Here is a 143,364-nt window from a genome sequence, read left to right as displayed (position 1 = left end):
CCTAACATTTTATTATAACATTATAATAAAGCATTAATAGGAAATATATTTTCCCAGACATTTAACAAATCGAAAAAAGCAATATGAAAAAATATCAACAATGTCGAAAAGATACATGACAATATAATTTTAAGTAGTGATTGGGGCCAGCGCTGTGGCGCAAAGGGTTAATGCACTGGCCTGCTCCACTTCAGATCCAGCTTTCTGCAAAGGTCTGGGTAAGCAGTAGAAGATGGCCCAAGGGCTTGGGCCTCTGCACCTGCGTGGGAGACCTGGAAGAAGCTCCTGGCTCCTGGCTTTGGATGGGCACAGCTCCGGCCATTGCAGTCATCTGGGGAGTGAACTAGAGGATGGAAAACCTCTCTCTCTCTCTGCCTCTCCTCTCTCTGTGTAATGCTGACTTTCAAATAAATAAATAAATCTTTAAAAAGAAAGTAGTGATAAAAATAAGTAATTCACAAAAATTAGCATTTACTTTATACTGATAATAGCATTTTAACTTAGCAAAAGTAACTTTTTTGGCGCATTGATTTTTTATCTGTAGTAAAATATTTCAAAATCTAACAAAAGGGTACTACAAAAATTATATAAGTTTTAGTGTATGAATATAGCTCATTATTATTTTCACTGTCAAGTAATGTAGTTTAGCTACAGAAGCACTTGAGCTATTGAAATTAATGTTATTTAAATATTCCTTTAAGATGGGTTTAACATTTACTTAAGAATATTCCTCATTAATAAATTAGTATTTTCATAATCCTTATTTGGTAAAATTCATAAAAATGATTTCAATCCTTTATATGAGCAAATAATAACACAGAAGAAGATAAACTCTTTGGCTTAACTGGAGGAAATTAAGAAGGAAAAATTAAAGAACTGGAGGAAATACAAGAAGTTCATCCAGATTAATACATGAATCAGCTCTGAGGAATCAAGAAGGAGATAAGGGCTGTGTATGTATTTCTTGTCTTTGTTAATAAAATTATCATTTTGTTATTAAGTTATAGGACTTAGGGAAGAGAAATTTGAGATACAGAAATATATATTTTAAACACATTTAAGCAGCTAAAGATTGTGGCAGAAGCTATTTCATTTTTAAAAGCTAAAAAATAGAAATTTAACAGTCTCCCTCAAGAATTTTTCCTGTTGGGTCGATCTTTAAAGTTATTTTGTACTTGGTTTTAAAGATGGCATTTCTTTGTTTTTGTTTTTTCCCCTTCAGTGTAAATGTCAGCTAGCTCACTGTTACTCTCTGAGGTGATGTCTTTTCCAAGGTGGGGTTGCAGTATAACAGCTTCTTGAAGATGTCTGGATCTGGCTCCTGGTACCGTCACTAATTACCAGCGTGAACTTGAGAATGTTCTTAGCTTTCTACATCCCAGTTTCTCCATGTGTAAATTGAAGATACTGGTTGTATATAGTTTAAATGAGATAGTAGGTTTAAAGGACTTAAACAGTTTCTGGCACATAATAAAACCCTGAAAAATGCTAGGTAGTTTAGTCTCTCAAACTCTGTATTCATTCTCTCTAGAATTAGTACTGTGTTGTCAATTGCCTTCCATGAACTTAAAATGTGATATTTTCCAAACTTTTATGTCACATTGCTTTCTTTTCAGCAATGTATTGTCACTAATTCTTACCTTTAATTATAAGAAATAATAGAAGGTATTGATCTGTTATGTTCTGACTAATGTAGCATATGAGGATTGTTAAGGAATAGTTTTCATAAGGTTGGCTAACTGATGGTGAGGTTCGTTAGAGATTATTAATTTGTATCATAAAAGTAAAATTACTGCATGTAAATTTTATTTCTTCAGTTCTTAGCACCCTCCAACCCATGTTGCCACCTGGAGTAGGTACCACACTGGTTTCTACTGTTGAAGTGCTGATTGATTTATTATAAGTCACAAGACAGTTAGTGTATTATGCAAAAGGTCAATGTGGAAAAGTCAACAATAAGATAACATGATACCAGGACATCAAGAGGAAAGTTAAGATTCTCCCAAATTAATTGTTTCTGATTGTCCATAAAAGAAAAGAAGGGAGAACTACAACTTTTAGGATTGACTCTATTAAAAAATTAGAGATATTTTTCTAGAATTGAAGGTATTGTAATAAATTAACCTTCTGTTTTTTTTATTTGAGAGGTAAGGTTACAGACAGAGAGAAGGAGAGACAGAGAGAAAAGTCTTCTATCTGCTGGTTTACACCCCAAATGGCGGGGAACAGTCGGAGATGGGCTGATCCAAAGCCAGGAGCTAGGAGCTTTTTCCTGGATCAGGGTGCTGAAGTACTTGGGCTATCTTCCACTACTTTCCCAGTTATGTTGGCAGGGAGCCAACTATTTCATTTTAGACACTTTGTTTTAAATCAAAATATCTATTTCACAGATATAAGAAAGAAATCACGTTTACATTATCAATATAAATAGAACATAAATAGTTTACTTCATTATAATCATTTTCAAAGTTGGAAATATATTCTATTATAACTTGCATATAAAGTACAAAAACAGTATCCTTGCTGGTAAATACCTGTAATACTCGCTACTAAAATGTTATCTATCAGTTTTAACCAGTATGGTGAAATTGCAGGAAGTAAAACACAGATGATTCTTTGGATAAATTCCTCATGGTTTGAGGGATCTCTATTTTGCCAATATGTAATTTAATCAAGTGAAATTAAGAAATGAAGAAGCTATCTATTTTGATACCCTAAAAACTTTCACAACTGAAAAATATTACTAAATTTCAACACTCTTCATATTTGAAAATATTGCTATTTAGTAAGTTACTTTATAATGATTATAAAATATATTTTAACATTTTTATTTGTAGCATTCACTTTTTTGTACTTTGTGATCCAGCTGTCATGTAGCTAAGTTTTCCTAAAAATTTTGCAGCTATGAAAAAAGAATAAGAATACATATATTGAATTAAATAGACTAACATCAGCAGCACTGATGACTACATATTCCCAGTAATCAGATAGCCATTTATTTTCTTTCTTTAAGGGATATTATTGGAAAATATTGTATGTACAAATTGTTTGACCCTTTGGAAAAAGGAGTTTCTATTTTTTTATGGGCAAGAGTAAATAAACTTTATATTTGCCTTCAAAGTTCACCATTTTTAAAATTTATATAAGAAGAACATATTTTGTGTATTTTTGTGATAACATACTTTCAAATCACAGACTTAATCCTTCCCTAAGTAAATAATTGAACAAGTAGAAAGTAGAAAGACCACTACTCTGCAGGAGTATAGAGAAAGACTATAAACAATAATCAAATATCAAGATGTCAATTTCACTCATATACATTACTTTTTGGGGGGTAATTTCTATATTAGCTACCAAAATCAGAGAAAACATATGCTATTTGTCTTTTTTGGTCTGGCTTATTTCACTTAGCGTTATGGTCTCCAGTTTCATCCATTTTGTTGAAAGAGATGGGATTTCATTATTTATTATGACTAAGTAATATTCAGTTGTGTATTCATTTCCTTTGGGTAAATTCCCAGGAATGGGATAGCAGGGTCAAAATTTTTCAGAAATCTCCATTTTGTCTTCCACAATGTTTGTACTAGTTTACATCCCCACCAACAGTGTATTATGGGACTTTTTTTCTCCATTTCTTCACCAGTATTTGTTAATTTTTGATTTGGATATTATGTCCATTATGAGTTGGTAGGTTTTATTTGCATTTCCCTCATAGCTGGTGATCCTAAGCATTTTTCCCATGTGTCTGTTGGCCAAATGTATTTTATCCTTTGAAATATGTCTGCTAATATCCTTAGCACATTGCTTAGCTGATTGTCTGTTTTGTTGTTGTTGAGTTTCTTGAGCTTATATATTTTGGGTATTAATCATTTATCAGATATATAGTTTACAAATATTTTATCCCATTGTGTTTGTTGCCTTTTCTTTTTGTTGAGTTTTTCCTGTGCTGTGCAGAAACTTCTTAGCTTGATGCAATCCTATTTGTCTATTTTTGTTTTTGTTGCCTTGCTTCAGTAATTTCTATTGTAATAGAACACTTCATTAACTTCAAGGCAAATTTCTGGAAATCACTTCATTGTACTCAGTAATATATCTATAGTTTATAGATTATCTGTTTTCCAAATCATGCTTTCAGGGCCAGCACTGTGGTATAGCAGATAAAGCCACCTCCTGTAGTGCCAGCATCCCATATGGGTGCTGGTTTGAGTCCTGGTTGTTCCACTTCCAATCCAGCTCTCTTCTGTGGCCTGGGAAAGCAGTAGAAGATGGCCCAAGTCCTCGGGCCCCTGCATCTGTGTGGGAGACCCAGAAGTTGCTCTTGGCTCCTGGCTTTGGATCAGCACAGCTCTGACTGTTTTGGCCATTTGGGGAGTGAACCATTGGATGAAAGATCTCTCTCTCTCTCTATATATATCTCTACCTCTGGCTCTCTGTAACTATGCCTTTCAAGTAAATAAATTAATCTTTAAAAAAAATCATACTTTCAACACTGATCCTCTAAAAGGTCTAGGTCTATTAGACAAGGACTTAATAACATCTATGTTAACTTTTTTCATGTGGTTGAGGAAGTCTAACAATGTGTGTTTCTAGGGCTGTATGTAATAACCTGTATCTAGTGAGTAACACTTGCTAACTTTAAAAAGAAAAATTGAGTCTGGTAACTAACCTGATAAGCAGCTTGAATGCTACAGGCTAGGGTATGTAATAAAGTCAAAAATAAAATAACATACTTTGTAATGCCAAGGATCCTTCTACCATAAAATATGACATTAAAATTATCCTCTGAGTATGGTGATAACATCAAAATCAAATGGCAAAATCACAAATGGCCAATAACACTGTGCAAAAAGTGATTCAAGAAGAGTTTCCCTGAGCCTTCACAGACAGTATCCATCTTCAGAAAGAATAGTTAGATGATTAATGTCCTAGATCATTGGAATATCCAGTGAACAAGGAATGGCCAAATTCACCATCAGAAAAACAAACAAGCAACCAAAACACACAAAAAAACACCATCTTGAAAAGCTTTCTGAACAGTACACTTATATCATCATGCTAAAGGTGAGATTGCATTTCTTTCATAATGACTTCCCTACATCAAACTTATGAACTGGAGACTCTGCATCTGGGTTTTTAACTTCATCTTCCAAGTAAAGGCATCCAGTTTTCCAGGCATATTCTTCCCCAGGAACTGATGCATTTCCTAGACTACAGGAGTTATCACTGCCTTTCTTTCTTATCAGGATTCACTTTGTCATAGAGCCATGATATATTTTCTGAATTTCTTATTGTGTACCCCTAACTGTCAGAGGGACAAGAGGTAACTTGCTGGCCCACAGGTTGAAGTTTTGTACTGAGTTGTTGCTGTGGATTCGTTCTGAGAGGAGGAATGTGGTGGGGTCAAGAGGCGCGGAGTCACAACATCGGCATTGGGAGTCCGGTGAAAGCGGGCCAGAGGCAAGCAGCCCAGAGACTTGTTTCAGTTGGTACAGCAGCTTACGTAGCTGAGGCAGCCAATCCGGTCAAGGGGTGGTTTATGCCCTAACCAATCACAGCCTGTTGCCAGGCAGAGTCCGTTGCCAGGTGGGTTTCGAAGCCATTCCTGAGTAACTGATGCTCACTTGCCAGTGGCCATCTTGGCATGGCCTTCTCATTTCACCACACTAAGTCTTGCTGAAATGCTTTTATCTAATTTAATTGTTTGTTCCCTGGAGCAATTTATTTCTAACCTTCAGTAGTCACATAATATTATCTGTTTGATCTCCTAGAGTATTTTCCTAAAAACATAATGAGGGTGCTAGCTGGAAATGGAGCAACTGATACTTTTTCCTGTAATTGAGTCAGCAAAGGTGTGAAAAGAGCCACAGGATATAACCACAGGAATTCTTTGGCACTACTCTAATACATAGGCTATTTCTTCATCAGATGTGTGAACTGAAGACACTGTTTTGTAGGCATAGAGCTAGGTTGCTTTTTTGAATAGAGGGAGGTAATTGTTTAATAAGAAAATCTATGTCAGAGTTGTCCAAAAATAAAATCCTTTCTCTCCCTAATCCCTTCCAGGAAAAGAAATAAAAAGAAATATGATCAGAAAGCTAGGGAGTCTGGAAGATAGAACTGATTGCCATCTCTAAATAATGAAGATAACATCTCTAGATGTTTTGTTCTAGGTAGAGGGATAGGTGAATGGGTGAATAGGTGATTGGGTAGGTAGGTAGATAGGCAAACAGTAAATCGATGATAGATAATTTCAGGATTTGGGTTAGATTCAGGGTCCACTGAAATATCTCAGTCTGGTATATTGAAATTGTCATGAAGGGGCTTGATAATAATCTGTTGGGCTTTAGGCCTTGTAAGTTGAGAGGCCCAGACCTATCTATCTCTTCACATAGGGTACATCCTAAGGGAGGTGTGAACCTCCTAGGGAAAGGCACTCTGTAAAGCCCAGCAGATTATTATCAAGCCCCTTCTGTCAGGTTCTATTTGCCTTTCAATCAGAAAACTTAATTGTAGCTTAGACAGCACCTTTCTTAGCTCCTCTAATAATGACTCTGTCCTTTGTTCTAGACCCTGTCTAGCGCACTTGGGCCTCATTCCTTTGTAATCATAACCTCTACTCTACCACCAGTGGCTCTACTCCCAACCTCTGTGTACTGATGGTCCTCTTCCCCACTTAATGCTGTATAATTGTTCAGACCTGGTTAACGCCACTCTTAGGATCATTGGTTACTATTCTCACCCTTTTATGACCTTGTCTAAATATAATCAGAGTCAGCGAACTTGGAAGGCTTCCATAGCCTTGGCAATTCATGACGAGAGCCTAGGGTGGTTACTGGCACCATAAACTAGAGTGTCAATTTGTTGGGTCAACAACAGGAGTCACTGTGCACTTCTCCTCATGTGGGATCTCTGTCCTTAATGTGCTGTACATTTTGATTTAATGCTATAACTAATACTCAAACAGTATGTTTCACTTTGTGTTTCTATGTTGGTGCAAACTGTTGAAATCTTTACTTAATATATACTAAATTGATCTTCTGTATATAAAGAGAATTGAAAATGAATCTTGATGTGAATGGAAGAGGAGAGGGAGTGGGAGAGATGAGGGTTGCGGGTGGGAGGGAAGTTATGGGAGGGGGAAGCCATTGTAATCCATAAACTGTACATTGGAAATTTATATTCATTAAATAAAAGTTTAAAAAAAAAGAAATTGTCATGAAATTTTGGTTGCACAAGCTCATTTCAAAATGTTTGTGGAAAACTAAATTAAAACTTCATTTTTGTTCAAAATTTTTAAAAGACATACATAGGTTTTCATAACATACATCTTGGATCTATCACACTTCAGATTCACAATATATGCTATGATATTCAACTTATTAGGAACGATCAAAACAGATGACATTTGAGATTATGTTGATTGATTGCACCCTGATAGCCTATGTGTAGTGTATAGGAGCCATTAGCGCACAAATCTGTTGCTCCAATGGTTCTTGCTTTCTTGATGGTTTATTCTTATCTTGAAGCCTCAGAGAGAAGATTCACAGGGACAATGATTCCTCCATGTGGGAAAGATGTTTGCAGATTTTCAGGGTAGTCTTCATGGTGCATACACCCTTGTACTATGCTTTCTTTCTTTACTTTTTTCTTCCATTTATGTCTTTTTTTTATAATATACTTGCAACTGTACTACCTTCTGTGGATAAAACTAAATAGCCTGGACAACAAAAGAAGAACAGAGAGGGGAGAGGAGGTGGAGCAGGAAAAGTGGAAGACAATCCAGACCACAATAGAAACATTTTCTTGGCCAAATGGTTTAGTTGTCACAAAATCCTAATGAGAAAATGAAGATCTACATTTAGATGCTGCATACATACATGGTTGCACATCCAAATGCATATATAGTAAATATATTTTTGCACGTTTCACCTTTAATTATTGAACCATTATATCTGCATAGTCGTGAATCCAAAACCATTGCCATTTTTAGAAATATTCAAATTAAGAATTCTTTTAGAATTATGACTCAAAATTTCATTTAGCTGTGTTTTTAGTCAGTAGCAATATTTATTGAGAACCCACTATATGACAGTGTGCTAAGTGCTGAGTGCACAGTATCCAGCAAGATTAATTTCTGTTTGCAAGGACCTTACAACTGAGCAAAGAAGAACAAATACTCACGGTGAGTATGTGATGTTAGCAGAAATACAAACTGTTATTGGAGGATAGCTGACTAACACAGCAGTCCAGGAAGCCAAACAAGCAACATTTCCTCACTGTGAATACTCACATTGTTTTATTTCATTCTATATTTGAATTGTTTTAATTCATTTTTACTTTGCATTTCATATTGTGACAAATAGCAATTGTCTTTAGTCTCTGTAAAAGCCTAATAAGACAGGTATGAATATGAATCTACAGAATATTTTTTAGACACAGTAAGTTTGTACATTTTCATAATTCATTAGATTCCATATTTGTCTCAAAAGGAAGGAAATATAGGAGACAAGGACAAAGGAATCTCTACCCAGTGCTTTATTTTATGTATTAGGCACTCCTAAGCCAAAGGACTCATGGGAGGTTCTGGAAACAGAAGTCCAGTTTTTGTCAAACTGTGTTCACAGCTACAAATCATTCGGTGCTCTCCCATTGTTCCCATTGTTCTTTCAGCTCTACTTAGGTACTATCATACCTGAGTCTCAAGAATTTCAGTAAGTAACAGTAACTATGATAAAAGTCATCATTTTAATTCAGATTCTACCTCTTGGATACCCAAGGTAAAACAGGTTTGATTTTTCATTTTCTCCCCTGAAATATAGAATACATCACTAGGAGATTTCACACTTTTGCTCAGAACATTTGGTCCACAAGGAGAAGATACTTAGAAAACATTTCAACATAATAATCAGGTTAAAAAATAGTTTGATCCTTTTGCTCTTTAGTAAATAATATGGAACTAAGATATTCTCTCCAATTGAGCATTTGCAAATGGTATAAAATTATGTATCATTTGCTTCTGGAATTGTTAACTTTTTCAAGCATGGACTAAATTTGTTCTGGTATTTGCCAAGTTATGTACAGGAGAATCCTATCATATGATTCATTCCTTGGACAACTATAAGTTTGCCTTGTAACCTTTGACTAATACTTTCTATTAAATGGTAAATGGCATTATCATACCAATTTAAGCTAATTAGACTTGTAGAATGCTATAATTTTTATGGAAAGTGTGATTTCAGAAATTGTATGAATAAAAAATTTCTGAGGTTTAAATTTAGTTTACTTAGGCAATTAAAGCCACATTGGAAGGAAACCTTGAAAGAGTAATTGAGATATTTTGACTATTTTAAATATTACTCTACTTTATTTTCATGAGAGAGATAAAGACAGTGATCTGCCATCACTGGCTCACTCCCCAAGGAAGTTGTGTCAGGGCTGGGCCAAACCAAAGCTGGGAGCTAGAAACTCAAGTGAGGTCTCCCATGCAGAGACCCAGATGCTGCAATGCCAGCTGCCTCCCAGGATGTTCATTAAGAGCAAGCTGGAGTTGGGAATGGAGGCAGAACTTGAACCCAGGCACTGTGATATGAGATGTGGGTGTCACAACTAAATCTTAAGAACTAGGCCAAATGCCTATCTCTACTTTTAATTTTTACAGTTCTTAAAGAAAAAAAGCCATTTATTTCTATGGAAGGATGTAGCTTGAAACATTTAGTCTGAGTGTGAGGGCAGAATTGAATTGGGGAAATATTTACCTTCCCTATCACTTTGTTGGTTGAATATAACCCTCTTTAGCATGATGATATTTAGGAAAATAAGTTTTCTCCATTTGGTAAGCCATGTTTAATTGATCTAAGTAGTGTGGATCACAGAAGGCAATGTGACTGATCCTAGTAATACTTACTTCCATGGTCCTATATTTAAGGAATATTTTTAAGGGAATCAGGTTTGTGCCATAGTGAGCTAAACTGCTGCCTGTGATGCCAGCATCCCATATGGGCACTGGTTAAAATCCTGGCTGCTCCACTTCTGATTCAACTCCTTGCTAATGCACCTGAGAAGGCAACAAGAGATGGTCCAAGAGCCTGGATCCCTGCCATCCATTTGGGAGATCCAGTTCAGCTGATCGTTGCTGGCCTTTTGGGGAAAGAACCAGTGGCTAGAAGATCTCTTCCTGTCTCTCCATCTCTCTGTAACTCTGCCTTTTAAATAAATAAATAAATCTTTAAAAAAAAGCAAGATCGTGCTTCTTTTATTAAAAAGATTTCAAAGAGGCAGAGGCAGAAGCAGAGGCAGAGAGAGAGAGAAAGGAAGAGAGAGAGAAAAAGAGAGAGGTCTTCTATCCACTAGGTCACTCCCTAAATGACTGGAAAGGCTGGAGCTGCACTGATCTGAAGCCAGGAGCCAGGAGCTTCTTCCGGGTCTCCCACGCAGGTGCAGAGGCCCAAGGACTTGGGCCATCTTCTACTGCTTTCCCAGGCCACAGCAGAGAGCTGGATTGGAAGAGGAGCAGCCGGGACTAGAACTGTCACCCATATGGGATGCCAACTTTGAAAGAACTGAAGAGGGTTACATTGAAGCTGAGACTAAACACACTTCCCTGATTTCCTTATCTTTCTAACGGCCTCTATTTTGTTATTCATATATCTTCAAGTCCTCAAACTGGAGTGTCCTAAACTGGATCCTTTGGATGTTTTTTCCAAAACAATTTCTCTTTCATGAGTTAGTACATTCTTATGACTTTATAAAACTTTTTAAAAATTCAAACTACTAAATCCATTATCCTCACTTACTCCCTTAGTGAAATTGTATTCCTATCGATACTTGTTGAATGTTTTTGTATATGCAATCATGACCATGTTTAATCATATAGATTAAAAGTTATTTTCTTGATCACCTACTGTGTGCCAGGTACTGTTCCTGGCACTGTACTAAGGCCAAAGTGGCAAAGAGGGCGCCATCTTGCTCTCAGAGAATTCAGCTGCCTAGTCCGACATCTTAAATGCTACAAATCTTATAAGTCTTTGCTCTTCCAGGCTTCTCTGTCTTTGTTAGTGGCACTACCCAATAGCCCAGTCACCTGTACTGAAAAGTGTCCATGATTCAATCTCAGTTTTATTCCCTGTAATTGGTAATTACTCCGTCAAATTGTTTCTTTGATTGACATATTCCTCTTTTCCAGACTGAGCTCAGAAGGTTAGAAGGGCTCTGTAGCTGATCTGCATGATCTTTGTTCTTTTTCTTTCCAGGGAAGCTTCATGCTCCTTGATCACTAACCACCCTTAAATACGGCTTTCATTATTAGTAAAAACAGTCTCTTAATGGCTTTGTATGTTGTCCTTCATCAAGAACTGGCTCAATGAAATTCAAACTCCTCTAAGAATCAAACTCATCCTAGCCTCGTTTCCCATGATACATGGCTATCTTCATGAACCTTCATGTGTAATTAAACTTTATCATCTTTAAAGTCTGTGACTCATTGTACATTCTCTTCTCTGACCATAGCCTTCTCACTGGGGTGTCCTCCCTATTATTTTCTCTCACTCAAATGTAACACTTTACAAAAGCCCAACCCAATTACCACCTCCTTAGTGAAATCTCTGACACTTCAGGATAGCAGTTTAAAGTGCCCTTCTGGTTACAGACTGCATGGACTCAAATCTTTGCTCTGCTCCTAACTTTGCCACCTTGGCCAAGTCATTTAATCTTTCTGTGCCTCAATGTCCTTATCAGTAAAAGCAAGATGAAAATAGTGTATATCTTTTGGAAGAGATTGGAGTAGCACATGAAATTATGAATGTAGATGACTTGGAACATTATATAACAAAAAGTAATCACTCAATAAACATTACATTATCGATAATTTAGTGGTGCTAACAAATTATTCTGACTCTTAGAGCCTCCTCTAGTAGATTTTTCTATCTTGTAATCCATGACGCACAGTTTAGACTTTAGTGAGATGCAGCTTTGTATTACTAACCAGTGCTCTATATATTCTAGCTTTGTCTCTTCAATTGCACTTGAAATCTTAAAGAACAAAATTTTTTTTTCGCTTCATAGATGTCTTCTAGTGTATAGTAAATGCCCATATTAGGTGGTCAATTAACACTTACTGGCTGATTTGTTTTATTCCATTCCAAATTATAATTCCTATTTATGCTTTACATAATATCTAGAAGTTGGAACTGTTATTTTCCTCTTTTACCTTAACCTTGGAAATAAAAAATAACTCTCCATGCATAAAAATTGCATTTTTAGTTTGCTATAATTCTTTAAAGACTTTTTCTCTCCCATAACTGCTAAAAAAGGCATCTTATAATAAATTATTCACAAAATAAAATTCCTTTAAATAATTTCCATGTTTTATTGATGGCAGATTTAGGTTTTTGTAGGAGCTTCTATACATATTCATAGCTTGATAAATAGACTAACTCATGTGTATTGACATCCACTGCTGCTATAAAGCAAAGACATACTAAGTCTTGGAAAAGTAGTATATTTTGCATGTAGGAAATAAAGGGGTATATTGTTTATAAGGAATTTAAAAACAAAAGGAAATTTATTGAAGGTAGTGTGGTTACTATGATTACCATGCACCAACCATTCTAAACAACATCATTGATAAAATGTTCCTCCCTGTTGAGAGTAGACTACACCTATTGACATCCCGCCCCCACCATACCTCCTACATCATTGCTCTGAAGCTATCTTTTAGGGAATTAGAATTTTCCTGGTCAACATGGGGATTCTGACCCATCTTAGTACAACTTTTCTTTTTTCTATGTTCTACAGAAATCATTCATTTTACATCCAGCAGAGTACGCCACAGACACACATACACACTTTTCACAAAAGTCATCTTTACTAATTACATATCATAAGACAAATTTTGAAAAAATTTTTGAAAAAAATTATTCTAATTTAATCCTTAGGCATTCAAAGTAGAATTACCAAGCAAGATCTAGAATGAAGTAAGTAGTTTAAGATGCTGTGAAGTAGCTGAAATTGAGAAGTGAAACTAAATCTGACTTCTGGTATTGAGGGGTGGAAGCAGAAATGAAGGATCTCATTTACTTTCCTTGCCCTCATATAGTAGTAGGCAGACCAAAGATAATGGGACACAAAAGCCAATAACCAGGTGAGGAGTGGACAGTCCAAAGACTCCCCCATCTTTGCTCTTTGAAGTTTCCACTCCCAGCTCTGGCTCTCACTTAAGAACCACCTTTCAATTTCTCTTCCATCTCTCTACTCACTCTCTAAAATACACTTCTGGCAAATTTTGTATTCAATTGTGAATTCTCATAACACTGAAGTTCAAGAATCTCTATTCCTTTCCAAGCCATGAGTTTGTTTCATTCATCTCTAGTGAGTATACTCATTCTTTGGCTATCTCTCTCACTATCTATGCATAATTCAAGTACCTGTCACTGGAGGAGTTACTTTATGCCTGTAATTCATGAATGAAATCTGTCATGATGCAATATTTGCTGGTCAGGATTTCCTCATGAAAGCTATAGTTAGATGCCTAATTAACAAAGAGATGAGACGTTTATGCTTAATGACACATTTCAAATATTACAAATTATTCTTTCTTATCTACTGTTTGGTTTAGAGTAAAGACCAGTTGTAAACAGGCAGTTTATCATTATATTATTTCTAGAAATTTATTATACACAACTACAAATTTACAAAATATCCTTAGGTAAAGATTTAAAAGAGGACGGCTTATTCTTGGTTCTACATGAATGACATTTAATTACTCTATATCAAGTTAAAAGATGACTCTAAACCTGTTTCAGTAGGAATTGTAGTAATTACAGTTTACAGATTAATAAGCATTGTTGTGTATTTTACTAGTTAGTGTTAATATAGGCTACCCTTTTCTCTGAGCCATGGTTTTTGTCATTGTTAAAATGAGATATCTAAATATGACTCAGCAGTTTTGTATATGCTCATGATATACTATGATACATATGAAATTGTAATGGGACATTTAACTACTGAAGTCTGGTAGGTAAAACATTACTTGCAGACAATGTGATTTTTCTCCATAGAGAACCCAAACTAATTAAGAAGAAAATTATTAGTCTGATGAAATGTTTTAAAGTGACTTGATAGAAAATGTAAATATGCCAAATATAATAACTTTATAAGTATTAGCCAACTATAACTATATGTATAGTTATATTTATATATAACTTTATATATATAACTAATATATAATATGTTATATATTATATATAATAACTTTATAAGTATTAGCCAACTATAAGTGATAATAAAGTTCTATCAATTACAAGAGCAAAAATTATATAATCTAACCAGTATTCACATTAAGAAATGTGTAAGACCCATGTGGAGAAAACTACTCATTTTAAAAAGAAGATAAAGTACTGCAAAATGTGTGGAAAATACAAAAGAAAGAGACATGAGACATTTATGCAAGTCTAAACATGATTTTTATGTGTGGCAATTGGCAATCAACAATTTAATGTAACTTTTTTCAAATATGAAAGTTCATATTAGATTTGAGAATGAGGAAGATGATGAGTAGAGAAGAAAAGAGGAGTAGCAAAGGCAAAAGAGAAGAAATGGGTGGAAAACAACAATAAAATGAAAGAAGAAACACAGGAAATTCTGGAAGCTACAATGTTGCAGTGGTCCTTTAGATATAAACTTCAGAATGTTTTCATATCATGGCTCATCAAATGTTTCTTAGCTATAGTCTTTCAGTTCTATAGTTGAAAAAGCAATATTACCTAAATAATCACATTTATATGGGTATATGTGTATATACATATATAATAAAACAAGTGCAACTAGGCCAGTATTATCTGGAAAATTAAACTAGATTCTAAATTTAATTTGCAGTATTAAATTTGCTCACATTCATGTCCTGTCTAGTGGGTCGAAGGAATAGCTGGAAGTTTCAGAGATTATCTGGTTAGATCTATAGAGTTACTATAGCATTGTAACTCCATATTTTTCACTCAAGATCAAAGATTACATGTGCTAAAACATGGAGAGTTATATAGAATAAGAAGTGCTGGTAAAAGAGTAATTGATGAGGAAAGCAGATTCCAGTTCCCAAATCAGTTATGTTACTGACCTTGTCTATTTTCTATCCTCCAATGGGCCCCTGTTTTCATCTCTGCCAAAATAAAATTTGCACTACATCATCTTGGACATCTTTTTCTCTTCTAAAAAAAATGTAGTTCTATGACTAATCACCTGATCTATGAAAATCCCATAATTGCTCTTATTAGGGTCAAAACGGTGATCATCAAAAAACATATAGTGTTAGAGACCCTCAATGTGATTGCAGAAAGAACTAAACTGCTAAATACTTTAGGCCAGAAAAGAAGTATTAATTAAAATGAACAAGCACTACTCAGAGCACAAGCATCACCCTTCTGAAAGCCCCAGGTCTGCACAGCCATTAGATGCATCATCGCCATGCTAGATATGTCATGGACTGTGTCCCTGAATGAAAAAAGAACAGGAACTTTTTGTGGGCTTATATATTTTTAATATAACTTTGAGGTTAATAAACTAGTACCCTATTTTGACATAGTTCTATTGTGACTGATTTCACTTTTACAAAGAATTAAGACAGCATACTCAACCATTTCAGTCTCAGGACTATGGCTTAGGCAGGCTATTTATAAATATGCATCAAATTACAAATTTTGAAGAAGTCATTTAAAAAATATGTTTACCTACTGAATATTATATTAAACCATTGTATATAAAGAATATTTTTATTTTCAAAATGTTTTCCAAAAAATTGAGAATCCATTTGATATCTACCTGCTTTTAAATTCAGAGGAATGCAATGTGTTGCTTCCAACAAAGTAGTTTAAGAAAATTCTGTCCCATGCAGATATGTAGTTAGAAAAGAAGAAGGAATGTTTGGAGGATCTTTCCAAATAATTATAAACACTCTTTGATTCTAGTTTAAAATTTGAGTTTTTCAAATTTTAGTTGTAATGTTGAATCTGGAGCCCTACAATAAAATTTTTATATTTTCTTTTATTAAAATCCATCAGTCACTGTCACATGTTGAATGATTTTTATCATGTATAATTTTATAGTATCCTGAACTAGCTGTTAATGAAGTATTGGTTCATTTGTTTCACAAAATCATGTAGATGTATAAATCTTGGCACATTTCATCAGATATGTTTTCAAATATCCTAATGCTAACGCCAGTTTAGTTATAAAAAGGCTTCAAGTGCTAAGAAGCTGCCGATTTCACAAGGAACTATACTAACTTCAAAATTCTGATTTTCACTAGGGAGGTTTATCATTAACAGCAAATTGTTATTTTTTCCTTTAAAAGGATACATTCACTCATTAACTTTTCATGAATTGTCTATCAAAGAAAATTATGTTGAAATAAATGTTTGCCAGTTCCTTTTTATAAAGCAGCCATGGTGTGGTGTATCAGATAATCATAATTTCAGCTTTCAAGTCAGGTGCAGAACTTCCCTCATGGACCACTGTACTGCAACATTTAGTAGAAGTGTTTATACATGATTTCTCTCAGCATACTAAAACAATTTGTATTCAAGATTTAATAAGTGATAAATAATTTGTACTGCTTCATCAAGTACATTTTTTGAGCTGGGGTTGTGGTCCAGCAGGTTAAGCCACAGTTTATGACATCAGCATACCATATGAGCACTAAAAACCAGCTGCTACAGTTCTGAACTAGCTCCCTGCTAATGCACTTGAGAGAACAGTTGGAAGATGGTCCAAGAACTTGAGCCTTTGCCACCCATGTGGGAGACCTGAATGTACCTGAATGCTCCTGGCTGTAGGCTGGCCCAGCCTGGGCCATTGAGGCCATCTGGGAAGTGAACCAGTGGATGGAAAAATCTCTTTCTTTCTCTGACTCTTCCTTTTTCTCTGTAGCTTTCAAATAAGCAAATAAATCTGGGGCAGGCAATGTGACCTAGATGATAAAGCTGCCGCCTACAGTGCTGGCATCCCATATGGGTGCCGGTTCCAGGCCCCACTGCTCCACTTATGATCTACCTCTCTGATATGGCCTGGGAAAGCAGTGGAAGATGGCCCAAGTCCTTGGGCCCCTGCATCTACATGGGAGACCCAGAAGTTGCTCCTGGCTCCTGGTTCAGATTGGCACAGCTCCAGCCATTGCAGCCATCTGGGGAGTGAACCAGAGGATGTAAGACCTCTCTCTCTCTCTCTCTCTCTGTGTGTGTGTGTACCTCTGCCTCTATGTAACTCTGCCTTTCAAATGCCTTGATTTGAAGTTTTGCTCAGCACTGTGTTTGCTCCATCAGTGCAAATGTTGACACAATGAAAACCACAAATGATGCCTTCATGTGAGTATGCAAATGGTTATGACTTGAAACCCCCAAAGTCTCAGATTCTCCAGCAGTCTGTGGCACAAATTTTGAGAAGCACTGAATTAAACATTTCAAACATGAAAAAGAGGCCTTCTTCTCAAATTATTTCTAAATTGACTAGAGATCAATTTAAGTACATTTAATAAACATTTAAAGTTCTAGTGGATAGGAAAAAAATTGAGCAGGAGACAATTTAAATGTATGTGTAAGAAGTACATTAAAAGAATTCCAACAAAAGAAAATATAACAGGGAATACAACAGAAAAACAAATAGATTCCAGACTATGCACTCATCCCTTTAACTATTGTTTTCCATACCTGGTGGTTTATAGTCTTGAAATGGTTCTGTCATTGGATAACATCTACTTCCTTGGCTGGCGGTTGTTGGCCCTGGAATGAAGACTCCAGAATCTTCCCTTAGAGATCCAAGATCAATGAAGGACTTGCAGAGTCACCTTCCTTCTCCCAGGCCTTAACACTTTAAGTCTGTGTCAGTGATGGGGCATGGTTTCAAAAGGGTTCTTGCCAATCTGAAACTGGTCACATGCCATCTTTCTTTAGCCAATCATAGACTAGTGCTAAAAATAACAACTGGTCGATTGAGGTGTCATCTAACACGCCTGTGAGCACCACTATCATTATTCATGGCTCACTTCCAGAGAGCTCTGAGGACAGCATGTATCCCATCAGGTCTTACAGCTTCCAACATGTAGAAAGAAAACATTAGTATTCCCACTTTATACAAGAGTTATGTAACTTAACCAAATGTACATAGAAAGTTAGAAGTGAAAATACTGATGAAAGAAGTTAGGTATTGAATCATTTCAAGAAATCTCTTCTGTCTCATTTATATACCTTTGAGCTGCTGAAGAAAATGAAAGAGAAATGTTCCCTATAGTCGTACATTTTAGAGTGTTCTTCACCTGTATAGTAAATGATTTTGAGATTATTACCTAATGGTCAATGAAATAGCTTCCACTATTGCAAGGCATGCTTGTAGGCACCGCTGTGGTTTGAATGTGTCTCCAAAAGCTCATGTATTGGAAACTTAATCCTCAAAGCAATAAGGTGGAGAGGTGGGACACTGAAAAGGTGATTAAGTCATCAGGGTTTGGCAAAAAAAAAAGTGAAATTATTCAAATAATGACAAGGACGGTTGACAAAGTACAGAATTCAGTCTGAAGGTGCTCTCACTGACCAAATCTAATACAATTTTAGTATCAAAATAAATAATAGTACCATATTATAACCTATTAAATAGAACAGGAAACTGAAAGGAAAAGGCAAAATTTTTTTCTAATAATAGGATGCCCATTAGTAAATGTAAAAGGAATGATAGGATTAGAATGTCACCTCTTGTGAATTAACAATGATCAGTTCAGCCAAAAACACTTGCTCCTGCTAAATGTCCTAAGTAGATGTTAATGAAAAAGCAGGACATTTTTGTAAAGTCAGCATATCTCACAAAATGCTTAATAATGCAAAAACACCATAGAGAAACCCGGCAGAAAACTTCTCAATTAGGTGGTCAAAATTATTATTAGCAGTAATGAGACAAATAGTAATTGTGTTCTATCTGATGGAAAGATATCTGATTTTCAAACAAAATGAAAATAAATAATGAATAATTTTTTAATATCAGGAAAGGATCAAAAATATTTGATATATTTCTTCTTCCTGGAGTCATGTTTTAAATGATTTTTTGGTTCAATCATTTAGTCCTTGCTGTTTATTTCTTCTGCATTTATGATCAAGTGATTTGGATTAGTTACCCATCAAGAAATGTTGCTTATAAAATATTGACTTCCACATGGTCCTGTTTTTTTAAAAACTTTTATTTAATGAATATAAATTTCCAAAGTACAGCTTATGGATTACAATGGCTTCTCCCTCCCATAACTTCCCTCCCACCCGCAACCATTCCCTTTCCCGCTCCCTCTCTCCTTCCATTCACATCAAGATTCATTTTCAATTCTCTTTACATACAGAAGATCAGTTTAGCATATATTAAGTAAAGATTTCAACTGTTTGCACCCACACAGAAACACAAAGTGAAAAATACTGTTGGATTACTAGTGCATTAAATCACAATGTGCAGCACATTAAGACAGAGATCCTACATGAGGAGTAAGTGCACAGTGACTCCTGTTGTTGACTTAACAAATTGACACTCTTGTTTATGGCATCAGTAATCCCCCTAGGCTCTTATCACGAGTTGCCAAGGCTATGGAAGCCTTTTGAGTTCACCAACTCTGATCATATTTAGACAAGGTTGTAGTCAAAGTGTAAGTTCTCTCCTCCCTTCAGAGAAAGGTACCTCCTTCTTTGATGACCTGTTCTTTCCACTGAGATCTCACTTGAAGAGATCTTTCATTTATGTCCTCTTTTTTTTTTTCTTTTGCCAGAGTGTCTTGGCTTTCCATGCCTGAAATACTTTCATGGGCTTTTCAGCTGGAACCACATGCCTTAAGGGCTGATTCTGAGGCCAGAGTGCTGTTTAGGACATCTACCATTCTATGAGTCTGCTGTGTATCTTGCTTCCCATGTTGGATCGTTCTCTCCCTTTTTTATTCTATCCATTAGTATTTGCAGCCACTAGTCTTGTTTATGTGATCCCTTTGGCTCTTAGTCCTATCATTATGATCAATTGTGAACAGAAATTGATCACTTGGACTAGTGAGATGGCATTGGTACATGCCACCTTGATGGGATTGTATTGGAATCCCCTGGAATCCCCTGGATGAGTGAAATAAGTCAGTCCCAAAGGGACAAATATCATAAATTCTCCCTGATCAGTGATAACTAACCGAGCACAAAAAGGAAACCTATTAAAGTGAAATGAACACTATGAGAAACGGTGACTTGATCAGCCCTTGCCCTGACTGTTGATGAACAACTTAATACATTATCCCACTTAGTTTTTTTTTTTGTTTGTTTGTTCTACTTAATACTTTTGGTTGAATACTGTAATCAATACACAGTTATTCTTAAGTATTGAAACTTAACTGAAAAGTGATCCCTGTTAAATATAAGAGTGGGAATAAGAGAGGGAAAAGATGTGCAATTTGGGACATGCACATGGTCCATATTAATTGTTGCCTTTGATTTCTTTTCAGATGGTGCATAGTCCCAAAGTTTATTTTAATGTGTCATGTAAATCTGACTATAGATATGGCAAGTGCAATAAGAGACAGTGGCTTGAAATTCAACTGTAGATATTTTCCTCTATTCACTATTTATGCATTTTAGGAAATGTTGTGCGATTAACATTTACTCTCTACACTCAGACATGCAAAAACACATGTTTGGGGTTGTTTTTTTTTTTTCTGTTGAAGATGCTATCTTTTCTTTGATGCTGCTTTGCCCTGGGTACTATGTAATAAGACTTGAATACCTGCATTTTTTTTTAATTTAAAATCATTTCAATGTTTCACTTCCTAATTAGGCTGAATTAGTTTCTGGAGCCCAAAGTAACTTTCTATCAGAGCTGCTTTAATTGTTTCCCTTTGGGTCAGTGTCTATTTTTGTTATGATTTTTTCTGGATTTCTTTCCTGCTTTGCTCCTCTCTAAGATAATACATTTAGGGGTAGGGAACTCGTGTCTGTGACCTAAGGCAACCTAACAACAGGAGCCTCAGAACCATGGGGCATATCCTTTAAAAAAAAGATGTATTTATTTATTTATTTGAAAGGCAGATTACAGAGAGAAAGAGACAGAGAGACAGACACACACACAGGGAGAGAGAAAAAGAGAGAGAGAGAGAGAGATTTTCCATTCACTGGTTCACTCCCTAAACGGCCACAATAGCTGGCGCTGGGCCAGGCCAAAGCCAAGCCAAGAGCCAGTAGCTTTTTTTTTTTTTTTTTTTTTTTTTTTTTTTGACAGGCAGAGTGGATAGTAAGAGAGACAGAGAGAAAGGTCTTCCTTTTTGCCGTTGGTTCACCCTCCAATGGCCACTGCGGCCAGAGTGTCTCGCTGATCCGAAGCCAGGAGCCAGATGCTTCTCCCTGTCTCCCATGCGGGTGCAGGGCCCAAAGACTTGGTCCATCCTCCACTGCCTTCCTGGGCCATAGCAGAGAGCTGGCCTGGAAGAGGGGCAACTGGGATAGAATCCGGTGCCCCAACCGGGACTAGAACCCCGTGTGCCGGTGCCGCAAGGTAGAGGATTAGCCTGTTAAGCCACGGCGCCGGCCAAGAGCCAGTAGCTTTTTACAAGTCTCCCATTTGAGTGCAGGGTCCCAAAACTTGGGCCATCCTCTGCTACTTTCCCAGGCACATTAGCAGGGAGCTGGATTGGAAGTGAGCAGCTGAGCCTCACCCATATGGGCTGCTGGCATTTTAGGCAGAGATTTTGCCTGCTATACCACAATGCCAGCTTCTGGGGCATATTCATTATCTTTGCGATTCTCTGGTCTGGTCCTTGGATTGGTCAACCTTGAGTGTTACTGGTTCTATCTGGCTTAGATACATGCTAACACCCACCTGGCAGTCAGTCCTGGCTATTTGCTTCTTGTCCCTTCTTTCTGCAGCCAGTTGAAGACCAGGTTGCAATCACTTATTGGGCCCTCTAAGCACCTCTGCATCTCCCTGGTGACCACATAGGAAAAGTTTGTTCCCTTGTACCCGAGGAACAGGTCAGGGAGGGTAGGCCTCAGTTTTACCTATCTAGATACCTTTCTTTCTCAAATGTACAACAATGTGCCTATATTATACTTGCTAAAGCCACATACATGGCTTTACCTGAAATTTCAGTGCTTCCCTTAGCTATCACAGTCCCAACATTCTTAGGTTCACCCATTTCTGTTTTAATTTGTCTCTCTACTCATCCTGGATTTCCACCTCCAGAAGGAGCATGAGAAAGCATCCTACTTCCTTCCCCAACTCTGCTTCTCTCTTTTACCCCATGCTTCAGCAAATCAGCAAGAATTGTGTGTCCACCTGTATGGACTTACCTTACTTCATATCCTGATAGTCTGAGACAGCCATCTTTGATTTTTAAAAAGGAAGGAAGAGCGTTTCTACACTATAAAAAGAATATAATGATCTTGTCCAAGACTCACTCTGGAATGACAGTTCCTTGACAAAGCTTATATTTCAAAATAGTTGCCTTCTCTAACTACAAAGTGGTTTTGCTTAGGATTTTTAAGGATGCTTCTTTCTCTTACAAAATTTAAATTATAGGGGCTGGCACTGTGGCTCAGTGGGTAAAACCATGGCCTGCAGCACTGGCATCCCATATGAACTCTGGTTTGAGTCCCAGCTGCTCCCCTTCTGATACAGCTCCCTGCTAATGCACATAGGAAAGCAGTGGAGGCTGGTCCAAGTGCTTGGGACCTTGCACTCATGTGGCAGACCCTGAAGAAGCTCCTGGATCCTGGCTTCAGGCTGGCCTACTCCTGGCTGATGTGGCCATTTGGAGAGTGAATCAGCAGATGGAAGATCTCTCTCCCTGTTTCTCTCTGTCTCCCTTTCTCTTTTTCTGTAGCTCTGCCTTTTTTTCTTTCTTTTTTTTAAAGACTTATTTTACTTATTTGAAAGACAGAGTTACAAAGACAGGCAGAGACAGAGAGAGAGAAAGGTCTTCCATTCCACTGGTTCACTCCCCAAATGACTGCAATAGCCAGAGCTGAGCCAATCAGAAGCCAGAAGCCTGGAGTTTCTTCCAGGTCTCCCACGTGGATGCAGGGGCCCAAGGAGTTGGACCATCTTCTACTGCTTCCTAGGCCATAGCAGAGAGCTGGATCAAAAGTAGAGCAGTCAGGACTTGAACGAGTGCCCACACAGGATGCCGGTGCAGCAGAATGGGGCTTTAACCTGCTGTGCCACAGTGCTGCCCCAACTCTGCCTTTCAAATAAATAAATGAATCTTTTTAAAATTGTAAATTATACAGGCCAGTCCACTGCAGTGGCTTTCAATGTGGTAAGTCTGGGCTTCAGCAGAAGTCAGCTTGTGAAGAGCCCTGGCAGCTCTGCCAAGAGTTGGGTCACTGGAAATGGACCTGCCCTGGAGTCGAAGGATGCCCAGGTCAGAGCCACAGATCTTATTGGCTCCAAGCTGAAAAGCCCTTCACTCAGCCCAACTTCCAAAGTGACCACTGCAGCTGAGGGTATGGTCAAGTAGGGTCAGCAACATTGCAGGCAGAACAGTAAATTTCTTGTTAGAGATGCCACCTGCCTTTACCTGGCCAGCTCTCCTCCCAGGCCAGCCAAGTAATGAAAGTCAACAGAGTGCCTTCCCCTAGGAGGTTCACACCTCCCTTAGGATATACCCCATGTGAAGAGATAGATAGGTTTGGGCCTCTTAACTTACAAGTCCTAAAGCCCACCAGATTATTATCAAGCCCCTTCTATCAGGTTCTATTTGCCTCTCAATCAGAAAACTTAATTGTAGCTTAGACAGCACCTTTCTTAGCTCCTCTAATAATGACTCTGTCCTTTGTTCTAGACCCTGTCTAGCGCACTTGGGCCTCATTCCTTTGTAATCATAACCTCTACTCTACCACCAATGGCTCTACTCCCAACCTGTGTGTACTGATGGTCCTCTTCCCCACTTAATGCTGTATAATTGTTCAGACCTGGTAAATGCCACTCTTAGGATCATTGGTTACTATCCTCACCCTGTCTTTTATGACCTTGTCTAAATATGATCAGAGTCAGCGAACTTGGAAGGCTTCCATAGCCTTGGCAACTCATGACGACAGCCTAGGGTGGTTACTCGTGCCATAAACTAGAGTGTCAATTTGTTGGGTCAACAACAGGAGCCACTGTGCGCTTGCTCCTGATGTGGGATCTCTGTCCTTAATGTACTGTACATTTTGATTTAATGCTATAACTAGTACTCAAACAGTATGTTTCACTTTGTGTTTCTATGTGGGTGCAAACTGTTGAAATCTTTACTTAATGTATACTAAATTGATCTTTTGTATATAAAGAGAATTGAAAATGAATCTTAATGTGAATGGAAGGGGAGAGGGAGCGGGAGAGGGGAGGGTTGTGGGTGGGAGGGAAATTATGGGAAGGGGAAGCCACTGTAATCCATAAGCTGTATACTGGAAATTTATATTCATTAAATAAAAGTTAAAAAAAATTAAAAAAATTAAAAAAAATTGTAAATTATAAAATTTAACCCAAGGCAAATGGCTTTCCTTGGCATGATAAGTGGTTGCTAATTCCTAAATTATTATTTTATTTTCTTTCTATGACTTGAACAAGATTTGGATCCCAAACTCATGTAGACATTTAAACCAGAAAGTCATAATTTAATTGTACTAAGAGATTGGAAATGATTCAATCATGGTTTTTAGGAAGGGGCCCAGTCAGAGGTGCTTAGGTAACTGGGACTATGTCTTCAGAAGGTAGTTTTGTTGAGAAGGTTGGTTATAAAAGCCAGTTGAGTCCAACCACTCTTTCTGCTTCCTGACTAACAGTATAATGTTTCCTCTGCCTAGTCTCCATGTTTTACCATTGCCACCTTCATCACACACCTATATGACGGGGGCCACTAGATCTTGAACTTCCAAAACTATGAGCTGAAATAAGCCTCTTTACTTCATAAACAGCTTCTCTCATGTATTTTATTTGAATGATTTTAGTAATAAAAAGCTGACTAACATATATTTTTGTCTCTCTTTGTTTCTCACAATATAGTGTTTTTTATGGAGAACATACCATGTACTGAAGTGAATCTGGCTAGTAATGCTATAGGCCATTTTCTTTAAATTATAGAAGTTATTAGATCTTTGAGTATCTTCCTCTCTTCACCTTTTCTTAATTTCCCTATCCCATCTGGGACCTTATCTGCACATCTCCTTTTTGACTTACTTGCATCTAGACATCTGTGGTCAACTGAAATTTATCCTTTGATGTTTCACTGCTGTCAGAGAGAATTACAGTCAAGAAATTTACAACAAGTGTGTGTCCTACTATAAAGTTCGTACATTCTTGAATTCTCAGAAATTTTTCTTGAATCATGAGCTATCCTTTGTTTTTCTTTCATGAAGCCAATAATGTACATTATTAGCTTTATAAAATTGTAAGTTCTCCATTCAAAAATCATGTTCATAGAGAATGCTTTAAACAGTTCTAACATGATATGGACACCACAATTTGAATTAACTTAATTTGCACCTTGGTTAAGCCCAAGGAAGAATAGGATAAGAAAACAAAACAGGGCTGACATTGATAATACCATGGGTTTTTCCTTGACTAGGATCTTAAGTAACACTGAAAGAGTCTTCAGTGTGTATTTAAGGAGTTCTCATGATGAAATTGTACATGAGTTGTGGCCTTATCAGAATAGCTAAAGGACACATCATTGTTTTCTTCATTATGTCATAGAGCAATTATGTCAGACACATTCAAATCATGAGGAAAGCTGAAATCACAGTTGCAATGGTATCTTCACATATTAAGGAATTTTTATTTTAATATTTAGTATTAAATTTCCAATTAGGAGAGAAAACGTCAAGTTAAAGACTGTTTACTGAATTTCTTTTCTTCTTTTTTTAAAGATTTACTTTATTTATTTGAAAGGCAGATCTACAGAGAGGCAGAGGCAGAGAGAGAGAGAGGATTTCCATCTGCTGGTTCTCTCCCCAGATGGCCACAACGACCGGAGCTGCGCTGATCCAAGGCTAGGAGACAGGATCTTCTTCTGGGTCTCCCACGTGGGTGCAGGAGCCCAAGGAATTGGGCCATCTTCTACTGCTTTTCTAGGCTATAGTAGAGAGCTGGATGGGAAGTGGAGCTGCAGACACTCGAACTGGTGCACATATGGGATGCTGGCACTGCAGGCAGTGACTTTACCTGGTATGCCACAATGCCGGTCCTTGTTTACTGAGTTTCTATCATATGCTATTTGTCTCATTATAACTCTATTCTACACAAGAATACTCAAAATGTTACCATCCCTCTTTATATGAAGAGATCAATGTGCAGAGAGGTTCACAAATAAAAGTCCTATAGCTACCAAGCAATAAGGCCAAGATTTTAACTTGTGAAGATTTGCTTTTTCCATTCTACAATGGAAACTGTTAATGTGGGAATATGGTGCTTTCTCTCTGTTCTAAAGTTTTCTACATGTGTCCTCTTCAAAACTTAAACAAATGCATGAAGGGTCAGTGACTGCTCGTCTCTTTCATTCCTGTCTCCAATCTTTGAGGTGCAAAGACTGTCGAATCCCAGCTGGTGTGGGAGAACCCCCTCCAGATCTGTGTGGGCGACTTCCTGACAAGGGAGAGTTAACTCATTTTTTACTTCACCATCGTTTTCTGAAAGATAAGTTTTAAAAATTCTAATTATTCTCTTGTCTTAGAAAAAGGGCAGCCTCTGCCTGTGATGCCAGCGTCCCATATGGGGGCCAGTTTGTGTCTCAGCTACTCTACTCTCTCTTTTTTTTTAAGATTTTATTTATTTATTTGAGAGATAGAGTTACAGAAAGAGAGAGGGAGAGACCCTCTTTACCCCAACAGTAAATATTTTCTGACCAGTTTTAAAGGAAATATTGCCAAGATAAAATAGCTTGGACTACTAGATTAAATTGTAAGGTGGAATTCCTGATATCCCAGTAGGCTGAGTCTGCAGCTGAAAAAAAAAAAAAAAAAAAAAAAAAAACCAATTAAAATGATAAGCAAAGATACAATCATCAAAGGAATGCAGATTTATCTCAAGGTTAATTTACCTTTGTAAAAGCAGTCCTTTGTCAGTATTAGAATTGATACCAGAACATTTGCCCAGGGACTATCATCTGTGATTCAACAAAAGAAAGGAAAGACCATGACTCATGACTCACATAGACATATCTCAGACATGAGGGGACAAGAAAAACAGGACCTATTACTCTGATTCAAACTCTGACTTTACTTCCTGAGTGTGGTGTTTTAGTTTTGTTTTCCCACTCCCTTTACAAACAATATTATAGACAACAAGAATGGGAAGAGTAAGTTGTTATGATGGTGAGGAGAGGGAGCTGTAGTGGAAAAGAGGCAAATGGGCCGGTGCCGCAGCTCACTAGGCTAATCATCCGCCTGAGGTGCCCGCACCCTGGTCGGGGTACCGGATTCTGTCCCGGTTGCCCCTCTTCCAGGCCAGCTCTCTGCTGTGGCCCAGGAGTGCAGTGGAGGATGGCCCAAGTGCTTGGGCCCTGCACCTGCATGGGAGACCAGGAGAAGCACCTGGCTCCTGGCTTCCGATCAGCACGGCCGCAGCAGCCATTGGAGGGTGAACCAAACAGTAAAGGAAGACCTTTCTCTCTGTTTGTCTCTCTCTCTCACTGTCCACTCTGCCTGTCAAAAATAAAAAAAGAAAAAGAAAAAGTCTTCCAGGAGTGTGTGTTTCATGATACAGCATCACGAATAAGAGTTTAATTTCTGGGAGCTGGTGTTTAGTTTCATGGTTAAAACGTTTCTGTGCATATTCTTGCTTCAGGGATTGACAGGGTTGAAGCCTGTAGGGCAGGCTGGGTTTTCTTTCTCTAAATGTACTTGGCTGAGTGAATGAGTTCCTGCACTTAGGGCTGGTGAACTTTGGTCAGCCTTTCCTTAATTGGTCTTCAGAACAGCTCACTGAGAAAGCCTATTCCAACTTTTAGAGAGGTGAAAAGTCCTGGATATCAAACAGAAAAAAGAAAGAGGAAAAGGAAAAATGGAGTGAACATTTAGCCTAGAGATTAAGACTCCCACATCCCACACTGGTGCTTAAGCTTGGTTCCTGTTCTACTTCCTGACTCCAGCTTTCTGCGATACAGACTCTGGAGGCAGCAACAACTGGATCCCTGCCACCTATTTAGGAGAGCTACATGGAGTTTCTAGCTTCTGGTTTCAGCCCAGGCCCAGCCAGACCATTATGAACATTTTGGGAGTGAACCAGTGAATGGGAACACACTCTCTCCCTCCCTCCATCTCTCTCTCTCTCCCCGCCCCATGTGTTTGTGTGTGTGTGTTTGTGTGTGTGTGTTTGTGTGTGTGTTTGTGTGTGTGTGCATATCCGCCTATCAAATGAAAAAAGATAATTTAACTTCTGAATTAGCTATATGTAGATTTGGCTCCCAGGCTAGTTCCATAACTTTGGTCAGGTGACTGCTTGAACCTGAGTTTGCAGTTTTTAAGTAGGGTAATAGAGTTCTTACCCCCAGGAATGCTTCAGGGGAGTGGAGCTCATGCAGCCTCACAGAGCACTGCCCACTTGAAGGACCTTTGCTTGGTTTATTATTCCATGGTTGCATCTTGAAAACTTTAATCATTTTAATTTTGAGCATGCATAGCTCCCAATCCTTAAGTATGGGGTACAAGTGGTGATTTTCCTCCAAGCTACAATATGGCAAGGGTGAGGTATAATTTTATAATGGAGAAACTTGATAAACTGTGCCTCCTGTGGTCAAGGTTTATATCAACAGTGATACGTAATATTCAGAGTATGGTATGACTAAGGATTTTTAAGATGCCAATTTGCTTTTGTTATCTTCTCCCAAAAACCCAGAACCAGAGAGTCATTATCAGAAAAGCATCTGAGGGACATTCTACAAACTACATGATCGTACTTCTCAATACTGTCAAGGTGATAAAAACCAACATTTGTCTCTTAGGAGGACATGATGCCCAAATATAATACCTAGATAGAAACCTAAACCAGAAAGAGCCCATTGTATGAAAAATGAGAAATACGAATAAACTACAAATTTATTTATCACTTTTTAAAATCACTTTATTTATGTATCACTATTGGTCCATTATAACAAGTGGAATATAGTACTTTATGTCTACAACAAAGAAAACCATGAAGTGTATGCAAATTGCCCATACTATCTTCATAAACTTTCTGTAAATCTAAAACTGCTCTAAAATAAAATGTTTTACTTTTTAAAAAGTAAAAAAAGTGATCTTTCCAAGAGCAACTGACAATTTCAATTATATCCCCTGAAAATGAATTTGATAAAAGTATAAATTTTTATAATCAATAAATGAGCTCCAGAAAAGCAAACCAAAAATTTATGATGAAGGCAACATACCATAAAATGTTATTTAATGATCTAAAATTATGGCACCAAAATTGTATTTTTGAATTTACTTGTTTCTTTGAAAGGCAGAGATACAGAGAGAAGAAGATAAAGAGCTTTCATCCGTTGGTTCGCACCCCAAATGGCTGCAACAGCCAGGACAGAGCCAGGATCTAGGAGCTTCTTCTGGGCCTGCCACGTGGGTGCAGGGGCCCAAGTACTTGGGCTGTCTTCTGTTGCTTTCCCAGGTGCGTTAACGAGGCACTGAATGGGAAGTAGAACAGCCAATACTTGAATTGGCACTCATATGGGATGCCAGTACTGCAGGCAGACTTAGCGCTATGCCACAGCGTTGGCCCGAAGCATACAATATTATTCCCATTAATGTGGAAAGCCAACTGAAACCAGCAAGTCAAAGGAATGTCTCAGGTCACATTATGAGGAGCAGAATTGGAATTGCAATCTAGTTTTTATCACTTCCACTGTCTTCTGATTGCCTTACATGGCACCTATTTCCCACAGTGCAGGTATGATTTAGTGGCTTTGCTAAGTATTTTCTAGCTTTGGTGAGTACTATAAAATGGGTACTTCTAAAAAACCTTATTTTGAACAAGTCAGAATTTAAAATGGCATATTTGCCTGCTTCTTTTATAAGATCAATTTCAGGGGCCCCTGCTGCAGTGTAGCAGGTAAAGCTGCAGCCTACAGCGCCAGCATCCCATATGGGTGCCAGTTTGAGACCCGGCTGCTCCTCTTCCAATCCAGCTCTCTGCAGTGGCCTGGGAAAGTAGTACAAGATAGCCCAAGTCCTTGGCCCCCTGCACCTGTGTGGGAGACCTGGAGGAAGCTACTGGCTCCTGGCTTCGGATAGGCGCAGCTCCAGCCGGTGCCACCATCTGAGGAGTGAACCAATGGATGGAAGACCTCTCCTTCTCTCTGCCTCTGCCTCTCTGCAACTCTGCCTTTCAAAGAAATAAATAAATCTTCAATAAAAACAAGATCAATTTCCAGAACTAGTTACAGTAACTACAATCACCTATCATAATCTGCGCTTGCAGCTTGATTGGGTCATTGGCTGAACCTGGTGTCTGTGTGTCACTTGGGTTCTAGACTGTAATTTAAGTAGGGTGTTCCTGATTTCCTTGCATTTACCACATTAGAAGACAGGAAAGAGGAGTCACTTCAGACTGTATTGTAGGAAAGCTTTTGGCTACCTTCCTGCTGGGGCCCAGGTTTTAATGCCACTTCACCTATTTGGTAAACCAGCTCCACTGAGATGGCTGCTCCTAGTTCTCAATGGAGTTCTCAAACCAGACCTGAGAACATGGGGCCTTACTCTTTACTCTGAATCCCCTGCTTGTTGCTCCCTAGTATTTTTCTGTTGCCTTGAGACCCTATGACATGCACTGGCTTGCCCAGCTGGATCGTTGATGTTTCAGAACATATACATGGACAGGTGGCAAGTGTCACTGCTTTGCTGCCACTTGGTAGCTCACCGCCTGCAGTGTGATTTTGTTACTCCATGTTTTGGATGGAGGCTATCACTACTATTTTGGAATCTAGCCTCCTCCTATCTCCTAGAGGGGCCAGGTGGTACAATGCAAAATGTGTCACAGTAGATTTGCCATGTGTTGAGGTTTTCTCCCTGGCAGACAGGAGAAGGTAGATACATTCATTGCCCTTTCTCTCCCTCAACAGACTATTCAGAAACACGGTAGCTCATAAACTCACTTGAGGATAGTCCATTAACTTGATATAAAGCTCTGTCCAAAGCATTTTGCTTTAGACTCTATTTCCTGGGAAAAACTGAAGTCACTTTGTGGTTTGAAGATCTGGTACTATTACTCTCTCTTCCTAATGTCAAATCATGTTTTTCTTAATAAAAAGTTTACATTTTGTTAAAGGAATCTTTTTGGAGTTATACTCAATTGATAGACAAAGCAGGAACAGAAGGAACAGAAGAGAGAACCACATTTTCTGGGCTCCAAAAAGTAGAGGAGATTGTCCCATGAGAACTGTGTCAAATATCCTGACTCCAATTTCTGAACTTTATATGTTATAGATGATGCGGTAAGTGGAAGAGGATTATTCATAGAATTATTCAAGTCACCAGCACTGAAAATATACTGCTTGATTTGCAAAATGTGGGGTTTAAGATTTTTTAGGGACAGAGATGTGAGAAATAACTGATGTAGCAATAGGAGAGTATATGGATAAACAGGTTATCCCATGTGTAATTGCTTGCCTGCTATTATCATTTATACTAGTGCATACTATGCATTCATCACCAAATATCCAGAGCAAATTTGCTAATGTTCTGTGTTTAAAGAATAACAGATTCAGGAGAAGAAAACACAGCATGACCTCTATTTCCACTCCTCTCCTGAAAGGAAAATGAAGTCAAAATAGCCCTATCAAACTCTTGGGTAAGAAATGTTAAGACACACAAAAAATTACTTTGTGGAGCTATCAACTTTTACCCTAAAATTAGTGATTATCTGAATGATTTGACCTATGGATGTCAGAATAAAGGTAGAAAACCCAATAATAAGTAAAGGCTTCAAACAATGTAACATTGACAGTAAAAAGTTTTCAATTTCTCAATATAATCCTATATATTGAGTACTTTGGTTTCATGATATTTCTCATCAAGTGTTAACTATAGCCTTTGATGACCTGATTGATTTACATATGGGAATAGACTTCGTTTGTATAATACATTTAAGAAATCTCATGACGTGTTCTTTATTTCATGATGGTTGAGGTTGTACAAGTTCAAAACGTATTGATAGTGGATGAGTAGGCACCCAAGTGACACCACACATTATCTAATTATAAATAATATGTTGGAGGTTTAATTTATTTGGACTTAGAGGAAGTTATGACTCATGTCTTGATCATTTGGGCACTGAAATGAATGGTTAGGTTGTGTACTTGCATGTAAAAGCACTGTTCTTTCACATGTTCAAGTTGTAGCTTTTTATAAGAGAAGCATTCATTTCCCTCTCATGTATGTCTCATGGCAACTGGATCAATTCTACTGTGACATCTCATTTTTTTGAGGATATCATACAATGTATTGAAAGCATATTTTACAAACAAGAACACACTAAAAGTTAATGCCTTGTAGGTCAGAACATTAATTCAGATAATAGGTACTAATGTAAATTTTATATGACTGTGAAAACTAGCGAGAAGATCTTTGTATTGGGAATCAGGGTGGTGTTATTCATCTTTATATATCTTCTTTTTTGTTTAAAGATCTTTCTCTTTTTCTCTCTTTCTTTGAAAGACAAGGCAACATAAAGATGGGGAAAGAAAGACACACACACACAGAGGGAGAGAGGGGGAGAGAGGGAAAGAGGGAGAGAGGGAGAGAGAGAGGGAGAGAGGGAGAGAGGGAGAGAGGGAGAGAGGGAGAGAGGGAGAGAGAGAGAGAGAATTCACTCCCAGCCAGGTTTGGGCTGTTTTAAAGCCAGGAATCAGAAACTCTATTCTGTTCTCCCACTTGGATGGCAGAACCCTAAGCATTTGTGCCATCTGCTGCTGCCTTTCCTAGGCACATTAGCAGGAAGCTGGATCAGCTGAGGAGTAGCAGGACTCCAACCGACATTGGATATGGGATGTGGACATCACAAATGTCATTTAACCTGTTTTGCCACAACACCAAGCTCTGTCTTAAATACTTTCTAATTATAAACTGAATATTCTTAATTTATTAACTTTTTATTTTTAGCTAACACATAAAATTGTACATATTTATGATATACTTATGACATTTGACATGTATATACTGTGTTATGTATCATCAAATATTTATCTTTTCTTTGTGTTGGAAATATTTAACATGGTTTCTTATATTTTTTAAAAAATATGCAATACAATATCAGTATCTATAGTCACCCTACTATACAAGAGAACACCAGAGCTTCTTAGTCCTAACTGTAACTTTCTTAGTACCCATTATCAAATTTTCTCCATCCTTCCTCCCCTGTGACATCTCATTTATTAATGAGAAGTTCTGTTTCAAAACAAGAACTAATGATGGAAATAAAGAGGCAATTAGGGGTTTCTGTTACTGTTTTTATTTGAATTATTCACTAAGAAAATTTAATTAGATTCATATAAAATTATCAAGTCATCGTCCTTGTATACATTTGGAACTAGTATTTCAGCGTTCTTATGTATTTAGCAAATATCTCTGAAAGCACAGCTTGTTAAGGTGCTGTTCTAGTTGCTGGAGTGATGGTGTTGAATACAGCAAGGTCCTTGCCTTCATAGCAGCTTATATTCTAAGAGGAGAGACAGGGAGCAAATAAATTCACATGTTAAAGTAAGGTATCTTTAGCAGCTGTGGAGCAAACTGAAACAGAAGTAAATACTAGAGAATAAAAGGCTATGGGTAATATATTAATAATAGAATCTGAGAAGATTTGGATGTGAGATTTAAGTCCTGAAGAATGGCCTTCATTGATAAAAGTTAACATATTTGCTTATTCTTTGATCCTTTTAAATGAATTTGTATTTTATGAATTAAAACTTTATTCATATTTGGAGCTAATAGGTAACACATTTTTAGTTTAAAGCACTAATTGGAACAATAATGATTTGAGGATTCCTTGTGATAACTCCATATCTCCCCTCCTTTGCTCATAGGGCTGGAAAGCTAGGAACTGCTCCTCTGAGTCACTCTATATGCCCCACGTTGTCTCTCTTCTCTCTAATACACATTCCTTTCTTGGTTGATCCTCCTGCTATCGTTTAAGTCATTTGTTCCCCTCACTTGAAATTACAGCTTTTGCCCAACCCTCTTCAAAATTCTCTCTTGCCATCAAGGTCTAGTTTCTCCATTTTCCCTGAATTGGAAATTTGCTGCAGGCTAGGCCATGTGCTAAATGCTTTATATTCACTGTATTTATTGACAAGCTTTGGTAGTGCTCTGCAGCATAGTACATGGGGACTTGTGAGGCTTCCGAAACTTCAGTTCATACAGTGTGACAATAACTGGGACGATTCCACGGTCACTCTGATGACTCCAGAGCCTGTGCTTTAAACCACTATTCCAGAGTGCCTTCCTGACCATTCCAGGACTACCCCTCTTAATATGCTCTTGCCATAGAATGCTATAGGATGTACATGTCCCAGTCTTGTCCTACTTTGTTCTGTCTGCTAATATTTTGTAGAGTTTAGCTTAGACTTCCCAAGTAAGAACACAAATGGAAAAACCTACTTTGGGAAGCATAATGTTGTTGCTTTTTTTTTCTTTTTAATTTCCCTTTTATGTAATCTGAGAAGTTTAGCTAAAAATGCAGAAAAAAAATCTTAGAGTTCTTCAAAGTTCTTTTTAGTAGAATTTATTGATAAAGACTCACTCCTTTGGGTATTTTACTGTTCATTAACCAAATCTTAAGGTGATGAATAATGTTGAAAGACAATATCCTGTCAATTGCCCATCACTGTTCCAAGCCTTAAAATTTATATAAATCTTTAATAAGAATTACAAAACCATATAAGCCTGTGCTCTTCCAATGAGATTATCATAAGGAAATGGATGCAAGCAATGCACAGCAAAAATGAATAAGTACTCAAGTATAAAGATGCCTGCTGTTACCATCATTGTACCATTTAATTCAACATCATAAATTTCCATTTTTCAGTGTGCTCTTTGGATCAGAACCTGACAAAAATGATATAGTGAAAAAGTAAATATCCACATTATTTTCATATTAGAAATAATTTAATTAGTTTTCTAACAGAAATTCAAATTATATGCTTTCCAGGATTGGAAGAAGAGAATAATTTTTATCAAGTGTGTTTTAGGAGGAATCTGATCCAGGCTCTGAAGAAAGTGTGAATTTTGTCTGCTTGTTGGGTGGAGAAACCCAATGGTAAGACTGGGGATTTGAATACAATTTGGAATGCAAAGAGTTTAAAGTCAGATATTAAAAGTTATGCTTCATAAATTAGTCAATCACAATGGATTTTTAAGATTAGTCAGAATACAATTAAGAGTTAAGATCTGAAGAAGTGAAAGGTGACAATAAACACCATTAAGTAAAAAAAGTGAGCAGAGGAAGAAGGGCACATATATGAATCATGATGAAATGTTCTGGACATACTACATTTGAGGAAATTATTTGGAATGTTTAAGAAGACACAAGGAGATTGACAGGGAATGTAGGGACCAAACTTGGCAGGTAGCACAGTTAACTTACATTCTAGTTTGCTGCATATTTGTGATTTCTATCCACTAAAAGACATGATTTTTAGAGGATATTTCATTACTTAATACATACATCTTTATTTATCATGGAACTTGAAACTGTCTTTTACAAGAATAGGTATTTTCTATGGAATTTAATTTATGCTTTTTCCTAGAACCACTGTTAACCTTTCTGAGATGTTGAGCCATCCTCATAAAAATTATTTGCCTTCTTGGTTCTTAATCATTCATTTCCTACTTGGTACCAATTAACAAAAATGTGCATAAATCATCTGTGTTTGCATCTTTTATTTATCATAAATAAGGGTTGCATGGAACATTTTCATTTCCTTTATTCTCTGGCCTCCTGTCAGGACTATCCTTTCCTCAAATAAGAGTCGTCAGGTTAACGCTAAGTTTAGCTCTCTGAAAACTGGAGCTGAGTTGTGGCGCCCTCTGCTGGGGGCAAGTGATACCAGTATTATAAATTCTTGACGAAGCAAACAGCCGTCCTGTTCTGGTCCATTTTCCTGCTCATAATTTACATAGGCGAGACAAACTGCAGAGCAGTTTTGCGTGACTTTGTTTCAGTATTGTGATATACAAATCTGTATAAATATAGAGTTCTCCTTAACATAGTGCTTGTTTCCTTCCCCCTCTTCTACCCAAGAAAAGTTAGCTCTCATAGTAGGCAGATCTTTTGATCATTTCATCACACAGAATTTCTTTCATATCAGAGCCTTCCAGACTCTATTTTCACTCCTTTATAATCCAAACCTGCTGTAAATTTGCCCACCAGTCATCATCTGGTTGACTACCAGAGCCCCGTATTGTTTACTCTGTGGAAACTAATTGTTCTTTTAAATAGAAAGTGCCAGAGGTCTGGCTGAAGGAACTAAATTAGAACAAAGGAATGGATGGCTTTCCAAATATAATTGCTTTCTGATATTTCTTAGTTCCTTTCAAGCTAGAAGGGAATATTTGATAATTTCTGAAAATGTTTATTATAGGATATATTTTCATTTCTATTAGTGGTTCTTTAGCAGCCTAAATGGATTATGGAGTCCACCTGTTCATGTCAGATCCACAGGATGAAAGTGTAACCCATTGGCCTATGGTAATAACCAGACTATGAGTCAGAAAGTAACTTTTGATGAAACTGTGAGATTTGGGTATGTATTACCACAATAAAATCTGCCTAAACATGACAGTATATTCAGTGATGGTGTGTGACAATGTTTTTTATCTGCTTTGGATGCTGCCCTTCCCAAACACCTCTACCCTTTCACCAAGCAGTCTGTCTCGACTTTCCTTGGATTATCTCACAAGGCTTATCTCAGGGGCATTTTCTCTGAAAAACAAAACAAAACAAAGCTTTTTTGATTGTCCCCAGTCTCCGTTGTTGTTTAGTTGCCTTTCCCAAATGTTCTGTAGTAATAGATATATATGTCTGAGTGATTTTTATCGATTTATGGGTCTCTGGGATAATTTTGTGCTATCTTTTTTTTTTTATGAACTGTCTTGCATCTCATTTGAAACATCACAACAGGGGGTGGACTTTTGGTCTAGTAGTTAAGATGCTCACATTGCATATCTGAGTGTCTGTGTTTGATAGCCAACTGTAGTTTCTGATTCCAATTTCTGACCAGTACAGACTCTGGGAGGCAGCAGGTGATGGCTCAAATACTCAGGTCCCTGCTACTCATGTGGAAGACTTGGATAGAGTTCCTGGCTCCTTGATTTGATATCAATTTAGCACAAGGCTGAGGGAATGAACCACTGGATGGATGCTTTGTTTGCCTCTTGAACAAAACCCAAGCAAATTCCATAACAACTTGGGCTTGAGGTTAAGTCACTTGTTTGGAACCACACAGATAAAAGCTAAAAATCAGAGCAAACATTATGTTTGCTCTAATTTTGTGCTATCTTATGCTGTCTTTCCATGTGCGTTAGCTGGATTGGAAACACAGAAGATGGGAATTGAAGGGACACTCCTATATGGGATGCCTCCTGAATGTAATTTTTTTGGATAAAAAAAGTATAATGAAAAGTATCAACATTTGAAACATCTATTCTTGTTGAACTAACATTTTCCAAATGACAAACAAATGGTGATTCAAAATCATTCATGGAAAAAAAGATCTACTCAAATGCAAGATAAAACAATGGATTTTTAATTTACATTATTTGATTTTAATAGTCATGAAAATTGCTTGTATAAAAGAGCTACCTTTTCATTACTACTTCTCATTGCAAAGTTTGTTAGCAAAGTTTAATTCAGTAAAATATTAAAATAAAGTTGAAAATACTTACCAATGAGGTTCTGTGGAACTCATTAGTTTTGAGTGAATAGAAAATGCACAAACATTCATTTATAATGCATTTATCTTATTAACAAAAATTGGAGTTTACTGTTACACATTAATGAATTCTGGTTCTCAGGGGCAGATGCAAGCCAGGAAGACTTGAAGTCCAAGATGGACTTCTGGCCTTTGTTCACAGGAACAATTCAACTGTTATGGAAGCTGCATCTGATCCTTAAAACATAAAATTCTTGGGTGGTCACTAGGATTCCTCTTCCTAACTATGCCCATTCTCAAAACCAGTTCCTTACATTTCCCCTCCCCTTCCAGGAATCTTCAACTCTTCTAGACTGCCCTGGAAGAAGGTAGATTACTGATTTTGTTATCTGTCGTCTTTCTTTAAGACAATGCATGATTTCACAGGAGGTTATCCAATACAAAAGTGCACATGGCATCATGGCATTGTGATCAAAACTGAGGTGTTAACACTCATGAAACCTGGAGTAGTTTCTTTCTGTTCATATGCTTTTCTCTTGAGAAACTCCTTGACATGTTTTATTTTTAAATTCCTGCACAGCCTGCTTTAAAAAAAATGCATTCTTTTATCTAGCATTTCTGTTTATGGCAAATGAAAGCAAAAGAAAACTACAGTTTAGAACTTCCAAGTATTCTCCTCTATTTGCTTTATCAAGTGGCCTCCAGTTTCCAGTCAAGATGAGACCATCTGGGTAGCTAAGTTTCTCTGTTCTCTTCCACAGCTCTCTCAGGCTTCGGTATATCCCGCCCTACTAAGTAATGTTTAATTAACCCGTAGCTGAGCTCTTTAAAAAGGAAGGAAATTTATAGCTAGGAAATTTGCTTTGCTATGTTAGTCTGTTTTGTTCTGCCACGACAAAATACTACAGACTAGGTCATTTGTCAAAAGTAGAAAATATTCTCGTGGTTTTGGAGGCTGAGATACCTAAGATCAAGGCACTGGAAGGTTTGTAGTTAGGATAGGGCCTCGTCTCTACTTCCACTTTTCCTCTGCATCTCCCAGAGGGAAGGAAGGCTGTTCCCACATGACAGAAGCACGGAAGATCTGAGAGGGCACAAGGAAGATGAGTGCACTATTTTATAAGGAATTCACTCCATCATCATGGCATTAATTCAGTCATGAGGGCAGAGTCCTCACAACGCAATCATCACTGTAGGCTGTCATCTTCTAATGCAGTCATATGCCACTTGCTTTGAGAAATTCATCCTTAGTTGCTTGACTCCTTCTTCCGAGACCCGCTAATGCCTTTCCTGTTTGAGTTAGCTCCGTACTGTCAACTATCTGTGTGATCCCAGATCGGCTACAATTACTGCAGCCTGGTCAACCTTCAACTGTGGGCCTCCCTATATATTTCTCTCTGAATATCTTTTCCACCAGCAAGACATGGCTTTGTATGGTGTGGGCCACTTCTGCCAGTTGACAAATAAGAATTTCAAGGGTGCCCAGCATATGTGTAAGATGCAAAACCTATGTGGGATCCAAGCCTTCTGCCAGGCAGTATAGAATCTGTTTCAGAATGTGCAGGGCAACAGCCTGAATGTCATGGAAGCTGCCTTTTCCCTGGAGATGAACCTGAACCAAACCCTACTCTATCTGCACACCTTACACTTTGTACGCCCAGACTTGTACCTCTGTGGCTTTCTGGGGGAACACTTCCTAGATAGGGAAATTCATGCAGAAGATTGGTGACCACCTGACTAACTCCATAGGCTGGAGGGGCCCAACCTGGGCTGGATTGGTCTCACTACGTCAGGCATGACGAGGAGCCTCCTACCTCCACTGACTTTCAAAAGACTCTTAATCCACCTTGTCTGGGATTTCTGCTTGTTTAACCTCCACAAGCCAGAAGAGTGAAAATAATGTTTCTTATTATAGAAAAAGAGCATAAGGAGAAGGGGGAGCAGGAAGTGGAGGAGGAAAGAAAAGAGAAAAGAGTCACTTGCAAAATCTTAAGAAAATACAGAGAAACTGAAAGGGAAAGTGTCATTGAACAAAGTCTGCTTACAAATTTTTTAAGTAAAGAATATCATGCATTTTCATGGTTCATAGCTATTTTTCAAAATATGTTACAAGCAAGAAATTTCCAAATACATTTGTATCAACATTGTAGAATTGTTGTAGCTGGTCTCTGTTAGTCTGAAATCTGTTGTTTTGCTGATAGTCAAATTCTTTCACAATGATGGCAAAAATTATGAAGAACACAGTACAATAAGAGATTGTAACTTAATGCCTCCATTCAGACCAAGTTTAGGTCACAATCACAGCATCACAGCACTACATGAAGGTATAAGCAGGTTCCAACCCAACCTTATTAAGCATTGGTTCCAGTCTCACAGTGCAGCCTGATGATTTGTCATGAGTACAGACATGCTTTCCTAATTCTAAAACATCTGAATGAGAAAATCAAGAGCTTTATGCTGTGGTGAGATACCCGGATGTAGGTTAATGAAGTAGGAAGCAAATAGTATTATAATAGTCTATTTTTAATGGCAGCACTTTTTTTGCTTAGACCTTTATGGGCCAAAAACGAAATTTCTTGTTTTGTCTTATGGAGTCTACTTAAAATAAAAATTTATAAATATTTCCTCAGGATCACAATTCTTTCAAAAAAAGTCATGGTACACCCAAGTTCATAATACATGTTAAATAATGCTTAGACACAACAGGTGAAAATGCCCTGTGATGGTTGCTACAAGATGCTTTGCTTTTCTCCTAGAGACCAGTCTTGGAGGCAATCCAGTTGCGGTAGGAAGTCACTCGTGTGTAGACCCCGGGCTTATTGAGTTGGCCACATTCAACTCCCCAGCTCACTATTCCAACAAGGTACCAGATATTTCGAGAATTGGGATGAACCAGTGGCCCTCCAGAGTCACCCTAAATAAAACAAAGACTTATTAAAACATTTTACTTAACACTAAATGGTTAGCCTAGAAGAACATGTAAGTGATTAATCCTTCCAAGAGACAATAGGATGGTATTTATGTAAATCGCTGTATCATCCTTAACCTCAGTTGTGGCTGACCAGAATATGTTCTCAGGGACTCTGCTGCTTACCTGAAGCTGGAAGTCATAATATGGTGTGTTACAAGCTCTAGTTCTACAAGAAAGATTTTGGTAGATGCATGATATGAAAATATTTGAAATTCAGGACTTTGTATCTGATGAAAGGAGCCATGATTCTAGTTATGAGGGGAATAAGAAAGTAAGAGGAATTTGGGTACGGACTGAAAGTAATGGAACTATTCCTGAAACTGGTGCTTTTTGAACTGTGGTTAAGAGTATAGATTGTGATGCTAGACACCCTGGTTTTTCATGCCAGTATTGCTGATTATGAGGTTTTGTGACTTTGTGCATATGACTTAAGTTTCCTCTGCCTCAGACTCCTCATCTACAAAATGAGAACAAGGGTAGTATCTAAATTGTAAGACTGCAATGAGGATTAAATGAAGTAACCTTTGTGAAGGACTTAGGACAATGCATGACTCAGACTAAGTCCAACTTCAGGGTTTGTGGAACATTTTTTTTTTTTTTGACAGGCAGAGTGGACAGTGAGAGAGACAGAGAGAAAGGTCTTCCTTTTCTGTTGGTTCACCCTCCAGTGGCCGCCGCGATAGGCACGCTGCGGCCGGCGCACCGCGCTGATCCGATGGCAGGAGCCAGGGGCTTCTCCTGGTCTCCCATGGGGTGCAGGGCCCAAGGACTTGGGCCATCCTCCACTGCACTCCCTGGCCACAGCAGGCCACTCCCTGGCCTGGAAGAGGGGCAACCGGGACAGGATCGGTGCCCCGACCGGGACTAGAACCCGGGTGTGCTGGCGCCGCAAGGCGGAGGATTAGCCTACTGAGCCGCGGCGCCGGCCCTTGTCGAACATTTTTAAGCACATGTTGCATGTAGGAGTTTTGCTTATCAGCAAAGTTGACAGGAACATGAATGGATTGTCAAAGTGAAAATTAGTTGAAGCATAGAATTGCCTACATATTAGTGATTTACATGAAATACTAGCAGTTATTTTTGTACTGTATGGTCAATATGAGTTATGTGCAGAATTACCTGGCAGGCATCAATATTTCCTTCCATGTACCCTGCACACAGCATTGTGTCCAGTATCATACCATTATATGCTTCTCTGCCATTACAGGTGTTTGTGTCAATAATCTTCACAGGTGCTTTCTGAAGCAACACAGGGTATTCGTCTATGGGAAGTAAACATTATTAGCACAAGAGCTGCTTTGACACACATTAGGATAAAAAAAACAAACAAAAAAAAAACTCCCTTTGTCCTCTGAATGCGAAGCCTACATTTGCTGCTTATTCTTAAGTTGAAAAAGCACATTTCCTTACTCAGATCAATGAAAAAGAAAGAATCAAATGATCATCTGAAACATCTTTCCAGGGTTTTCTTTCATTGTGCTATCTCTCTTCTTACATCTTTGGACCAGATCTTTCTAAAGATTCTCCAGGTAAGGAAGGCTCCTTATCCAAACCAGCTTCCTTGGAATGTTCCACTCCCAGGATGTTTGCCAAGTCATTGACTCCATAGGCACCATTCATTCCCTGAGAGATGGCCTGGGAGTGCTGGACATTCAGAGGTAACTGATACTCTGACTCTGTACCTAGATGTCTAATTTTTCTTGTTGCTTCTGTACTTTGCACAGCATATAAAGGTGTATATTATAGACTTACCACCATCATATATAAATGCTCCCCATCCTGTAACAACAACTCCTTCACCTGGTGAGAAAACCTGTGTGGCTTCAGGAAGACAAACTCGGTGTACATCATTCGTAAATGAAACTTTTTCAGTGAGCAATATAATTGCAATATCATCATGATGTTCACCCTTGATATAGTTTTCATGAATAATGATTTGTTGAACATAACGTTGCATGTAGGGGGGTATTACTTCAGTGCCAAAGCTGACAGTAAAGTTTCTTGGATTTTTGGTCCTAAAGAAAGAAAAATCATGTTATTTATTTCAAAACAATAGGAATACTGCCTTCTACTGTAAATAGTAGAAATCCTGCATTCACTGTACACTTTACACTAGTATTTCCTTGCTCTGTAGTTCACTAACAATGATACAATATGAGTTTTAATTAATTTAAAATTTCTTGCTTGAGTTCCTAAAGCATATACTATGTAAGGCAGTGAAGATAAAAAGTGAAAGTAAATAGTCAATCCTAGAAACTTAAATCTAAAGACAGGCATAAACATAGCAGCTAGAATAATTGTTTAAATGGTTTGTATACAATTGGTAGGACCATCTACCAATGGAAGCCTTCTCAGGGAAAGTGGCATTTTGCATGAGACTACATTTGCCTAAAAGATGGGGACATGGGGATGGGGGGAGGGGGAAGGAGATAGCTATGTGCCAAGAGGATGTATTTACGAACAGTGTGAGATGTCTAGAATACAAAAATGCTAAGAGATAAGAATCATGTGAAGAAAAAAATGTAGTATCCAAAATGAGTGACTCTTTCCGTTTTTCTTGGTAAGATAGGAAGATTTGTCTGAGATTTTTGGGAATGAAAGGGACTGATCCTGTGAATTGAACAAGGATAACAGGCACAAATTCAAACTGCCCTGCGGCCTGTGGTGCCCCCATCCTTGGGCAATGTGAGGATCTTACTTTTGAAAGCAGTGAGCTGCAGTCACCAGATATCTTTCACTGATCAGCGACGCCCCGCAGTAGTGTCGGCCATCCATTTTGAGACTAGCTTGCCATGGCCATTCTCCTTCCTGAGCGTTGGAGCCTCCCTTAATTCTATCATACGTAGCTGACATCTTTGCTCGTCTCCCACAACCTGTGAAAAATGGTCAATTTTGTTCCATTGAGAATAGGAAGATAATTTTGATTTGATTGTGAAGCCGAGAGTGAGCTGGGCTGTTCTTGTTTGCATGTATCTGTCACCATCTTGCAATAACAGGAGCAGAATGCAATCTCTACAGGAGTCACTAACAGCCCCCGCATCACCCCAGACCCGGCTTCTGGGCTCCAGGACACTTCAGCCCCTGGACAACAGGTAAGCCATGGGATGCAATAAAATCACAGTGAACTCTGTGGCCTGGCAACCAGATTTCCTGTGTTTCAATTTTGACCTCACCATTTACAAGATGAATTAATTGGGCTACATATCTGTTCTTTGTGCTAAAGTTGCCTGTTACCCAAGTGGAATGATAATCATACCTATCTCTGAGTTCATTATGAGGAGTAAGTGGGTTATAGTATGTAAAGTACTTAAAACTATGCCTGACCAAGAGTGCCAAATCGTAACTGCTATGTTTCAGGTGATCTCATAGAGTTAATTAAAAATTTATGAACTTACGGTTGTTGATAATCCTTTCAGCATCAACCTTACTGATTTCTGAAATAGAGCAAAACATCCATGGTAAATTTAACACCCAGCACCACTGACCCTGGGGCACTGGGGTAGGATGACAGGTTCAGCAGAGCAGGAAGGTCTAGAAATATTTGGAACTTCGGGATACAGTGGGCATAAAAAGGACAGGATATTGGTTTATTGGAATTTTTCTCATACTATGGGTGAATGCACAGTATGGAAGTACTGTCTTCATAGTTTCTCATGAGAGACATTTTTGTTTGTTTAATTGGAACTGCATTCTATATCATGTCAAGAGGAAAATTGCAAGTCCCTTTCCTTATACAAAGAGGACCACAATTGAACCTGATTTCTGTCAGTCTATGATATAACTTTTTAAGTAAAATTTTAAAAACGTTAAAAATTTTTATTTAATTTTTAATTTTAATTTTAATTAATTTTAAAAGATTAAATATTTTTGGGACTGGTGGTGTGGTGCAGTGGGTAAAGTTCCAGTATCCCATATGGGTACCAGTTCAAGTCCTAGCTGCTCTACTTCTTTTTTTTTAATAGAAAACTTTAATAAATATAAATCTCGAAAGTACAATTTTTGGATTATAACTCTTCTTCCCCCCATAAGCACCCTCCCACCCGCAAACTGTCTCCTACTCTCTCTCCCATCCCATTCTTCATTAAGATTCATTTTTAATTATCTTTATATACAGAAGATCAACTCTATACTAAGTAAAGATTTCAACAGTTCACATCCACACAGACACACAAAGTATAAAGTACTGTTTAAAGACTAGTTTTATTGTTAATTCTCATAGTAAAACACATTAAGAACAGAGATCCTACATGGGGAGCAAGTGCACAGTGACTCCTGATCATTTAACAATTGACACTCTTATTTATGATGTCAGTAATCACCCAAGGCTCTTGTCATGAGCTGCCAATGCTATGGAAGCCTCTTGAGTTCACAATCTTCGACATTATTTAGACAAGGCCATAGTCAAAGTGGAAGTTCTCTCTTCCCTTTAGAGAAAGGCACCTCCTTCTTTGATGGCCCCTTATTTCCACTGGGATCTCACTCATAGAGATCTTTTATTTAGGTCATTTTTTTTTTTGGCCACAGTGTCTTGGCTTTCCATGTCTGAAATACTCTCATGGGCTTTTTAGCCAGATCAAAATGCCTTAAGGGCTGATTCTGAGACCAGAGTATTGTTTAGGACATGTGTCTTTCTATGAGTCTTCTGTGTGTCCCTCTTCCCATGCTGGATTGTTCTCTCTTTTTTAATTCTATCAATTATTATTAGCAGACACTGGTCTTATTTATGTGATCCCTTTGACAATTAATCCTATCTTTATGATCAGTTGTGAACTTAAACTGATCACTTTAACTAGTAAGATGGCATTGGTACCTGCCAACTTAATGGGATTTGGAGTCCCAGCTCCACTTCTGATCCAGCTCTCTGCTACGTCCTGGGAAAGCAGTAGAAGATGGCCCAAGTTCTTGGGCCCCTGCACCCATGTGGGAGACCCAGAAGAAGCTCCTGGCTCTTGGCTTCAGATGGGCCCAGCTACAGCCATTGTGGCCATTTAGATAGTGAACCAGTGGATGGAAGACCTCTCTCTCTCTCTCTCTCTTTCTCTGTAACTCTGCCTTTCAAATAAATAAACAAAATTAAAAGAATAGATTCAGTATTATTCATATGTACAAGTCTTTCACTTGATGTTGCTATATGGGCAAAATGTTGAAATCTTTACCTAATATATACTAAACTGATCTTCTGTATACAAAGAGAATTGAAAATGAATCTTTACATGAATGGAAGGGGAAAGGGAGCGGGAGGGGGGAGGGTTGCGGGCGGGAGGGAAGTTATGGGAGGGGGGAAGCCATTGTAACCCATAAGCTATACTTTGGAAATTTATATTCATTAAATAAAAGTTTAATTAAAAGAAAAGTGATCCATCTTAAAGGAGCAAATACAACACTGCTTTTGAAAACTGTAGGACATGGTGAAAAGAATTGCAAGAGAAATCACTGCTTATCGAAACTGTTTAAAAAAAATTTATATCTGCCTCAGAATGAGAAGCAGCTCCTTCCACCCATCAAACACAAGGTGTGGCGTTATTAAGATTTGAATGTATTGTTAATAATGAGGAATACAAATAATTGCTCTGATCCAAAATCATAACTTACTCATTTAGGAAAGTTATTGAATACCAGCTCTGTGCCTGTTTGAGACATGTGTTACTGATAAAATAATGGAAGTCATGCTGCTCATATCCCATACATGTGCTTACCCATGAGGCTCAGAGAGTTCGGGTCTGTAGTCAAGGATCCTGAGTTGCTCCTCAGCATCTGACGTAAGATGCTTTCGATTCTTGTTCTTGTGTTTTCCTTATTTGATTTGGTAGACTTGAAGACCAGCCATATATGTGCTGTCACACTGTTGTTATCAGGACTGGAAAAAAGCAAAGTTTTCATTTGTTGTTAGACATAGTACTTAGTTCCTCTTTCCATGATCTTTCAGGATTCCTTTTCTCTTATATAGGTTTGTACAGTATTAGATTAAGCATTGGATCAGCCAACTACCAATGTTTACTTGGTAACAATGTACATGCCACTATATTATTCAGTTTAGAGATTTTTTTTCCCTGCAAATCCAAGAGTAGGGAAAGCCTGCGGCAAAGGGTAACGGTATCTCCTAAGAGCTAGCTTAATTTATTCTTGTATTCATTAGTACTTTACTGAGAAATTGCTATAAAATACCTGTGCTTATTACTTTTGGGTGATGCAAGGTTAACTAAGAAATGGTTCCTACCCCTAAGGCATTTCCAGACTTTTAAGAGAGACAAGACATCTACACAAATGACTTTTAAAAATGGGGCAGAAGCAATTTATCTTGTTTATTTACATTAATTAGAGATATTCAGAGGAAGAACAAGCATTTTTTTGCCTAAAGGATCAGATAAATTTTCATGGAAGAAGGGGTAAACATCCCAGAGTTTAGAGTGTTTTTCATTTCTATTTCATCATCAAGTAACACATTTCTTGTAGCAGATAAACAGAAGACTCATACTCCAGAATGACTGGAGGACAACGATATTCTTCAGCAGTTATTGAGCATCTGCTACATTCCAGGCACTTTGCTCTCATATTTATTAGTACACTTGGACTCCAAAACAATAATGCAGCACACATGCCATTATTTTTGCTTTACAAATAGGAAAAATTGAGGTTATATAGTGTGTTCACAAATATGTGGCTACCACACTGGAATTTAGATTCATTGCAGTTGACTCCATCATTTGAGCAATACGCACTGTGTTCTCTGTCACCCTATGCCAAGGCACGAAGTGACTAGAGCATCTAGGAAACTGGGTTCAGATAGAGAAGGGTCTTTAATTGACAACAATGATAAGAAGCTATTGAGTAAAACTGTGCTCGTGGAAGATTAATCTGACTGTGGTATTCAGGATAGATTTGCCTGGAATTGGGAAAAAGGTATGAGCTCAAGAGACAGGCCAATGAACATGCAGACATGGCCACAGAGCACTGAGGCTAGCGTATGAAGTGGCATGATAGCTTTGAGTCTACCTATGGGGTGTCCAACATTTTGACATGTAAATCAATAATAATTCCTGGGAAGCTCTCAAGACACATGAGTTTGGCTGTTGTAGTATTGTATGCCAGAGTGAAAATTGAACTGTGTCCTCTCCATTTCTTCTTCTTGGCCATTGCTGTCTATCCCTAAACTTACGTGCTGGGAAAAACAGCATAGAATCCTTGTGACTGCAGTCACCTTTGAGGGATTACTGGACTCTTCGATTTTAGTTTCCCATTTATTTCCAATACTAAAATTGACCCCCAAGTTTAATTCTGGTTGGGATTAATCCATTCTGTAATTCCAAGAGACAGCATGAATTCCAGGAGCAAAGGAAGAGGGGTGGACAGTGTCTGATGGCACTGATGGAGGTCAAAACAATAATCACCTTTATTCGAAATATGTTTCTTTGCAAATATTTATACACATTAATTTTTTTATCCTGAGTAAAATTCTATAAGCAAAGCAGGATGGTCATTCTTTTTTTTTTTTTTTTTTTTTTTGACAGGCAGAGTGGACAGTGAGAGAGAGAGACAGAGAGAAAGGTCTTCCTTTTGCCGTTGGTTCACCCTCCAATGGCCGCTGCAGCCGGCGCATCGCGCTGATCCAAAGCCAGGAGCCAGGTGCTTCTCCTAGTCTCCCATGCAGGTGTAGGGCCCAAGGACTTGGGCCATCCTCCACTGTACTCCCGGGCCATAGCAGAGGGCTGGCCTGGAAGAGGGGCAACTGGGACAGAATCCGGTGCCCCGACCGGAACTAGAACCTGGTGTGCCAGTGCTGCAGGCGGAGGATTAGCCTATTGAGCCGCGGCACTGGCCAAGGATGGTCATTATTGTAAGTATTTCATGAGAGAGAGAAACAGACTCAAAGTGACACAATAACTTGTCCAAGACTCTATGGCTACCAAATGGCCATGACTGGGGTCAGGTTGTTTAAATCCTATTCTAAAGATCCTTTTGCTATTTCATCTGCTCCAAACCCTCACACAGCAAAAATATCATAGTTATTGTACTTTTATCATGGTGACTAGATGGTTTTCCTATTTCAACCCTGATGTGGATATCCTCTCTTCTAACCTATATCTAATAAGAACTCTAAAAGCAGTTCCACAAAGCATTTCATTGATTTCTAAGTAGAAAAGCAAGAGAAAATAAGGTCTGTATTTATGTGATTGGAAATAAAAAATTTTACAGCATCTAATAATAGTTTAGGGATCATCCAATGTTTTCTATACATAAATACTTAGATAACTAGAAGGACAAATCATCTGTAATTTGAAGATTAATATATTCTTAATAGACTTGATGACTCAACTAAATAACTCCAAACATTGCATTGATTTATATGGAACAATTAATCTGATATTTGTGATAATGTTAGGTAAGCAGTTTGTTGGCTAATGAGCATCAGTTATCAATAGATTTTTTTATAGAAGATCTTGAAATGCAATGGTTTCTCTGCAATGTTTCTATGATGGGTTGATCTATTTTCTGATCATTAGTGTTATAGTTACTTACACCAGTGTGGTGACTTGAGAATTGATATATTGTCTGTAAATGTTAGAACGTTGAAATGCATCAGTCATCTGTTAAAAGAGAACATATAGTCAAATATCAAATTTCAATAGTATACCTATAATATCTATAATAAATAATGAAAAAAATAGAAAAATATGAACTTACCCTGGTCTCAAGGATTTTGCTAAGATAGTTATTTTCTGATGATGTCTCCCTTTCATAATTCCTATTATATGGGATATCCAACACTTTAAAGCTACCTTGATAGTAATAGGTCTTGTTTTCTGTAAGATAAGAAATGATTTAAGAACCAATAAAATTAAATGGACTCCAAATATAGATCTTGATTATAAAGTAATATAAGGTTAAAAAAAATACAAGGTAGTATGTCGTAGGCTATTAGATATTGGTAAACCCTTGTGAATATTTCTGGTATAGTTAAATAGCCAGGGCATTGTGGAAAGTTTTTATAGGACCTACATATAACAGGATCAACTACCTACATACATATATATATATGAAATATACACACATATATACACATACATGTATATGTACATATACAAATAATGAGAATTCTGTCTGAAATGATGAATTACCAGAATAAAATAGTTATAATTTATTAATCATGTACTATATACTTACTTTAGAAAGACTTTATAAAGTACACTCATTTATCAGGAGGAATGTAGTCTCATAGAGATTAAGTTATTTGAGCAATACCACACAGCTACTTAAAGGAGTCAAGGGTCAAAACTCAAACTATCTGACACCAAAGTTTACAGACACTAAACAAATTAATGTAATTATCTCTTATCTCAAATATATGATGGATGTTAAGCATCTAGGAATACATATGCTAGATGCTGTGCAAGAGTTCCTGACAAATAATAAATACATTTTAATATTATTTTACAGTGCTATCACTGCTTTGAAGCTCTCTTTGTGGAGGAGACAGGCTCAATATGTATAAGACCATTACATATAAGGATATAATTAATGATGAAGGTAATTTTTTGACTTCAAGGTCTATATGAATAAAGAGAAAGGAGACATCATTTTCAAAATAAATTATAATTTCATTTTAAATGATAAGCTATTATATTATTATATGTCAAGAAAAGTTATGGAAAAAGAAGTCAGAAAGTCCTAAGAAAAATTCTGAAAATGGCTGATTGAAATTATTTATTAAATAACATTGTTAACTGAACTTATCTTGTCTGAGGGTCATGGATTTTTGTAATATAGAGATTAAGCTTTATAATGGTAGTTTATTTGGCTATAGGAGAAGTAGCAAAAATCAAACTTAAAACTATTCCACTTCTTTTGCATAATCCAAGGTTCACAATGCACCCTTTAATTCTTTGGGTGAATTATTTCTACTTTTTACAACTTTAAAAAACTGTGAATATTTATTATATAATATAAAGTACTACATTTATTACAACAGAATGGAGTGCTTTTCCCAGAATGAGTGAATCAACTGAATATTTGAGATATTTAAGACTAAGAAACCATATCCCAGAATAAGGAAATCAACTCTGGAGCGGTCTATTCCTAATTTAATTTTAGGTAGTAGTTTTTATGGGACACTAAAATTGCACACTAATTATGCTGAGAGGTCATGGTGAACGCGGCCATTGTGCTGGGTGGGTACCTGATGACCTGAAGATAAGCACTTGGAATAGAATATCCATAAGGCATACATGCATTGTGTGATTAATATCGCAGTTTCTCTAAGTCATTCAAATGCCAGAATGAATTAAGATGGATCAGGAAGGAGGCAGGAAATAATTTCACAATGTTTTCAGGACTTTTTACTTACAACTTGTATCTGGGAAGAAAGCCTGAAACACATATATATGCTTTTCTTTTGTATGAAGGGTGCTCTGGGTGAAATATTAGGATTGAAGTATGAATTATGAAAAGACACTTATTTATTTTGACAGAGTAAAAGCCCTTCTACAATCTCCTACCTCCAAGCCCCCAAAAATAACAAAGGATAAGGATAACAGGCTCAAGTCCCAGGCCCCCCAACCCCCAAAAAAGCCATAACTTCCCACCAAAATTTATGAAGCAAACATGATCAAAATGTGAAAAATACACTAAAATGAGGAATGTTATAGATAAGGGGCTAGCACTGTGGTATAGCAGATAAAGACACTGCCTGCAGAGCTGGCATTCTATGTGAGCACCAGTTTGAGTCCTGGCTACTCCACTTCTGACCCAGTTCCCTGCTAATGTGCCTAGGAAAGCAGCAGAAAATGGCCCAAGTGCTTGGGTCCCTGCACCCTTCTGGGAGACCCAAAAGAAGCTCCTAGCTCCTGGTTTTGACCTGGCCCAGGCTCAGCCCCAGTCATTGCAGCCATCTGGGGAGTTACCAAATGAATGGACAATCTCTCTCATTCTATCTCTCCCTCTCTTTCTGTAATTCTGCCTTTCAAACAAATAAAATAAATATTTAAAATAAAGAAAAGGAGCTGGCGCCGTGGCTCACTTGGTTAATCCTCTGCCTGAGGCACCAGCATCCCATATGGGCTGCAGGTTCTAGTCCCAGCTGTTCCTCTTCCAGTCCAGCTCTCTGCTGTGGCCTGGGAGGGCCGTGGAGGATGGCCCAAGTCCTTGGGCTCTGCACCCCATGGGAGACCAGGATAAGCACCTGGCTCCTGGCTTTGGATCGGCGCAGCACGCCAGCCATGGCAGCCATTTGGGGAATGAACCAATGGACGGAAGACCTTTCTCTCTGTCTCTCTCTCTCAGTGTCTATAACTCTACCTATCAAATTTAAAAAAAAAAGAAAATATCTGGCCCAAATCACAAAAGGTAAATAATACTTACAAAAGAACCAATAGATGTTAGAGACAAAAAAAATCAAAAATAAGAAAGTTTATAAATAAAAACCAGAAAAAGAATTATCAGAGGAACAGAAGTTCTCATAGTTTCAAAGATATTGTAGACAAAAAAATAGCTCATCTGAGCAAATAATAGTCCAATAATAGTTTAGAGATTAAGAAACAGGTTAACAGGAGGAAAAGGAAGCTAGGCTGCAGAAACAATGTAAAGACAGGTGGTGGGCCAATTAATGGCTGCTCTACACAGTGATCAACCATCAAAGAGATCCAACAGGCCAGCCCACTTCTGAAAAACCCAAGGGACCCTTACTCTGGTGTTTGGTGTGCTTTATGGCGAGTGTGGCTAAGAGCTAATTGCAGATCTCTTGCTTCGGTACACATCAGCTTTGCTTGCTAACGCTTGGGGGTAAGAATGTCGCCAAACTGAAAACAAGGAACTGGGCCTGAGAACAGGAACAGGGCCCGATCTCAGGCAGGTTTCACAGACGCCCTTCCCAGATGTCCCACCGAGATTAACGGGCAGAACATTCCTCGGGTATTCCAAGAAAATAGTCCCCTACCCCCACCCGGGGCAGCCACTCCCCATCTAAAAGGACCCAATGAGTACCCATGGGAACCTTTAAACTAGCCAATCAAGCCAAACCCCACGAAATATGTTAATCCTGTGGTTTTTGCCTTTAAAAGATGCTTGTAACTGCTGCTCGGGGCTTCTCTTCGCCTCTGGTGACAGGGAGCCCATTTGCGCAAACGCCTAATAAAAATCCTCTTGCTTTTGCATTTACCGGTCTGGGGTTTGGGTCTTTGGGTGACCACCCGAGCACATTGGATTCCCAAACTTGGGGTCCATCACGTCCTTTACTTTTTTTTTTAATTTTATTTTATTTTTTTATTTTTGACAGGCAGAGTGGATAGTGAGAGAGAGACAGAAAGGTCTTCCTTTTGCCGTTGGTTCACCCTCCAATGGCCGCCGCGGTAGCGCGCTGCGGCCGGCGCACCGCGCCGATCCGATGGCAGGAGCCAGGTGCTTCTCCTGGTCTCCCATGGGGTGCAGGGCCCAAGCACTTGGGCCATCCTCCACTGCACTCCCTGGCCACAGCAGAGAGCTGGCCTGGAAGAGGGGCAACTGGGACAGGATCGGTGCCCCGACCGGGACTAGAACCCGGTGTGCCGGCGCCGCAAGGCGGAGGATTAGCCTGTTGAGCCACGGCGCCGGCGCGTCCTTTACTTTTGACGTGGAAAGCCAAACTTCAGTAGAAGTCAGCTTATAAAGAGCCCTGGCAGTTATGCCAGCCAAGAGTTGGGTCACTGGAAATGGACCTGCCCTGGAATCCAAGGGCTCCAGGTCAGAGCCACAGACCTTGTTCTCTCTAAGCTGAAAAGACATTCACTTGGCCCAGCTTCTAAAGTAACCACTGCTATGGAGGGGATGGCCGAGTAGGGTCAACAACATTGCAGGCAGAACTGTATATTAACTAAAAATGTTTTCCTTTTAGAAATGCCAAGTCAGCTCTCCTCCCAGGCCAGCTAGGTAACAGGAGTCAAAAGGGTGCCTCCCTTATTATGTACCATATGGGAAGAGATAGATAGGTCTGGGCCTCATAAGTGGCAAGGCCTTAAAGCCCAACTGATTATTCTCAAGCCCTTTCTGTCAATTTCGATTTGCCTCTCAATGAAAAAACTTGGTCATGGTTTAGACAGTTTTCTTAGGGCCTCTAATAAAGACTCTGCCCTTGGTTTTAGATCCTGTGATTTTAGATCCTGTGAATTTAAACTGCTTGTTAGATTTGTTTTCTCCAGACTTAAAAAAAGTAAAAATCTAGATGGCCAAGCACATGAAACCTCAAGTGGGAGCAGTTCCTGCAAACTGGCACTGCATTCCCCTGGAGAAGCGACCTCCTGCTGGAACCCTGTCTTGATCCCCCTTCCCAAAGACACCCCTTTTCAGCATGAAGCAGCCACAGCGATCATAGCCCAGTTCCCTCTAACAGATGTTAGGGTTTCCTTCCCGGAGGAGGGAATGTGAGGAGTCAGATGGGTTAATAGATAGGGAATCCCAATGGAATTTGGGGTATAAAATATTAGCTTCCTTCCCCAAAATGTCATCTTTAGCAGGAACAAACAGATGGCCCTCCTTCCTTTGGAATCTCCAAGTTTACCATGAGAATAGCAAGGGAACTCTTCCTGAGCTCACAGCTTATTGTGAAAACAAGTTACCTATCCCACCCTTAGCAGGCAAGACAGGATGGAGAATTGTAAATCAGGTCTTTTGATGGTTTTTGGCCCTGCCTGGAAACTGAATGCCAATCTGATTGTCAAGTTTTTTTGTCCTTCCAAATTGTACTTAAAAAGCTGACTGCCACCAGTCCCTTTGGGTCTTCCTCTCTTGGAACCCTCCTCTTTGCCACTCTGGCAGGAGGTTTCCAACCTAAATAAATCCTGCTTTACTTTCGAGAGAAAGAAAGAAAGAAAAAAAGAAAGGAAGAAAGGAAGGAAGGAAGGAAAGAAGGAAGGAAGGAAGGAAGGGAGGAAGGAAGGGGTTAAGATGCACACAATCCAGAAAAAGTGGCTGGGTTCGATTCCTAGCTCTGGCTCTTAATTCCAACTTTCTGCTCATGCAGACCCTGCAAGGAAGCAATGATGGCTCAAGTAGTTGGGGTTTTGTCACCCATGTGAGAAATCTGGGTTGAGTTCCTGGATCCTGGCATTAGCCTGGCATTGTGTGCATCTGGGGAGTGAATCAGCAGATGGGATGTCTTTCCTCATTTCTCTCTGTGTGTCTCCTCTCTGTTTCTCTGTCCCTCAAACAGCAACAACTACAAAAAAAATTGCAAATGATCTCAATAATATACAACAATTTAGTGAAGAAGAAAAGTAAGCCGCAAAAGCCACTGAAAAAAAATGGATCATGAAAATAATATTATCATGAATTAATGCCTCCCTGGAAATAGGACAAGCTTGAGCAAAGCAAATAAAATAAAATGGAAAATGTTATTGTGGAAATAAACATGAACAGTAAAGGAGATCTAGCAGTTGCATAATCGGTTATTCAGGAAAAATAATTTAACAAATCAATTTTGATCTGTGGTTTAAAAGGCTCCATTGTGATCTAAGAAAAATTGAAGGATGAGCACAAACTGGACTTGGAGTATACAAAGAACAGAAGGCCTATGACTATTCAGACAGGAAGAACAGTAACAAGGTAATTTATATTTATACTTACAAATGGAAAATGTTCAATAGCACCTTCTTGACAATAATAAATATACACAACACAGTGGGAAAAAATTATAAAGTTCTGAGGAAGAGAGAATGTGAACCACATTTTTTGCTTATGATTCTCATACATGTATACTCTCAGGAATTACAGCAGCTTATAACCTTTAAAGGATGACTTCAAGAAGATAGTGTAACCAACTTAGAGATTAGCAATAATAAAAAAAAAACCCTCAAGAATCAAAGCCAATCAGGTAAAAAAGATGACTTTGATGAACACAGCTAAATAACTCTCAAAATCCCCTTAAAATGAGAGGAAAAGTGTTTGAGTTTGATTTTGAAAAAGTTGACCCACAAAAATAATGATGATGCAAGAGGAGACAGTACATCCACTGGGGAAACTGGAGGCAGATGAGTGGTTACTAGTCTAATGAACTCAAGAAATGTGCAGTAGGGTAAAAATGATGTGTGCCCTTCAGAAGCAAAGAACCCTAAATGGCACCAAATACTTTGGAAGGTAAGGGTGAAAGTGGAATTAAAACCAGGAAAATTGATTAAAACTGCTAGATTCCAATGCCTTCCACAATGTCTATGCTTTTAGATCAGGCAAACTGAGGTATAGTTGAAGTCAGGTGCATCATATGCAAAATTTCTATATTGAATCTTCCCAAATTGACTACAGAAACTGAACTGCAAATATTACATCCAAGCTAAGCAAGGGAGATTTATTTTCTCCAACTAGAAATTCTGACTAATTAAAGATAAAAGACTTGATACTCTGGTAAGTTGGGTTTTCTCAACAAAACAAATGAGAGAGTAACAATAGTAAAAGCCATTATCAACAGACAGCCCTCACATGGGACACTTCCATCCATCTCTTTAATTCTCACTCTTAACATTAGCAGACACCAAAGGATCAACATATATTTGAGAAATTTTTGGCTAAATAATCAGAGAAAATCTTAGTAAAAAAAAAAAAGACTACTTGGGTTAAATTTTTAATATATGTTTATATACAGGGAAATTTTTTTAATAATTTACATCAAACTATTTTGCAACAAACAGTTGATTATAGAAAATAGTTTAGAATCTAAATACATAATAGTAGAAACAAGGGAACTGATAAAAAATTTAAAATGTAAAATTGAGAAAAATCATCAAGAAACTGATTTTATTAAGGGATGAAAAATAGGAAAAGATAAGAAAATTAGAGGCTACTTTTTGGAGGCCCAATATAAAGAAAATGGGAGCTCCAGAATGATTTTGAGATAGTGAAATCGTCAAAGAAATAATCTAAGAGGCTGGCATTGTGGTGTAGCAGGTAAACCACTGCCTGTCACGCTGGCACTACACTTTCCCAGAAAGCTCCAAGAGTATATCTGCTATATTAAATTGAGTTAATAAAATGATAAAACATATAGAAAAATGGAATTCACACATTGGGGATTAAGCCCAACAGATACTTGAAGGCAATCCTCAGGAGGCTGCTGAGTGGAAAACCCAAGAGAATGTCCATGTTCTCAGAATATGATGGAATAGGCTCATCTGTCATAGGAAAAAGTGAGGGGAGAATGACACGAACTGGAAAAAAACTAGGATATAATGATAGTAAGAGTCAACTACAGGGCTGAAAGTGGTTGCCTCTGAGATAGGAATAGTGGAGGAGGAGTTAAATTTCTTTTCATTAAAAGCCCTTATTATTTGACCCTTTAAGCTATCTATGTATCTAGTTTTGAAGGGGAAAAAAGTACCTGTGCATGGCGAAGACAAGGAAAAAAGATTGATGGTGAGCATATGTATTTAAAATCTAAGCAACTGTAGCAATTTTGTTCATAAATCAGAATAAAGTGTTGTGAACACTGACTATGTAAGAATAATACTGTTTACAAACTACTGGGAAATGTGGGGACAAATGAGAAATATAAGTATTCTGATTTTCATGTCTTTCTTTGTAGAATATAAATGAAGTCTAAAGTTAAACCATGTCTTATTAAAAAAGACTCCAATTTCATCAAAGTTCAAAAACATCTGTTAAACAGTATTTATATTAATGTCTCTATTGTGAAAAAATCAAAATTCAATATCCATTGAATTCTCTTCTCACATTCAACCAATGTAATATTTTGAAGATAAAATAACACATGTAGTACAACCATGGTAGTATTATCTTTATCCTTATCAATTTTATTTGTGCATTTGTATATGGTTCTGAATAGGTATTCACTCTTTTACCTGTGTATATTAAAAGAAATGTCTGCAATGCAGTGTTTGACCAATGTTAGCAATGCTTGTTTATGGGGTCTAGAGTTGCTGATGTCATCTTAAAGCAAGATAATTTATTGTTTATCTTTCATAGAAATAGAAATAATTATTATTAAAAAATAAAATAAGTAAAAATATACAATTTACCAACCTACTGCCAGAAAGTGAACCAGGAGACCAATAGTAATTCCAAGGATTGCCAAGACTCCAAACACAATGAGAGCAATCATCCATAATGGCAGAGATGTCCGGGAAGCTGTGACTGGTCTGCACATGAAGAATGTGAAAATGAAGAATAGGTTAGAAAATTGCACAGTCTTTCAAATCTGTGTTTCTTTTCTCTTACTCCTAATAGCTCCACAACTTAGTCACAATGATAGCAAAAGATATTTGAAGGGAGGAAAAGGAAAGGAAGAAAGAGGAAGGTAAGAAGGAGGGAAGGTGCAGATACTCCCTTCGAAGTTTCTGATTGAACTTGGGCTATGAGATTTTATTTGTTTTACTGTACACGTGGTATGAATTTTTTAGGAGTATGGTGGTTGGTGCCAGGCTATCTATATTTGGCAACTAGTTTCTTCCTACAATCCATGGGTGGAGATATAATCAGCATCAATAATTGACCATCTTGCCAGATCAGGAGGAAAGAGGAGAGAATGGAAACACCTCTTAGATGTTCTTTATGCCTAAGCCCATCTTAATTTTAAAAAATATGACTTGGATCATATTACCACTTACAATACCCTTAAGTACTAGAGTGCTTTGATAAGTTTATTTGTATGCAAAAAATTGAAATCCATGCCTAATCTTTTTTTGGCACATATTTTCCATGAACAATTTGAACATCCTTCATATATCTAAGTCTCTAATTCTAGATCCTATTGGTTGTTTCGTTAGGGATCTCTGTTACAAACAAAGAGCTAGCAACAAGATAGACTTGATATCACACCAAGGTGTTGACATTTTGTCTTCTATGTTGGGGCTTCTTCAGGTGTTACTGGGCGATGATCTCAATCAGAATCACCTGAAACTGCTTAGTATACATACAGATTTTGGAATCCTACCTACTTCAGGTGAAGTTGACATTTTGAGATTGGATGATTGTTTATAGCCTTTGTTTCTCCTATTGAGGATCAGTGTTTTTTTTTTCTTCATACTCTCTGTTGAACTCTACTTAGTGTAGGGTTAATCTTATGAATAGAAAGTAAACTGAAAATAGATCTTTGTAAAAATTAAGAGTGGGAATAGGAGAGGGATGAAGAAGGGTAGGAGTGTTGATAGGAGGGGGTGGGGGAGGGTGGGAAGTATGTTCCTAAATCTTTATATACAAAATACATGAAATTTGTATGCTTTAAATAAAATTCTTTAAAAAGTTTATTTGGGTACAAAAATTTTGAAATACATGTGGTGTTTTCTTTTTTATTTATATAAAGAGAATGAATTTTGTGTATCTCATATATACAGTTTTAAGAACGTAATGATACTTCCCAACCACCTTTGCTCCCACCCTCCCTCCTCCTTCCTTTCTTACTATTTAATTTAAATTTTATAATGACATAGTTTCAATTTACTTTATAATCACAAGTTTAACTCCACTAAATAAAGAATCTAACAAGGGGCAGCACTGAAGTATAAAGCCACTGCCTGCAATGCAAGCATCCTATATGGGTGTTGGTTGGAGTCCTGGCTGTAACACTTCCAATCCAGCTCTCTGTTAATCGAATGGGAAAATCAGTGGCAGATGGCCAAATTATTTTGGCCCTGCCACCCAAATGGCCCAGCCCTGGCCTTCGCAGCCATCTAGAGAGTGAACGAATGGATGGAAGATCTCTCCCTGTCTGTTTCTCCCTCTCCATCCCTCCCTCTTTGTCTCTATCTGTAACTATGACTTTCAAATAAATCAATCTTTAAAAAAAAATAATTCAACAAGTAGTAAGTAGAAAAACCACTTTTCCTCAGGAGCATAGACAAGGGCTATAAATAATAATCAAATCTCAAAATGTCAATTTCACCCATATACATTAACATTTTTTTCATGATCCATATTTTCCATGAACTTTTTGACGATCCTCTGTATTGAAAACTTTGAAAATGTTTTATTATTATAAAGAGAACCGGTTCATATAGTTCATAGATACAATTCTAATGATATAATGATACTTCCTTTCCTCCCTCCATCCATTCCCCCTTCCTTCCTTTCTTTTTATTTCTTTTATTTTTTGCAATAAGATATTTTTAATTTACTTTATCTTCCAGGGTAGATTGTTCAATTTTTCAGATAATAAACAGAAACTGGGGTCAGTGTGTATGATGTTTTGAATCATAGGTAAAAATAAATTGGGTTGGGTTAACATTTTTAATAGAATAAGATCTTTTTCTTTCTATTTTCTATTGATGTTTTATCATTCTCCCAGGAGATGAGCTCACTCTTCTTTTTTCCTCAGATCTGCAGCATCATCTACCCCCTCTTCACTCTTAGCTGATACCCCTCCAATTCCAGTGAGAAAATGGCAAGCATCACAAGAGAACATAATAAATCCATCATATTTTTCAAAATATTTATTTATTAGAAGAGAGAGAGAGAGAGAATGAGAATCATCCTTCTGCTGGTTCATCCACTCAATAATCACAACAGCCAGACAGCCAGGGCTAGGGCTGGCCAGGGAAAGCCTGGAGCCAGAAATTCCATCCAAAAATCTCACGTGGTTGGCAGGGCCTCAAGTACTTGAAGTGAGCTGGATCAGAAGTAGAGAAGCAGGGGCTTGAACTGGACTCTGAAATAGGATGCATCTAAAGCAAAGGCTTAACCCACTGGGCCACAACACTTGCATCCTCTCCATCATATTTATTAATTCTTTGGCAGTGCCCCACACTCTATCTTTCCTTCATATTTCTATAAATAGACTGCCCATGTGCCTTTTCTTAGGCCAACCACTCTACCACGTTGTCTCACTCTCAAGCAGGTAACTTGTGTCCCTATTCTCGCAAACTATTCAGTGTTCTGTGGACACATCCATCTTCCTTACTTCCATGTTATTTCTTCTGCTTAATATGTCCAACTTAGGTTTACCCAGTAAGTGGCTACTCGAACTTGATCACTCCACTCTGTCAACTCTTATTCATTTGAAGTCTTCTCTGGAGAGCCCCTTATAACCCTACACTGAGAGTATTTTTAAATTTTATATATTTTTATTTATTTATTTTATTTGACAGACATAGAGACAGACATAGAGAAAAGCAGAGATGGAGACAGAGAGACTTCCCATCCATTGGTTCACTTCCCAACTGTCCAGGAGGCAAGAACTTCAAGTCTTCCATGTGGATTGATCTATCACCTGTTGCTTCCCATCACGCATACTAACAAGCAGCTGCAATCAGAGGTCAACCTGGGCCTCAAACCCAGGCACTCAAATATGGGATGCAGGTGTTGCAAACTGCTGAGCCATGTGCCTTCCTCTATTATTTGTATACATCAGACTTATTACCTCCATTTGTGAAATGGACTATTTGTTGTATGTCATACCCAGGATATAACATGGAGCCTCACATTATAGATAATATGAATGAACACAAGAGAAATCAAGAATAAGTGCATCTTGGATAGGAAATAGAATAAAGGTATCCAGATTGTGTAGAACCTTCAGGGGATGGCAGAGAAGTTTCAGTTTTATCCTGTGGAAATGACTGCAGGGATGATTTTTGGCATTTAGGAAGGTGAACCCAAAGGCAGTGTACAAGTTTGTAGTTGAAAGAGGGAGAAAATGAAAGTGGAGATCAATGAGAAAAGGTTCTATCATCTGTGAGAATAGGATAACTGGATGGTAGTAAATACAATGATTGAAGTAGTGTATAATTCTGTTTATGCAAAATCCAAAAGTATGTAAATTAATCTATAGTGACATAAAACAGAAAAGTGGTTAATGGCAGATGGGGTGGAATGAGGACTGGCAAAGTGCACAAGAAACCTGGGATGATGGAAATGTTCAACATCTTGATTAATTCACAGGTGCATATCTGTCAGACTCACCAATTTGTACTTGAAATATGTGTAGTTTTTATACATAAATTACAAGTCAACAAAGATGCCAAAAACCTTTAAAAAAGAATGCTAAGTGAGGAATTTGAGAAGCTTTGCAGCAGCAGAATGTGTACCAGAACTTGGCAATTAATTAATTATATAAATAAAAAAAAAGAGAATACGTTAAATATGATGCAGGATTTTATTTCAAGAAGAAGAAAAGTAAAGTGAAATCTAAAATATATAATTTGGGGAGAAAAGTGGTGAATTTTCCTATCTTGAATTTACAGTTACATTGCTAGTAACCAACTACAGAAGTCAAACTGATGGAAAACTGAGGAGCCACAGTTGGGGATACACATTTAGGACGCATCAGAAAGCCGGTGGCTTAACCAGCTGTGCCATAATGCTGCCCCCTTCCTGTACATTTTTACCACCTTGTTTCTTTTCCCAGTTTTAGCTACTTTTAACTCATAATCTAAAAATGTTAGAAATTATAACTTGTTTTTAAGTTGCTTAAAAGGTAACTCATTTATTAGTCAATTTCTGGTAGTTTAAACATAAATTTCTTTTCTGAAAAATCACATAAGAAATTACTGGGAAAGGATACAAAATATATTTATTAAAAAAAATCTTAGACTTGAACATCTGAGTGTCACCTTGACAAGGATCTGAAACAAAGCCACCTTCTGAGATTTTGTTCCCATTCTATCATACAGGTTTCACGCTAAGAAAAAAAATTGAAATTGTTAAGTTTTGGTTTTAAGTCCGTAGGCCTACTTCTGATGCGTTCTTTTTCTTCCTTTTAACTATCAGGTACTCACACACAGCCTCTAAGTTCTCCTCAAATGCATTGGCAGAGTCAATCATGTTTCAAGATCCCTCCAAATCTCTTGGCTGTGTGATCAGATTAATGCCACACTCTGAAAATCTGGTCACTAAATTGGAGCGTAGACATTTCCAAGTAACCAGGAAATTTTAGGAACAAGTCTTAATCTTTTGAAATCTTTCAGATTGAGGGCTTCACACAGGTATAACATCTTGAAGGATAAGAAGTTGACTTAAAAACAATCCACTCAACATAAAGGTGATGATATGTCACAAGCAAAGCCAAACCAAAGAATGATGCTGTTTCTGCTCTACTTATGAATGTATGTGATCACTCTTTTATTGGGTGATCTAAGGTGTGGCTAACAAGAAAACATCAGGATTGTGAATAAAATAACACCTTACCTTAAAGGGAATCATTAAACAGATTTTTACTTTAATTAAAATTAAATACTATGAATATATTCTATTATAGTATGGCCATTCTGATCACATTTTTGCGTGAACACTGATGTGAATATATACGGATATAAATGATTTATATATACATATTTTAAAGCACTCAACTATTGAGAAAAGAACTCAGCATTTTAGAGAAATATTTATGTGAAGTATGAGTTTTTATTTTACAGAAATCTGCACATTAAATATTTTCTAATTAGAGACAATTTTGCTATATGTTATATATTGATAAAAACTTCTTGTGAGATGAAATATGTTCTTGAAATTTTTCCTTTAATAATCGTTATTCCCTTGAAATTATTATAACTTAGACAACTTAAATATAGATAGCATATTTATATGCATAATATTACTCTAATTCAGGAACATTTAACAAATAAAAATACATGGACTTAAATATAATTTTACAGAGAACCATCTTTGAAGCCATAGGAATGCAAGAGTCAAGATAATATTCACAGAAACATTGTAAAAAGCATAAAATGTTAAATAAAGGAAGTTATAATCATCATCACTAATAACAGCAATTTAGCTCTTGATTTATGAAGAAAAGAAAATGTTCTCTCTGCCATCCCCTCTCCACTTAACAATAGTCACACATGCATATTATTTTTCATTCACAGGGTATTGAATAGGATGCTGCCTTTCTGAAGCACTTCCCAAAGCATTACAGAAATCTAAATATTCTAGACACAAGTTCATATTTGTAACAAGGTTGTCTCCATGTTGACAACCCACACAGCTATGGAAAAACTACACTTTCCCACCTCAACTTAATCCTTAAGTGGGAATCATATTGTTGAAGACTGCTAACTATATTTATGTCAATGTTTGGGGCAAGCAAATGTCCACTTACCTATACATAATGTGCTGGTAAAATGTCCTGATCAGAGGTTCTCAGGTAAATGTGCTAACCACAATGATAGTTGGGATTTTAAGGGCTGGGAGCAATAACAGAAAGTAATTAAAGGAAACTTGTTTAACAAGTGTGATGACAGCTGTGGATCTGCGGTGTAGAGAAAGAAATGAAAATTCTGTTTGACTTGGATACTTAGAAAAATACAGTAGATATTACTTAGATTGGTCATCTGAGAGACGCACCCCAGAAATGCCAACACAGATTGGTGATTCAGTGTCTGACTCACATCCCAGTCTTCCTTTCATGGCATAGAGCTCCTCCCCAATGAAACCAACTTCATCCACCAAATCAGTCTCTGACAAATGACATAAATATAAGTGGTCTTTTTGTCATACATTAATTCTGCCACAGCTTTGCTCATTTGAAACATGCTTGACCTGCAAATTCTCACTAGAACTATACATACTTTAATAGGAATGAATTTACAGATGGAGGCAGGTTTTGAAGAAGTTCTACTTTGTTAATTCTTCATAGGAAATGGAACTTGTTCATCAAGTCTGAGTTGTTTAGCTCAGTGGCTACGGATTATTTTTGAGTGACACACCTAATTTTCCTGAGAGCAAAAATTCAGGAGGTATTTAGATATTCTGAGTACAAGCATCTAGATTCTGATACTATTTTTCATATCTTTAACTACACACTTCACTCATTCATCCACTTAATGAGTATTCATCTTGCACTTCCTAGGGCTACACATTTTTCCCAGTAGTGGAAACACAACAATGGATATAATAAAGTCCCTGCTTTTGTAGATCTTACAGTCTAATGGGAAAGACAGACAAACATTAACACGATAATAAATACATAATATGAGAATTTACACATTTTATAAAGAAAATAAGGCAGGAGAGTTGGGTAGAGAGTGGTGGGTGGGGTAGGTGTGTCTGTCTAAAAGGTGGTCCAGAAAGACTTCTCTAGGGAAGGTGCATTGAGCAGAGATCTGAATGATGATTCTAATTGGAGTGATTCATTCTCCAAAAACACATGTTCATGATATTTCTGTATTTCTTTAAAACTCACCTGCCTTCACAAAATTTACAAAAGAAAAAATGGAAATAAATTATTAAGCAAATGGGCAGTAGTTAAATAAGCTGCTATATCATAATATATAATGTTATAGATACTTTAAAAAGAATGGGGTTATAATGCAGATATATATGTGTGTGTGTGTGTGTGTGTGTATGTAGTAGAAATTAGAAAGCCAGAGAATACACATCCAAGACTCCACTATAGTTAAATTTCTGGATAAATGCTGGATTTTGCTGGTTTGATGAGACTTGGAAGGCAGAAGCAAGTCAGAGGCCTTCCAAGGCAGAGGTTGGGTATGCCAGTGAAAGGTCACAAAGATGCGAGCGATGTTTTCTGCATCAGCATACACTCTTCACTCTCCAGTCTTTGAGAACTGAGAAAAGATTTTAGAATAGGCAAAGACCAGACTAGCCTGTGGGTGTCAGGAGGCTGTGATGCTGATATCACAGGTGTCAGTGCCTTTCTGGACCCTGACTCTTGGCTGCTGAGTTCAGTAATGCCAGTTCTGTGGCTCCCATTGGCATCTGTTTTCTAGTGTTCTGTGAAAGATCTCTGTCAGCTCTCTGAGGACCTATACCCCTAGCCTTTCCAACCATGTTGTAGAATGTGAGTTCCTACCTCAATTTTTTTTCTGCTTGACATCAATTTCCTGCTCTGAATCTGACAGTTGTAGATCTATATAGAAAGACTTCAAGAAAAATCACTGAGTGAAATATGAGATGCAGAATGATAGTCAGCTTGATAGCATTAAAACTTGAAAGAAACAGTAAACAATATTGCACATTTTTAATGTGTATGTATTTGAATTCCTGTATTTATCTGTGAAAAGCTAAATAAAGTATGAAAAGACTGTAATTTTTTTTAAAACAAGATTACCCTGGGGAAGAAAGAAAGAGACCAGAATGAAAAATTATTGCCAAGAAACTTGCCTTATCTATAATAGACTCATTTTTAATAGGGAAAGTATGTTCATACATTTTCTACATTACTTTTTAAAAATTAAATATATTGTTGAATGGAAATAAAGGCTTACCATCTCTATGTACTTGAGTAGAGAAAAATTGGGGAATTGACAATAAAATAGACTCTGGGCAGTCAGGCCCAAATTAATATTAGCTAAAAATAAATTATTTATTGGTTTTGTAGAAATTTTCAGGATGAGATTGTTGTTTCATGACAATTGAAACACAAATTCATGAGAACACAGGAATTCTGGCTCCTGATTCCACTTCCTGCTAGTGCAGACCCTGGGAGGCAGCAGGAGATGGCTCAAGTACTTGGCTCCTTGTCACTCTCATGGGAAACTTAGAATTTCCAGCTTTTAGCTCTGGCTCCAGACCCAGCCCTGACCACTGCAGGCATTTGGAGAGTGAATCATCTGGTGGGAACTCTCTCTTTCTTATTCTCTCCCTCTCCCTCTCCCTCTCCCTCTCCCTCTCCCTCTCCCTCTCCCTGTCCCTCTCTCCCTCTCTCTCTCTCTCCCTCTCTCTCTCTCTCTCTCTCTGTGTGTGTGTGTGTGTGTAACTCTGCCTTTGAAAATAAATAAATCTTCAAAAGAAGAAGACAGACTGATTCACACTCATGAGATTTTAAGTGAGTGAAATAAATTCACAAATATTTGGCTTTTGAATTAACCACCTATAAGACAAGGAAACTATTATACAATTTGTATCTCTTATATCCTTTAGCTATATTATCCTTTTTCCTCTACTTTGAATTGTATTATAAGAGGATCCTTTCTGATGGTCTGCAGTCATGTGTTGCTAATTCAAGGAAAAGGTGAATATGTATTCATTTCTTACTAGGACAACAGCAACAGCTTTCCAAACTGTCTGCCTGTCTCAGTGTGTACTGTTCACCCACAGTTACAATCCATTTTCTTTCTCAAAGGTGAAAGTAATCTTCGCAAAGATTGGATCATCTCATTATCTGCTCTGGTTAGGAATCTCCATGGAGTTATAATCTAAGGTCTCTACTGTAACTATGGCTCACAAAGCCCTGTATGAATGGCCTCCTATTGATGTCTTCTGCCCTCTCCTACCATCTCACACTTACCCATAGGGTCCTCATCCCACTGACATCTTCCTGCCCCACTTTACCGTCTCCCTTATTTCTCTTTATAGGCCTTCCATTTGTTCCCTTTGAATTTCTTTGTTTTTCCTTTTTCTTGCTGAAGTCCAGCTCAATTGCTGTCCCTCAGAGAGATTATTCTTTTTTTAAGATTTTTTTAAGGTTTATTTATTTATTTGAAAGTCAGAGTTACACAGAGAAAGAAGGAGAGGCAGAGAGAGAAAGAGAAAGAGAGAGAGAGGTCTTCCATCTGCTGGTTCACTCCCCAATTGGACGCAATGTGCCAATCCGAAGCCAGGAGCCAGGAGCTTCTTCAGGGTCTCCCACGCGGTGCAGGGGCCCAAGGAATTGGGCCATCTTCTACTGCTTTCCTAGACCACAGCAGAGAGCTGGATCAGAAGCGGAGCAGCCGGGACTCAAACCAGCTCCCATATGGGATGTTGGCACTGCAGGCGGCGCTAGCCCAGAGCCCACTGTTTTCTCTCTTATTTTTTTTTTGTTTTGTTTTGTTTTTGTTTTGTTTTTTTGACAGGCAGAGTGGACAGTGAGAGAGAGAGACAGAGATAAAGGTCTTCTTTTACCGTTGGTTCACCCTCCAATGGCTGCTGCGGCTGATGCGCTGCAGCCAGCACACCGTGCTGATCCGAAGCAAGGAGCTAGGTGCTTCTCCTGATCTCCCATGGGGTGCAGGGCCCAAACGCTTGGGCCATCCTCCACTGCACTCCCTGGCCACAGCAGAGAGCTGGCCTGGAAGAGGGGCAACCGGGACAGAATCCGGTGTCCCGACCAGGACTAGAACCCGGTGTGCCGGCGCCGCAAGGCGGAGGATTGGCCTATTGAGCCGCGGCACCGGCCGAGCCCACTATTTTCTATCATATTACTTTCTATTTCCTTTATTAACATTTCTCACAGTCCAAAATTATCTTATATGTGTGTTTACTGCCTTTTAAAAAAATTTATTTGAAAAACAATTACAGAGAAAGAGGCAAGTCTTCCACCTGCTGGCTCACTCCCCAAATGGCCACAATAGCCAGGGCTGGGCTAGGCTGAAGCCAGGAGCCAGGAATTTCATCCAGGTCTCCTGTGAGAGTGTGGGGGCCCAGGCACTGAGGCCATCTTCTGCTGCTCTTCCAGTTGCATTAGCAGAGACCTGATCAAAAGTAGAGTAGTGAGACCCAGGAGCTGGTGCCCATGTGGGGTGCTGGTGTTGCAGGTGGTGGCTTAACCTGTATACTGCAACACAGCCCCCAACTACCTTGTCTTTTCCCACTAAATGTAGGATCATTGTAGAAAGACACTGTTTATTTGGTAGTTCCAGGATACATAGGTGTTCAGTAAACATGTATGACCTGCATGGGAAAGTAGTAGGGAGAGAAAGGCGCCAGCAAGTCACTAATAAGGATTAAGTTTGATGTTGTTTAGAGTCATACTTTATGAAAAAAGACAGAATAAAAGAGTAACACCATAAACAGCAGAGGGCTTTTTATTTTATTTTAACTGACTAAAAAATTTAGGGCTCCTTTTTGTTAGGAAACAACAAAATGTAAATTATGTGCAGAGATTACAGTCAATCCTCCATACAATTGCATGCTTGCTTTAAGGACAGATAGCAAAACATGTTCCACAATGCCCCCTGCCCTTGAGGACTTCACATTATTATCGCTGCAAGAGAAGAAAAACAAATAACAAAAGAAGGACATGAAAAAATATATGTAAGTATTTGCAAGTTAAAAATCACTTATAATTCCTGATGAATGTTGAATTAAACTTGATGAGAGAAAATACATGTATAGTAAATTCATCAGTTTATTAGAGATGAAGAGTGACTTTAAGCAAACAGTTTCTCTTACTTTCTCTTAGTTTCCTGTTCTATAAATTGGAAGATTTGGTCTAGATGAATTTCTGCTATCCCTTCTGCACTCCAAAATCATGTGATGTCATGAAGTACACAGACTGTCTCACATATAAATAAAAAAGTAGTGCATGAGTTGTCTCGCACAGTCCAGTGAACAAAGTGCAACTTTAATTTATAGAATTAAAACTAATGTACTTGAAAGAATAAGGATGTATGTTTTCATATTACCAGATTATGAATTTTATTTTATTTAATTCTGAAGAACAAAGTAGGGACAATTACAAAAAATGATATATCAGAATTAGAATATTAATAAAGATATTTTTGTTTTGTTTACTACCTTTTGTCTTCTTTCCTAGATTAGTTAAATAGATAAATGAATGGAGAGTGTTTTACAGCATTGGCAAAGATGTTTGTATTTTTGTGTCTAAGAAAATGATTGGTTTATCATCCATCAAAAGAGAAGGATCTTGAAGCAGCAGATAAGACTACCCTGCCTTTCTCTTCATGCTCCATTTCATGATTACTTTTCTTTTAGAGTCCAGTCTTGGAGGTAATCCAGTCACGATAAGAGGTCACTCGTGTGTAGACACCTGGCTTATTCTTTTTCCCACAACCATCACCCCAACTAACTATTCCAACAAGATGCCAAATATTTCTGGAGTCAGGGTAAGCTAGCGGTCCACCAGAATCATTCTAGAAGAAGAAGGGAAACAATGTTACTATTCTTGTCAAATAATTTCATTTTACCTCTCTTCTGGAGTTAAAACTATCCCCTTGGCATTGAAACCAATCCACCCTCTTTGGGCTTAAAACTGCAGAATCCTTGAGTTTATTAAAAATCCACAAAGCTGCAAGCCAGAATATATTTTCTATAGCTGACAGGTATTGCATTGACAACTCAGAACCACCCTTGACCACGGCAAAGATGACTCAGTGGTTCCAGTGATTCTGAACCGTACATTGAGCTCCATGTTGTAGTCTCTGAGCAATGCTTGACCTGAGTCCATGCTCAACCTCCTGCTGCCTCCCTGGAGAAGGAGGTAGCATTCTAGGTCTCTAAGCTGCTCCAAAAACACAACTAAATTTCTCTTCAGAACTTCCAAGGATTATTCTTTGTGTGGATTCTTGTGTTGAAAACTCCATGAGGGCAGATATTATGCTCACCATGTCATCTCCAGCATCTGGTTGGTGTCTGACACATAAATGGGAGTGATAATTTTAAGTGGAGTGAAATGTGAAGCTACCATGTGGAAATCATTAGGAAATAAAAATGTTTTAGGCTGATAAAAATGTCTATTTAGTTGGCACTTTGGGAGAAAATAATTGGATAACGTAGCTGGACATACCTGACAGGCGTCAGCTTCTCCAGACATGTAACCAGCACACAGCATTGTTTCAGTCACAAAGCCAGATAGTGCATATGGGGCATTGCAAATTTTGTTGTCAATAATTTTCACAAATGCTTGTTGAAGTGTCTCTGGGAAAGCACCTAATGGCAATAAATGCTATGTTTTAGAAAGCTCTTGGCCTTGCTTGTGGTAATAAAGAACAACTATAGTATAAAACATATTCTTTTAGGAGCAGGCCAGTCACAGGTTACACATCAGTCTTTCAGGTTTTCATTATAGTTGGCTGCCTTCCACATAAATGCAATTTCCCCGCTCCCATTCCCAGGGATATTTTAGAAATTGAAAACAATGTGATTTCACACTTTTTTGTCCTGCTACAGGGTTTGCTATTCAATATATTTACTGGTGGACTAATTGCATGCAGGAAGTGATTGATTGATTGATTGATTAAATGATTATTCCCTTTAAGCTATTATGTTTTTGCAGGAAAACTTACCAAACATATGAAGTGATCCCCATCCTGTAACTACGACACTGTCATTGTCTGAGAGCTTCATTTTGGCTTCGGGAAGGCAAATCCTGCGAACGTACTTTGTAAAAGAGACTCCTTCAGCAAGCTGCACAAGGGCAATATCGTCATGGACCCCGGGACTGCTATAATTTTCATGCAAAATAATGTTTTGGACTTTCCGTGTCATATATGGTTTATTTACAATATTTCCAAAGTTGACAGTCCAATCTTGTGTGTTATTTTTCCTGGAGGACACAATTTAATTAAAATACTATAATTGTCTGCAACAGTGTCCTAGGTGGTCTTTATCTTAGCATTTTGAAGCATAAGGTTCCCATACACTACAAAGCACTTACATTCTAATCTTCAAAAACATCTTGATGTAGAGTTGGTACAAACATTGCAGTCGGTTAAAGACAGTGCTAAGAACCATTATGTTTCTCAGGTTTCTGCAAATCTTCCCAACTAGGGACAAGTTTCTCTGGCTAAGTCAACTCTAAACATTTCTGAGCATTTGACTTGAGCAGGAATTAGATGAGCATCTTTGGTCCATTAAGTGATTAGAGTCCAGACTTAGTCTTATTGCGGAGCACGTTGGGTTCTGGGGGCCTGTGGAAGACTCTGGATACTTGTGTACTTAAAAAATTGCAACTTGTTCTTGCTCAGTCCCATTATTCTGTTTATTGAGACAATGTATCTTGCATTCTGATTTAGATTTCTTGATCAGTTTCTCCAGTTCCACACTGAGATTCTTTGTCAATTTAGAATAAAACATCTTGTTTATTCTCATGTTTCCTTTAAAATATTAGCTGCTACTTTTTTTAAGATTCCCATAATTTCATGCCATCAGTGGCATACTTCAATCCACCCCCTATTCTAAAACCTCCCTGATTTAACATGTTAAAAAATTGTGATTTGTGCACTTCCTTTACTTAGAGTCCACTCAGGCTTTCCCTCCTGAGATTTACATAAAAAGGCCAGGAGGAATGCTAATGAATCTGTATGTTTAACAAGTTGCATAGGCAGACCATGGTCATCACCGACTTTTTGAAAATCCCTTCTGGAAGACATCCTATAAAGATGCTTTGTAAAAGGTACTTCTTCAGTAGATTTCTTGTTATTTAGAAATGTCTGCAACCTAGGGCCTGTGTGGTGGTACTGTGGTTTAAACTGCTGCCTATGGTGTCAGGATCCCACATGGGTCCTGGTTCAAGTACTGAGTGTTCCAGTTCTGATTCAGCTCCTTGCTAATGCACTGGGAAAAGCAGTGGAAGATGGCCCAAGTCCTGGGCCCATGCATCCATCTGAGAGTCACAGATGAAGCTCCTGGTTCCTGGATTCAACCTGGTCCAGCCCCAGTCCATATGGCCATTTGGGGAATGTGTCAGCAGATGAAAGATTTTCCTCTCTCTGTCTGTCTGTCTGTCTCTCTCTCTCTCTGTAACTCTGCCTTTCAGATAAATAAATAAATCTTTTAAAAAAAATAAATATCTACAACCAATATATACAAAATGTTAATAGTATTTTCGAGCATTTTTCCTTTTGTAAAATCTTCTCTACTTGAAATTGCTCTTTTATTTGATGTATACAGAATACAAACTGTGCTGTTCCATCTCCATACACCTGAAGAAGGCTGTGTTCCCACCAGAAGTGAATGTTACTCTATCACCCCTTTAATCAAATATATATTATAATCGCATTTTAGGCTCTAGATCAAATCTTCATATAGCAGTTGAATTTGCCATTTTCTTTTTAAAATTAATTGGTTTTAGAGGCAGTGCAAGAGAGAGAGCTCTCATCTATTAGTTCACTCCCCAAATGCCTGGAATGATGGGGGTCGGGCTGGCCAAATCCAGGAGCCAGGACTCAAGGTAGGTCTTTCATGTGGGTGGCAAGAACCCAGTTAGGTTAGCCGTCACCTGCTGCCCCCCAAGGGGTGCATTAGCAGGAAGCTGGAGTTGAGAGCCAGAGCTGGATTTTGACCTCGTGGAGTCTTAACCACTAGGCTACATGCCCATCCCACATACCATATTACTTGTTCAAGTTCCATAACATTATCTTTCTCAACGTGTCTTCCACAGTCTGCTACTCCCTCATACTTCCTATAGCTGACATTTTCATTTCTTCAACTAGCTTGTAAATTTCTAGAAAGCAAGAAAAATCACCTAGAACTGGAGTCAGACATTCCTTTTTTTATTATTTAATAGCTTGTGATACTAACATTAAATTTATCACCCTTCCTGAGCCTAATTTCCTCCTCTTTCTATACGTTAAGTTTTGCTTCCTATACAGAATTTTTATAATGAAGTGAAATGATTTCAATAGGCACATAAGACCAGTCCAAGGTAAATATTTGGAAAGTATGAACTGCTTTTATTCAATACCCCCCTTTTCCTAAATTTAAAAGCTTTCTTACTCCTTCAATTATAATTGTAAATTTTGTATGTGATTGTAAATTTCCTATGATCTTGTGACTTTTCCCATATTTAGGTTAATCCATATAGGCTAATCCAAACGAGCTTGCACCCAGCATCTTTCATACCGTCAGACTTTTGAACTTACTTAGCAAAGCAGTGAGCTGCTGATAAGAGCCACCTGCTGCTGATCAGAGAGGCTCCACAGTTGTGGTGGCCTTTCCATTGCATGCTGGCCTGCCATGGCCATGCCCCTGCCAGGGCATTCTTCCCATTCACAATTCGGTTGCCAGCTGTGATACTGCTGCTCAGTCGTCTCCCACAACCTGGAGAAAGGATTTATACAGAGAGCAGGCATCTTCTATTCTGCTTTATAAAAATGTCATCTTAAAATATAACTTGAAAACCTGCAGTGATTAATTCAGCTGTTTATTTCCTGTGATGCTCTGTGTTCGTGGTTTCCCAACTCATCTTGGCTTTGGTGAATCTTATCCTAATCTTATCCTTTCTAATCTCTTTAGCTATTGCTTTTTAGGATGCCTCTTTCTCAAAAATCTCATCTCTCCAAGCCTTTGTTTCATTAATGATTGCTTATCACACAGTATATACAGTGGTGTCTACAGTTGCAATGTGGGCAATAAATACTCCACAAATATCCACTGAGTGAACAGATGCATGGATGCACCTTGTGGGCAACACCATACTCTGAAAACAGGGGTGAGGAATGTCCAGCCTGTAGGCCATGTAAGACCAGTCAAATCATTCAGTCTGGCCTTGCCAAGACAAAAACAGGTAGGACTTGAAATTCAATAAATCTATAATTTTTAAATAGGTAACTTTGTATGGCACATGAATGAAGTTATAAATCTAAATAGCCATTGGCAGAAAAAGGACTACCCCTCTTTTTTGCAGCCATCAACTGAGTGGTAGCAGCCAAAATGAAGTTTAATCAGTTTGTGACTTCTGATCGAAGTAAGAACCATTATTGGCATTTCAATGCCTCTCCCCACATTTGCAAAAAGATTGTGCTGTCCCCTCTTTCCAAAGAGCTAAGACAGAAGGTCAGCTTGCCATCCATGTCCATTTGTAAGGATGATGAAGTGCAATGATATGAGAACATTGTAAAGGTCAGAAAATGCAAAGTAGACCAGGTTGTAAAAATAAATATGTCATCTACACTGAGTAAATGCAGCAAGAAAAGGCCAATGGCACAACTGTCCATGTGGGCGCTCACCCCAGCAAGGTGGTTAACACTAGGTTAAAACAGGATGGAGACCACAAAATGATCCTTGAGTAAAAAGCCAAGTCATGTCAAGTAGGAAAGGAGAAGGGCAAATACAAGGAAGGAGCAACTGAGAAGATCCAAGAATAAAGTAATCTCATATGAACAACTTTCATTAAAAAGTGCTGAAATTAAAAAAAAAGTTGCTCCACTTGTTTTAAAAGATACAGAGCTATTTTTATGATGCAATAAACATATTTGACTTATAGTGTAGGCTTGTTTTTTTTTTTTTTTTTGACAGGCAGAGTGGACAGTGAGAGAGAGAGAGAGAGACAGAGAGAAAGGTCTTCCTTTGCCGTTGGTTCACCCTCCAATGGCCGCCGCGGTAGCGCGCTGCGGCCGGCGCACCGCGCTGTTCCAATGGCAGGAGCCAGGTGCTTATCCTGGTCTCCCATGGGGTGCAGAGCCCAAACACTTGGGCCATCCTCCACTGCACTCCCTGGCCACAGCAGAGAGCTGGCCTGGAAGAGGGGCAACCGGGACAGGATCGGTGCCCCGACCGGGACTAGAACCCGGTGTGCCGGCGCCGCAAGGCGGAGGATTAGCCTGTTGAGCCACGGCGCCGGCCTGTAGGCTTGTATTTTGGTCCTATCCTAAGTTATCCTTTTTGTTCCCTTTTGTGGGTTGAGTGGGAATTGGCTTTCCAAACTCTTTCAGATGTTCAAATTCGGAAGTCTTCTATTAAGGGTTGATGGATTAGGAGTTGTAGACCTGATCAGATGGTGGCGGCTGGAAAGTGGGTTCAGTGGGAGGTCCTTAGGTCATTGCCCCCAGAAAGTGGTTCATTTTCTTTTTAAGATTTATTGATTTATTTGAAAGTCAGAACTGCAGAGAGAGGGAGATGCCACAGTGCCAACCCCCAGAAAGTGATTCTTAGGAGAGAGTTGGTTAATTAAGCCACAGGCAGCCTAGCAGCTCTGTTTGCTAGCTCACCATGTGAATGTTCCTTCATACTGATTCAGTTGTAGCCACCTCTGTCAGAGTAAGGAGGCCACTAGATGTTGAGCTGTAAACCTCCAAACTGTAGCTGAAATAAACTTTTCTTTCCCAAGGAAGTATTGTTGGATATTTCAGGGAAAGCAATGAGAAGTTGACTAATATATTCCTTAAATCTTTTCTTATTTTAACTCATTCACAATCATATTCTTCACTCATGATTTTAGAATCAATTTTCACTTCACTCTTTTGTACAATTTCCTATAAATATTTTCCTTTTTTTTTTTGACAGGCAGAGTTAGATAGTGAGAGAGAGAGAGAGAGAGAGAGAGAGAGAGAAAGGTCTTCCTTCCATTGGTTCACCCCCACACCATGGCCACTACGGCAGGTGCCCTGCGCCGATCCGAAGCCAGGAGCCAGGTGCTTCCTCCTGGTCTCCCATGTGGTTGCAGGGCCCAAGCACTTGGGCCATCCTCCACTGCCTTCCCTGTCAGTGGGACTGGACTGGAAGAGGAGCAACAGGACAGAATCCAGTGCCCCAACCAGGACTAAATCCAGGAGTGCCGGCGCCACAGGTGGAGGATTAGCCTAGTGAGCCACGGCGCAGGCCAATTTCCTATAAATATTAACATTTATGTATCAGCATTTGGCAAAAAGAATTTCCAGATCTATAGCTAGTATATCCAGTAATTTGAAAAAATCTAATATGCTGGTTTTGGGGATGTAAACTATACAACCATTGTGGAAGACAGTCTGGAGATTCCCCAGAAATCTGAAAATTGATCTATCATATGACCCAGCCAATCCATTCCTTGGAATATGCACAAATGAAGTGAAGTCAACATATCAAAGAGTTATCTATATCCCTATGTTTATAGCAGTTCAATTCACAATAGCTAAGATATGGAATCAACCCAGATGTCCATCAACTAATGACTGGATGAAGCAAATATGTATGTACACAATGGAATACTACTCATTCATTAAAAAGAATGAAATCCTATCCTTTACAACAAAATGATTGCAACTCCCACATGAGTGCAGGGGCCCAAGCACTTGGGCCATCCCCCTCTGCTTTTCACCAAGCTATTATGCTTGGTGAAACAAGTCAGATCAAAAACAAGGATATCACATGTTTTCTCTGATTTGTTTTTGCTGATATAAAGGGTACAGAAAAGAAACTTAGGATCTGGCACTTTGGCGCAGCAGGTTAAGCTGCTATCTGCAGTGCTGGCATCCAAGATGGGTCTTGGTTCAAATACTGACTGCTCCACTTCCTATCCAGCTCCCTGCTAATGCACCTGGGAAAGCAGCAGGGAATGACCCAAGTGCTTGGGCTCCTGTACTCACATGGGAGACTAGGATGAAGATCCTGGTTCCTGGCTTATGCCTGGCCCAGCCCCAGCCACTGTGGCCATTTAGGGAGTGAACCAGTTGATGGAAGATCTCTTCTCTCTCTCTCTCTCTCTTCCTCCCTCCCCCCCACCCCTTAATGTGTCTGTGTGTGTTATTCTGATTTATAAATAAATAAATAAATCTTTTTTAAAAAGCAAAAAGAAACAGCTAAACTGATACCTTGTGACTCAGTTGCCATCTATAACCCTCATCTATAGCCCTGTGGAACAGTGATCTATCTACCTTTTACTTGCAGAGCTTCTTGTTTAGAGGAGCACTGAGGCTATGATTATTTTTTTTTAATTATTTATTTTTTTTGACAGGCAGAGTGGACAGTGAGAGAGAGAGACAGAGAGAAAGGTCTTCCTTTTGCCGTTGGTTCACCCTCCAATGGCCGCTGCGGCCGGCGCACCGCGCTGATCCGATGGCAGGAGCCAGGTGCTTCTCCTGGTCTCCCATGGGGTGCAGGGCCCAAGCACTTGGGCCATCCTCCACTGCACTCCCTGGCCACAGCAGAGAGCTGGCCTGGAATAGGGGCAACTGGGACAGAATCCGGTGCCCTGACCGGGACTAGAACCCGGTGTGCCGGCGCCGCAAGGCAGAGGATTAGCCTAGTGAGCCGTGGCGCTGGCTCTGAGGCTATGATTATAAACTAAATGGGAAGTATGTTATTGCAAAAAATTAAAAGAAAAAAAGGAAAGAAAGGAAGGAGGAGGGAGGGGAAGAAAAGGAGAGAGGAAAGTCTTGTATTTTTGGAATTATATCTATGAAATTCATGAAATCTCTACATATTAATAAATTTTAAAATGTAATATAAAAGAAAAAATTCTGTGGATTCCATGATGTATTTCAAAAAACTTTAGAAAATATTATGTAGAAATATTTGTGAATATATTAACTCTATAATAAAGTTTATTAACTTACAGTTGTTGACAAGCATTTCAGAATTAGCCTTGCTGATTTCTGAAAGTAAAAACAAAACAAAAATTGTAAAACTGATAAATATCACCAACCAGTTGATTTCAACCCCAGGATACAAATGCTAACTTTTCCGATCTAATTATGCCCAACATTTAACCATTCATGTATTAATTATCAGCCCTTCTAAACTCTTACTTGTGATAATTTGAACATTGCTCCTCATCTCTACCAGGTAATATTGGAAAATCAAAGTTAAATGCAAAGCTTTCAATATTATGATAGTTCTAGTAAAATATTCAATGAGGTAAAAAGTAGATTTCTTATAAATATATGGATTTGTGATATTCTGGCAATTCTACTGACTGAGTCATATATATTTTAAGAAAAGGACAATTAAAATTTTATTTTATTGGACCCTTCTTACTTTTTAAAATATTCTCCTTACTTAGACTGAGTTAGGAAACTTTCAAAATGTAACTTTGCAGCTTCTTTCCTATTGGAAAGAGACTTTAAAGAATAAGAGAAGAGAATTATAGGAAGAACTGCAGGAAAACACTGATGCTAATCCCTGGGGCATGGAGGGGCAGGAATCCCAGCCTTCTATCCCAACAGCTACACACAGAAGGGTTTCACTGCTCCCTGGAGAACCTCTACCTCAGACTCGCTTCTCACAAGTGTCCCATTGGTCACAGGGTTTGTGCTCTGAGGCAGAGGAGCCGTAACTGGTGGCTGGAAGCCTTTTGAGCCTGCAAGGACACTAAGAGCAACTACTAGACCGGAAAGGCCAGAAACTAGGGGCACTGAAACCACATGTTTTTCCCTGACAGGCTGTTTAACAATCCAGGTGAGACTTTCAACTCCTTGGTAGAACTTTGCAGATATTTATAAAAGTCACTTTCTATACAGGGATGAAAATCTATCATTCTCTTCCATTGTTTTCTAGATAATTATTCAAAACAATTAATTTTTAAAGTAACATTGCTCTAATTTCTTCACAAGAATTGTTTAAAGCTCCCATTACCAGCATTACTTTAGCCCTGCAATTCCTTAGTGAATGCCCAAGAAAACCCCAAATGTGCTGTCTCTCATAGGTCCTGACAGGACAAGAGAGTAGGAAGAAAAGATGGTTTGGTTGGAAGCTTTCAGCCACTTTCCCATCCCTAACAGCTAACCTTTCTAAAGGTTGTCCTTTAGATGCCCACGATTTAACCTTAGCCCTATCACTTGTCAAACAATGATGTTATGGCACTGCCCCTTCCACCACCAACCCACTGCTAGGAGTGCCAGAGTTCAGGAAACCTATTTAACCTCAAATTGCAGAACTCATAGTTCCTTTATTTCTAGCACTTTTAAAAATACTCCAGAAACCTGAGTAATAGACCACAATGAAAAGAAGTGAAGTACCCGTAAGTTTAATGGAAGCAGGAACTGCATTCCAGGATGCCACGTTGTCTCTCAACATCTGATGTAAGATGGCCCGAATTTCAGTTCTCATGCTACCCCTCTTTGCTGGAGGAAACTTGAAGGTCAGACGTAACTGTACATTGGAGCCATTGGTGTTAGGCCTAAAACAACAGATGTATTCAAATGTGGCACTTCTTGAAGTTTTAGATGTTGTGCGAGCATATCAAAGTTACCACATTTTAATTATATATCTTTACAGATGTTAAAGAACATCTATAACACAGAAATACTGTATAAACACAAAACAGAGTATATGTAAATTGTAAAAGTCCCTAAAAATCTTCTAACTAGTTCAGAGGTACTGTACATTGAAAAAGATATGGGATCCTAAACTAGGAATCAGTATAATCAAACACATATGAGGCCAGCGCCGTGGCTTAACAGGCTAATCCTCTGCCTTGCGGCGCCGGCACACCAGGTTCTAGTCCCGGTTGGGGCGCCGGATTCTATCCCGGTTGCCCCTCTTCCAGGCCAGCTCTCTGCTGTGGCCCGGGAATGCAGTGGAGGATGGCCCAAGTCCTTGGGCGCTGCACCCCATGGGAGACCAGGAGAAGCACCAGGCTCCTGGCTTCGGATCAGCGAGATGCGCCCACTGCAGCGGCCATTGGAGGGTGAACCAATGGCAAAAAGGAAGACCTTTCTCTCTGTCTCTCTCTCTCACTATCCACTCTGCCTATCAACAAACAAACAAACAAACAAAAACCACATATGAGCAGCTAAATACTGACCAAGATTTTTTTATAATACAATAGAAACCAGTGTTCTCATAGGAATTTTTTCTAATAATTGAATTTGAGAGAAAAAGATGAATGAGAAAATAAAGGCAAGGCAGGGAAGCACTCAAAAGACAAGTTCCAGCATATATTCAGGGGCCAGTCTGCAACTTATTCCTGTACTTTCTTACATATAACAATCGAGATATATTATATCTTACATATAACCAATACATCTACAAGGAGAAAGCTCAGAAAATAACTAAGGTGTGAAGTCTGGATTGTCTATATATTCAGTACATTCTTTTGATTGTTCAGTGAAGGAGGTCAAATCATTTTGGAAGACTATCAAAGTAAAAGTCATATTAATCAGAATTTGTAAAAGCCTCACAATTCCATTTTCAAGTAATTATGATCAAATGAAGGGTTTTTCAAGGTTTCTCTTTGTGTATAGGTAAGTAGGTTGGTTGATTGGTCAGCTGAATTTTTTGTTTGTTTTGCTCAAGGGTCCCCAGCGTAGACACTGGCAATTACCACCAGATTACAAGTGGTTTCTCCCTTTCTCCCTTCCCCCATGCTCCATCCTCTCCATCCCGCATCCTTCCCTACCAAGATTATCCTCAATACCCCTCAAAGGTAGGTTTACGCCAACGTTTCTCAAAAGGTTCACTTTGCTCCCTGCCATTGTAGGGATGGTAATCACAGAAGAGCCCATAGAGGATTACTTTAGGGTATGTGTGACCCATGTTGTGACTGGAGAAGAGTCGGCCAGCGGGTGGTTACTAAAACAATGAGGTTGGGCTTCCTTGTTTTCTGTGGAGTCACAGCTATCTTTCTTCATGGAACCATTTAGGACTGACCACCACTAACCTTATAATTCCCCTGCAAGTAGACAAGAAATTATAGATTTGCATACAGCCATTCTTTCCCTGAACAGAGATTTGCTAAATAGTAAAATAACACTTAGAGTAGAGCTCATTTTTTGTTTCTCTGTCACTCTCTCACATCAATCTTCCTCCCCTTCCTTCCTTCCTTCTTCCTTCCCTCCCTCCTTTCTTTCTCTCATTTATTTCTTCTGTTTCACCCTCCTTCCCTCTCTCTCTCTCCAGCTTCCCCTCCTTCTCTCCCTCCCCTCTTCCCTCATCCTCATCTCTTTTTTCTTTCTTTCTCTCTACCTTTATCTGTTTGTCTGTTTCATGTTGCTGTTATGAAAAAGGTGGGCTGTGTCACATATATATTCCCTCTTTTCATAACATTTTGTATTAATTTGTACTTACAGAAGTTTGATGACCTGAGAGTCGACATATTCTTTATATATACTAGAATTTTGAAATGCATCTGACATCTGCCAAGAGAAAATAGAGTCCCATGTATATTTCAGCCAAATTTATAATGACACTAATAAAATAGATCTCTGATTTACCTTAGTCTCAATATCTTTGCTCAGATTTGTACTGGCTTGTGAAGCTACATTTTCACAGGTATCATTGTATGTGGCTCCAGAAATATGAAAATCACCTTCATAATAGTGTAGCTTTCCTGTGAAATAAAGAAATATTCAAAGAATTTTAAAACAAGAAGGGAGTGCACCTCCATGTGTATCTCTTTTTTAAATGAACATGCAACCTGGCTTTTAAACCAGCCCTAGAGACAGACAGCAGAGGAACGATAATCTGCTTGGGAACTACCCAGCTTTTATTCGGTGATTTGTTCTAAGCTTGCTTTCATGTGACAAAGGACATAACTCTCCTGCTAAGTCTGAATATACCCTAAGCATGCTCTTCAACACAGCGATGACTGCAGCCACTGAATCCACTTGAGCGTGCACCAGGAAAAATGTGCACTCTTCATGTCTAATCTAAACTCTTAGACTAGTGATTAACCAATTGACTTTTCTCAGCAGCTCTGATGTAAGAGGCCTTACAAGCACATTTTTCACTCTCTGGATGATTCACACTCTCATGTACTCTTTCTTTACTCCATCACCCCATACTTTCCATTTCTGAAAGCCATTCCTTGAGTACTTCACACTGGCCTTGCACCTATATACAGCATTAGGTAGGTGGTGATGATACTCATCATGAGCTCACATCCTCATTTATTTCTTGTCTCCAAATAACTACTTCACCTAATACACTAAACCACTCTAATTTGACATGGGACAAGCCTAAAAGGTTGTTCTTCTAAGTTATAAATGTACTTTTAAAAATAGGAACTAATATGAAATAGTACCTTTTTGGGTTAAAAAATAATCATGTACATATTTTGAGGGCAATTGAATTTCTGATCCACCTTAAAAATAGTCCGGAAGGAGTTTGAATAACAAGTACAAAATCAGAGTTAGATTTACAGAATAAGTCCCTAGTGTTATATAGCACAGTGAGGTGGCTATAGTTCACTATAACCTATTATATACTTTATGAGTAAATAAAAGAAAGGAACTCCAAGGTTCCAAATATAATAAGCAGAAATATTGATTACCCTGACTTTATCAGTGCACATTGTATGCGTGTATTGAAATGTCCCACTCTAGCCTATAAATATATATATATATATTAACTGTTAACAAAAATTAAAATAAAATATACCACTAATCTCTAACACACTGAAAAATATGATCTCCTGAGATGAAATCATTGGTAGACTTGGAAGTCTGAAATAATTCCAATATAAAATAAAAATCAGTTTCCCATTTTCCTCTGTTTTTTTTTTTTGTTTTTTTTTTTTTTTTTTTTTACTTTTTGACAGGCAGAGTGGACAGTGAGAGAGAGAGAGAGACAGAGAGAAAGGTCTTCCCTTTGTCGTTGGTTCACCCTCCAATGGCCGCCGCAGCTGGCGCACCACGCTGTTCCAAAGGCAGGAGCCAGTTGCTTATCCTGGTCTCCCACGGGGTGCAGGACCCAAGTACTTGGGCCATCTTCCACTGCATTCCCTGGCCACAGCAGAGAGCTGGCCTGGAAGAGGGGCAACCGGGATAGAATCCGGCGTCCCGACCAGGACTAGAACCTGGTGTGCCGGTGCTGCTAGGCAGAGGATTAGCCTGTTGAGCCACGGTGCAGGCCCCATTTTCCTCTGTTTTTTTCTGATCACAGCCATTGCATAAAAAGTCAAGTGCCTGGTTCTAAGAAGTTTCCAAGGCTGGCGCCGTGGCTTAACAGGCTAATCCTCCGCCTTGTGGCACCGGTACACCGGGTTCTAGTCCCGGTCGGGGCGCCGGATTCTATCCCAGTTGCCCCTCTTCCAGGCCAGCTCTCTGCTATGGCCCAGGAAGGCAGTGGAGGATGGCCCAAGTCCTTGGGCCCTGCACCCGCATGGGAGACCAGGAGACGCTTCAGATCAGCGCGGTGCGCTGGCCGCAGCAGCCATTGGAGGGTGAACCAACGGCAAAAAGGAAGACCTTTCTCTCTGTCTCTCTCTCTCACTATCCACTCTGCCTGTCCAAAAAAAAAAAAAAAAAAAAAAGTTTCCTAAGGTCATTGAAAAGAATGATGCATATAATGTCTAGCAATTAGTCTGAGCCCTGCCACACTCAGGTTATGCCACCTTGGCTTATCACTTCAACCTTCTGGGATTTTTTTCTTTATCAGTAAGACTAAATTATAAAAGACAATCTACAAGATGCACTTTTTCCTAGTATTGTATAATTTTAATCTGTGAAGAATGTCACTGAAGGAACTAGAGTAAACAATTGTAATCTGTTATTTTTGTTTTGTATCCAGAATGCTGAACTTGCGCACTTGCAAGTAGTAGGTTAATTTGTATATATATATATGTATATATATATATATATATACATATATATCTTTATGTTTACATTTCTGATTCTAGTTATAACATTACTGTGAAATTACATTGATTCCGTGTCATTCTAAAATAAATTTTCCTGGCAGCCATGTTGTGTCCCAGCAGAGTAATCTATAGCTTGCAACATTGGCATCCCATATCAGAGTGTCAATTCCAATCCTGGCTACTCCACTTCTGATCCAGCTTCCCGCTCCTACTAATGCACACAGGAGATTGTGGATGATGACCCAAGGGTATGGGCCTCTGTCATTCCTGTGCGAGATCTGGATGGAGTTCTGGGCTCATAGCTTCAGCATGGTACAATCCTGGATGTTGAGGCTATTTGGGGAGTAAAGCAGTGGGTGGAAAATCTCCATCTCTCTTTCTTTCTCTCTCTCTGTCACTCTGCCTGTCAAATATATAAATAAATCTGTTTAAAAATTAAATTAGCTTTCCCTTGATAAATAAATAGTTTAAATATTTAAATAGTTAGGTGCCCTAGCCTTGGGTGCATATACATTTATTATAGTCATCTGTTCCTGTTGAATTGATACCTTAATCACTACATGATCCACTTTTTTGTCTCTTTTAACAGTTTTTATGTTAAAGTCTATTTTTCTAATATTAGGATGGCTAATTTTTTAAATCTTTTTTTTGCTTTCCATTAGCATGGGATATCTTTTTCTATCCTTTCATGTTCAGTCTGCATGTAACTTTGTGGGTGAGGTGTGTTTCTTGTAGGCAGCAAATAGACAGGTCTTGCTTTTTTAATCCATTCAGCAAGTCTGTATTTTTTAATTGGAAAATTTAGACCAAGAGCATTTACATTCAAGGTTATTACAGATAAGTAACGATTTGTTATAACCATTTTTCCATAAATATGCCAATTGTTTGCTTTGAATTTCCTCTGTACTTTTACTAGGAGATTTTCTGACTTCACATACTTTCATAAAAATGACTATTATTCTGTTTCTGGGTAACACATCCTTAAGAATAATATGCAAGGCTTGACCAATAATGATAAATTATTTCAATTTCTGCTTTTTTTAGAAGGTCTTTGTGGTAGGCGCCACAGCTCAACAGGCTAATCCTCCTCCTGTGGCGCCGGCACATGGGGTTCTAGTCCCGGATGGTGTGCCGAATTCTGTCCCGGTTGCCCCTCTTCTAGGCCAGCTCTCTACTGAGGCCCAGGAATGCAGTGGAGGAAGGCCCAAGTGCTTGGGCCCTGCACCCGCATGGGAGACCAGGAGAAGCACCTGGCTCCTGGCTTCGGATCATCACAGTGCACCAGCTGCAGCAGCCATTGGAGGGTGAACCAATGGCAAAAGGAAGACCTTTTTCTCTGTCTCTCTCTCTCTCACACTGTCCACTCTGCCTGTCAAAAAAAAAAAGAAGAAGAAGAAGAAGAAGGTCTTTGTTTCACCTTTGTTTATAAATGAGAGCTTTGTTAGATACATTATTCTGGTTTGACAGTATCTCTTTTGGGACTTGGATGATGTCTCTCCATTCTCATTTAGCCTGTAGCCTTCTTGATGAGAAATCAGTTGTTAGGTCTAATAGGAGATCCTCTTAATGTAATCTGGCATTTCTCTCCTGCATATTTTAGAATCTTTTCTTTATGTTTTACTGTTGAAAGTCTGACTGTAATGTGTTATGAGGATCTTTTCTGATCATGTCTCCTAAGAGTTCTGTGTGCTTCTTGTACTTGGATGTTCCTTTAGGGAAGTTTTCTACTACTATTTCTATCAACAGGGCTTCTACTCCATTCTCTTTCCACACCTCCAGGAACTCCTAAGACACATATGTTGGGTCTTTTGATAGAATAGTATCCCATCAATCTTGAATACTACTTTCAGGTTTTTAAAAAATTTTTTCTTATTTTTTTTGGTCTATTTCCAAAGACTTGTCTTCTAGCTCAGGTATTCTTTCTTCTGCCACACCAAGTCTGTTGTTGAGGCTTTCTACTTTATTTTCTATTTATCATATTTAATTTTCCATTTCTGAAAATTCAGTTTGATTTCAATATCTCAATCTCTCAGCAAAATTTTTACCCATATCATGTATGGATTCCTGTGTCTCATGAATTTGTTTCTCTGTGCTTCTGAGTAATTTTATGATCATTATTTTTAATTCATCTTCAGGCGTCTCATCAATCTCTTCATCTTCACATTCTAATATTGAAGTGTTGTATCTCTTTAGAGGAGCCAAGTTGCCTTCCTGGTTCTTGTTTCTTCTATTTCTGTGTATATATTTAGGCAGTTGTGGAAACACTTGTTGGTTTTCTCCTCTGATGGGCTTTTTTAAAATATTTGTTTTATTTATTTGAAAGACAAAGATACAGGGAGAGGTAGAGAGAGAGAGAGATCTCCCACCCTCTGGTTCACTCCCTAAATGGCTGCAACAGCTGGAGTTGAGCTAATTCAAAGCCAAGATCCAGGAGCTTCTTCCGGGTCTCCCACAGGGGTACAGGGACCCAAGGACATGGGCCATCCTCCATTGCCTTCTCAAGCACATTAGCAGGGAGCTGGATTAGAAGTGGAGCAGCCAGGACTCGAATTGTTGCCCATATGGGATGCTGACGCCACAGGTCTGGACTTTAACCCACTGCTCCACAACAATGGGTTTTATCTTTGAATTATGGTTCTGTGGCTTAGAGCAGTATCTACTCCTTCAGTGGATATTCGGAGGGAAGGGCTTGCTCTCAGAAGCTGGCATCTCCCTCTAGCTCCTGGCCATGGGAGTCACTGGTGCTGTCTCCACTCTGCTGTGCATCTGCACTTTCCACACTACTACATGGCATCCCTCTTCTTTCAGTAGAATTTGCACTGCAAACTTCTCTGTAACCCTCCCATGCGAATGCGCTTCATCTGCTTTTCTTCTCCTCTGCTCTTCCTCTGGTCAAAATCTGCACATCATTTCCCTATTCAGCCATCAAGAAATCACTAAACTACTGTTTTCCTTTACAATATTGATAAGATTTATTCACAAGGGAGTGATTTTGAAGACTCAGTGTACTGTCCTTAAGGAAATTATGTGAGCAATTTTATTTTTTAATCTGTAGAAGAAAGGTAGAACAGAAAGATCCAGACTATAAAGAATTCATGGGTAGATAAGGCAGACAAGAGACTATGAGCATCTATTACCTTTTGAAGGAAGTCACTAGAGAGTTGGGTTGAAACAGAGGTGAAGAAGCCAAGTTGAAAGAAAAGTGAAATTACCACTGAATCAGAGAACATTGATCCCTGCTGTGTTATTTTATAGATTAAAAGATCTCAGAGGAATGAAACTCAGAAAAACCATGACAAAGTAGAATAATACACTTTAAGATATTAATATTTGAATTGTTCAGCTGTGTCACTTAAAAACTTAGAACTATTGGTTGAACTCTGTAATTAACACACAATTATTCTTAGGTGTTTAAATTTAACTGAAAAGTGATCCCTGTTAAATATAAGAGTGAGAATAAGAGAGGGAAGAGATATACAATTTGGGACATGCTCAATTGGACTTGCTCCAAATGGTGGAGTTAGAAATGTGCCAGGGGATTCCAATACAATCCCATCAAGGTTGCATGTACCAATACCATCTCACTAGTCCAAGTGATCAATTTCAGATCACAATTGATCACACTGATAGGTCTAAGAGTCAAAGGGATCACACAAAAAAGACAGGTGTCTGATAATACTAAATGATAGAATCAAAAAGGGAGAGAATGATCCAACATGGGAAGTGGGATACACAGCAGATTCATAGAGTGGCAGATGTCCTAAACAGCACTCTGGCCTCAGAATCAGCCCTTAAGGCATTCGGATCTGGCGAAAGAGCCCATGAGAGTATTTTAGGCATGGAAAGCCAAGACAATCTGGCAAAGAAAAAAAAAGACCTAAATGAAAGATCTCTGTGAGTGAGATCCCAGTGGAAAGAACGGGGCCATCAAAGAAGGAGGTACCTTTCTCTGAAGGGAGGAGAGAACTTCCACTTTGACTATGACCCTGTCCAAATAAGATTGAAGTCGGTGAACTCAAAAGGCTTCCATAGCCTTGGCAACTCATGACTAGAGCCTAGGGAGATTACTGACGCCATAAACAAGAGTGTCAAATTGTTAAGTCAACAACAGGAGTCATTATGTACTTACTCCTCATGTGGGATCTGTCCTGAAGGTGTTGTGCAATGTGAAGTAATGCTATAACTAGTACTGAAACAGTATTTTACACTTTGTGTTTCTGTGTGGGTGCAAACTGATGAAATCTTTACTTAATATATACTAAATTGATCTTCTGTATATAAAGATAATTGAAAATGAATCGTGATGTGAGTGGAAGGGGAGAGGGAATGGGAGAGGGGAAGGTTGCAGGTAGGAGGGGAGTTATGGGGGGGAAAGCCATTGTAATCCATAAACTGTACTTTGGAAATTTATATTTACTAAATAAAAAAAGACAAAAAAAAACTTAGAATATCAAGTAAGTCACTTGACTTTTCTGAACCTCTTTTTACTGATTGTGAAAATAGGACAGTGGTAAAACCTGCCCTCCTTAACTCAGAGGGTTATTGTGAGGAACAAATGGAATAATGAATGTCAAATTTCTTTAAAAAAAAAAGAAAAAAATAAGGTTGTACAACAATTTAGCCGTTCTGTGATACTCACCATCTACTATGAGAAGAGTTACTAATTACTCATTGCTACTCAACATATGTGATATAAATAACCAAGAACAGAATTGATATCAAAGGAGTAGGGATAGCTACACTTGGAGCTATATTTACTAAAGGCTATAATAACTCAAGTGACAGGTCTACACAACTGCATAAACCCCTTTATTAACAATGAATATGGGCATACTCGTATTGAGCATCTCTGTCTTGCCCATCCTGCCATTAGTGACATAACTTATAAGAAGACATCTGATTCAAATTACAGGGAATTAAGGATTTCTAAGAACATATTTATTCTATTGCTGCCAATTTTTTAAATTAAAAGAACTCTATTAGTATGAGTGAAAATTGAATATAGTCCATACTGACCAACTGCCAGGAAATGAACGAGGAGACCAATAGTGATTCCCAAGCTTGCAACCACTCCAAGAAAAATGAGGATTACCATCCATACTGGCCATGATCTCTGTGGTACTATTCTGGGCCTATGAAAAGGGAAAAAATGGTTCACATCAGATGATACACATTCTAGATCTATCTATGTGTCTTCTTCAAGTCACATAACATGATTTATAGCTTATCATGAATCTCTAATGTTAGTTTGAAATATAGATGCCTCAAAGACCTCAAAGAGGTAGACTCTAATGCTTATTCACTTAACATATCATATTTAAGCAGCGTGTCGAGTGATATATCAGAGAGCAAAATAGACATGATTTCTGTCCTCATATTATGAGGAGAAATTGATTTAAAAAAAACTAAAACAGGTTGCAAAACATTAGGTGGGGTTGCATTGTGTTTTTGCAAACCATAGCCATGTCATTACATGGACATGTGAAGATTTTTAAACACATAATATAACAATACTTATAGGTTTAATAAATGTGTAAGGAAGTGTCATGATGTCAACTACAGTAATCCCTGTATTATGAGATTATGGATAGGTTTTTTTCCACTTTTTGTTCATTTTTTTACTTAATTATACAATTAAATTTGTTTAACAAGTGCAGATTATTGGTGTAATATAAATCAATGAGTAAAGTTGTTTCATCATCACAACCAATTAGCTAAAAAAGAATCAGAAAATATGGTGTCTGTGTGGTGACTCCATGCCTCTTGCCCCCACCATGCTCCTCCTCTCAGAATGAATCCACAGCAACAACCTGGCATAATATAGAGTAGTTTAGGTTATAGCTAGGTTTATGGACAGTTACCTTATTCCATTTAAGGCTTGGACACTAATCATTCATCATACTTTGAAAGACAGTATGTCATGTATTTGCCCATCAGAGGAGGGACAAACATTTCTGATTTCAAATTTCATGACAACCTCAGTTATTTCCTGAAACTCTATATTCTAAAAACCCTAGATAACTCTTATAAGATAAAAAACCTTGTAATCATGGGATGTATTTAGAAGATTAGCTATTTCCAACGAATATGTAAATGTTTTCATTCTCATCTCTTCCAAGATAAATTGATTTTTAAGTAAGTTCTTTTTTTTTTCCTGAAGTGTTACCTTATACCAAAACGTGCAACTCCACCCAGTCTTATTTCCTCTTTATTCTGTCTTCTAGCCTTAACCCTAACTCTTCCTTGTACCTCATTGTCTGTTAATTAGGGTTTCCCAGAACCAATGTCATTTGTCAAAGCTCTTCAGTGACACTCCCTATTTCAGACACAACCTATGTATGCTGTCATCCTGTAATACTATTGTTTAATTTCACCCTCAGAGCAAAAAGTCTATTCAGGCATAATGCTGCCTACACAATATTTGTAACTCCAGTTAATGTTTGCTAAAGTATGTCTTTTAATAAGTACAAAAAGCGCACATGTGAGAGTAAGCACTCATATTTGTTTGGGGTTATCCAATTAACTTAGTCTGGTAGCTTAGGCTTTATGAGACATGCTGTAGCCTAAATAGTGACTCTATAGCTTAGAAGAAGTTCTCTGAAAACCATTTTTGGATACTCTGGAAGGTTTTAAAGAACACTTACTGTTGACAATAGTTCTAATGTAACCTTTACCCTCTATGAGGCTTTCTTTCTATTAAAAATAATATATATAACATCAGATTAATGTATGATTAATCCAATCCTTCTAGTAAATGTGATGCATTGTCCTTATGAATTTATTATTTTTGAATAATAGTTGATTTTATAAAATGATATTCTAAGTATCAAAAAAGATCCATTCATGAGATAATATACCCTTCATTTACCAAATAAATTTTTGGTAATTTTTTTATAATAGGAACTTACATTCTAGGATGAATCCCTCATTTAATAAAGAGAATAGATTAAAAATGGATCTTCAATAGATTTATCAATTCTATATATTTAATGAAACTATAATTGCCTGACTTTTGGACTGGATCTACATCACATAACGCACATTACTATTCTGGTACAATAAACCATTTGCCATAATGAACTTGCAGTAATGATATTGATTAAACGTATGGTAATTCATTATTCACAATATTAAAATATCAGTCTCACTATAATTCTCTCCACTGAGTCCATGCCAGGTATAATTTTTTAATTTATATTTCCTATGACCACATTCTGTTATTTCTTTAACTGTTATACTACAAGGCACACCTAAATGCATTTTCCCTTATTGTAATGTGATTTTTTCATTTGAAGTAGTTGCACCTGGGTTCTTTTATGTAATAAAATGTTAAATTAAGATTATGGTGGAAAATTCCCTGAAATTTATAATTTTTTGTAGAAGACTTTAAATCATTAGGGTAAGAGTTGTGAAGAGAGATTAGAGAAACCTAACAGTCAAAAGGATTTGAATGGCCTCCACTTCTGCTTTTTCTTTGGCCTACAGATGGAAACCCACTTGAAAACCTATTCATAAAGGTATTTCATTTCCTAAAGTTTCAAAGTCATATATGAGTAAATTTCTATTCTTTGCAAATAACCAAATGTTGCTGATTTTGATTCTTTTTTCCTAACTTTCTGAAACTTTCCAGAGACCTCAGGTAATATGATTTTTGACCTAAGTTACAGAAAGCAACCAATTAACAACAGTAAAATTTAGGAGATACTCTATCAACCCATTAGGTTTTGCAGTTTTCTTCCAAATAAATCCCACTTACCTGTACATGATGTACAGTTTGCTGTGGCAGTAACAAGGATAATAGTGGTGGTGGTGGTAATGGTGATGGTGGTGGTGATGATGCTGGTGATGATAATGGTGATAGAAATCAAAATGTCCTGGTGTAGTTGATGATTTGTGTATTAAATCCAAGGTTGGTTGGTTGGTTTTTAAGGGTTGGGTGAGATTTAAAGAACAAATGAGAAGAAACTTGTCTGACTAGTGTTAATAACCGTCACATTTCAATAGTTTCAAGATAGGAGTCATCCAGGGAATGACAAATATCTTTGACTTGGCTCTTCAAAAAAATATAACCCAGTTTGAGTTGGCTACCTAAGAGTTACACCCAAGAAACAGCTTTAATCATAACTCATGGTTTAACCAATTCCATATACTGGTTTTCTTCCTCAGTTAAAACTAGCTGTATGCATTTAGTTTTTTATATAATTTTTCATTTAAATTTAATTACTTTTTGACAGATTTATAGATACAGTTCTAAGAATGTATTGATATTCTCTTCTCCCTCTCCACACTTTGTTGCTCCTTTTCTTTTTTTAATTTTTGAGACATAATATTTTAAAATACATTACAGTAAAAAGGTTTAACGCTAAGCTGAAAAAGAAGTTTAACAAGTAAAAAGCAAAAAGACCCTGGTTTAGTGGAAATATGGACAATATATATAAATAATATAATATATAGCTATATATAATATAAAAAATAATTGAATGGAAAAATGACCATTTTACCCATATACAATAAATTTTAAAGTAATTGTAGATCACTAAAACTATAGTAGTATAACATTCTTAACCACTGGTTTGACAAAGTTACAAAACAAAGTTTTACAAAACTATATTTGTAGCAATACTGATACACTAAAATATTTCTTTTTTCTTTCTTTCTTTTTTGTTTGTTTTTTAAATTTTAGTTCCTTCATATAAGGGAGAACATGCAGTATTTATCTTTCTGGGTCTGGCTTGTTTCACTCAAAATAATGTTCTCTAGTTGTGTGCATTTTGCTTCAAATGGAAGAATTTAATTCTTTTTATAGCTGAATAATATTCCACTGTATAAAGATACCACATTTTTTTTTATCCATTCATCTGATGATGGACACCTTGATTGGTTCCAGATTTTGGCTGTTGTGAACAGTGCTGCTATAAACATGGTGGTGCAGGTATCCCACCGACACATTGTGCTCAAGTCTTTTGTGAATATACCCAGTAGTTGGATTGATAGAACATATGGCAAATCTATTTCAAGTTTTGAAAGAAATCTCCACAGTTTTTTCCACAGTCACTGCACTAATTTACAGTCCCATCAATAGTGTGTAAGTTTTCCCTCTTCTCCATATCCTTGCAAACATTTGTTATTCTCCATGTTTGGATTTTAGTTATTCTGACAGGGATGAGGTAATATTTCATGGTGGTTTTGATCTACATTTTCTGATGTCTAGTGATGTTGAGCATGTTTTCATATACTTATTGGCCATTTTAATTCTTCTTTTGAGAACTGTCTATTGAAGTCCTTTGCCCGTTTCTCAATTGGATGGATTGTGTGTGTGTGTTTTTTTTTTATTATTGTTGAATTCTTTTTTAAGATGCTGATATATCCAGGATATTAATCTTTTGTCAGATGGGTGGTTTCAAAATATTTTTTTCCATTCATTTTGATGTCTCTTCACTCTATTCATTGTTTCCTTTGCAAAAGGAAAAGGTTCTAAGTTTGATATGTTGTATATGTTTAGTTTTGCTTTTGTTGTTTGTGGTTTGGGGGTCTTGTCTAAGAAGTTGTCCCCTATACCAATATCTTGGAACAGTTCTTCCAACAACTTCATAGTCTAAATTTAAGGTCTTAAATTTAAGTTTTGGATTCACCTTGAGTTGATTTTTGTATGAAGTGAGAGGTATGAATCTAATTTCATTCTTCCACATCTATACATCCAGTTTTGCCAACACCATCTATTAAAGAGACTATCCTTACTCCACTGTACATTCTGAGCATTTTCATCAAAAATCAGTTGGCTCACTGTATGTGGATTAACTTCTGGACTCTCTACTCTGTTCCATTGATCTATGCATTGGTTTTTATGCCCAAACCAAGCTGTTTTAATCATTATAATTTTTGTATGAGTTGAAATGATGCTTCCAGCTTAATTTTTCTTACTCAGGATTACTTTGGCTATTTGGGTTTTTTGTGATTCCATATAAATTTTAGAATTTTTTTTACTCTGCAAAGAATTCCATTACCATTTTGATAGAATAGCATTGAAACCATAAATTACTTTAGGTAGTATAGACATTTAAATGATATTGATTCTTCCAACCAATGAGCAAGGAAGATTTTTCCAATTTTTTTGTATTCTTGATGATTTTTTTAAGATTTATTTTATTTATTTGAAAGACAGAGTTACAGAGAGAGGTAGAGACAGAGAGAGAGGCCTTCCATCAGCTGGTTCACTCCCCAGATGGCCGCAATGGCTGGAGCTGAGTCAATCCTAAGCCGGGAGCCAGGAGCTTCTTCCCACGTGGGTGCAGGGGCCCAAGGATGTGGGCCATCTTCCACACTTTCCCAGGCCATAGCAGAGGGCTGGTTCAGAAGAGGGACAACTGGGACTAGAACCGGTGCCCATATGGGATGCTGACGCTTAACGCCAGGCTTTAACCCGCTGTGCCACAGCACCGGCCCTGTCTTGATGATTTCTTTCATCAATGTTTTACTATTTTCATTGTAGAGATCTTTCACTTCCTTGATTAAATTTATTCCTAGATATTTAATTTTTTGTGGCTATCATGAATGGGATTTCATCCTTGATATCTCTTTCTGTAAGTTCATCATTAGTATACAAAAAAAAAAAAACACAAAAAACAAAAAACAAAAACTACTGTTGATTTTGTAGCATACAATGTTACAGAATTGGTTTATCAATTCCATTTTGGTGGAGTGCTTTGGTTTTTCATGTACAACATCATGTTGTCTGAAAACAAGGATATTTTGACTTCCTCTTTTTCAATTTTGATGTCCTTTATTTCTTTTTCCTCCCTAATTTCTCTTGGTAAAACTTACAGTAGTATATTCCAAAAAGTGGTGAAAGAGAGAATCCTTGTCTTGTTTCAGACTGAGAGGAAATGCTTTCAGTTTTTTCCCATTCAGTATGATATTGACTGTTAGCTTGTGATATACAGCCTTTATAATTTGGAGGAATGTTTCTTCTATACCTAATTTGTGGAAGATTTTTATCATGAAGGGGTATTGAATTTTATCAAATGCTTTCCTGGCATATGTTGAGATGACCATATGGCTATTATTCATTCTATTGATGTGATTTACGACATTTATTGATTTGTGAATGTTGAACCACACTTGCATTTCTGAGATAAATCCCAGTTGATTGTCATGTAAGATTGTTTTTATGTAGTTTTGGATTTGATTTGTTAATGTTTTGTGGAGAATCTTTGCATCTTTGTCCATTAAGTACATAGGTCTGTAGTTTTCTGGTAGTTTTTGATGAATGACTATTAAGGATTTGTACCCAAAAGTGGGGGATTTAGTCAAGAGTGAGGCACAGGAATAGAGCCAAGAGTCAAAAATGGTTTACTCATCAGAGTTTTTTGTTTACAGGGTGTTATAGAAATACTTATTTTGTAGAAATGTGTGTATATGGGGTGAACTCACAAGTTAACCAATGAAAGCTGCAAGAAATCAGTCTGAAAGTTTTGAACACACAATGTACGAAGATGTCTGTCACTTGAACAGAAAATTCCCTCCTATTCTCTTTCTACATCCTGGACACTCACCAGTTGTTTCATACATACACAGTTTCTTTAGGGAATTATACCTTCCCACTGTACCTTTTATTTACTGCAGATAAATAAAACTTTCCTTTGAAGAACCCCTGCTTGATACTGACTATTCAGCAATATCCCAAGTGGACAGAACACTTGTGTCTACTAATAGTAGCAATTTTAATGTAATGAGTATTGCCATGACTATGGTGTAAATCACATTCAATTCAATTGTGATTTATATTTGCATATTCTTAATTTCTAATGAAAATAATTATCACTTTAAGTATTTTGAGATTACTTGGGTTTTCTCTTCTGAGAATATTGTTCATTAATTTAAATTTCACTCTTTATTTTTTCTACTGAGTTGTTCATCTTTATTCTTATGGCTGTTTGGGGGAAATTTAAAAAGTTTGTGGAAAAACATAATAAAGAATTAGGGTTTTTGGTGAAAAACCACTTTAAATTCTTACATAGGATTTTCATGATACACAGTTTTCATAAGCTTTATGAAGATCCCCAGTACACATGGATTTCAAAATTATTTCACGCTAAAACAAATATAGCTTTAATTTTCTTATTTATTTGAAAGATAGATATTGGCAGAGAGTGAGAGGAAGAGAGAGATTAAAATCTGCTGGATCATGATCCAAATGCCTACAATGCTGGACCTAAGTGGGGCAGAATATTGAACCAAGAACTCAATGTAGAAATCCTATGTTGGTGGCAGGAATCCAATTATCGGAGCCCTCAGAAGCTGCCTCCAGAGGTCTTCCTTGATGGGAAGCTGGAATCAAGATCCTGATCTGGGAATCAATCTCAGGTACTCTGCTATAGCATGTGGGTAATGTAACTGACATCTTAACTTGTAGACCACATGCATGCTCCTTAAACTTATCTTTTAATTTCACTTTCCATAGACATTTTAAAATAGTCATATATAAATTCTTTATATATATTCTGAATATTAATAATTTTGATCATTTATTTATTAATTGCATATTTCCAGATTATAGCTTAAAATTTAATTACTTAATTAGAACTTTTAATCCATAGATCATACATTAGATTTTGTAATATGAACCATAAAATTTTTTTATTTACTTGTTTTTTAATTTATTTTCCCTCCAAAGAAACCTTTTATTTAAGAAATACAGACTTCATTCATTTCATAAGCACAACTTTAGGAATATAGTGATTCTTGCCACCATACCCATTCTCCCACTCACTCTCTCACTGCTCCTCCTCTTCCCTCTCCCATTTCCAGTCCCATTTTTCACTGAGATCCATTTTTTATTAACTTTATAGACAGAAGACCAACTCTATACTAAGTAAAGCATTCAATAATCTGCATGGTAAAAATAAATAAATAATAAATAAATAAAACTTCCTCAACAGTTGAGACAACGGCTATTCAGTCATTGCAACTTGAAGTTAATTTCATTTTCTAGAAACTTAATTAACTTTGACAAAGCATACAGGAATGATAAATCTTTTGGGAGCACTTAGATATAGTTATAATCAACTCTTCATGGACAGAGGTCCTGCATGGGAAGTTAGTGCACAGTTACTCTTGTTAATTTAACAATGTATGTTAAATTATGATGTATGTATAATCACTCGAGGCTCTTGACATGAGCTACTTGGGCTATGGAATCCATTGAATCCACAAACTCTGTCAGTATTTAGACAAGACCATAAGTGAAGTGGAAGCTCTCTCCTCCCTTCAGAAAAAAGTACATTTTTCTGTGATGACCCCTTCTTTCCAGTGGGGTCTCACTCACAGAGATCCTTCATGTAGAACATTTTTTTTTACCACATTGTCTCGGCTTTCCATGCCTGAAATGCTCCTGTGGGCTTTTTAGCCAGACTTGAATGCCTTAAGGGCTGATTCTGAGCTCAGAGTGGTATTTAAAGTGATTGTCATTCTATGAGTCTACTGTGTGGACTGCTTCCCAGGTTGAAGCATTCATCCTTTTTAATTCTATCTATTCTGTTCCATTGGTCTATCTATCTGTTTTTGTACCAGTACCAGGCTATTTTGATTAAAATCATCTTGAAGTATGCCTTGGAATCTGGCTTTCTTTTTGTTATTAAGATTGCATTAGCTATTCAAGGTCTCCTGTGCCACCATATGAGTTTCAGCATAATTTTTTTTCTAGATTTGAGAATATTTTTGGTATTTGATTGGTATCACATTGAATCTGTAAATTGCTTTTGGAAGAATGGATATATTGATGATATTGATTCTTCCAATTCATGAACATGGAAGATTTTTCCATTATTTGTATCTCCTTCTATTTCTTTCTTTAATATTTTGTAATTCTCATCATAGAGATCTTTGACACCTTGGTTACATTTATTCTAAGGTATTTGATTTTTTTGTAGCTATTGTGAATGGGATTGATATTAGATGGTCTTTCTTATCTGTGGCATTGTCCATGCATAGAAAGGCTGTTTATTTTTGTGTAATGATTTTATACCCTGTGACTTTACCAAACTCTTCTATGAGTTCCACTAGTTACTTAATGGAGTCTTTTAGATCCTCTATACATAGAATCATGTTGTCTGCAAATAGAAATAGTTTGACTTCCTTCTTATCATTTTTTTCTGGCCTAATGGCTCTTCCAGGAGTATACTGAAAAGCAAGGGTGAGGGGGCCAGCACTGTGGCATAGCAGGTAAAGCTGCCACCTGAAGTGCATCCCATATGGGTGCCTGTTCAATTCTTGACTGCTCCAATTCTGATCAAGCTCTCTGCTATGGCCTGGAAAAGCAGTAGAAGATGGCCCAAGTCCTTGAGCCCTGGCACCCACATGGGAGACCTGGAAGAAGCTCCTGGCTCCTGGCTTTGGATTTGCTTAACTCTGGCTGTTTCCAATTGGAGAATGAACCAGCAGATAGAAGCCCTCTCTGTCTCTCTGTCTCTCTCTCTCTCTCTCTCTCTCTCTCTGCCTCTCCTCTCTGTGTAACTCTGACTTTCAAATAAATAATAAATAAAAAAGAGACAAGATCATAGGTGAAAAATATAACTATGTGTGTTTACACATAAATTAAAAAAAAAAAGAAAAGCAATGGTGAGAGTGGGCATCAGTCTGGTTCTGGACCTCAGTGGAATGCTTCAATTTTCCCCATTTAATAGGATGCTGGCCTTGGGTTTGTCATAAATTGCCTTGATTGTGTTGAGGAATATTCCTTCTATAGCCAATTTGCTTAGCATTTTAATCATGAAAGGATGTTGTATTTTATCAAAAGCTTTCTCTCCATCTATTGAGATAATCATATGGTTTTTGTTCTTCAATGTGTTAATGTGATGTATCACATTGATTTGCAAATGTTGAACCATCCCTGCATAACAGGGATAAATCCCACATGGTCCCAGTTAATGATCTTTCTGAGTATTGTTGGATTCAATTGGCTAGAGTTTTGCTGAGGATTTTTTCATCTATGTAATCAGGAAAATTGGTCTGTACTTTATATTCTCAGTTACACCATTTTCAACTTTAGGAATTGAGGTGATGCTGGCTTCATAGAATTTGGGAGGATTCCCTCTATTTCAATTGTTTTTAATAGCCTTAGAAGAATTGGAGCTAGATATTCTTTAAATGTTTGATAGAATTCAGCAGTGAAGATATCTGGTCCTGGGCTTTATTTGTTGGGAGGATCTTTGTTACTGATTCAATTTCTGTCTTAGTTATGTGTCTCTTTAGGGTTTCTCTGTCTTAATGGCTCAATTTAGGTGGATTGTATGTATCTATAAATCTATCCATTTTTTCTAGGTTTCCTGGTGTGTTTGCATACAGCTCTTTGTAGTAATTTCTGATGATTCTTTTTATTTCTGTGATGTTACATTGTTACATTTCCTTTTTCATCTATAATTTCATTATTTTGGATTTTCTCTCTCCTTTTTTGGCTAATTGGGCCAATGGTGTGTCAAATTTGTTTTTTCAAAAACCAGCTCTTCATTTTGCTGATCTTTTGTATGGATTTTTATTGTTTCAATTTTATTTCTTCTCTAATTTTATTTATTTCTTTTATCCTACTAGTTTTTGGCTTGGTTTGCTGTTGTTTTTCTAGATGCTTGAGATGTATTGATAGCTCATTTATTTTGTATCTTTACAAATACTTGATGTAGGCACCAATTGTTATAAACTTTCCTCTTAACACTGTCTGCTGTATCCATAAGTTTTGATATGTTGTTTTGTCATCTTCATTTGTTTCCAGAAATTTTTTGATTTCTCTTTTGATTTCTTCAATGACTCACTGTTCATTCAGGAACATGTTGTTCAGTCTTCATGTGTTTGAATATGTTCTAGAGATTCCTGAATTACTGACTTCCAGCTTCATTCCACTGTGGTCTGAAAAACTGCATGCTATGATTTTGATATTTTTTTTAATTTGCTGATACTTGCTTAATAGCCTAGCATGTGGTCAGTCCTAGAGAAAGTTCCATGCACTCCTGAGAAAAATGTGTGTTCTACAACTGTAGGATGGAAATTTCTGTAGGTATCTGTTAGGTTCATTTGTTCTGTACTGTCAATTAAATCTGCCATTTCTTTGCTGATTTTCTGTCTGTTTTATCTGTCCATTGCTGAAAGTGGGGTATTGAAGTCCAGCATTATTATTATATTCGAGTCTATGCCTCCCTTTAAATAGATTAACATTACTTTTAAACAGCTGTGCCTGTAGTTAGATACATACACATTTATAGTAGTTACATCTTCCTGTTGAATTGATCCTTTACTCATTATATAGTTTCCTTCTTTGTCTCATTTAACAGTTTTTGTGTTAAAGTATATTTTGTCTGATATTAGGATGGCTAATTTTTTGGTTTCTGTTAACATGGAATAACTTTTTCCATCCTTTCACTTTCAGTCTGAGTGCATATTTGTTGGTGAGATGTGTTTATTGTAATCAGCAAATAGACTTTTTTTTGTTTTTGAATCCATTCAGTCACTTTGTCTTTTAACTGGAGAGTTGAGGCCATTTGCATTTATGGTGACTATTGATAAGCAAGGACTTTGCCCTGCTATTTTTCCATTAACATTCCTATTGTTCACTTTGGATTTCTTTTGTACTTTACTGGAAGATTTTCTGCCTTCGTATTCTTTCATACTGATGACCATATTTCTGTATTTCTGTGGGCAGCACATCCTTAAGCATCTTTTGTAAGGCTGGATTGGTGATGACATATTCTTTTAATTTCTGTTTGTTTTGGAAGGTCTTTAGTTCACCTTTATTCATAAATAGAGATTGGCCAGGTAGTATCCTGGGTTGACAGTTTTTTTCTCTTAGGACTTGGAATATTTCTTGCCATTTTGTTCTAGCCTGTAGGGTTTCTGATGAGAAGTCTGCTGTGAATAATTGGAAATCATCTGAAAATAATCTGGTACTTATCTCGTGCTTGTTTTGAAACCATTTCTTTACATTTTACTTATTAGGAGTTCTATGTACTTCTTTGTACTTGGATGTCCCTTTCTTTCTCCAGTTAGGGAAGCTTTCTGTTATTATTTCACTAAAAAGGCCTTCTAATCCTTTCTCTCTTTCCATTCCTTCAGGAACTCCTAGAACTCATATTTTGGATCATTTGATAGTATCCTGTAGATTCCCACATGTGTCTTTCAGTTTTCTTATTTCCTCTTCTTGTTTTCTGTCTGACTGTATAATTTCCTGTGATTTGTCTTCTAAGTCGGATATTCTTTCTTCTGCTTCACCTATTCTGTTGTTAAGGCTTTCCATTGCATATTTAATTTGTTCTATTCAATTTTCACTTCCAAGATTTCATTTTGCTTTCTCCTTAAGATCTCAATTTTGTGGGAGAAATTTTCCTTTCGGGTCATGTATGTATTTCATTAGTTCATGCATTTGATTCTGATTACTTCTTCTTTTTTTTTTTTTTTTTTTGACAGGCAGAGTGGACAGTGAGAGAGAGACAGAGAGAAAGGTCCTCCTTTTGCCGTTGGTTCACCCTCCAATGGCCGCTGCGGTAGGCGCGCTGCAGCCGGCGCACCGCGCCGATCCGATGGCAGGAGCCAGGTGCTTATCCTGATCTCCCATGGGGTGCAGGGACCAAGGACTTGGGGCATCCTCCGCTGCACTCCCTGGCCACAGCAGAGAGCTTGCCTGGAATAGGGGCAACCGGGACAGGATCGGTGCCCTGACCGGGACTAGAACCCAGTGTGCCAGCGCCACAAGGCGGAGGATTAGCCTAGTGAGCCGCAGCGCCGGCTGATTCTGATTACTTCCATGCAATCTTATGATCAATTTTTTGAATTCCATTTCTTCTACATCTTCATCTTCTCAATCTAGTATTGAACTGCTTTATTCTTTTGGGGGGCAACATCTTGTGTTCCTTATTCTTATTTCTTGAGTTGGTGCATTTTTTTAAACTTTTATTTAATGAATATAAATTTCCAAAGTACAGCTTATGGATTACAATGGCTTTTCCCCCCCATAACTTCCCTCCCACCTGCAACTCTCCCCTCTCCCACTCCCTCTCTCCTTCCATTCAATCAAGATTCATTTTCAATTATCTTTATATACAGAAGATCAATTTAGCATATATTAAGTAAAGATTTCAACGGTTTGCACCCACACAGAACATAAAGTGTAAAATACTGTTTGAGTACTAGTTAAAGCATTAAATCACAATGTACAGCATATTAAGGACAGAGATCCTACATGAGGAGTAAGTGCACAGTGACTCCTGTTGTTGGCTTAACAAATTGACACTCTTGTTTATGGCATCAGTAATCACCCTAGGTTCATGTCATGAGTTGCCAAGGCTATGGAAGCCTTTTGAGTTTGCTAACTCTGATCATATTTAGACAAGGTCATAGTCAAAGTGGAAGTTCTCTCCTCCCTTCAGAGAAAGGTACCTCCTTCTTTGATGGCCCATTCTTTCCACTGGGATCCCACTCGCAGAGATCTTTCATATAGGGTTTTTGTTTTTGTTTTTTTCCAGAGTGTCTTGGCTTTCCATGCCTAAAATACTCTCATGGGTTCTTCAGCCAGATCCAAATGCCTTAAGGGCTGATTCTGAGGCCAGAGTGCTGTTGAAAATATCTGCCACTCTATGAATCTGCTGTGTATCCCACTTCCCATGTTGGATCGTTCTCTCTCCTTTTTATTCTATCAGTTAGTATTAGCAGACACTAGTCTTGTTTATGTGATCCCTTTGACTCTTAGTCCTATCATAATGATCAATTGTGAACAGAAATTAATCATTTGGACTAGTGAAATGGCATTTGTGCATGCCACCTTGATGGGATTGTATTGGAATTCCCTGGCATGTTTCTAACTCTAGAATTGGTGCATTTATTATGCAACATTCATGGACATACTCATTGGTTTCTTCTTTGTGTGTGTGTGTGTGTGGTTTTTTTTGTTTTTTGTTTTTGTTTTGCTGTGGTGGCTTTTATCTTTAGACTATGTATGGATTAGCAGAGTGTCTGCATTCAGGGAATACTTAGAAGCATGTGGTTGGTGTGAACAGGGAGTTCTGTTTGGTGCTCCAGGGTGAAGGGAGTGGTAAGGTGATACCCAAATTGGGTGTGGTAAATATCTTTTTTTTTAAAATCAAAGGGTAAGTTTCTCTTTTGTTGATATAGACTCAGCTCATTTCCTCTCCTCAAAGGAGACCAGTGCCTAGGTGCTAACACCAGTGGTTATAATATTCATCTATACTTCCACAAGGACCTCACAAATGATCTGTGCAATCCTCGGTCTAAGTAGATTCCCCAGCAATGCCCCTCACCAGGTAATCATGGACCCCTGAGCATGTAGAACTTCCCACAGTGACTGCCCAAAGTTCCAGCCACACCCTGAGTCTTCTCATGCAGCCTCAGGGTTTTCAAAGCCCCGCAGTGTCAGTATTTTCACAGTCCGGGCATGCAAGCCTCCCATGGTCACCAGCACCCAGTCCCCAATCAGTTCTCCCCACCAGATTCAGGAGTCTCCACTCAGCTGGTTGCAGGGAACAGATATGAGCTGGTGCAGCTGTTACATATGTCCAAAATAATACCCACTCTGTATTGGCTTGTTAGAGGATGATAAGAGAGAGAAATGTACCCCACTTCTTTTTTCTCTCTTCTAATTTGTTAGGTACACTATCCACACAGGGCTCCAAAGTGGATTCCATCCTGAAATTTCCTGAAGCTTTATCACCAGTGGCTTGGGCAGCTGTAGTCTGCTCTCATCTCTTTCCAAAGCTGATATGGAGGCTCTCAGTTGCTGGAGTCCTGATTTGTCATGCCTACACCCTCCTCGTAGGTCTGCCATGTCCCTCTAATTTGTGTTGAGTTTCCTTTGCTGTTTTCTCACTAACTCTTCCCTGAGACTGCACTCTCTTCACATTTTTTTAAAAAACTATCTTCTCCTAGACTAGAAGGGTAAGCTCCCTCCCTACTCTGCAATCTTAATCCTCTGAGAAAAAAACATAAAATATTAAGAAATATTTCTCACCTTGATTTCACAAAACATTTTCCTATATTTTCATCTAAACAATTTTTTAAAATATTTACGTCACTAAAAATTGGAAAAATGAAATTTTTTGCTGGCATGAAATAATAATTTAATTTTGTGTTTTCTTTCATTTCATATTAATTAATTAATTAATTTTGAAATCAGAGTTACAGAGAGGGAAGAGAGAGAGAGAGAGAGAGAGAGAGAGAGAGAAATCTTCTATCTGTTGGTTCACTCTCTAGATGTCCACAAGAACTGGCTAGGCCAAAGCCAGGAGCCAGGACTTTCTTCAGGATCTTTCATTTGGATGGCAAGGGCCAAAACACTTGGGTATCTTCTACTGCTTTTCCCAGGCCATAATCAGGGAGCTGGATTGGATGTAGAGCAGCCGGGACATGAACCAGCACTGATATGGAATGCCAGCATCGTAGGCAGCTTTAATCCCTAAGCCACAACACCAGCAACAATTGTGTGTCTTCTTAATTTCTTTCTTTTTAAAACATTTTTTAAAGATTTATTTATTTTAAAGGTAGAATTACAGAGAGGCAGAGGCAGAGAGAGAGAGGTCTTTCATTCTCTGGTTCACTTCCCAGATGACCAAAACAGCTGGAGTTGAACTGATCTGAAGCCAGGAGGCAGGAGCTTCTTTTGGATCTCTAAAATGGTTGTAGGGGCCCAAGGACTTGGACCGTCTTCTACTGCTTTCCCAGGCCACAGCAGAGAGCTGGATTGGAAATGGAGCAGCTAGGACTTGAACCAGCACCCATACAGGATGCCAGAACTACAGGCAGTGGCTTTACTTACTACACCAAAACACCAGCTCCCAAACAAATAAATCTTTTTAAAAATCCTGATATGATGGAAAGTTATGAAATACAAGAAATAGAATTCAAAATAATGATTGTAGGGAAACTCAATGCAATGTGTGAGAATACAAATAGCTTAAAAATAAGGAAATCACTAGGGACATGAATGAAAAATTCACCAAGGAGAGGGGAATCTTTAAGAAGAACCAAACAGAGGCTAGCACTGTGGAAAAGTGGGTAAAACTGCTGCCTGCAGTGGCAGCATCTCATATGGGCACCGGTTCCAGAGCCAGCTACTCCACTTCCACTACAGTTCTCTGCTATGACCTGGGAAAGCAGTAGAAAATGGCTCACATTCTTGGGCCCCTGCACCTGTGTGGGAGACCTGGAAGAAGCTCCTGGATCCCAGCTTCAGATAAGCACAGCTCTAGCCATGGCAGTCATCCGGGGAATGAACCAGTAGATGGAAGACCTCTTTCTTTCTCTGCCTCTCTGTAATTCTGCCTTTCAAACAAATAAATAAATCTATAGGAAAAATAGAACCAAATAGAAATTTTTGGTATGAAAACAATCAATGAAATAAGAAAGATGATAAGAATTTCAACAGCACAATAAACCAAGTGGAGGCAAGATTTCTGATCTGGCACTGGGTTAAGTTGCTAGCTGTGAGTACTGGTATAGTTCCAGTTTCTCCATCTCCAATCTAGATTTCAGAAAAGCATGTAGGAAAGTAGCAGAAGATCACTGCTGCCCAAGGAGAGCCTCATGGAGTTCCAGGCTCCTGGCTTCAGTTGCAGCCATTAGGCCATTTGGGAAGTTAATAGCAGATGAAAGGTGTTGCGCTGTCTCTCCCTCACTCACTGTAACTCTGCTTTCAAATAAATATAAAAAATATTTTTTAAAAATAATAGATTTATGATTGGGAGGAAAATATTTTTGAAATAATCAAATCAGACAAAAATAAAGAGAAAAGAATTAAAATGAATGATGAAAGCTTACGTGAAATATGAGATACCATGAAGTGATGAAATACATTTCAGGAGCCCTGAAGAAGACAAGAATAAAGGTGTTAGAACGTGGTAATTTTTTAATAATATTTGTTAAAGTCTTTACTTAATATAGAGTTAATCTTATGTGCATAAATTTAATTGAAAATAGAAAATAAGAATGGGAATAGGAGAAGAAGGAGGAAGAAGGGTGAGAGTGTTGGTGGGAGATCAGGGTGGGAAGAATCACTATATTTCTAAAGTTGTATTTATGAAATTCATGAAATTTGTATACCTTCAGTAAAAGGTTTCTAGAAGATAAAAAAAAAACCTAGTAAATGAAATCATAGTTAAAAACTTGCCAAGTCTTGAAAGATAAATGGGCATCTAGATACAAGGAGTTCAAATGGACCCCAAGTAGACTCAACCAAAGAGTATCTTTCAAAGGCATATGGCAGTAAAATTGTCAAGCTAAGGACAATAAGAAAATCCTAGAAATAGTATGAGAAAAATATCAACTTTCATATAAAGAAATATCGATTAGACTCATAGACTTTTTGGCAGAAAATCTACAGGTCGGAAGGAAGAGGGATGATAATTCAGAGTCTTAAAAGAAAAAATATTGCAACCAAAAAATATTGTCTCCAGCAAAGTCATCTTTTAGAAATGAAGGAGAAATAAGGTATTCCCTAGATAAGAAAAAAACAGAGAATTAACCAGTGCCCGAATGGCCTTGAAAAAATTTTGAAGGGTGTCCTGTGCTTGAAGTAAACATCATGAAAATACACAAAACTACCAAATTTGGTAACAGAGCAGGTATAGTGAGTAACCTATCAACAAAATGACAGGAGTTAATTCTTATGTGACAATACTGACCTTGAACATAAAAAGATTAAAATCCCAAGCCAAAAGATTTAGGATAGCCGAAGGGGTAAAAAAAAAAAAAAATCCAACTGTATGATGCCTACCAGAAACATACTTCACAAATAAAGATACACAGAAACTGAAAGATAAGGTAAGGGCTGGAAAAAGATATGCCAGGCAAATGGAAAAAAAAATTAGCAGGTATAGCTATCCTCATACCAGATAAAGCATACTTTGAATCAAAAACTATAGAAAGAGATAAAGAAGTATATTATATATTGATAAAAGTATCAATTTGAAGGGCGGCAAGATGGCGGAATAGGAACGGAGCACACGATTAGTCCGGAGAGAGAGACAGGTTAATATAAGTGGAGATACTGCAGGGTCAAGGAAGAGTAGGGGATGAAACAGCATAGGAAACTCTTCCGGAACTAGTGATTCACAGTGTACCTGCGTGGAGAGCGTGGGAGCCCAAGTTCGGGACACCAGCAGCAGACTCAACGCACCAGCGCTGGAACGCGAGGTGAGCCGAACCACAATAGCCTGAGACACCAGCGGGGAAGCGGAAAGAGGAGGCTAGAGGGAACGAGGCTTGAAACTCCGTGGGGAAAAGCTCACCAGGCTAACTAGAAGAGAGAGAGGAAAAAAATAAAAAAAGCGACCAATACGGACACAAGTTTCTCTATCTCCGCTCACCTCTCAAAGGCGAGCAAGACAGAGCAGGCGCCATTTTGGACATACGTCATAAGCAGGGCGACCTCAGGTCTGCACTGGCCCTGAGCCTAACAGAAAAACCTGACTCTGGGGGGAGGGGTGAAATAACAGGAGATTAGCATCTAACTTGGCAACCCAGTGGGAGACTGCAGGAGAATTGGAGCCCACACTGAGGGCAGCACAGATTCCCCTTGTGGTCCGTGGGAAAGAGCTTCCGATCTCTGGCTCCTGTGGGTATATCATTTGCCTGCTAACTACCTCCAATTACGTTCAGCTGTGCGGAATTACTTCGCTTTTGAATCAAAAAAGAGAGAGATTTACCACACCTAACCTGGGAGTGTCATCTTTGACACACCCTCAGCCCTGAGGAACCAAACACAGCTCTCAGTCCACGCTCATCTCAAGCCTCTAAGGCTCCACCGAAAGCAGACAGTCCACTTAATATAGAGCCATAGTGTAACAAGAAAAAACACCACAGTGAAGAAACCAAATATCTCCAACATGCCAAACAACAAACGCAAAAACCGAGGTAACAAGAACAAGGAAGACACTATGACACCCCCAAATGAAAAAGACACCCCAATTCAAGATTATGAAGATGAGGAGATTGAAGAAATACAAGAAGCAGATCTCAAAAAATTGATAAGAACATTAAGAAGTTCTCAAAAACAAATTCTTGAACTACAGAAATCCTTAATGGACAAGGTAGAAAATCTCTCTCGTGAAAATGAAATATTAAGGAGGAATCAAAATGAAATGAAACAACTAGTGGAACAAGAAATGGTGATAATGACGAGAAATCATAATGAAATGAAGAATTCAATAGATCAAATGACAAACACATTAGAGAGTCTGAAAAACAGAATGGGCGAAGCAGAAGAGAGAATATCAGACTTAGAAGACAGAGAACAGGAAAGGAAACAATCAAATCAAAGAAAAGAAGAAGAAATCAGAAATCTAAAAAATACTGTCAGGAATCTACAGGATACTCTTTAAAAACCCAACATTCGGGTTCTAGGAGTACCTGAAGGCATGGAGAGAGAGAAAGGATTAGAAGAACTTTTTAGTGAGATACTAGCAGAAAATTTCCCAGGTTTGGAGAAAGACAGAGACATCCTAATACAGGAAGCTCATAGAACCCCTAATAAACATGACCAAAAGAGATCCTCACCACGACACGTCGTAATCAAACCCACCACAGTGAAACACAAAGGAAAGATCCTAAAATGTGCAAGAGAGAAACGCCAGATTACTCTCAGAGGATCTCCAATTAGACTCACAGCAGACTTCTCATCAGAAACCCTACAAGCTAGGAGAGAATGGCAAGACATAGCCCAGGTGCTAATTGAGAAAAACTGCCAGCCCAGAATATTATATCCTGCAAAGCTCTCATTTATAAATGAAGGTGAAATAAAGACCTTTCACAGCAAACAGACATTGAAAGAATTTGTCGCCACTCGCCCAGCCCTGCAAAAGATGCTTAAAGATGTGTTACATACAGAAACACAGAAACACGGTCACCAATATGAAAGAAGGTAAAGGTAGGAAACCTCACACCAAAAGATCACAGGAATCTCAAACCATATATTAGAAAGTATCTTTGGCTAATGGCAGGGCAAAGTTACTCCTTCTCAGTAGTCACATTGAATGTTAATGGCTTGAACTGTCCAGTTAAAAGACACCGATTGGCTGATTGGGTTAAGGAACAAAACCCATCCTTTTGCTGCTTACAAGAAACCCATCTATCCAACAATGATCCATACAGGCTGAGAGTGAAAGGCTGGAAAAAGATATACCACGCCAACAGAAATGAAAAGAGAGTGGGCGTAGCCATCTTAATATCGGACAACATAAACTTTACCACAAAAACTGTTAAGAAAGATAAAGAGGGGCACTATTTAATGATTAAGGGATCCATTCAACAGGAAGATATAACGATTATCAATGTATATGCACCTAATTACAGGGCACCAGCTTATTTAAAAGACTTGTTAAGGGACTTAAAGGGAGACTTAGACCACAATACAATAGTACTGGGGGACTTCAATACTCCACTCTCAGAGATAGACAGATCAACAGGACAGAAGATCAACAAGGAGACAGTAGATTTAAATGACACTATAGCCCAAATGGATCTAACAGATATCTACAGAACATTTCATCCTACATCTAAGGACTTTACATTCTTCTCAGCAGTACATGGAACCCTCTCTAGGATTGACCACATACTAGGCCATAAAGCAAGTCTCAGCAAATTCAAAAGAATTAGAATCATACCATGCAGCTTCTCAGACCACAAAGGAATGAAATTGGAAATTGGCAACTCAGGAATCCCTAGAGCACGTGCAAACACATGGAGATTGAACAACATGCTCCTGAATGAACAATGGGTCATAGAAGAAATTAAAAGAGAAATCAAAAATTTTCTGGAAGTAAATGAGGATAACAGCACAACATACCAAAACCTATGGGATACAACAAAAGCAGTGTTAAGAGGAAAGTTTATATCAATAGGTGCCTACATCAAGAAATTGGAAAGGCACCAAATAGATGAGCTTTCAAGTCATCTCAAGGATCTAGAAAATCTGCAGCAAACCAAACCCAAACCCAGTAGGAGAAGAGAAATAATTAAAATCAGAGAAGAAATCAACAGGATTGAATCCAAAAAAACATTACAAAAAATCAGCCAAACGAGGAGCTGGTTTTTTGAAAAAATAAACAAAATTGACACCCCATTGGCCCAACTAACTAAAAAAGAAGAGAAAAGACCCAAATCAATAGGATCAGAGATGAAATGGGAAACATAACAACAGACGCCACAGAAATTAAAAGAATCATCAGAAATTACTACAAGGACTTGTATGCCAGCAAACAGGGAAATCTATCAGAAATGGACAGATTCTTGGACACATACAACCTCCCTAAATTGAGCCAGGAAGACACAGAAAACCTAAACAGACCAATAACTGACACAGAAATTGAAGCAGTAATAAAGGCCCTCCCAACAAAGAAAAGCCCAGGGCCAGATGGATTCACTGCTGAGTTCTACCAGACATTCAGAGAAGAACTAACTCCAATTCTTCTCAAACTATTCAGAGCAATCGAAAAAGAGGGAATCCTCCCAAATTCTTTCTATGAAGCCACCATCACCTTAATTCCTAAGCCAGAAAGAGACGCAACATTGAAAGAGAATTACAGACCAATATCCCTGATGAACATAGATGCAAAAATACTCAATAAAATTCTGGCCAATAGAATGCAACAACACATCAGAAAGATCATCCACCCAGACCAAGTGGGATTCATCCCCGGTATGCAGGGATGGTTCAACATTCGCAAAACAATCAACGTAATACACTACATTAACAGACTGCAGAAGAAAAACCATATGATTCTCTCAATAGACGCAGAGGAAGCATTTGATAAAATACAACACCCTTTCATGATGAAAACTCTAAGCAAACTGGGTATGGAAGGAACATTCCTTAATACAATCAAAGCAATATATGAAAAGCCCACGGCCAACATCCTATTGAATGGGGAAAAGTTGGAAGCATTTCCACTGAAATCTGGTACCATACAGGGATGCCCTCTCTCACCACTGCTATTCAATATAGTTCTGGAAGTTTTGGCCAGAGCTATTAGGCAAGTAAAAGAAATTAAAGGGATACAAATCGGGAAGGACGAACTCAAACTATCCCTCTTTGCAGATGATATGATTCTTTATTTAGGGGACCCAAAGAACTCTACTAAGAGACTGCTGGAACTCATCAAAGAGTTTGGCAAAGTAGCAGGATATAAAATCAATCCACAAAAATCAACAGCCTTTGTATACACAGGCAATGCCACGGCTGAGGAAGAACTTCTAAAATCAATGCCATTCACAATAGCTACAAAAACAATCAAATACCTTGGAATAAACTTAACCAAAGACGTTAAAGATCTCTACGATGAAAACTACAAAACCTTACAGAAAGAAATAGAAGAGGATACCAAAAAATGGAGAAATCTTCCATGCTCATGGATTGGAAGAATCAATATCATCAAAATGTCTATTCTCCCAAAAGCAATTTATACATTCAATGCAATACCCATCAAGATCCCGAAGACCTTCTTCTCAGATCTGGAAAAAATGATGCTGAAATTCATATGGAGACACAGAAGACTTCGAATAGCCAAAGCAATCCTGTACAACAAAAACAAAGCTGGAGGCATCACAATACCTGATTTTAGCACATACTACAGGGCAGTTGTTATCAAAACAGCACGGTACTGGTACAGAAACAGATGGATAGACCAATGGAACAGAATAGAAACACCAGAAATCAATCCAAACATCTACAGCCAACTTATATTCGACCAAAGATCCAAATCTAATCCCTGGAATAAGGACAGTCTATTCAATAAATGGTGCTGGGAAAATTGGATTTCCACGTGCAGAAGCTTGAAGCAAGACCCATACCTATCACCTTACACAAAAATTCACTCAACATGGATTAAAGACTTAAATCTACGACCCGAAACCATCAAATTATTAGAGAGCATTGGAGAAACCCTGCAATATATAGGCACAGGCAAAGACTTCCTGGAAAATACTCCAACAGCACAGGCAGTCAAAACCAAAATTAACATTTGGGACTGCATCAAATTGAGAAGTTTCTGTACTTCAAAAGAAACAGTCAGGAAAGTGAAGAGGCAACCAACAGAATGGGAAAAAATATTCGCAAACTATACTACAGATAAAGGATTGATAACCAGAATCTACAAAGAAATCAAGAAAATCCACAACAACAAAACAAACAACCCACTTAAGAGATGGGCCAAGGACCTCAATAGACATTTTTCGAAAGAGGAAATCCAAATGGCCAACAGACACATGAAAAAATGTTCAAGATCACTAGCAATCAGAGAAATGCAAATCAAAACCACAATGAGGTTCCATCTCACCCCGGTTAGAATGGCTCACATTCAGAAATCTACCAACAACAGATGCTGGAGAGGATGTGGGGAAAAAGGGACACTAATCCACTGTTGGTGGGAATGCAAACTGGTTAAGCCACTATGGAAGTCTGTCTGGAGATTCCTCAGAGACCTGAACATAACCCTACCATACAACCCAGCCATCCCACTCCTTGGAATTTACCCAAAGGAAATTAATTTGGCAAATAAAAAAGCCATCTGCACATTAATGTTTATTGCAGCTCAATTCACAATAGCTAAGACCTGGAACCAACCCAAATGCCCATCAACAGTAGACTGGATAAAGAAATTATGGGACATGTACTCCATAGAATACTATACAGCAGTAAGAAACAACGAAACCCAGTCATTTGCAACAAGATGGAGCAATCTGGAAAACATCATGCTGAGTGAATTAAGCCAGTCCCAACGAGAAAAATATCATTTGTTTTCCCTGATCGGTGACAACTGAGCACCAAAGGGGAAACCTGTTAAGTGAAATGGACACTATAAGCAACAATGAACTGATCAGCTCCTGTCCTGACTTTAGATGTACAATGTAATACTTTATCCTTTTTAGTATTTGTTGTTGTTGTTGTGGTTCTAGTACTATTGGTTGAACTCAGTAATTAACACACAATTATTCTTAGGTGTTTAAATTTTAACTGAAAAGTGATCCCTGTTAAATCTAAGAGTGGAAAAAGAGAGGGAGGAGATGAAGAGCTATGGGTTATTTAACTATGTGCTTATTTTCAAAGACTTGAATAATCACCTTGTAACAATGATCAGATTTGGTCTATGTTATGTCATGATTTTAAGGAATCTTATGTCAACCAGATATTTTTGATTTTGATATTGGTCTATTATGCTATGTTATATGTGCGTACATATTGTATGTCCACATGGGGAAATTTTATTAAGAGTTTTATTTTAAATGGCTTTTAGATAAGATTGTCCATAAATTTAAGCTGCTAAAATCAATCAAAGATACATTTTAATTTGTATGACCTGAATCTGTGTATCATATGTTTTAAACTTGTTGGTAGAAAGAAACTAAAAACATTTTATATGGTTGTGCTTAAGTTTACTGGTTAAACAAACTACACCATGTTAGATATTTAAGACGTGTTTTCAAATACATGATTCTTAAAATTTATAGAAGGCATTGGACCTTCCGGTAAATGTTTTATTAAGTTCTTATCTAAGGGTTGAAACGGTTTGCTAAGTATTCATGTAATATTGCTATTGTCAGCAAGTGATCTAGGACTTGCTCCCTCATTTCTCTATTCTAAGCCCAACTTGTTCTTTCACTTCTCTATTCTCTTCAAGGTAGGGAACTAATTCTATTATGAAGGAATCTGTAGGATGCACAATTTAATCTTTAGACCTTATAAAAGAGATGGCTAACATTTTTCTGTAATAGCATAGCCAAAATAAGAACTTAACTAATAATCTCATAGCTAGATTCACATCGCCATCAGCGAAGTATACAGTAAGTAGAAAAAAAAACCTCCCTTTCAGACCAAAGGGAAAGAAAGTTTTAAAGTGAGAATATAATTTTCCTCATGGGCATTGTCTACCGTAGAAAAACTACTACAGAACATGCCTGTGACTATAGACTTGTAGTTCAGGCCACCAAAGATTAGAGATGGGACACGGGCACTCCCTTGACTTGCATCGTCTGGTCTGCTTTAACACAAACCAGGAGGAAAAGAAAGCTAGGCATCAGAAGCAATGGGTGGCAGGCCTATTAATGGCTGATCTGTACAGTGATCTGCCCTCAAGGAGACCCAACAGGCCAGTCCACTGCAGTGGCTTTCAATGTGGTAAGCCTGGGCTTTAGCAGAAGTCAGCTTGTGAAGAGCCCTGGCAGCTCTGCCAAGAGTTGGATCACTGGAAATCGACCTGCCCTGGAATCGAAGGATGCCCAGGTCAGAGCCACAGATCTTATTGGCTCCAAGCTGAAAAGCCCTTCACTCAGCCCAACTTCCAAAGTGACCACTGCAGTTGAGGGGACAGCCAAGTAGGGTCAGCAACATTGCAGGCAGAACTGTAAATTTCTTGTTAGAGATGCCCCCTGCCTTTACCTGGCCAGCTCTCCTCCCAGGCCAGCCAAGTAATGAAAGTCAACAGAGTGCCTTCCCCTAGGAGGTTCACACCTCCCTTAGGATATACCCCATGTGAAGAGATAGATAGGTCTGGGCCTCTTAACTTACAAGGCCTAAAGCCCAACAGATTATTATCAAGCCCCTTCTATCAGGTTCTATTTGCCTCTCAATCAGAAAAATTACTTGTAGCTTAGACAGCACCTTTCTTAGCACATCTAATAATGACTCTGTCCTTTGTTCTAGACCCTGTCTAGTCCACTTGGGCCTCATTCCTTTGTAATCATAACCTCTACTCTACCACCAATGGCTCTACTCCCAACCTGTGTGTACTGATGGTCCTCTTCCCCACTTAATGCTGTATAATTGTTCAGACCTGGTTAAGGCCACTCTTAGGATCATTGGTTACTATCCTCACCCTGTCTTTTATGACCTTGTCTAAATATGATCAGAGTCGGGGAACTTGGAAGGCTTCCATAGCCTTGGAAACTCATGACGACAGCCTAGGGTGGTTACTGGCGCCATAAACTAGAGTGTCAATTTGTTGGGTCAACAACAGGAGCCACTGTGCGCTTGCTCCTGATGTGGGATCTCTGTCCTTAATGTACTGTACATTTTGATTTAATGCTATAACTAGTACTCAAACAGTATGTTTCACTTTGTGTTTCTATGTGGGTGCAAACTGTTGAAGTATTTATACTAAATTGATCTTCTGTATATAAATAGAATTGAAAATGAATCTTGATGTGAATGGAAAGGGAGAGGGAGTGGGAGAGGGGAGGGTTGCGGGTGGGAGGGAAATTATGGGAAGGGGAAGCCATTGTAATCCATAAGCTGTATACTGGAAATTTATATTCATTAAATAAAAGTTAAAAAAAAGGTATCAATTTGAAGATATAATAATCATATAAATATATATATATATGCACTGAACATAAGACCACCCAGATATATACAGTAAATACTATGAGATCTAAAGGGATAAATAGATTCCAATACAATAATACTAGAGAACTTCAATGCCCCATTATCATCAAAGAACAGGTCATTTGGAGAGAGAATCAACAAAGATACATCAGAGTTGAACCATATCATTGAACAAATGGACTTAACAGACATTTACAGAATGTTTCATTCAACAGCTACAAAATACACATTCTTCTTCTCATTCACACATGGAACATTCTCTTAGACTATATATTAGGCCACAAATCAAGTATCAGTAAATTTAAAAAGATTGAACTCATGCAATGTATCCTCCCAGATCATAAAGGATAAAACTAGAAATCAAAAACAAGAACAATAGAACATTTTCAGATACATGATAAGTCAAACATGTTACTGAATGACCAATGAGTCATTGAGTAAAAAAAGGAATAAAAAATTTCTTGAATGGAATTAAAATGAAAGCAACATATCAAAGCCTGTGGGATGCAGCAAAAGCAGAATTAAGAGAGAAGTTTATAGTATTAAGTACTCACATTAAAGAAAAGATCTCAAATAAATGATCTAATGATGCACCTTGATTAATTAAACAAGAATAAACCAAAATCCAAATCTTCAGGAAGGTGAAAAATAATAAGGATCAGAGCAGAATTAAACTAAATAGAAATGTTAAAACAAAACCAAAAAATCAGTTAAAAAAAGTTGTTTTTTGGGAAGATAAGCAAAATAGACAAACTTTTAGTCAGACTAGCAAATTACAAGAGAAAAAAACTCAAATAAATAAAATTAGTATAAAACTGCGACATTGCAGTTGATACCACTGAAATATAAAAGATCATAAGAAACTACTATGAATGAGTATATGCTAACAAATTATACAGCCTCAAAGAAATGTATAAATTTCTGGATATGTATAACATACCAACAGAAAATCTAAGCAGACCCAAAACAAGCAAGGAAATTGAAGCAGTAATTAAACGTCTTCCATCAAGGAACACTCCAGGACCTGATGGCTTTAATACTGAACTCTGAAAAACAGTTAAAAAAGAATTGATTCCAATACATTTCAGACTATTCCAAAATATTGAATAGAATGGAACTCTGCCAAACTCTTTTTATGAGGCCAGCATCAGTCTGAACAGAGACACAACATGAAAAGAAACTATAGGCCTATATCCTTGATAAGCATAGTTGTAAAAATTCTCAACAAAATACTAGCAAACTGAATCCAAAATTATATCAAAAAAGTCATACATCATGATCAAGTTGAATTTATCCCAGATATGCAACAGTGGTTCAATATTTGCAAATCAAAAACTTTATAAAGCACATCAACAGATGAAGAACAAAACCCATACTGTCATCTCAGTAGATATTGAATAAACATATGGTCGTTTCAATACCCTTTCATGATTAAAAATGAAACCCTCCCTAATTAGATTAGAAGGAACATAGCTCAAAATTATAAAGGCCATAAATGATAAACCATCAGCCAATATCATATTGAATGAGATTTGGAGCAAGTCAAGGATGTCCATTTTAATCATTCTTATTCAATATAGTTTTAGAAGTATTAGCAAGAGCAGTTAGGGAGGAGAAAGAAATGAAGGGCATCAAAATTGGAAAGGAAGAAGTCAACATATCCATATTTGCAGATGACATGATGTTGTACATGGAAAAATCTAAACACCCAACAGAAAGCTGTTAGAATTGATAAAACAATTGAGTGAAGTTGCAGGTTACAAACTAAACATACTAAAAACAGCAGATTTTTTGTGCTGATGATGAGCTTGGTAAAAAAGAAATAAAAAATATTCTGTTAACAGTAGCCAAAAATATTAAATATTTAGGAATAATGATTAGAAGAATGAATATTAAAATATCACCTAAAGCAATTTACAGATTCAATGCAGTCCCTATTTTAAAAATGGCATCCCTTGTCACTTCCTGCCATGGCCCGGCCCCTCCTGCGCGCACCATGAAGACCGTCGCGGAGCCGCGAGGGCAGCGGCCCGGGGTCGGGGTAGGCGTAGTGGTGACCAGCAGCCGGCATCCTCCATGCGTCCTCCTGGGCAAGAGGAAAGGGTCGTTTGGAGCCGGCAGTTTCCAGCTTCCTGGGGGTCATCTGGAGTTCGGTGAGACCTGGGAAGAATGCGCTCAGAGGGAAACCTGGGAAGAAGCCGCCCTTCACCTGAACAATGTTCGCTTTGCCTCAGTCGTGAACTCTTTCGTTGAAAAAGAGAATTACCATTATGTGACTATACTGATGAAAGGAGAGGTGGACGTGACTCGGGATTCAGAACCAAAGAATGTAGAACCTGAAAAGAATGAAAGCTGGCAGTGGGTTCCTTGGGAAGAATTTTCTCCACCAGATCAGCTTTTCTGGGCACTGCGCTGTTTAAAGGAACAAGGCTATGATCCATTCAAAGAAGATTTGGACCATCTGGTAGGATACAAAGGAAATCATCTCTAAGCGACAAGAAGAGTTCCTGAGGTTTTTTTCCTTAAAAAGACAAAAATAATATCTGTTAGGGGATGAAAAAATACCTGCACTTCAAAACGACTCTACTGTATCTAAAACGTTGCATATGATTGCCAGTTTATTTGCAGTGCTTAACACACCCACCTCCCTTTCAGTCAGCACCTGAGAAGCTTCCTTGGAATGTGTCACTGGACTGTATTTCAGACACAGAGTATATGACAAGCAGAGATAAGGCGGTTAATCGGCCTTTCCTGTGTGTCTGTGATATTTACTCTGCAGGTTGTCACTGCCAGCACACGTGGAATAGGGGCAGCAGAATGTGCCATAGTATTTGAGTTCAAATAGAAATCTCAATGCAAATACCGTATTTCAGATTCAGACACGGTATGCCTGTTGTAGGGTTTATCATGTTTGTTGATTGTCTGCCTTGATTTAAAAAATGGTTTTTTGGTAAAATATTGTGACAGTCTTTGCAGCTAGAGAGAACAGGACAGGCCAGTAGGGAACATTTTCCAGGCTTCTACCTGAGATGCTAGGCCAAGAGAAGTGAGACAGTTCATTGTGTTTTTATTAAAAGTGCAATTTTTATTAAAATTGGGGAGATATGTATTATGACTTCCATTTTATGTACCTCAGAATCAAATGAAAATCTTGTCTGAAAAAAAAAATGACATCCCTTACAGAAATGAAAAAAAAACCCTAAAATTCATATGGAATCACAAAGACCCAGAATAGCTGAGCCATGCTGAGAAAAAAAAAAATCAAGCTGGAGACACTAAGATACCTGAGTTCAAAGCATACTACAAAGCTATAGTAATTAAAGCAGCATGATACAGGCTAAAAAATGACACATAGATCAGTGGAATAGAGAGCCAAGAAATTAAACTACAAACATATGTCCAACTGAGTTGGGACAAAAGTGCTCAGACCATCCATTGGAGAAATGATAATTTTTTTCAATAAACGTGCTAGCAAAATTGTATGCTTGTATGTAGAAGAATGAAATTAGATCCCTACCTCTCATTACATACAAAAATCAACTTAAGATGGATCAGGAACCTAAATTTAAGACCTAAAACTGTGAAGTTACTAGAAGAAAATGCAGAGAAAACACTGTAAAACAATATGGAGATTTCTAGAAATAGACTTGCCATATGATCCAGGAAACCCACTACTGAGTACATACTCAAAAGACATGCACACAATGTATCAAAGAGATATCTGTCCAACCATGTTTATAATAGCACTGTTTACCATAACCAAAATATGGAATCCACAAAGGTTTCCAACATCAGATGAATGAATAAATGAAATTATAACACAATGGAATATTATTCAGCTATAAGAAAAACTGAAATTCTACCACTTGCATCAAGATGGATGCAACCAAAGGATATAATGTCAATAAAATAAACTGGACTCAGAAAGACAAGTGAATTTTCTGCAATAACTATGGTCCATATTAATTGTTATTTTCTAAGATAAAATTTCACATATGATATAACAACTATTCTTTATTTAAATTTTATTTAAGGTATACAAATTTCATGCATTTCATATACACAGATTTAGTTTCATAGTAATTCTTTCCACCATATCCTCTCTCCAACACTTCTTTCTCCTCTCTCTTGTATTTCCAGCCTTTAAAAAAATTTTTTTTAAAAAAATAAATTTTTTAAATAAATCTTTTTTAAAAAAATTAATTTATTTGAAAAGCAGAATTACAGAGAGGTGGAGGAAGAGGCAGAGAGAAAGAAAGAGAGAGAGAGAAGAAGAGAGAGAGAGAGAAAGAGGGAGAGAGAGAAAGAGGGAGAGAGAGAGAGAGATATCTTCCATCTGCTGGTTCACTCCCCAAATGGCTGTAATGGCCAGTGGTGCGCCAATCTGGAGCCAGGAGCCAGGAACTTCCTACAAATCTCTCACATGGGGGCCTGCTTTCCCAGGCCATAGCAGAGAGTTGGATCAGAAATGGAGCATATAGCCAGTGCCGCGGCTCAATAGGCTAATCCTCTGCCTGTGGCGCTGGCACACTGGGTTCTAGTCCCGGTCGGGACACTGGATTCTGTCTCAGTTGCTCCTCTTCCAGGCCAGCTCTCTACTGTGGCCCGGGAGGGCACTGGAAGATGGCCCAGGTTCTTGGGCCCTGCACCTGCATGGGAGACCAGGAGAAGAACCTGGCTCCTGGCTTTGGATCAGCACAGTGCGCCAGCTGCAGCGCGCCGGCCGCGGCGGCCATTGGAGAGTGAACCAACGGCAAAAGGAAGACCTCTCTCTCTGTCTCTCTGTCTCTCTCTCTCACTGTTCACTCTGCCTGTCAAAAAAAAGAAAAGAAAAGAAAAGAAAAGAAAAGAAAAGAAAAGAAAAGAAAAGAAAAGGAGCATATGGCATATGGTACTTGAACTGGCACCCATATGGGATGTGGGCACTGCAAGAGGCGCTTTACAAACTGCCACACTGCCAGCCCCACATATTCCCACTCTTAATTTTTACAAAGATCTATTTTCAGTTTACTTTATACTTGTAAGATTAACCCAACAGTAAGTAAAGAGTTAAACAAATAGTATGGGTGGGGGCACTGTTCCTCAACAGCACAGACAAAAGTGTAGTCATTGAATCTAAAAATATCAATTTCACTCCCTATACATTTCATTCTAGATACTCTATTAGTTACCACAGATCAAGGAAAACATATGGTATCTGTTTTTTGGGGACTAATTTCACTAAGTATAATTGTTTCCAGTAGCATCCATTTGTTGCAAAAGACAGGATTTTATTTTTTTTTAATTCTGAGTAGTGTTCCATAGTGTATGCATGCCATAATTTCTTTATTCAGTCATCAGTTGATGGACATCTGAGTGGTTCCATGTCTTAGCTCTTGTGAATTGAGCTGCAATAAACATGGGGGTACAGATTAACTTTTTAAGATGCTGATTTCATTTCCTTTGAGTAAATTCCCAAGAGTAGAATAGCAGGTAGATCTATTTTCAGATTTCTGAGGAATCTCCATATTGTATTCCATATTAGATGTACTAGTTTGCATTTCCACCAACAGTGGATTAGGGTACATTTTTCCCACATCCTCGCCAGCATTTATCATTTGCTGATTTTGTATGAGAGCCGCTCTAACTGTGGTAAGGTGAAACCTCATTGTGGTTTTGATTTGCATTTATCTGATGGCTAGTGTCCTGAGCATTATTTTCACATATGTGTTAGCTATTTGGAGTTCCTCTTTTGAAAAATGCCTGTTCAAGTACTTTGCCTATTTCTTCACTGGATTGTTTATTTTGTTGTTGAATTTCTTGAGTTCTTTATAAATTCTGGATATTAATCCTTTATCAGTTGCATAGTTTGCATATATTTTCTCCCATTCTGTCAGCTGCCTCTTCGCTTTGCTGAATGTTTCTTTTGCAGTGCAGAAGCTTTTCAGCTTGAGGCAATCCCATTTGTCAATTTTGATTTTGATTGCCTGTGCTTCAGGGGTCTTTTAGACCCAAGAAGTCTTTGCCTATGCCAATGTCTTGTAGGGTTTCCCCATTGTTCTCATTGATAGTATCAGGTAGTAGATTTAGTTCTTTGATCTGTTTTGAGTGGATTTTTGTGTAAAGTGTAAGGTAGAGGTCTCGTTTCATAGTTCTACATGTGGAGATCCAGTTATCTGAGCACCAGTTGTTGGAGACTGCCCTTACTCCCAGGATCACATATCAACTATTATTATTGTTCTATTTGTACCATACTTGTTTCCCCAGGTAGATTATTATCTCATGAAGTATATGGCTTATGTTATGTTTTCTACTATTTTCAAAATAGTCCAGATTCTCAATATGCTGCTGTAGGTTGATTATCCAATTTTCTGGTGTCTCAAAGTTCAAGATCATGCAGGCCCCATAAGTTCAGCAGTCTGATGAGGCTGGAAAATGGCAGAGTACGTGCAGAGGAAGGATCACATGGAAGAAGAGAGTGACTAGGGCCAATTCAGCTTTTATAACCAACTTTCTTGCTAGAACTACTTTCTGAGGCCATGCCCCCAATGATCTAGTGACTCCTGCTGGGCCAACCTCCTAATATATTACTATATATAATAAAGACATTATTGCATCAAGCCTACATCCTTCACTTAATGACCTTGGGATTTAAATATCAGCATGTATACAGTGTTCATAACCTATTCAAACCATAGCAATTTCTACATAATATTTGGTTCTTGTCAATACTACTTTCTTTTTTTACTTATGATGATATTTTGAGTTAACCTGACTGGCATGATAATAGAGGTCGTTTTGAAATTTGTTCTTCTTAATGGACTTTGTTTTTCAGAGCCCTTTTAGGTTCACAGTATAATTAAGTAGCAGGTACAGAGATATCCTTTACACTATCTGCCTTCATACAGATAACTCACCTCCCCCCCCACCAACATCCTCCACCAGAGTGACACATTTGTTATAACTGATGAATCTATTTTGACAACATAATTCTCACCCAGAGTCCATAGTTTACATTTTTTTCTGTTGATCTTGTCCATTCTATGGATTTGACAAATTTTTAATGGCATGCATCTGCCATTATCATATAGAAATGGTTCACTGTCCTAAGAATCAACAGAGGCCTTTTTAATTACATTGTTCCTTAATAACTTTATTTCTTTTTTAAAGATTTATTTTTATTTATTTGAAAGGCAGAGCAAGTGGCAGAAGGAGAGGGGGGAGAGAGTCAAAAAAAGAGATCTCTATCCTCAGGTTCACTTTTGAAATAACCACAAAAGCCAGAGCTGGGTCAGGCCAAAACCAGGAGTCTGGAACTCCACCTTGGTCTTCCACATCGACAGAAGGAGTCCAAAGACTTGGGCCATCTTCTGCAGCTTTCCCAGGCAAATTATCAGGGGCTGGATTGGATGCAGAGCGTCCAGGACTTGAACCAAACTGGGGATCTGATGTAAAATTCAAGCATCATAGGGAGTGGCTTCGCTTGATACACCACAATGCCAGTTCTGATCATCTCACTTCTAACAAGACTTGGTTCCCAAACCCAAAGGATAGAGCTCCATTTATCAATATAGTCCCCCAAACTCATGTTGAAATTTAATTCCTCAGGGGGTGAGTCTAGAGGGAGGTGTTAGGATCATAGGGGCTAAGCTCTCGTGAATAAAATAATGCTTTTCTCCTATGAATTCTTAGTCTTTTTTTTTTGACAGGCAGAGTGCACAGTGAGAGAGAGAGAGACAGAGAGAAAGGTCTTCCTTTTCCATTGGTTCACCCCCCAGTGGCCGCTGTGGCCAGCATACTGCGGCCAGCGCACTGCGCAGATCTGAAGCCAGGAGCCAGGTGCTTCTCCTGGTCTCCCATGCGGGTGCAGGGCCCAAGAACCTGGGCCATTCTCCACTGCACTCCCAGGCCACAGCAGAGAGCTGGACTGGAAGAGGGGCAACCGGGACAGAATCTGGCATCCCGACTGGGACTAGAACCCGGGATGCCAGAGACACAGGCGGAAGTCTTTTCTTCAAAAAGATTTCTATATTTACTTGTGAGTCAGAGTTACAGAGAGACAGGGAGATACTGAGAAAGAGAGATTCCATCCTCTGGCTCACTCCCCAAATGGTCACAATGGCCAAGACTAATCCAGGTCGAAGCCAGGAGCCAGGAGCTTCATCTGAGTCTCCAACATGGGTGGCAGGGGCCCCAGCATTTAGGCCATCTTCTGCTGCTCTTCCCCAGGCCAGTAGCAGGGTTCTGGAGCACCCAGGACATGAACCAGAGCCTATATAGCACACCAGTGCTGCAGGCAATAGTTTAATCTGTGCCACATCACTGGCCCAAATTCTTATTCTTGTGGTCTAGATGAGTTACCGTGAGAGTAGATTGTTATAAAGGGCATTGAATTCCTCAGTTTCTTTTGCTTCTCTGCCACACAGCTCTGGTTGCCTGTCAGCTTTCTGACATGAGCTGAAGCAGCATGTGCTCCTCACCAGAAGCTGAGAAATGCTCAGGTCTTATTCTTGGACTTCCAATCTCCATGACTGTGAGCCATATTCACCCAGTCTCAGTTATTTTGCTATAGCATCAAAAAAACACTAAGACAATCATGAATCAGCTCAAGGGAATTGTTTCACATTTACCAGATGCACGAAACACATCTATATAACCAAGATGTCTCTTGGTTAACTAAAAATGGGAACTATCTCTTTCCGTATGTATAGAATACATGACTTCCTAACATGGGAAGCTTTCAAGGAACAAAAGAAATGTTCTCAATAGGACTGTTTTGGAGCCTGACTTTCCATTTCCAATAAATCTAAGTTATATCACTGTTTCTCTATATTTTTACAAATTTTAGGTTAAAAAAAAAAAAAACAGCATTCCCATTCCTTGTGATTGGTGGTTTTACACTGAGATCTTTTCAGTTTTCCAAAAATACTATCTGATACTAATTTTCTTAGGATTATATTGAATATGGGTGCATTCTCACATGAAAATTAATTTATGTTCTTTTATTATTATTTTTAAACAGTTACAACTATACTCTCAGAATTATATCACCTGTAGAGACTGATCTTTTGTTCTGGCTTAAGCTCTGATTTCCAGATTAGTAGCGCCATCTAGAGTCCTACTTACACATTTCTCCATAGAAAAGCATTTTTTTTAAAAAACTTTTATTTAATGAATATAAATTTCCAGTGTACAGCTTATAGATTTCAGTGGCTTCCCCCTCCCATAACTTCCCTCCCACCCGCAACCCTCCCCTCTCCCGCTCCCTCTCCCCTTCCATTTGCATCAAGATTCATTTTCAATTCTCTTTATATACAGAAGATCAATTTAGTATAAAGGTTTCAACAGTTTGCACCCACATAGAAACACAAAGTGAAACATACTATTTGAGTACTAGTTATAGCATCAAATCAAAATGTACAGCACATTAAGGACAGAGATCCCACATGAGGAGCAAGTGCACAGTGGCTCCTGTTGTTGACCCAACAAATTGACACTCTAGTTTATGGTGCCAGTAACCACCCTAGGCTGTCGTCATGAGTTTCCAAGGCTATGGAAGCCTTCCAAGTTTGCCAACTCTGATCATATTTAGACAAGGTCATAAAAGACAGGGTGAGGATAGTAACCAATGATCCTAAGAGTGGCATTTACCAGGTTTGAACAATTATACAGCATTAAGTGGGGAAGAGGACCATCAGTACACACAGGTTGGGAGTAGAGCCATTGGTGGTAGAGTAGAGGTTGTGATTACAAAGGAATGAGGCCCAAGTACACTAGACAGGGTCTAGAACAAAGGACAGAGTCATTATTAGATGTGCTAAGAAAGGTGCTGTCTAAGCTACAAGTAATTTTTCTGATTGAGAGGCAAATAGAACCTGATAGAAGGGGCTTGATAATAATCTGGTGGGCTTTAGGCCTTGTAAGTTAAGAGGCCCAGACCTATCTATCTCTTCACATGGGGTACATCCTAAGGGAGGTGTGAACCTCCTAGGGGAAGGCACTCTGTTGACTTTCATTACTTGGCTGGCCTGGGAGGAGAGCTGGCCAGGTAAAGGCAGGGGGCATCTCTAACAAGAAATTTACAGTTCTGCCTGCAGTGGTGCTGACCCTACTTGACCATCCCCTCAGCTGCAGTGGTCACTTTGGAAGTTGGGCTGAGTGAAGGGCTTTTCAGCTTGGAGCCAATAAGATCTGTGGCTCTGACCTGGGCATCCTTCAATTCCAGGGCAGGTCCATTTCCAGTGATCCAACTCTTGGCAGAGCTGCCAGGGCTCTTCACAAGCTGACTTCTGCTAAAGCCCAGGCTTACCACATTGAAAGCCACTGCAGTGGACTGGCCTGTTGGGTCTCCTTGAGGGCAGATCACTGTACAGATCAGCCATTAATAGGCCTGCCACCCATTGCTTCTCATGCCTAGCTTTCTTTTCCTCCTGGTTTGTGTTAAAACAGACCAGAGGATGCAAGTCAAGGGAGTGCCCGTGTCCCATCTCTAATCTTTGGTGGCCTGAACTACAAGTCTATAGTCACAGGCATGTTCTGTAGTAGTTTTTCTACGGTAGACAATGCCCATGAGGAAAATTATATTCTCACTTTAAAACTTTCTTTCCCTTTGGTCTGAAAGGGAGGTTTTTTCTACTTACTGTATACTTTGCTGATGGCGAAGTGAATCTAGCTATGAGATTATTAGTTAAGTTCTTATTTTGGCTATGCTATTACAGAAAAATGTTAACCATCTCTTTTATAAGGTCTAAAGATTATATTGTGCGTCCTACAGATTCCTTCATAATAGAATTAGTTCCCTACCTTGAAGAGAATAGAGAAATGAAAGAACAAGTTGGGCTTAGAATAGAGAAATGAGGGAGCAAGTCCTAGATCGCTTGCTGACAATAGCAATATCACATGAATACTTAGCAAACAGTTTCAACCATTAGATAACAACTTAAGAAAACATTTACCAGAAGGTCCAATGCCTTCTATAAATTTTAAGAATCGTGTATTTGAAAACACCTCTTAAATATCTAACATGGTGTAGTTTGTTTAGCCAGTAAACTTAAGCACAACCATATAAAATGATTTTAGTTTCTTTCTACCAACAAGTTTAAAACATATGATACACAGATTCAGGTCACACGAATTAAAATGTATCTTTGATTGATTTTAGCAGCTTAAACTTATGGACAATCTTATCTAGAAGCCATTTAAAATAAAACTCTTAATAAAATTTCCCCATGTGGACATACAATATGTACACACATATAACATAGCATAATAGACCAATATAGCAATTTTAATAATAGCTTTTAAAATCTAACTCTTTTATAAATTGCCAATTGATTTGAATTGCTTTTTGTTTTTAGTAATCTCAGTTAACCATACTTTCTCTCAGTTGGTACTGTTAATACATTATTGGCTTCATCTGTTTACAGAGCCATCCCAAAGTACTGAATACAATGGAAGTGGCTGGAAAAGGTCCATAGGAACCTATAGGAGGACAGCTAAACACAGAACCAACAACGCTTTAGTTTTATGAGCAGCACATCATATATAACTGTGGATGACAAAAGACTTTAAGTCGCCATGTTATAAATTATAAACTCATCAACCAACAAGAGGCACTTGCTTACTTCACAGTATTTTTGAAAGCACCTGTAGGATTTTACAAGTATTTAAGCTTTTAGGCCTCTGGGGCTTTCTCATTAAGCTAACTATCATGTCTAGTAACACAAGATCATTAGACTTTTTAATTCTCAAACATTTGTATTGATAGCATTTTCCATTATAGAAACTAAAGTTTGGTACCACATCACATCTTGACAGTACTTCTAATATGATCCAAATAGCCTGATTAGTTGGTGTCTCTATAAGATGAGAGACATAGGTCCTTCGATTTTTTCAGTTGGGCCCAAACTGGAAAAACCAAAGTCCAAGATTTATTGGAAATTTTAGAGACCAGATTGTTTGAAACTTTGATTTTTTGAATGCCTGTCAAGAATGCCAAGAAGGCTCAAAATCCAAAATATCCAGTTGAAATAAGATTCCTTAAAATCATGACATAACGTAGACCAAATTTGATCTTGTTACAAGGTGATTATTCAAATCTTTGAAAATAAGCACATATTTACATAACCCGCAGCTCTTAATAAAAATTCAGCTGTTTTTGAACAATTAGAATTTAACAGACATCAAGAGAACATAATAGATTACTTTAACACATTGCTTTAACAGAGCATCAGAGTTTAATTCTATGTCAAAGAGAAATTGAGCTTCCTGTGATGTTTTGCTGTGAGGTTTCCTTCCTTTACCTTCTTTCATATTGGTGACCATGTTTCTGTGTTTCTGTGTGTAACACATCTTTAAGTATCTTTTGCAGGGCAGGATGAATGGCAACAAATTCTTTCAGTTTCTGTTTGCTATGAAAAGTCTTAATTTCACCTTCATTCACAAATGAGAGCTTTGCAGGATATAATATTCTGGGCTGGCAGTTTTTCTTTCTTAGTACCTGGGCTATGTCTCACCATTCCCTTCTAGCTTGTAGGGTTTCTGATGAGAAGTCTGCTGTGAGTCTAATTGGAGATCCTCTAAGAGTAATCTGACGTTTCTCTCTTGCACCTTTTAGGATCTTTTCTTTGTGTTTCACTGTGGTGAGTTTAATTACAACATGTCGTGGTGAGGATCTCTTTTGGTCATGTTTATTAGGGGTTCTATAAGCTTCCTGTACTAAGATGCCTCTGTCCTTCTCCAAACCTGGGAAATTTTCTGCTAGTATGTCACTGAAAATGCCTTCTAATCCTTTCTCCCTCTCCATGCCTTCAGGAACTCCTAGAACCCGAATGTTGGTTTTTTTAATAGTATGCTGTAGATTCCTGACAATATTTTTTAGATTTCTAATTTCTTCTTCTTTTCTTTGGTTTGCCTGTTTCCTTTCCTGTTCTCTGTCTTCTAAGTCCAATATTCTCTCTTCTGCTTCGCCCATTCTGTTTTTAAGGCTCTCTAAGGTGTTTGTCATTTGATCTATTGAATTCTTCATTTCATTATGATTTCTCATCACTATCACCATTTCTTGTTCCACTAGTTGTTTCATTTCATTTTGATTCCTCCTTAATATTTCATTTTCACGAGAGATTTTCTATCTTGTCCATTAAGGATTTCTGTAGTTCAAGAATTTGTTTTTGAGAACTTCTTAATGTTCTTATCAATTTTTTGAGATCCGCTTCTTGCATTTCTTCTATCTCATCATCTTCATAATCTTGAATTGGGGTGTCTTTTCATTTGGGGGCATCATAGTGTCTTTCTTGTTCTTGTTACCTCGATTTTTGCATTTGTTGTTTGGCATGTTGGAGATATTTGGTTTCTTCACTGTGGTGTTTTTTCTTGTTACACTATGGCTCTATATTAAGTGGACTGTCTGCTTTCGGTGGAGCCTTAGAGGCTTGAGATGAGTGTGGACTGAGAGCTGTGTTTGGTTCCTCAGGGCTGAGGGTGTGTCAAAGATGACACTCCCAGGTTAGGTGTGGTAAATCTCTCTTTCTTTCTTTTTTTTTTTTTTGATTCAAAATGGAAGTAATTCTGCACAGCTGAACGTAATTGGAGGTAGTTAGCAGGCAAATGATATACCCACAGGAGCCAGAGATCGGAAGCTCTTTCCCACGGACCACAAGGGGAATCTGTGCTGCCCTCAGTGTGGGCTCCAATTCTCCTGCAGTCTCCCACTGGGTTGCCAAGTTAGATGCTAATCTCCTGTTATTTCACCCCTCCCCCCAGAGTCAGGTTTTCCTGCTAGGCTCAGGGCCGGTGCAGACCTGAGGTCGCCCTGCTTATGACGTATGTCCAAAATGGCGCCTGCTCTTTGTCTTGCTCGCCTTTGAGGGGTGAGCGGAGAGAGAGAAACTCGTGTACGTATTGGTTACTTTTTTTTTTTTCCTCTCTCTCTTCTAGTTAGCCTGGTGAACTTTTCCCCACGGAGTTTCAAGCCTCGTTCCCTCTAGTCTCCTCTTTCCGCTTGCCCGCTGGTGTCTCGGGCTATTGAGGTTCGGCTTACCTCGCGTTCCAGCGCTGGTGCGTTGAGTCTGCCGCTGGTGTCCTGAACTTGGGCTCCCACGCTCTCCACCCAGGTCCACTGTGAATCACTAGTTCCGGAAGAGTTTCCTCTGCTGTTTCTTCCCCTACTCTTCCTTGACCTGCAGTATCTCCACTTTTATTAACGTGTGTCTTGACGAACTATCAATGTGCTCCCTTCCTATTCCGTCATCTTGCTGCTCCTCTTTTTTTTTTTTTTATTAAACTTTTATTTAATGAATATAACTTTCCAAAGTACAGCTTATGGGTTACAATGGCTTCCCCCTCCCAAAACTTCCCTCCCACCTACAACCCTCCCCTTTCCCGCTCCCTCTTCCCTTCCAATCACATCATGATTCATTTTCAATTCTCTTTATATACAGAAGATCAGTTTAGTATATATTAGGTAACGATTTCAACAGTTTGCCCCCATATAGCAACACAAAGTGAAAAAAAAAATACGATTAGAGTACTAGTTATAGCATTAAATAAGAGTGTACAGCACATTAAAGACAGAGATCCTATATAATATTTTTTTAAAAAAATTAATTAATTTTCTATGCCATTTCCAATTTAACACCAGGTTTTTTTTTTTTCATTTCCAATTATCTTTATATACAGAAGATCGATTCAGTATATAATTAGTAAAGATCTCATCAGTTTGTACCCATGCAGAAACACAAAGTGTAAAAATACTGTTTCAGTACTAGTTATAGCATCACTGCACATTAGACAACAGATTAAGGACAGATCCCACATGGGATGTAAGTACACAGTGACTTCTGTTGCTGAGTTAACAATTTGACACTCCTAAACAACACTCTGGCCTCAGAATCAGCCCTTATGGCATTCAGATCTGGCTGAAGAGCCCGTGAGAGTATTGTAGGCATGGAAAGCCAAGATACCATGGAAAAGAAAAAAAAAAAGAAGAAGAAGACCTAAATGAAAGATCTCTGTGAGTGAGATCCCAGTGGAAAGAACAGGGCCATCAAAGAAGGAGGTACCTTTCTCTGAAGGGAGGAGAGAACTTCCACTTTGACTATGACCCTACCAGAATAAGATCAAAGTCAGCGAACTCTAAAGGCTTCCATAGCCCTGGCAACTCATGACTAGAGCCTAGGGAGATTACTGACGCCATAGAAAAGCATCTTTTTAATGACACACCAAGTGGAATTTATATAATACCATCTTCAAGACAATTGAGTTCATAGAGTATCTATAGGTAATAATCATATAAGCCAGCTCTGTGGCTTAGTGAGTAAAGCCGCTGCCTGCAGTGCCAGCATCCCATATGGGCGCCTGTTCAAGTCCTGGCTGCTCCACTTCCAATCCAGCTCTCTGCTATGGCCTGGGAAAGCAGTAGAAGATGGCCCATATCCTTGGTCCCCTGAACCCATATGGAGACCCAGAAGAAGTTTCTGACTCCTGGCTTTGGATCGGTGCAGCTCCGACCTTTGCAGCCATCTGGGGAGTGAACCAGCTGATGGAAGACCTCTCTCTCTCTCTCTCTCTCTCTCTCTCTTTCTCTCTTTCTTCCTCTGCTTCTCTGTAACTTTGCTTTTCAAATAAAAAATAAATAAATCTTTGAAAAAAAGTATTACAAAACTGTATTTGCAGCAATACTGATACAAACAGAGATTTCTTTTTTTCTTTCTTTTATTTTAATTTGTTTTTTGAATTTTAACTCCCACCTATAAGAGAGAATATGTGATATTTGTCTTTCTGGGTCTGGCTTATTTCACTCAACATGATGTCCTCCAGCTGCATCCATTTTTATGCAAATGGTGGAACTTTATTCTCTTTATAGTGGATAATATTCCATTGTGTATTTATAACACATTTTTTTTAAGGACACCTTCATTGATTCCAAATTTTGGCTATTGTGAACAGTGTTGCTATGAATATGGTGGTGCAGTTAATTCTTTGATACAATATATTCAAGTCTTTTGGGCATATACCCAATTATGGGATTGGTGAATTATATGGCAAGTCTATTTCTAGTTTTTTTAAGAAATTTCCACATTGTTTTCTACAGTGGCTGCATTAGTTTACATTCCCATCAACATTGTATAAATGTTCACCTTTTTCCACATCCTTACCAACATTTGTTACTCTGTGTTTTGGATTTTAGCCATTTCTGACAGGGATGAGGTGATATCTCATTGTGATTTTGAGTAGCATTTCTCTGATGGCAAGTTATGTTGAGCAGGTTTTAATGTATTTGTTGGCCATTTGTATTTTTTCTTTTGAGAGCTGTCTATGAAGTCCTCTATCCATTTCTCAACTGGATGGGTTGGTTTTTTATTGTTGAAGTGTTTTTAAGTTGTAGATATATTCAGGATATTAATTCTTTGTCAAATGGTATTTTGAAAATGTCTTTACCCATCCTGTCAGATATCTCTTCACTTTATTGATTGTTGCCTTTGCTGTGCAAAACTTCTTTCTTACTTTTTGAGGTAACTTATTTCTAATTTACATTATAGCCAAGGGCTTAATATTCCACCAAATAAAAAGTTTAATAGGTAAGGGAAAAATTACCCTAGTTTGACTGGTATATCATACCAGTGGTGAATTATCAAATCAATTCTTTCATAAGATTTACTTATTTATTTTTAAGGAGAGAGAGTGGAAATATTCTATCTACTGTTTTACCCCCTCCTTAGCCACAATTATCAGGTCCAGGCCCGGCTGGACCAGGTTGAAGCGTGGAGCCAGGAACTCCATCTGGGTCTCCCACATGGGTGGCAGAACTCAGGTATTTAATTCATCATCTGCTGCTTCCCAGGCACATAAGCAGGGAGCTGGATTGGAAGCAGAATTGCTGAGACTCTAACTGATGCTTCAATATGGGATGTGGGCATCACAAGCAGTGGTTTAAACCACTGCACCACAATGCCTGCTCTATTAAGTCAATACCTGATTAGCAATAAATAAAATATAAAATAATTTCTAGTAATACATCAGTTTTTAAAAACATTTTATTGGATTATAGTTAATCATAGATCAATTTAATAGAGTATTATGTGCACTTTCAAATGATTAACTGTTGACTGCTATTTTTTTGTTTTTTTTTTAACTTTTAATTAATGAATACAAATTTCCAAAGTACAGCTTATGGATTACAATGGCTTTTCCCCCCAATAACTTCTCTCCCACCTGCAACCCTCCCATCTCCTGCACCCTCTCCCATTCCATTCACTGGAACTCATCGAAGAGTTTGGCAAAGTAGCAGGATATAAAATCAATCCACAAAAATCAACAGCCTTTGTATACACAGGCAATGCCACAGCTGAGGAAGAACTTCTAAGAACAATCCCATTCACAATAGCTACAAAAACAATCAAATACCTTGGAATAAACTTAACCAAAGACGTTAAAGATCTCTACAATGAAAACTACAAAACCTTACAGAAAGAAATAGAAGAGGATACCAAAAAATGGAGAAATCTTCCATGCTCATGGGTTGGAAGAATCAATATCATCAAAATGTCTATCCTCCCAAAAGCAATTTATACATTCAATGCAATACCAATCAAGATACCAAAGACATTCTTCTCAGATCTGGAAAAAATGATGCTAAAATTCATATGGAGACACAGAAGACCTCGAATAGCCAAAGCAATCTTGTACAACAAAAACAAAGCCGGAGGCATCACAATACCAGATTTCAGGACATACTACAGGGCAGTTGTTATCGAAACAGTATGGTACTGGTACAGAAACAGATGGATAGACCAATGGAACAGAATAGAAACACCAGAAATCAATCCAAACATCTACAGCCAACTTATATTCGACCAAAGATCCAAAACTAATCCCTGGAATAAGGACAGTCTATTCAATAAATGGTGCTGGGAAAATTGGATTTCCACGTGCAGAAGCTTGAAGCAAGACCCATACCTATCACCTTACACAAAAATTCACTCAACATGGATTAAAGACTTAAATCTATGACCTGAAACCATCAAATTATTAGAGAGCATTGGAGAAACCCTGCAAGATATAGGCACAGGCAAAGACTTCTTGGAAAAGACTCCAGCAGCACAGGCAGTCAAAACCAAAATTAACATTTGGAATTGCATCAAATTGAGAAGTTTCTGTACTTCAAAAGAAACAGTCAGGAAAGTGAAGAGGCAACCAACAGAATGGGAAAAAATATTTGCAAACTATACTACAGATAAAGGGTTGATAACCAGAATCTACAAAGAAATCAAGAAAATCCACAACAACATTTTCAATTATCTTTTTATACAGGGAATCAATTTAGCATATATTAAGTAAAGATTTCATCTGTTTGCACCCACACAGAACATAAAGTGTAAAATACTGTTTGAGTACTAGTTAAAGCATTAATTCACATTGAACAACACATTAAGGACAGAGATCCCACATGAGGAGTAAGTGCACAGTGACTCCTGTTGTTGACTTAACAAATTGACACTCTTGTTTATGGCGTCAGTAATCTCCCAAGGCTCTTGTCATGAGTTGCCAAGGCTATGGAAGCATTTTTGAGTTTGCCGACTTCAATCTTATTTAGACAAGGTCATAGTCAAAGCGGAGGTTCACTCCTCCCTTCAGAGAAAGGTACCTCCTTCTTTGATGGCCCGTTCTTTCTACTGGGATCTCACTCGCAGAGATCTTTCATTTAGGTCTTCTTCTTTTTTTTCTTTGCCAGAGTGTCTTGGATTTCCATGCCTAAAATACTCTCATGGGTTCTTCAGCCAGATCCGAATGCCTTAAGGGCTGATTCTGAGGCCAGAGTGTTATTTAGGACATCTGCCATTCTATGAGTCTGCTGTGTATCCCACTTTCCATGTTGGGTCATTCTCTCCCTTTTTAATTCTATCAGTTAGTATTAGCAGACACTAGTCTTGTTTATGTGATCCCTTTTACTCTTAGACCTATCAGTATGATCAATTGTGAACTGAAATTGATCACTTGGACTAGTGAGATGGCATTGGTACATGCCACCTTGATGGGATTGAGTTGGAACCCCCTGGCACATTCTAATTCTACCATTTGGGGCAAGTCAGCTTGAGCATGTCCCAAATTGTACATCTCCTCCCTCTCTTATTCCAACTCTTATATTTAACAGAGATCACTTTTCAGTTAAATTTAAACACCTAAGAATAATTGTGTGTTAATTACAGAGTTCAACCAATAGTATTAAGTATAACAAAAAAATACTAAAAGGTATAAAGTATTAAGTTGTTCATCAACAGTGATGACGAGGGCCAATCAAGTCACTGTTTCTCATAGTGTCCATTTCATTTCAACAGGTTTCCTTTTTGGTGCTTGGTTAGTTGTCACCAATCAGGGAGAACATATGATATTTGTCCCTCTGGGACTGGCTTATTTCACTTAGCATGATGTGTTCCAGATTCCTCCATTTTGTTGCAAATGACCGGATTTCATTGTTTTTGACTGCTGTATAGTATTCTATAGAGTACATGTCCCATAATTTCTTTATCCAGTCTACTGTTGATTTGCATTTGTGTTGTCTCAGTAATGAAAGTCTTTTCTTCCTCTAGTAACTTTGTGGAAAGGATTTCTGGGTTTGAAGAATTTTGGTTTTAATTTTATTTTTCCAACAGATGCTACCTCTGTAGATATGCTGAGACTGATAACATTTATTTTATCTTTCCTTATAGATTAATAATAATGTCTTTGAGATTAGGGGCTTTATTATGTTCTGCTCCATATTGCTATTCAATACTAGAATAATTTAGTATTCACAGTAAAAATGCAGGTCAACATAGTGTGAACCTCATGGAACTATATCAGTAATCCATCATAAATTTGCAAGGATAAGTTTTATATGTTTTTCTATTAGAAATATGGTTAAAAATTTCTCTATCTTTCTTCCTCCCTCCTTCCTTCTCTCCTTCCTTCTTTCCTTCCTTTAGCAAAGGATATACTTTGAGGGATGTTAAACGAGTAGCAGTAATAAATCTTTCAATCATATATTGTATACATTATGTATTTCTCATTGTTGATGAACATTTCAGCATTGGCTTTGCTATGTCATGAAATTGAGAAATAAGAAGATCATATTTCAATCCAAATTCTAAGTAATAATGGTCAGAAAATACAGTTATTCTGATTTTTTCACTATATAAAATCTAGCTCACTTATTAATTACCCAGGCTTTACTGATTTTACTTGTCAAGATTTAGTCACTGCCCCTTGTGGCCACAAGATGGTGCATAGCAAAGAAAATCAAAGGATTCACTTTTACAGTTACTGCAAAGTAAGCAGATGAGAACCAGAGAACCATAGTAATAAGGGATAGGTCCACAAGCTGGAAGACGCATTTCCCCTGCCCTATGTAACCCTATCCTCCTGCCTGTCACATAGCCCCTTTCCCAGAATGTATCTCCCTTTACCTTGGACCTAGAGGTGGGACCAAGTAATCACTCCTCTTCTAACCTCATAAGAGGCAGGCGGCTGAGAGGGGCTCTCTCTCTGTGTCTCCCCATAGATGAGGACTAGAGGAGGACTGGACAGTCTGCTGAAATACCCTCTCTCTTCCTTTCCTCCATCCTTTCCCTTCCTGTCCCACTCTATTGCTGAGCAAAGCCCAAGTGTGTGTTTTCCTAACCTTTTAAATAAACTTTATCACTTTGTGTGTTGTATTTTTGCCTGTACCTAGAATGCTTCTTTTTTTTTTTTTTTGACAGGCAGAGTGGACAGTGAGAGAGAGAGAGACAGAGAGAAAGGTCTTACTTTTTGCCATTGGTTGACCCTCCAATAGCTGCTGCGGCCAGCGCATCTCGCTGATCCGAAGCCAGGAGCCAGGTGCTTCTCCTGGTTTCCCATGAGGGTGCAGGACCCAAGGACTTGGGCCATCCTCCACTGCCTTCCCGGGCCATAGCAGAGAGCTGGCCTGGAAGAGGGGCAACGGGACAGAATCTGGTGCCCCAACCAGGACTAGAACCCGGTGTGCCGGCGCTGCAGGCAGAGGATTAGCCTATTGAGCTGTGGCGCCAGCCTAGAATGCTTCTTTAGGTAAAAGGCAAGGACCTGGAATAAGATTTTAGATTCCACCTTGCCCACAAAAATAGCGTGAGTGAGTGAAGATCTGAGCAATTTTCTTTGGGTTTTATTCCTTGTAGTCATAAATACTCTAAAACAATTGAGAGATCTAAATTAAAGAAACTATTCATAATTTAATCTCTTTGCCAGTCACAACTTTTCCTTTACACTATTCTCCTGCTAAAATTGCCTTTTCAATTTTTGGAATCTTTGAACATAACTCTGGGACAAGGCTCAGAGATAGCTCTGCCTTCAAGAAATGATAGAACTGTAAGGAACAAGTCAGACGTTCTACCCTTTGGAATGACTAGGCTTCATCTTCCAAGAAGAAGAGGTAGAAGAATGCTTGTGATGTTTGCTTGACTTAGTTATCCTGTTACCTTGGACCTTGTCATGTAGAAAGAATTTTAATGGCTCAAGTGAAATGACTCTAGAATTGATTTTACAAAACTAATTAGGAAAGTTTTAAGGCTATGAAATCAATCTATATATTTCATTTTTTGAAGATTCCTCACAAGTTTACATTGGGAATCAAATATCAACATGTATTTTGGAAGGGACAAATCATACTCAAAGCATAGCAGAAACATAGATCAAAGAGAGGGACTTTGAATTCAGAAATACAGTCACATATTTATGGTCGTCTGATTTTTTTAATTGACACATGGCAATTCTATTTCAATGTATCTATTGTATAATGTCAAAACAGGGTAAACATATATGTCTTCTCAAACACATTTTTTATAATGAAAATATTCAAAAATATTTTATTTAGGCTTTTTAAAAAAATATAACTACATTATCATCATATATAGTTACCATACTGTGGAATAAAATACAAGAACTTTGAATTGCAGTTGATTAGTTTATGTTGCAATTAAAAAATTGTTAGATTGACTCATTTGAGAGGGAGAGTACCAGAGAAACAGAGACAGACACAGATACAGATACAGACACAGACAGAGATCTCACATCTATGGGTTCATCCCCCAAATCTGCAACAGCCAGGGCTGCAGTGGGATGATCAGGAAGCCTGGAACTCATTCTGAGTTTATGGCATGGGACCCAACTACTTGAGTCATCATTTGCTACCTCACAGGGTGAGCATTAGCTGGAAGCTAGGTGGGAAGTAAATTAGAGCTCAAACTCAGGGATTCTACATCTCAAGTTTCATACTAACTGTTGTCCAAACACCATTTTTGCCCACATTTTAACTTTCACTACTGCCTCCTATAGTGTGCATAATCAGGAAGCTAGAGTCAGGAGTTGGAGCCAGGAATTAAACCCAGATGCTTCCCACTCCAATATAGGATACAGGTGCCTTGCCTGGTGTCTTAACCAATAGGACATATGCCTGACCCCATTTACCTATTTTACATTTATTTTATTTTCCTTCAGCCACAAATACCATGAAATCCCTGGACCTAGTCTTCTGGATAGAATTTGACATGTGCCACCAAGGAGCCAAACTCCTGTGGCCAAGAACTATGACGCTGGAGAAACTTCAATGAAAAGTAACTCAAAAGCACCTCAGAACTATAAATTACACAGAAACCTAAAACAAAGAGTTATAGGGCCAGCGCCGTGGCTCACTAGGCTAATCCTCCACCTTGCGGCACCGGCACACCGGGTTCTAATCCCGGTCGGGGCACCGATCCTGTCCCGGTTGCCCCTCTTCCAGGCCAGCTCTCTGCTGTGGCCAGGGAATGCAGTGGAAGATGGCCCAAGTGCTTGGGCCCTGCACCCCATGGGAGACCAGGAGAAGCGCCTGGCTCCTGCCATCGGATCAGCGCGGTGCGCCGGCAGCAGCGTGCCTACCATGGCGGCCATTGGAGGGTGAACCAGCGGCTTCTCTCACTGTCCACTCTGCCTGTCAAAAAAAAAAAAAAAGAGTTATAAAGAAGTGACAGGACAAATGAATTATTTTAGGCTTTTAAAGGTAGGAAACTATGAGAAGGTAATTATATGGGAGGAAACCAATGGGTTAAGGTTTATTTGCGGATTCCTCTGATACAACAACTTGGTGATGAGTCTAGAGTTGTCTCCACTACAGAAGAATGTACATATTGCCTTTAAGTAGAAAAGAGGACAGGTAGAGAGTTTTTCCTGTGTTTTCTGTTTCCTACTTGCCTTTGGCACAAACACAGTTTATCTGTCAAAGAAGCATATTTGGGTTCACATATCCTGATTTTCTCCACTGACTTCCTACCTAAAATGATGTGACTCAGCAAAAATCTTTGGCTGTAAGGACTAAAGAATATTTTTGATACAGAGTCTGAAATAGGCTTGAGTTGATTCTTGCATTATTGACTAGCTCTTTGTAATTGGATAGCAAGAAACAAACTAAAAGAAGACAGTAGTTGCTTTTGGTTATGAACGACAGCTGAGGTACAGCAAGTTCAATCTACTTTACCTGGATTAATATGTTAGAATATTTCACTTATCCTCTCATTTCTTAGTCTTAACTTGCCAAGACAGATACTTTCAGCTGCTTTAATACCTGCTCTGGTGAGGATATGAAAACCAGAAATTTATATTATCTTTTGACATGTATCTATTTTCTTTTAAAATTTTTTATTAAAATGCCTCTGCAAGACATCAGCATAGCCAAGGAATTCTTGGATAAGAACCCAAAACACAAGCAATAAAGGCAAAAATAAACAAATAGAATTACATCAAGCTGAGATGCTTCTGCACAAGAAAGGAAACACTTAAAGTACAGAATGGAAAAAAATATTTGCGAATTATATATCTGATAAAATATTAATGTACAGGATACTTAAGAATCTCAAAACACTCAACAACAACAAAACAAAAAAATCTAGTTAAGAAATGGGCTATGTAAGAATGGTGGATGTCCTAAACAGCACTCTGGCCTCAGAATCAGCCCTTAAGGCATTCAGATCTGGCTGAAAAGCCCATGAGAGTATTTCAGGCATGGAAAGCCAAGACACTCTGGAAAAAAAAACAAAAACAAAAACAAAAAATGACCTAAATGAAGGATCTCCGCGTGTGAGATCCCAGTGGAAAGAATGGGTCATCAAAAAGGAGGTACCTTTCTCTGAAGGGAGGAGAGAACTTCCACTTTGACTATGACCTTGTCTAAATATGATTGGAGTCAGCGAACTCAAGAGGCTTCCATAGCCTTGGAAACTCATGACTAGAGCCTAGGGTGATTACTGATGCCATAAACAAGAGTGTCAATTTGTTAAGTCAACAACAGGAGTCACTGTGTACTTACTCCTCATGTATGATCTCTGTCCTTAATGTGTTGTACATTGTGTTTTAATGCTATAACTAGTACTCAAACAGTATTTTTCACTTTGTGTTTCTATGTGGGTGCAAACTGATGAAATCTTTACTTAATATATACTAAATTGATCTTCTGTATGTAAAGAGAATTGAAAATGAATCTTGATGTGAATGGAAGGGGAGAGGGATCAGGAAAGGAGAGGGTTGCAGGTGGGAGGGAAGTTATGGGGGGGGAGGGAGCCATTGTAATCCACATGCTGTACTTTGGAAATGTATGTTCATTAAATAAATGTTAAGAAAAAAAAAGTTGTCAAGCAACCATCAAAAAAAAAGAAAGAAAGAAAGAAAAGAAATGACCATAGTCATATGCAAAAAAAAAAAAAAAAAAAAGAAATGGGCTCTGTATATGAACAGACATTTTTCAAAGGATAAAACACAAATGGCTAACAGCCACATGAGAAGATCCATACGATCACCAGCCATCAGAGAAATGCAAATAAAAACTGCAGTGAGGTTTCACCTTACCCCAGTTAGAATGGCTATCATCCAAAAGTCAAAAAACAAGTGCTGTGGGAAAGGTACCCAAATATACTGTTGGTGGGAATGTAAACTAGCACAACCATTACAGAAGGCAGTTTAGAGATTTCACAGAAATCTGAAAATAGATTTAGCCATTCCATTCTGGAAAATAAAATCAGCATATGAAAGAGTTACCTATACCTCCAAGTTGTTTTTTTGTTTTTTTTTTTAGATTATTTTTTTTTAATGTGAAAGGCAGAGTTAGAGAGAGAGAGGAGGAGAGACAGACTGAAAGAGAGAGACATATCTTCCATCTGCTAATTCAATACCCAACTGACCATTTGCCTGGAGATGGGCTGGACTGAAGCCAGGAGCCCAGAGCTTCCTCCAGGCCTCCCATGTTGGTGCAGGGGCACAAGCACTTGAGCCATCCTCTGCTGCCTTCCCAGACACATTAGTAGGGTGCTGGATTGGAAGTAAAGGAGCTGGGTCTTGAACCAGTGTCACAGACAGAGGCCCAACCGACTATGCTACAATGCTGGCCCCTGTACTTCCATGCTTATAGCAGCTCAACTCACATTAGATTATATATGGAACCAACCCAGAAGTCCTTCAAGTAATGATTAGATAAAGAAATTGTGATACACTACTGAGTCTTAAAAAAAGAAATCCTTGCCTTCACAACAAAATGGATGCAATTGGAAACCATTATGCTTAGTGAAATAAGACAGTCTTAGAAAGACAAATAGCACATTTTCCCTGATTCTTGATAACTAATATACAGATTACAAAAAAAAGGAATGTACATGAATGAAATTGACATTTTGAGATTTGATTATTATTTATAGCCATTGTCTATATTCCTGAGGAACAGTGGTTCTTCTAGTTACTACGTGTTGAATTCTTTATTTAATGGTGGGTTAAGATTGTGATCATAAAACAAACTGGGAGTATGTCAATACAAAAATTACAAGAAAAATAAGAAAGGAGGAGAGAGGATGGGAGCAAATGCGGGAGAAAAGGTGAGAACTATCAATATGTTCTTAAAACTGTATGAAACACATGAAATTCATTCCTTTTATATAACTAGAAAAATTTTTTAAAATTTTATTAACATTTAATGCTTGTACATCTTTATGAGTCACAGTTTACTATTTCCACACATGCATATGCATATTACCTTTTATTAATTCTTCCTTCACAATACTTGGAAAAATAAACTTTAGGTGGAATGAAGAGCCAAATACTGTAACATTTTTTAAATCATGCATTTTAAAATTTTGGAAGTGTCAAAAGGTTTCCACATTTTTCCTTAATAATTAGAGCCTTTGGACTTAGAACACAAATTGCAAAGAAATCTACAGAGAAAAAAGAAACCAAGTTAAGGGTATTTCTGCTTGACAAGAGTTATTTTTAAACAGTTAAATGAAAGAATATTTTTGACTTGTGAAAAGTATTTTTATAACACTCTTCTAGCAAATTTACTTTAACAATAGTAATAATGAAACAAATTATAATAATAATGCCCAGAAAATAGATAATGAATATTTTATTAAACTTTGAAATTCTATCATGCTACTGAAAAGATAAAATAGTAAGCTATGAAAGACAGAGAAAAGTCAGGCATTAGGGCTCTTTAGTTATGTTGGTGGATATTTATTTTAAAGAGAGGAAACCTTATACATACACATTAATCTGAGACAACACAAAGAAATTAAAAACTGATATAGCAAAAAATGCTTTGAATTTCTCATTTGTAGCATCCTGAAGATTGCTGTACCTGTGCGCACTGCATCATGTCATGGTAAGATTCAGGTGAGTGAGACATAGGACTCGGTTTTGAAACCAAGCTTTTCGAAGTGGAAGTATATGGAGGCTCTGACAAACAAGAGTTTCAGGTTGGCTTTTTGGGATTGTAGACACATTGGTGGTCATGCCCCTGAGATTCAAATGCATAATCAGAATTGACATAACAGCAGGTTGGATTTTTTGGCTCCAGTAATAGTTAGCTGAGTTTTGGATGGAGTGAGTTTATTCTAATGGTCCATTGTGTACCCATCAACTGTCTGCACCGTTCATGTAGCCATTAAACTAGCACTCGAGTGGCCAGATTTTTTTGAAGATTTATTTACTTGGGAGGAAGAATGACAGAGAGAAGGAAAGAGAGAGAGAGAGGTCTTCCATCCACTGTTTTACTCCTCAAAGGCTGGCAACAGTTGGACCAAAACCAGGAGCAAGGAACTCCATCTGCATCTCCCAAGTACTTGGGCAATCATCTGCTCTCTTCTAAGGCCCATTATAGTATTTGTTTATTTGTTTATTTTAAAGGTTTTTATCTATTTGAAATTCAGAGTTATAGAGAGAGAGGGAAACACACACACACACACAGAGAGAGAGAGAGAGAGAGAGAGATATTCCCTCTGTTGGTTCACTCTACAAATGGCTGCAATGGTCAAAACCGAGGCAGAAGCTTCATCCAGATCTCCCAGGTGGTAAGGACCCAAACACCTGGACCATCTGCTACTGCTTTCCCAAGCCATTAGCAAGGAGCTGGATCAGAAGTGGAGCATCCAGGAGACATACTGGCACCTGAATGGGATGCTGGCACTACAGGCTACAGTTTTATACACTATTCCACACACAGGCATGGTATTTAAACATGTATTATTGATTTACTTGGGAAATATATAATAATCTTATTAAATATGCTTTAAATGTTTATTATCCATTTTGGAATTTTCATTCATGTACTGCAGTTATTTTCTCTTACAGTATTTTTCTTTTTTTTTTAACTTTTATTTAGTAAATATAATTTCCAAAGTACAGTTTATGGATTACAATGGCTTTTTCCCCCCCATAACTTCCCTCTCACCCGCACCCCTCCCATCTCCCGCTCCCTCTCCCATTCCATTCACATCAAGTTTCATCAAGATCGATTTAGTATATATTAAGTAAAGATTTCATCAGTTTGCAGCCACACAGAACATAAAGTATAAAATACTGTTTGAGTACTAGTTATAGCATTAATTCACATTGGACAAGACATTAAGGACAGAGATCCTACATGAGGAGTAAGTACACAGTGACTCCTGTTGTTGACTTAACAATTTGACACTCTTGTTTATGGCGTCAGTAATCTCCCTAGGCTCTAGTCATGAGTTTCCAAGGCTATGGAAGACTTTTGAGTTCGCTGACTTCGATCTTATTTAGACAAGGTCATAGTCAAAGTGGAAGTTCTCTCCTCCCTTCAGAGAAAGGTACCTCCTTCTTTGATGGCCCTGTTCTTTCCACTGGGATCTCACTCGCAGAGATCTTTTGTTTAGGTGTTCTTTTTTTTTTTTTTTTTCCTTTGCCAGAGTGTCTTGGCTTTCCATGCTTAAAATACTCTCATAGGCTCTTCAGCCAGATCCAAATGCCTTAAGGGCTGATTCTTAGGCCAGAGTGCTGTTTAGGACATCTGCCATTCTATGAGTCTGCTGTGTATCCCACTTCCCATGTTGGATCGTTCTCTCTCTTTTTTA

General features: G+C 38.1%; 3 protein-coding genes and 1 pseudogene across 3 annotated transcripts; 2 read left to right on the top strand and 2 right to left on the bottom strand.

Moving 5' to 3' along the window:
- Positions 1-40,622: 40,622 nt before the first annotated feature.
- LOC133765713 (transmembrane protease serine 11B-like protein) lies at positions 40,623-57,960 on the bottom strand. Its single transcript, XM_062199253.1, has 9 exons — positions 57,837-57,960; positions 49,524-49,642; positions 49,359-49,426; positions 46,538-46,698; positions 44,237-44,275; positions 43,540-43,714; positions 42,597-42,856; positions 41,961-42,103; positions 40,623-40,784 (listed from the first exon to the last, which is right to left on the bottom strand). Exons 1-9 carry the CDS (start codon positions 57,958-57,960, stop codon positions 40,623-40,625), a joined length of 1,251 nt encoding a protein of 416 aa, XP_062055237.1.
- An 11,437-nt stretch (positions 57,961-69,397) lies between these two features.
- LOC133765354 (transmembrane protease serine 11B-like) lies at positions 69,398-103,459 on the bottom strand. The gene is made up of 11 exons (XM_062198934.1): positions 103,346-103,459; positions 91,397-91,614; positions 88,657-88,772; positions 81,275-81,390; positions 81,129-81,196; positions 79,079-79,239; positions 77,678-77,716; positions 73,289-73,466; positions 70,712-70,971; positions 70,213-70,355; positions 69,398-69,559 (listed from the first exon to the last, which is right to left on the bottom strand). Exons 1-11 carry the CDS (start codon positions 103,457-103,459, stop codon positions 69,398-69,400), a joined length of 1,575 nt encoding a protein of 524 aa, XP_062054918.1.
- On the top strand, positions 74,079-74,512 carry LOC133765712 (large ribosomal subunit protein uL24-like; annotated as a pseudogene).
- Positions 103,460-116,999: 13,540 nt separating the features above from the next.
- On the top strand, positions 117,000-117,566 carry LOC133765711 (nucleotide triphosphate diphosphatase NUDT15-like). Its single transcript, XM_062199252.1, has one exon. It carries the CDS (start codon positions 117,000-117,002, stop codon positions 117,492-117,494), a length of 495 nt encoding a protein of 164 aa, XP_062055236.1. The 3' UTR covers positions 117,495-117,566.
- The last annotated feature ends 25,798 nt before the right edge of the window (positions 117,567-143,364 follow it).

Source organism: Lepus europaeus, chromosome 8, assembly GCF_033115175.1.
Source record: "Lepus europaeus isolate LE1 chromosome 8, mLepTim1.pri, whole genome shotgun sequence".
Lineage (NCBI taxonomy): Eukaryota > Metazoa > Chordata > Mammalia > Lagomorpha > Leporidae > Lepus > Lepus europaeus.
The sequence above is the reverse complement of the archived record's forward strand: the minus strand, read 5'-3'. Positions and strand labels throughout refer to the sequence as shown.

What these genes read in the sequence shown, in the direction of transcription:
- LOC133765354 (XM_062198934.1), bottom strand. Translation starts at nt 103,459, where the DNA reads ATGGCAGACCTACGAGGAGGGTGTAGGCATGACAAATCAGGACTCCAG. An exon ending in AAACTGTACATCATGTACAG is followed by an intron (nt 88,773 to 91,396) that starts GTAAGTGGGATT and finishes CCCTTTTCATAG; the next exon opens with GCCCAGAATAGTACCACAGA. An exon ending in GAGAAGCTGACGCCTGTCAG is followed by an intron (nt 69,560 to 70,212) that starts GTATGTCCAGCT and finishes TTCTTCTTCTAG; the next exon opens with AATGATTCTGGTGGACCGCT.
- LOC133765711 (XM_062199252.1), top strand. Translation starts at nt 117,000, where the DNA reads ATGAAGACCGTCGCGGAGCCGCGAGGGCAGCGGCCCGGGGTCGGGGTA.
- LOC133765713 (XM_062199253.1), bottom strand. Translation starts at nt 57,960, where the DNA reads ATGTGCAGACCAGTCACAGCTTCCCGGACATCTCTGCCATTATGGATG. An exon ending in TCTCAAGTCACCACACTGGT is followed by an intron (nt 46,699 to 49,358) that starts GTAAGTAACTAT and finishes GCTTTTTTCCAG; the next exon opens with TCCTGATAACAACAGTGTGA. An exon ending in GAACTCTCTGAGCCTCATGG is followed by an intron (nt 44,276 to 46,537) that starts GTAAGCACATGT and finishes GCTCTATTTCAG; the next exon opens with AAATCAGTAAGGTTGATGCT.